The sequence below is a fragment of the Chlorocebus sabaeus genome, chromosome 3, assembly GCF_047675955.1.
Source record: "Chlorocebus sabaeus isolate Y175 chromosome 3, mChlSab1.0.hap1, whole genome shotgun sequence".
Lineage (NCBI taxonomy): Eukaryota > Metazoa > Chordata > Mammalia > Primates > Cercopithecidae > Chlorocebus > Chlorocebus sabaeus.
Window position 1 is genome coordinate 84,471,951 of NC_132906.1, and position 130,677 is coordinate 84,602,627.

Genomic DNA, 130,677 nt, shown 5'->3' on the forward strand with positions numbered 1-130,677 from the left:
GAAGCAAAATAAGACAATACAACAAACATAAGTTAGAATAAAGGCCCATACAACAACAATACACATTTTGCCAATAGCACATCCATGCAAAAGAGTGTGCACTGCACTCCTTAGAATTGCACCCTGTGAGGATGGGAGCGAGAATTTTGGCTACAGGCAAGGAGGAAAAGTAACTGAATAAATAACTTTAAAAGTAATTGAGGGGTCAGGTGTGGTGACTCACTCCTGTAATCCCAGCACTTTGGGAGGCCAAGACAGAAGGACTGCTTGAGCCCAGGAGTTTGAGACTAGCCAGTGCAATATAGTGAGACTTTGTCTCTACAAAAAACAAGAAGAAGAAGAATTTGCTGGGCACGGTGGTGTCTGCCTGCAGTCTCAGCTACTCAGGAGGCTGAAGTGGGAGAATTGTTTGAACCCAGGAGGTGGAGATTGCAATGAGCCAAGATGGTGCCACTGCACTCCAGTCTGGGCTACAGAGTAAGAAGACCCTGCCTCCATAAATAAATAAATAAATGTAACTGAGACCATAAGTGTAAAAGAATTTAGTGTAGTGCATGGTACAAAGTAAATACTGAAAGAATATTAGCTCATATTACCTCTTTTTTCTTCTTTCTCTAAAAATTAAAAAAATAATAGTAAAATAGATCAGGTGTGGTGGCTCATGCCTGTAATCCCAACACTTTGGGAGGCCAGGGTGGGAGGATCACTTGAAGCCAGGAGTTTGAGACCAGCATGGGCAACAAAGCGAGACCTCCATCTCAAAAAATAAAATAAAATAAATTAACTAGGCGCGGTGGCATGGTCCCAGCTATTTGGGAGGCTGAGGCATGAGGATCATTTGAGCTTAGTAGTTTGAGGGTGCAGTGAGCTATGATCGCACCACTGAACTCCAGCCTCAGCAGCAGAGCAAGCAAGACCTTGTGTCAAAATAAATAAATAAATAATGTAATTAGAATAAAACGAAAATGGGGGAACATATGGTACATTGGCATCAGCATGGCTTTTGGGATCAGAGACACAGTTGTCAGTTATTCTATGAAATTGACTAAGATAGTAGCATTTTTTTTTCCCCTCGAGACAGAGTCTTGCTCTGTTGCCCAGGCTGGAGTGCAGTGGTGCAATTTTAGCCCACTGCAACCTCTGCCTCCCAGGTTTAAGCAGCTCTCCCTGCCTCAGCCTGGAGTAGCTGGGATTACAGGTGCCACCACCACACCCAGCTAATTTTTGCATTTTTAGTAGCGATGGGGTTTTGCCAGGCTGGTCTTGAACTCCTGACCTCAGGTGATCCGCCCGCCTTAGCCTCCCAAAGTGCTGGGATTACAGGTATGAGCCACGGCACCCGGCCACATACTTAACTTTTTGAGCTTCTGTTTTCTGATATCTGAAAGGATGATAAGACCAGTTTTAAGGCTTGGTTGTCTAGACAATTAAATTTAGATCATATAGGTAAAATACCTAGTATATTATATGTTCGCACTTTATTTTCCTTCTCCCTTCACCTAATACGTCCCCAAATTTGCTATAATTTGTAGAATGTGACTCTCTTTCATAACTTTTGACTGTGAGAGTCTTCTTCATCCCACAATATCATAATTACTTTTTCAGAACAGTCACAAAACACTGCATTGCCTCTGTCTGTTTGTTCCAAATTGTGGAAAAACCCTAGTCTTTTGGACACAATCATTTTATTTGACCTTTTCTGCAACTTATCCAGCTTCATTGTATCTCTCCAAAGGAGCATTCATCAGTCCAAAGAAAACAGCATTCCAATCCATACTCTAGGTTTGTTTATATGTTTAGCATAACTTCTTGGTTCTATTTTCTTTATGTTGTCCTGCATTCTGTATGCTTTTTCATCTTCCAGCACATATCAAGCCAACATCTTCAGGGAGTGGTCTGCTGGGACTGGTTTACCATGCCTCACTCAAGTATCTCCTAGAACAAAATCACAATTTACCAAGCACAGTAGGTTAAGTCTAGACAAGATGCTGGCTTGTAAATAAGGAATTCAACCAGAAGGTGGCACTATTGCAAAGCCAATGCTATTGTAAAAAAAAACTAAATGAATTGCTTTGAAGATGCATTTTCTAGGATTTAATTATACACAAAAAATAAATATTGAACCAAATTGTATATCAATAAAAGAATAAAGAAATGTGTACTCCTGCTTATGATAACTATAGTGCAATTATAATTGTAAAACTGAACATATATTTGAAAAGTTTACTCTCAGGACAGCCTGCTTCTTTACAATATGTAGATTTGCAGTTACCAATAGTGGCCTGTTGTAAATATCACAGCCGTTTAAGCAAAAAGGCTTTTCTGGTTCTCATGATGTGCTAGGGATAGTTCTAAATATTTTATACAAAGTCATTTAATTTTTGCAGCATCCCTATGGAATTGGTATTATTGTTGGATTAGCATCTCTATTTTTTTCTGGATGAGGAAACCGCGGCACAGAGACGTTAAGTCACTGGCCCCAAGTCACAGAGCTGATAGGTGAGAGAGCCAAGACTCAAACCCATCCAGGCTCACTCCACTCTGTGCACTTAACCACTGCAGTGTGCAACCTCTGAAAGTTAGAAGGAACTGTAAAGGTCATCATGTCTCATTCCCACTGGAAGCAGAAGCCCTTCCTTGGCTACTCCACAGGACAGTGGAGGAATCCCACTCTTCAACATGAGCACACATGAGGGATCCATGGGCCAAATCACCCCCACCCACTGCCTCCACTCTGAGCAAGGATCAAGGTAACCTGCAAGATTGGTTCTCCCCTTTCCCTTCTAACTCCATAGTAGACCACATGCTGCCCATCATCACTCTCTTTCCTTCACTTATATTAGTGCTAAAAAAAACATGGATGCAGCTGGAAACCATCATTCTTAGCAAACTATCACAAGAACAGAAAACCAAACACCGCATGTTCTCACTCATAGGTGGGAACTGAACAATGAGATCACTTGGACTCGGGAAGGGGAACATCACACACCGGGGCCTATCATGGGGAGGGGGGAGGGGGGAGGGATTGCACTGGGAGTTATACCTGATGTAAATGACGAGTTGATGGGTGCAGCACACCAACATGGCACAAGTATACATATGTAACAAACCTGCACGTTATGCACATGTACCCTACAACTTAAAGCATAATAATAATAAATAAATTAAAAAAAAAAAATGCAGCGATGTCTGTCTGAATCCCAGTTGTGATCTGAATTTAATTCTCCCTCACAGGGCCCTGTGTAAACCACTTTTAACTCTAGTATTAAAGTTAAAACTTAAAACTATTAAGAATAACTATAGCCTTGTTCATAGGTACACAATATAAAAATACACTCTGACATCAATAACATAAGGTAGGGGGAGTAAACACGTAGAGTTTCACATGCAATTCAAGTTAAGTTGTTATCTCGAAATAGGCTATTACAGCTCTGAGGCTCATATGCAAGCCTCATGGCAACCACAGTTGCATTCCTACACACTCACAACAAGCTATCCAAAAAGGAAAGCAGGAAAACAATCCACATCTTTTTCAGGTTCCATTTAATGCCAAAGTTTTTTGTTTTGTTTTGTTTTTGCTTTTTTTTTTTTTGCAAATTTTGTTGGTAATTGTACTGTTTAAAATGGCCCCCAAGTAGAAGTGCTGCCTACCGTTCTTAAGCACAAGAAGACTGTAATGTGCTCTTATGGAGAAAACACACAGAGAAACTTCATTCAGGCATGAGTTCAGTGCTGTTGGCCACGACTTCAATGTTAATGAATCAACAGTATGGTACATCCAGGAAAAGGAAGTGAAAATTCATCAGTCTGTATACAAGGCCACTCCAGAAAGTGCTGGAGTTATGTCTACAGTGTATGATAAACTTGTGTGTATTAGTTCATTTTCACACTACTATAAAGAACTAGCTGAGACTGGGTAATTTATAAAGAAAAGAGGTTTAATTGACTCCCAGTTCCACGTGGCTGGGAAGGCCTCAGGAAACTTACAATCATGGTGGAAGGCTAAGAGGAAGCAAGGTATGTCTTACATGGTGGCAGGAAGTGGGAGAGGAGGAAATGCCACACTTTTAAACCATCACATCTCTTGAGAACTCACTACTATCATAAGAACGGCATGGAAGAAACTGCCCTTATGATTCAATTACATCCCACCAGATCCCTCCCTCAATATGAAGGGATTACAATTCAATATGAGATTTGGGTGGGGACACAGAGCCAAACCATATCACTATGGAAAACATGGATTGAAGAGATAACCACTGATTTAAAACGCATGTGGACAGCATTGTTGCGAGGCTGAAAGCCAAAGACATTTATGTCATGTTCCTTAGGACAAGGAAAATGTTAAACCTTTCTCAGCTACTGCCTAGCTCACTCATTCATTCAAAAGGCCAGATGGCATGAGATGTTGAACTTGCAGCTGAGGCAGGGTCTGCAGATCAAGAGGCTGAGGAAGAATGTTTAAAACCTCTGCTGGAGCAGGTGAGGTAGCAGGGCTGGAAAGGCCACTCTGATTTGACCACGAGGCCGAAGTGCCTCCCTTGGGACTCAGTTGGCCTACAAAGATGCTGTCCAGGTATCCTATCTCCAGTGTGTGCTCAGACAGTGTCAGTGCCCAGCAGAGCTGACCAGGACAACCACAACAGTGCAGCTCGCCATCTTCACCCACATGCCAGGCGGCTTGCTCTTCTTACTTGTCATTCTCCATCACTACACGGCCACCAGTAATCCCAAGAGGCAGGAGTGTGAGTGGGGCTTCTCTGCCCAGGGTTCCAGGACACAGTGTGAGGTGAGATGGAGGGTGTGAGGGGCTTTTACACTTCACTTTAGACCTCTCCCCATCACAACATACAAAGCAATGCCACCTGGATTTTTCCAAACAACTTGTATTTCCACATAGTTTTCCCCAACCCTGCGGAACAAGAAGCTGCCATTGACTCAGTCCCAGGATAAGGCTGATATCTTTTCTACTCCCTCAATATATATATTTTAAAATGCCTGCTAAGTATTTAAGTATTGTGCAGGAAAAGGATTGTGTGGAAGAACAGGTTTTGAACATCAGTGAGGCTGGGTTGTTTTACAAGGTAGTTGGCAAATAAACCTACCTAACAGGATGGCATTTCAGTTGACAAAAATGTTTCAGCCAGAAGCTCACAGGAACCCGATCCTGTATTTCCTAGCGTGGGAGCAATGTTTCAGTACTTGCTAATTCAATGTTTGCTACAACCTTATAGAATATAAGTACTGCGACTAACAAGGATCACCTGTACCTCCCCATCATGTTGAACTCGGGCATGTCCATACTTTCACCAATGAAATGGAAGCAGAGCGGACATGTTGGACATCCAGGCAGAGTGTTCAGAGCACTATATCATTCACTATGCTCTGTCTTCCATTAACCACATGATCATCTAGCAACGTTCTAGTCTACAGCTGCTCCATGAGCCAAAGCCTGGACAGAAGATGTCAGGGAATAAATCAGCGATGATCATGCCAGAGAGAGGGAACACGTGGTTTAGAGTTACTGGGATTTGGGGGTCATTTTGATTACAACATAACCCAGACTATCCTGATACAGAAGGGTCCGGTATAATACAGACAAAACATCGTGTTGGCTTGGATGAAAACGTTAGCAGTGGAGGTGATGAAAAGTAATCAGATTCTGAGCGTTTTCTGAAGATCAAGCTAACAGGTTTTGCAGATGGATTGGATGGATGGCAAGAGAGTGAGAAGACAAGATTTTTGGTCTGAGCAAGTAGAAGCTTTAAAGTTTCCTATAATTGAGAAGAGGAATACTAGAAGAAGAAAAGATCTGGGGAAGACAAGTAGTTAAGTTTGGAGCATGTGAGGTGTGATATTCTTATTAGACATCCAAGTGGAAATATCAAACAGGAATTAGAATGTAGGAGAGCCGTCGAGCTGGAGACTCGCATTTTACAATCTTCAGGATGCTGATGGTACTCAGAGCCATGCAATTAGATTTCATCATCAAAGGCGTAAGTGTAGGCAGAAAAGAGAAGAGATTCAAGGACTGAGTCCTAGATCATGCTGACATTCAGAGGTCAGGAAAGAAAAAAAAGAGGAACTAGCAAAGGAGGCTGAAGCCACGAAACAGGAAGACACCAGGAGACAGCAGTGTTCTCAAAACCAAACACAGTCTCTCAAGGAAGAAGCAGCACTCAACTGTGTCAAATGCTCTGGACAACGGTCAAGTAAAAAGATGAGGCTCAGCTTTCGGAGTCAGCACTGTGGAGGTCCTTGAACAGACAGTTTCAAAGTTGAACTTCATCCTAGTAGATTCTTAAGAAGATAAGAGGTGTTAAATTAGAGAAAACACAAGTCAAAAGTGCACAAAGCTTAACCTTGTGCCATCTGGGAAGGGAGACAAGTGTACAGGGTCCAGCTCCAGTATCAAAAACAGAGCAAAGAAGGTGCATTTGAAGGGGAGAGGCAGGAAGCTGACAACTGGCACACTGACCCGTGGCATAAAAATATCTTAGAGAAACTTCCCAGTTTTAATCCTCTGTACTGTAGTGCTATATCAGAACTAAGTACAGCAAATAAATACAGTTTAGCTCAGTGTTCTCCAAACTTCCTGATGATGGGAATCACCCAGAATCTTTGTTTAAAACACAAATTATGATGCATTTCTACTAGAGCTTCTGATTCCGTAGGTCTGATTTGGAACCCAGGTAAACTGTTTTTTTTGTTTGTTTGTTTGTTTTTTTTTTTTTGAGACGGAGTCTTGCTCTGTCACCCAGGCTGGAGTTCAGTGGCAGGAACTCGGCTCACTGCAAGCTCCGCCTCCCGGGTTCACGCCATTCTCCTGCCTCAGCCTCCAGAGTAGCTGGGACTACAGGCACCCGCCACCTCGCCTGGTTAGTTTTTTGTATTTTTTTTTAGTAGAGACGGGGTTTCACCGCATTAGCCAGGATGGTCTCGATCTCCTGACCTCGTGATCCACCCGTCTCGGCCTCCCAAAAGTAAACTGTATTTTTAACAAGAGTGCTGGATGATTCAGATCTTTGGACAGGTTTGGAGACACTAGCTGAGGAAATATTTGTCTTAGCATTCAAGTAATATCTGCAGTTGATTTTAAAATGTGTATAGGGTCTGCATGTGCATGTGTAAAAGTGAGTATATTTTATATATTGTACACTGTATACACACATGCCTATATCATGGAATTTTGTTAAACATTTTGTTTTAAAAAATATGTGTACAAAATCTTCAAGAAATCAATTAATAAAAAAGATTTTAATTATTTAATTTCTTATAAAGCCTCTTCTCTTTCCTTCCTACCTTCTCCCTATTCCTTTTATGTTCCCCAAACCACCCCCAAAACACCAAAAAACAGCTTTATGAATTCATTGAGGATTGGCTCGTTGTAAATGAATACTTCCAGTCAGTTTTAGAAGACTTCAAAGAATTCCATCTGGCGCCCCAAAACGTGACCACCCCAGTTCACATGAATACACACACAGAGTGATTTTTATAACCAGTTCTCTATCTGTCATTATTTTATTAAAGAAAAAAGAATAGTACTGCAAGATCAGACATGTATGTTGTTTAAAAAATTAGATTCTAGAAACAGTATAAACGTATCTGTCCATAAAATATTTGACAAATTATGAAGTAAATTTTGATGATTTACCTCAAGAAAACAAGGTCCCTTTACTATATGGCTAAACTGATTTTTAAAAACATTCCTTACAAACTAAAAAGTCCTCTTTTAAAAAAAATTCTGTAACTTTAGTAAGTCTTAACTTGAGGTGGTGGAATGCTAAATCTGACCAGTTTTGGTTTTGTTTATTGAGTCTCCACTGCATACAACCAAATTTTTTGTATAGATATACTTTAAGTTCTACGGTACATGTGCACAACGTGCAGTTTGTTACATATGTATACATGTGCCATGTTGGTGTGCTGCACCCATTAACTCGTCTTTTACATTAGGTATATCTCCTAATGCTATCCCTCCCCTGACCCACTCCCCACAATAGGCCCCGGTGTGTGATGTTCCCCTTCCTGTGTCCAAGTGATCTCATTGTTCAGTTCCCACCTATGAGTGAGAACGTGAGGTATTTGGTTGTCTGTTCTTGCGACAGTTTGCTGAGAATGATGGTTTCCAGCTGCATCCATGTCCCTACAAAGGACACGAACTCATCCTTTTTTATGCATACAGCCAAATTTTAACAGCAAATAGTTAATAGCACGTGGAAGCTATTTTTTCTCATTTAACTCTTTTTTTTTTTTTAAAGAGTCTCACCCTGTCACCCAGGCTGGAGTGCAGTGGCATGATCTCTGCTCACTACAAACTCCCCCTCCCGGGCCCAAGCAATTCTCATGCCTCAACCTCCCAAGTAGCTGGGATTACAGGTGTGCACCACCACATCCATTTTTATATTTTTAGTAGAGACGAGTTTCACTATGTTGGCCAGGCTGGTCTTGAACTCCTGGCCTCCAGGGATCCGCCTGCTTCAGCCTCCCAAGGTGCTGGAATTATAGGTATGAGCCACCACGCCCGGCCTCATTTAACTCATATAACTTCCAGATTGATGGCAGAGGAAACAGAGGCCTTGCTAAAGGTCAGGTAGCTAATTAGTGGCAGACCTAGACCTAGAAGACAAAACCCTTTAACTCCTGCCTAGATGCTTTTGTTACCATATTGTTGGCTTCTCTTGTTCAATTCAGGATGCTTGGGATCATCATTGAGATTTGCCTTTTACTGAAATCCTAAACCTGGCAAGTTTACCTGACACTCCAAATGTGGGCAGATGGACAGGTTTTATGAAGTCCCATGCAGGTGCAGCAAATGACAACAGTCCCAGTTAGGCAAGTCCAGGCATGAGCCCATTGAGTGAAACACCACAGGGCAGGAACTACACCTGGAACAATGGCTTCACTGTCTGATTTAATACATGTCTGCCATCCTCATGGTGATTTATTGTCATAGAATTCAGTGAGAGAATGTTTTTGCTGATTAATATACATCAGGAATTGAAAGGAAACAAAATAAGTACTATATGCTGTGTTCTAGCAAAAGCTGCTTTAAGTAAGGGAAAATCCCATATGATGTCAAATAAAAGTGTCAAATGTAAGGATACAAAGGAATCACCTGTCAACCCAAAAGCAGAAGCTGATTGGACCAGAAGCTCACTGTAAGCCCCCATCACACACTACATACCCATTTGCTTCTTCCCTGCCTCAGGTCAGGACTCTACTCCTGGTCCATCATCTGTGGCCAGAAGGTAAGTGGGTTACTTTCTTCCTGCCCCCTTAGCAGGGACTGTGGGTTGAATGCCTCTAAGGATGGCAGTGGAACTTATATAAGCCATATACAGGCATCTAACTGTGTCAGAACTAAAGTAAATGAAGACTTTTATTACCCAAAAGGCTTATGTTTTGGAAACAACTGTTCTTGCAAGAAAGTGCCCATTTCCAGCTTCTCAAGAGATTTAAAAACAAACACATAGAGTTAAATAAACAGATATATCCAAACTAATAGTACGCATGACTAAAAAGAAAGAATAAAATTCTATGTACGAATGTTCATCAGGAAATATTGTGAAGCAAAAAAGAAAGAAAAAAATAAAGTGCAGGACAGTGAGTATAGTATACTATAGTTTGCGTAGAAAAGGAAAGAGGAAATATATATATAATATTCTTTGTATGCATACGACATTTCTGGAAGGATATAAAATTGAAGTCTAGAGAATTTTCCACTCTTCAAGCTGCAATGTTTCTGGGCATTCCTTTCTCTCTATGATACTACAATGCATAATATTATCCTGTTTTCGTATTATTCTTTTTTCTCACTTCTAAGAACACCAAGTAGTAAGTTAGAGAGACTATGCAATCAGTAATTACAAATAGTGTAAACATGTGATAGTAAAATAAATTGCACGAGTGCACAAAGATTTGAGAACCTATTCTGAGTTAGAAGCAGTGTGAGACATCATTGGGTATCGTAGAACACAATTCTTTGGCCAGGGAGGACATAGTGTAGTTCAACCACTATTTCTGAAGCACTCAAGTGCTAGGGGGTATACCGTTGGGAAGATAGGACTCTCAGATGACCTGGGGTAGTTTCTTCTATCCAGGGGATTATCCATGAGTAGAAGCCTCCCACTGTCTATCTAGCAGTTCACACAAGGTTACTAACCATGGAGGGGGGCACTTCCTGTTGTGGGTGATGCAGGACAAGAGAGCACCAAAACTGCGAGGATTCTTGGCTTCACCCGGGAAAGAATTCAAGGGCAAGCCAGTCGTATCAGCAACCTTTTATTGAACAGCACTGCTCCTTGCAGTGCACCCAGAGTCTGCAGCATATGGGCTCTTGGCAACTGTGTTTATACTCACTTATACCCACTTACAATTGCATGCAAATTAAGGGGCGGGCTAATGCAAATTGAGGGTTGGGTTATTTCGAACTTTTTAGGAAAGGGGAGGTAACTTCCTGGTAGTTGCCATGGAAAGAGGTGTAGCTTTTGGGTTGTTGCCATGGCATTTGAGAACTGTCATGGCACTGGTGGGACTGTTTCATGTTAATAAGCAATGAGGGCAGCAAGGAATCACTGTTGTCACCATCTGCTGGTTCCTACCAGTTTCTTCACCTCATTCATTGGGACCAGGAAATAAGTCCTGCCAGTCCCCCACCTCACAGATCCTCCATGACCAATGCTCACTAGAGTGAAAACAAAGTGGACACCAGTGAGGGTGTGGGGGCAATCAGGACCATCCAAAAGTCTGAGTTACTGTTCCTGCTATGGACTGCGTATGTGTTCCTTTAAAATCCATGTGTTGAAACCTAATCCCCCAAAGTGATGGTATTTGAAGGTGGAGCCCTCAAGAATGGGATTAGCACCCTTATAAAAGAGGCCCCAGATACCTCCCTTACCCCTTCCCCTGTGAGGACACAGTAAAAAGACAGCTGTCTATGAACCAGAAAATGGGCCTTCACCAGACTGAATTTGCCTGCAACTTGCTCTTGGATGTCCCGGCCTCCAAAACTGTGAGAAATGAATTTCTATTATTTATAAGCCACTCAGTTTACAGTATTTTGTTATAGTAGCCTAAATGGATTAAGACTGTCCTCACGGGCACATGATAGAACTGCACTTCTCTGCCTCCTTGAACTTGGCCGTGGCCATGAAACTTGCTTTGGTTAATGAAATGTGAGCAGAAGTGATGGAAGGTCTGTAAGCTGATGCCTGTTTCCCCATGTTCTTGTTTCTCCTGCCGCGGTGACCAGCTACGTTCCAGACAGTGCAGCCCTTACTTGGATCCAAGGGTGTGACAACTTGGAGCAGAGCTCTCAGCCAACCGGAGCAGAGAGGCTGCATGACTAGACATGGGCAATGTTTTTCAGCTCACCAGAATTTGGGCTTATATTCTACCACAGCATAGCCTGGACTAGCCCTGATTGACACAGAGGACCCAAGCAGTTATTTACTGAAAATGCCAGTGAATGTCTCACAACTGGAGAAGGCAACAGAGAGGAGCATAGAAGTGGGCCTCATGCCCAGGATTGAGCTTGCATCTGTTTGTGCTGCCCAGGAAGGGAAGCCCCTGCCTAAGCCTCTGTGTTTCCCCGTACATACCATCTGCCCTACACAAATAATCAAGGCCATCTGCCACATAATTCTCTTATGTCTTTAAACCTACAGTCTCTAGTGTCCTCTGGAAGTAAATGAATTCACTGTTCTGCCCAGTTTCTACTGGTTCTGCAGAGGAAATGGTGAGCCTCTGGTCCCTGGGACAGCCGTTCAGAGCCGTTGGGGAGAAAGGGAGAAAAGGCAGCTCTGGTCCCACAGATTAGAGGAAAATGGTGAGAGATTTCATGGTGTTTTGTGAGATACCTGAAATTAAACACACCTCACCACTCCAAGTATTAATTTCCTATCAAAAGCACCTATTTTTCCTGTATGAAAAAAATCACATTTCTCTTATTTACATAACATTGGCTCTTTTTTGTGTAAAGTAATAACCCTAACCTTATAATGCTAAAAGTACATCTCCCCATCTCTGGCCTAGGAAGGCCTTTTAAAAAATTTCTTGCATTAACTGACAATAAGGGACACCATTTTGAAATTGATTCAAATTTGATATAGCTTTTGGGGTGTCTGAGTCTTTTTTTTTTGAAATGGAGTCTCACTCAGTCACCCAGGCTGGAGTGCACTGGCACGACTTCGGCTCACTGAAACCTCCATCTCCCGGGTTCAAACGATTCTCCTGCCTCAGCCTCCCAAGTAGCCGGGATTACAGGCACCCGCCATCATGGCCGGTTAATTTCTGTATTTCTGTAGAGACGGGGTTTCACCATGTTGGCCAGGCTGGTCTCAATCTCCTGACCTCGTGATCCGCCCACCTCTGACCCGCAAAGTGCTGGGATTACAGGTGTGAGCCACTGCGCCCAGCCCATTTTTGTTTTGCCTAAAGACTGTCCTTTAGTATTTATTTTTTGCTGCCTTTCTGGTGACACATTGCCTCAGCCTTTGTGTCTCTGAAGATCACTTGATCACATTCTCATTCTTGAAGGATGTTTCCATTAGCTACAGAATTCTGGGCTGGCAATTATTTTCTTTCAGCATGGGTGAGCTGTCGTCTCATTGTCTCCTGGTTTTCTTCATTGTCTTCATTTCTGTTTGGAATCAGTTTGTCAATCAATTGCTGCTCCTTTGAAAATAATCCTTTTTCTCCAGCTACTCTTGCCTTTTTTTTTTTTTTTTTTTTTTTTTTTTTTTTTTTTTTTTTTTTACTATGATGTCCCTGGATGTAGCTTTTTAAAATTTATCTTGCTTTAGGGCCATCGAACTTTTTGAATATATAGGCTTTCACCAATTTGGAAAATTTTCATAAATTATCTCTTCAGCTATTGCTTCTAAAGCATTTTCTTTCTCATTTACTAAAAGTTTGTTAGAACTTCCCACTATTACATCTATCACTCTTTTCATCTCTTCTGTGTTTTTCATCCTTTTATTTCTCCAGGTATTTTTTTAGTATTTTCTTCCAATCTATAATTCTCTTTGGCTAAATGGCAGTAACTACGAAACTCTTTCTTAATTAAGAAACTGAGTTCTTAATTTTGTTTTGCTTTTGTATTTTTCAGTTCTAAAATTTCCTTTTGGCTCTTTCTAAATTAGTTTTGTCTTTTTAAAGTTTCTGATTTTCTGCCCAAATGCTCAATTATATCTTTATCTTCCTGAATGGAGTAAATGTAGGTATTTTAAAGTATTTTGCTTCTGCCAAGTAGCACTAGCTGAGTGGGTTTCAGCCTTAGCTACCCATTAGAATAATCTTGGTAGATATAAAATATCTCAATGCCCAGGCAAAAACCCAGACCAATTAAATCAGAATATCTGGAATTCTGGGAATCTGTGGGCTCAAGTAGCAATATTTTTAAGGCTCTCCAGATGATTCCAATGAACATATACCATTGAGAATAATCACCTTGATCCAAGTTCAGGACCTAATATTATTTATAATGTGATATTCCTCTGGGGGCCAGTCTAAGTTTACTTTCAATTTATTCCTACTTCTCAGGTGTGGACTTTGCAGCCTCAACCCAAAATACAGGTTTTCCATGCTGTTCCCACTCTTGGCAGGCTCTAGCCTCCACCCTTGTACCCATAGTCCTGCAAGGCTGTAAAAAACAAACAAATAAACAAAAAATCTGCCTCTCAGCTACCTCTTTATGCACTGGCAAAAGCCCTGAAAGGCAAAGCTGTCTCAAATGTTAAGCTTAAGTCTCTGAATTTATGTCTTTTACACAAACTCTTCACCGCGCTGTTAGCTCTCTGATCCTTCAGGGAGGTATCTTTCAAGCAGGTATTTTTCATACATTGTCCAGTTCTCACTTTCACCAGAAGACCTGGTCCAAATTGCTTAGTTTACCATTTTATTACTGGAGGCTAAAGTACCTGGAACTTGATGTTGTATAATTTACTTCGGTTTGGAGGTATATCTGTTAGCAAAGTGGCTATTTGTCACGATTTCCTGGCATCACTGGAAAGTCCTTCCTATGTGTATGGAATTTCCCACATTTTCAGTCCTGCTCTCCATGTAAGAAATCAGAACTACTTGATCAGGCTTTCATACAGCCAGGCACAGCCTTGTGACTGAAACTTTGCTGATCACGTCGCCCTGACTTTTGGACTCTGTTATCTTTAGTAGAAATGGTAACGACGGCTTTTGCCTTTGGGCGGCAGCAGTGGCGAAGCTTCATGCATCCGAACCTGTTTCTTTGGTATGAGCTATTTTAGTTTCGGGTCCTTGGGGTGGGGGCAGATGGGTTCTAAGAAGCAAGGATTCACGTTAGTGCCCGCGCGAGGTGAGGTAGTCAAGGGTTCACAAAAAGCTGGGAGAGGCATAAGGCTGCGATGCAAGTCTGACCCCGAGTAAGTAGGAGAGGCAGAGAGACTGGGTGGAAGCGCCCTGGACCACCACGAGGTCCACGCTGTTCAACTTGGCAAAGCCGGCTGGGGAGTCCTGGAGCCTGAGACAGCTGTCCACGAAGTTGCCCGCCTCCCGGAACAGATATGCTCCAGCATCCCTCCCGCATCAATCACAGGCTGGGAGCCGCCCACCGGAGGTGCGGCGTCGCTGCAATGCTGAGGAAGATTTCAAAGCCCAGCGGCTGGCATATGTAGGATGCTTATGCAATCTCTAGAGTCTTGGGAAATTAAATTTTAAAATATTCTCTAAACGATAGGATGCAGCAATAGTTACAAAGAAGGCGATTCATAGAAAGCTATTGCCTTCCACCGCACCTGTGCCTTGGATTGCAGCCTGAATGGGGCAGGTGATAGGAAAAACATCTGACTCAGCGCTTCCTGCTTTGAACAATGCTGGGTGACAGAAGTTGCTGTGCGTCCAGCCTATTATTAATACTTTACCCTCCATAAGGTGACTAACGCCTAGACCTACTGACCTTGTTTTTGCTGCCCCTCCTCCTCCTCCTCTTCCTCCTCCTCCTCCTCTTCCTCTTATGTCTAAGCCCTTGTTTTATTATTATCTATTATTACAGATTATCCATGTTTCTCTACTTATATTCTCTATTTGTTTCCAATGAACTGTCACACAAACTGACTTAGCATTAAAAATTCCCCCCAGTGATAATGTCATTAAATCAAAGGAGGAAAAAATGTAAGCACATATATTGTGTACAATACTTGGCTTGAAGAAAAACAGTAAATGACTGTATTGAGATTTCAGGGGTTATATAAAATAGTGGGTTTCAAACTGGTACAAAGTAATCGATAGTTTCAACGAAATCAATTTCTAGATGCCTGAAGTCATCCACTTTTTTCTAAGCTTATCTGCCTGAGAGCGTGCCTGTGGTGGAAAGACATGATTATCTTTTGCACCTTTTTAGGGAAAAGGAACACATCCTGAATCTTACTATTATGTACCACCTGCAGGTGTAATAGCATCTGGGGCATCAAATAAAGGGACAATTTGAAATACCATCAGTAAAACTCTATTTAATATCAAAGTCCAATAACCAGTTCTATTCATCTTTTTTTTTTAAATCAAGAACAATTTTTGTTAAGACCACAATTAGCAAAAAAGATAGCATTTTTGAAACATCCCAGAATCTATTATGAGGAACAAGGGCTAGGGAACAAACACCAAAGCATAACAGCATATGCTCTGCTGTGTGTTACGTTAAACCAGTTTTCATTTGTCTCATTAAATCCATCTTTTCTCCAATTTAAGCAAAGGTTATATAGCAAAAGATGACATTTGTCACATGAGTGATTCTTAAAATGGGAGCGTCAACGTAAGTCTGAATTTTGTTCACATCACTTTCTGGGCATATTATGTAATACTTACATATCCTGGTTTTGCTTCTGGAGAATCAATGATTCAATTTTACAAGAGACACAGACATACAAATCTTATCCTTTTAACTAGTCCTCTCATTAATGGAAGCATGACTTATTTACACCAAGCATCTTTTTAAGAGCTCTATTTTCAATAAAAAATTTTCTGTCCTATAATTTTTAATCAAAGCTTAAGACTTACTCACGTTGTTGTAATCAACTTTGTAATAACTGAAAGATAACCCAAAAGAATAAGTTTAACATTTTTCTTCCAGGAAAGTTTTAAAAATTAATATTTTTTTTGCAGATGATGATAAATTATCAATATGCCTTTCCATCATAAATGCAAATTACATTAGGAAAAAATTCTGTATAGAATGGAAATAAAGTTTCCAGAAGAAATAGTGATGTAAAATGTCTGATTTTAAATGTTCAAGTATTTTATAAATAGTTGATGGTAGCTATCTGAGTTACATTCAACTGAGTATATTTACATGAGAAACATGAAAGTTTCATTAAAGAAAAACGATATTTATACTACGCCAAAAATTACATCCTTTATAATTTTTAAAATTTATGACAGGCCAGGTACAGTGGCTCACGCCTGTAATCCCAGCACTTTGGGGGGCCAAAGCGGGCAGATCACCTGAGGTCAGGAGTTCAAGACCAGCCTGACCAACATAGAGAAACTCCATCTCTACTAAAAAAATACAAACATTAGCTGGGTGTGGTGGCACATGCCTCTAATACCAGCTATTAGGGAGGCTGAGGCAGGAGAATCACTTGAACCTGGGAGGCAGAGGTTGCAGTGAGCCGAGATCATACCATTGCACTCCAGCCTGGACAAGAAGAGCAAAACTCCGTCTCAAAAAGAAAAAAAAAAAAAAGGACAAATTTAGACTTCATTTTACAGCTGTACAAAGGGATACATAATTTTTTAAAGAACATGTTTATGGGATATGTAAGCAAAAAAAGAAAAATCTGGCTGGGCGCAGTGGCTGATGCCTGTAATCCAAACACCTTGGGAGGCCGAGGTGGGTGGATTACCTGAGGTCAGGAGTTCAAGACCAGCCTGGCCAACATGGTGAAATCCCATCTCTACTAAAAATACAAAAATTAGCCGGGTGTGGTGGCGCACACCTGTAATCCCAGCTACTCAGGAGGCTGAGGCAGGAGAACTGCTTGAACCCGGGAAGCGGAGGTTGTAGTGACCGGAGATTGTGACACCGCACTCCAGCCTGGGCCATAGAGTGAGACTCTACATCAAAAAAAGAAAAAGAAAAGGAAAAGAAAAGAAAAATCTAAAGAACATGGTTACAGCAGTCTAATAAAAAGTCTGCCACTTAGGTTTCATAAGGAACTGTTCATTCCCCATTTATTCATTGGGTGATACTCTGGCAAAGTCACGCACATGGTGTGGCAGAACATACTGGAGAGAGATTGTGAGAAGACAAATCCAGTGTTTTCATTAACCTGTTTTGTAAGCCATGACAGTCAGTTAACTTTGTTTCTTCATCTGTAAAATGAAGTGATTGGACTATGGTTCATTTGAAACTGGGAGCCAATCTATTCTGTCACTGTAAGCTCTATATTGAATGTCTTCTGCGAGTTTGTTATTCTGTTTTCCTGTGTTAATTTGAATTCTTTTGTAGAGGTAATGTAAACAGTTGGGAATAAGAAGAAAAACATTCAAATTTTCTCTTTTTCCTCTGCACTAAAGAGAACATGCTTCTCTAAGACTTATGAACTGAATAAATGATCAAGGAATCAGCTGAAACCATTGCATGAAACTCACAGCCATGAGAATAATTTTTGAGACTTCATGGAGGATCTCTGAAATTCTGTGGGTTGGAAACCACATGCATAAGGCTTTCCTTTATATCAGGTATTCTTAACTTGGTGTCCATAGACAGAATCCAAGGGGTTCAAAAACTTCTGTAGAAAAAAATATACAAACCTCTTAATTTTTTTCACATCAAGTATGAATGTAGGCAAAACCAGGTTAGCATTTGCTGTTACATTACCAATAAAAATCAGTTCATCATAGTGCAGTTTTCACCGCTATCTCCAAATAATTATATTCTTCATTGTTTTGAAGTTATGGTAGTTTATTAGCCTTGGCCCTAGCTCCTGTTATTTAATGAAAAAGAAGCACACTTGTAACTATATACCACATGTAAAGCTATTGTTATATAACAAAATTGCCTTGACTATTTTTGATAACAGCATTTAAATATAATTTATTTCTTGGGTAATCCTATATATTTCACTGTATGCATTTTAAAACACTGCTTGAGAAATAAGCCTCACCAAATTGCCAAAGGGGTCTTTGGCACAATAAAAGGCTAAGATTACCCTGGCATGAGCATAGACATAAAGATCATTAGAGGACCACTGTGCAGCTTGCAGCAACTGACAGTAGGCACTGTGAGTTTGGAAAACTGCAAATTATGGCTCTATAATTGAGTGGAGAGCCGTAAAGAGCAATCAGAAACTTCAGTGTAAGAGGGAAAAAAAAAGATGTTTTTCAGAAATCCTGGAAGGTAAGGATCAGCAGATAGGAGGGGCCCATTTCAGTCTCGTGCTTTGTTACTGGCTACAAAGGCGACGGAATGGCCAACAACTCACTTCCTGTTGACTGAAACTATTGCCTGTCTCCACCCTATTGCTCCCCCTCACCACCTCACCCCCATCAAAGGGGCATAACAACACAGGGGAACCCAAAGCCTACACCCCTTAACCTGCGACCTTCCAAGATCATGTCCGGAGCTTTCGCCGACACCGCGGTCTCCTTAGCAGCTAAGCGTGCGTGCGCCGGCTCCCTTGCCTTGGGTCAGCACCCTGGGTCTGGGGCCCCTGCAGCAGCCGCACCGAAAAGTTTCATCCACAACCTTAAGTTTGGAAACTATCGTTTGCCCAGCGAAGGGTTCCCACTATTCCTGGCTGGCGGTCTGTCTCCTTGCCCGTCTCTCGGGGAGTGTTTCAGTCCGGGACACTAGGACTCTTTGCTTAGAGGCCTGCTGTTGCCTAAAACCCTAAGCGCGGGCCTCTTTAGGACCCCAGGTTCGAGATCCGAACCCTCCAGTAATATCCTCAGACTCCGCCCCCTTCACTGCAGCCCGGGCAATACTCGGGCCTAGCTCCTGAGAGCGGCGCCGTTGGCTTACGTAGTAGTACGTGATTGGCCGCCGCTCCTTGGCAGGTCGGGATTGGTGGGAGACGGGCCGACCCCACCCCTCGCCCCCGCCTCCGGCCCGAGGCCGCACGGGTGTCCTCGCGCTGCTAGTCCGCGCGCAGCCTGGCAGTTTGCCGCTTCCTCGTCCTCCATCCTGCGTCCATGGCCACCGCTGCGACTGAGGAGCCCTTCCCTTTTCACGGTCTCCTGCCGAAGAAGGAGACCGGAGCCGCCTCCTTCCTCTGCCGCTACCCGGAGTATGACGGGCGGGGGGTACTCATCGCCGTCCTGGACACGGGGGTGGACCCGGGGGCTCCGGGCATGCAGGTGAGGCAGTCCCCGAGAGCCCGGGCGCGGGGGCGCGGGCGGCCGGGGACGCGGGTGGGGACACAGCTTCGGAGCCCGGCATGCCAAAGCCCCGCTCTGCGGCCGAGTCCGGGCCTGGGTGGGCAGCACTGGGGTGGGCAGAGGTCAGAGCCGGGCGCTGGAGGGACCGGCGCCCGCCAAGGGTACTAACGGCGCACCGTGCCAGGGTTGCTGGGCGGGCGAGGGCCTGGACCCCAGGTTGGGCCGTATTCCCGGCCCAACAAAAGCAGCGTGCCCGGCGCGGCTGGCTGGGGGGAGCCTGGGTCCGCCTTTGGCCCCAGGGACCCCCCTTCCTTCTCGCTTCGGCGCTGCCAGGCCGGACCCCCAGAGGTTCCTTCCCTCCACGCCGCCTTCCTCTGCAGACCCCTCGTGCCTCGGACACTGGTCCCTGCCTGACGTTTTAAAAGAGAATTTTACAGCTTTTATCATTGGGGTGGGGTGGGGACACCAGATAGGCAAGTGACATATGAGAACTTAATGTTTAGGGATCGGGAGCTTTGGTTTGGGGAAGAATAGTTTGTCTTTAAGCACGAAAGCTGGGTTTCCAGAAGATAACCCAGTCCGCTTCCGGAATTGTTTCCTGTGGTAGTTTTGTGTATTCTATTTTTAAACGATCTTCTGCAGCGTATTTGCTTAGGGTCATTGAATCTTGTGGCTTAGTCTTCGTTTACATAAGGAGAATTCAGTTAGGTTTGGTTTTGGTGAGCCTCTCAGACCTTATGAAATGATGCGACTTTTTTTTTTTTTTTAACCTGAAAGCATAAAACGGTTTTTAAAAATTACTTAGTTTTGCCTTAGGCAACTTTAAAATCTGTAGATTCAGGGTATCATACCAGAAGGTAGTTTTTTTTTTGTTTTGTTTTGTTTTTTTTTTTTAAGTATGTTGTCTCTCGTTGAAAGCATTCTGTTTAAAGTCTGTGAAGTTTAACTTTTGTACATTTAGCCCTTTGCTGGAATCCAGTAATAAATTTCACTATTGTTCAGGATCCATCTCCCAGCATCCCTGACTAATCCTACTGTATGCTGATCTCTCGTTGATCAGCCTCGGGCTATCTTATCCTCCTTTCTACACTAAACACTCATCCTCTTCCCCACAATATCGCTTCCCTCCTGGATCCTTTATCGTGCTTTCTGATGATTGAGGTAGCATTTTGAAAGTAACTAGGGGGAGTCTGGCCGAATCTGCTTAGAAACCCCTGAGAATCTTGATTCCTGGTGTGTGTTCTTCAGCACCACTCTGGAGTACTGCACACCTTTGATGAATCAGAAGAGGAGCAGGTACTGAATTCCCTCCCAGTAACTGGCGTTGTATAGTTGTCGTTGTATTAATAGCTTAAAGACTTAAAACAATGACAGCGATCAACTCATTGAGACTTTATTACAAAGTAGTAATGCTTTCCATTCTGCTGTGGAGTGTGTTTACTTTTTATAGGATGAGTGGGAGGAAAACAGCTGGGATAAGTGGTTCACCGGTTCTTTTGTCAGGATAAGAAGAGGGTCAGAAAAGGTTGGAGAAGTGCTGCTTGGTAGAATTTGTTGGTAGAATTTCCAGATCTGTTTCTCACATTCTTGTGTTTCTCTCTCTAAAGTAACCATAGTTTTCACCCCACAGCGTTGTTGTGAAAATTGGTTATAAGAGGACTAATTACATGTGACTTTTTTAAATGCTCAAGAAAAATATTAAACTATTTTCGCAATGGTATTTTTTTTTTTTTTATATGTAATTTCAACTTTTATTTTAGATTCAGAAGGTAGAAGTGCAGTTTTGTTACATGGGGATATTGCCTGATGTTGAGGTTTGGGGTGTGATTGATCCTGTCACCCAGGTAGTGAGCATAGTACCCAGTAGGTAGTGTTTCAACCTTATCTCCTCCTCTTCCCTTTGGGATCCCCAGTATCTATTGTTCCCATCTTTGTGTCCATGTGTACCCAGTGTTTAGCTCCCACATAAGTGAATAGAAGTTTATGCTGGATCTTTCATCACCAACTATTTGGAGGGTAAATATATGTTAGATATTTGCATGTAATAAATATTCAGATAATAAAATACTGAAATCAAATGAAAGCATAACTCTTCTCTTTTAACAACCTTGACTCAGATATTTACCTAAACATAACCAGTTAAAAGAAATTGGGTAAGGTGGCTTACAAACAGGAGGATTTTTTTTTCTGTACCTTTAACAGATTTATTTTGTAGATACATGTGTACATCATTAAGATTAAAGGATGGATAGAAATAAAAAGGAAGGAAAGAATGAAATAGGAGGAGGGTGAGGCTGAACTGGCCGTTTGGAAAGCCAGGTGGGGTCTGAGTAAAGGACTAGAGGCACAAGTGAAAACTTGGAAGAACATAGTGAGTTGTCTCAGTCTTTGGTGACTTCCTTGGTCCCGATTGTTTTGTGACAGCTCTGTGGGCATGATAAAGTGGAGGATGGGTGGCATGAGAAGAGTAGTAATTACATAACTGATTTCATATTTCCTCAGCAGGTATTCAGGCACCTACTAGGTGGCTAAGTTTGTGTTAAATGATATAGTCTTGCAAACTGTCACTGTTACAGAGATTGACAGGGGTTATTGGGGGGATGGGGCGGGGATTGGTGGGGAGCACTGGCCAGTAAGAGCTGGGCTGGTCAGATTTCACAGACCAGATGGAACTTGGACTAGTCCAGAATATATATACACAGTAGCCAGAAGGTCTTCCTTCCACCAGTCTTGTTTCTCTTTGATACATCCTTCACATTTCTAGAGTTATATTCCTTAAAAAAAAAAACCTTGTATTATACCCTCATTTAAAACAAAGCCATTTTGGAATCTCAATTGCTTTTGTGTAAAAATAAAAAAAAAAATTGAATGGTATATATATGAGGCCGTTTGCCATCCAACTCTGCCCTCCTCACGTAGCCTCAGTTCTCATCATTTCTTATGTCCACGGCCCCTTCATCCCATCTTTCATCTTTTGCCTCTCCTTGACCGTTTCACTCTTTCACTTACCCAGATGTTTCAGGTCTTTTTGCCAATACATGCCTTTGCATGTGGCGTTTCATCTTCCATCAGACTTCTACCATCCATCATCTGTAAACTCCTGCTTCATCCTTTAAGATCCAGACGGGTCTTGACACCGTTATGTTTTGGGAAATCAACTGATTTAATTCTGTGCCCACCCCACCTCATATTTATGTGTGTATTTGCCATTGTGTTAGGGCCTGCAGCTTCAGAGGTGAGTAAGGCCCAATCCCTCCTAAGAGTTATTTAGGCTTTTTGTCCCTTTGTTCTTATAGCAATTTGCTCAGATCCCCTTAATAGCACCTGAAATACTTATTTTAGTATTTCTGTTTAGATAACTTTTTCCTGGTTAACTTAAAAATCTTCGAAAGCATCTATCAAAATTGTATGAAATGTGCTTGTAATGTTAAATGTTTTTGTTGAATGGAAAAAATACGTGTGTGCATAATGAAGGAATATAATTTCCTCATGGAGGGAGGTTTGAGGAGGTTTGAGGTTTGAGGAGGTTACAGTTAGTTTCATAAAAATCTATTTTTACATGCACTAAAATTTTTATTACCTCTCTTTCAGTTAGCTTTCCTTCATTCCCCCCAAGCTGGGTTTTGTGTTCTTACATGTTTTTATATGCTTTCATAGATAGTGTCCTAACCTCTTTTATTATTATTATTATTTTTCCCTCAAAGACCCGGTCTCACTCTGTCACCTAGACTGGAGTACAGTGGCACAGTGGCAGGATCACCACTCGTTTCAGCCTCAAACTCCTGGGTTCAAGCAGTCCTCCTGCCTCAGCCTCTGCAGTAGCTGGGACCATAAGCATGTGCCACCACACCCAGCTAATTGTTTTATTTTTTTGTAGAGACAGGGTCTCACTGTGTTACCCAGACTGGCCTGACCGCTATTATTTATTGTCCTGTTTTGTGATCATCTCTCTACTTACTTTTCTTTCCAACTGACAATAACCTTTCTGAAAGCAAAGATTGTCTTATTTATATTAATCATTATAATATCAGAATAAAAGTCACTGGTTAGTATTTATTAAATCTTTATTTGCTTAAAAGAGTATTTTCAGTATCTTTCCTGAAATTTTAAGTAAATTCATTAGCTTTGTGTTATTTATGGTAGATTACAAACTTCCCGAGGTTTGTTCTGGTCCTCTCTGCAAACACCCCACCTTTTGTTCTGATCCTCTCTGCACATGTTTGGCAAATCTTCCAACCTTCACTAACTCCTTAATGGTTACAGTGAAGACAGACACAAAGATTCTTGACATTTTGGGAAAAGCTTTGGGCGATTTCTGTTTCATCCAGCCAACATAGCCCAGTAAGCATTTCCCAGTCTTCCACCCCAGGACCCAGGATTTAGTACTTAAGCTCTACCCATACTAACTGCCCATGCTTGTAGTCCCTCTTTCTCATGTGAAGCCCCCCATTCTCAGAGATGAGGAATATAGTTCCATTGTTAGCAGTTCACCTTCCTCCTTTCCTTTACTTCTCCGAAAACCCCATGGCAAAATCCTCAGGGGATTTGCCTTTTTAAAACCCTCCTCTGGCCCTACATTTCTGTTTTTGTCTTTTTATTTCTAGTGAAGTGGTTTTCTTTATCTAATGTTAAAGTAAGAAATTCATGGATAGAATAATTGCACGTATAATAATTTGTAATGAAAATTTGTGTGTGTGGGAGAGAGATCCTTATAAGCGTGTGGAAATAGGTGACAAATAAGCCATTAAATCCCAATAGACTTTTTTCCTTTGCTCATATATTGATAATGAGGTTTCTAATGAGAGGGATCTGTCTGACCTGTTAGTGCTCTCTTGTTATTCTTGATCTCAAGTCACTCAGGTTTGCCTATTGAGGTGAAGATAAGTGATTTGGGTTCTTAGTCCTACTGTATATCTTTCAAATTTCGTATTTATTTGGGGTACATTTTAAAATAGGTTATTTTCTTATATGATTAGTACATGACCTAGCTAGTTTTAATTTTATAGAGTAGTATCAACTTTGTTTTCATTTTTATTTTGGTAGATTTTCTTACATTTTTCTCTTTTTTAATTATATTTTTGAGACACATAGCCTATCTCTTCAGAATCAGTATCTAAGTTTTATAGTTGTATCATCAGGATTTGGTATGATTCCCACAGTGATTTTTTTTGAATTATGACTTTGAGCTTTCTGAGTTATTAGAATTCTTATTTGTTACGATTATAGGACAGTTCTCAAGAAGTAAACATCCAACTTGAAAATTACCATACATGAAAATAACAGCTGTGCCTGGGAGGCCTTTATGGCCCCTTCAGCTATCAGGCCCTCAGTTGTTCCATGGCAACAAGATTGAAATGAGATTTGGGGTCCACCAGCCACCCATTTGCTTTGTCTGGTAAAGGAAGAAAAAAAAAATGTGTGCGTTTGTTTTCTCCACATCGTGAATTTCCTTCTCCTTCTTTAGGATGTACCTTAATTACAGAGCTTCAGGATATTGCAGAGGAAATACTTGGTGTTGGTCAGAAAGACCTGGAGCAGCGGACATTAAGCTTTTTCTTAAAGAGTGTGAATTCCCAGGTGGAATTGGAGTCTGAAGACTGGGCTCTTCCACTTTACTGACAGTTTCTCTGGTTTTTATGTTTCTGTTTCTTTCTTGAGGATGGTGTCTTTTTTTTTTTTTTTTTTTCTTCAGTCTTTGTGTCTCTGTTTTCTGTCTGATTCCTACTGGTAACTCAGTACATATTCCCGAATGCAACATATTTCCTTTGGAAAGCTAGCCAAGAAAGAGCCCAGAAATTATTTTTCCCACAAAAATATGTGAAAATATATACTGTTACTTGTAGCAATCATGTTATGGCTCAAATGAAAATTTGTGGACTGGCAAGAAATCAAACCTTTGAAAATCAGTCTTAGTGCTGAGTAACTTGTGTCTTGTAATTCAGTAATTAAATATTCATTGAATGCCTGACAAGCACTGCTAGGTAGTGGGTATATGTTGGTGAATAAAGTAGACATGGCTCTTGCCCTCACGGAGCTTTCTGTTCTCATAGGGGGAACAGATGAAGATGACCCACCTGTATGATTAGAAATAGAATTACGTTCTGTAAAGGAAATGAGGTACAATGAGAAAGAATAATCAAGTTTAGGATGGCAGCTACCTAAAGGAGGTCATCGAGGAGGCCTTTCTGCAGGAGGGACTTTAACAGAAAACTAAGAGAAGATGGAGTCCTGTGGAATGACTGAAGAGATAAAGTATTCTAGGCAGAAGGAACCTGTTTAAAAAGTCATGAGGCAGGAAAAAGTTTGGCATGTTTCAGGAATTGAAAGGAGGTTGGTGTGGTTAGACTCCTGAGTAACGGGTTGGCAGGGATCAGATGGTGCGAGGCTTTTTATGCAGGTATTCTGAGGGCTCCGTGAATACATCGGTGGGCTTAAAGGAGAGGACCGATAAAATACAGCTTGTTTTAATACAGGTTGAGTATCGCAAATTTGAAAGGCTCCAATGAACATGTCCTTTGAGCTTCATGTTGATGATTTTGGAGCATTTGGAATTTTCAGGTTAGAGACTCAGCCTGTGTTACTTTTGGTGGGGCCAAGAGTGGAAACCAAGGGACGACTTAGGAGGTGATTCACCTCATGGAGGCAAGAGATGGTGGTGGTTTGGAGTGTTAGGATAGTGGTAGTGAAAATACGATGGATTTGAGCTATCCTGTAGACAAAGAATTAACAGGATTTCCTGTTAACTTCACTGTGAGGAGTCAACTGAAGTAAAGAATCAGAGGAGGATTGTTAAATTTCCGGGGTGCACAGCTGGGTGTGGGGATTCCTGGGATGGCAAAGCCTGGAGAAAATCAGGTGGCGGGGGGCATGTTAAGCTTGAACTTTGTTGCGTTTCAGGTGCTAGTGTGGCATCCAATAATGGTGCCATTAAATGGCACCGTTATTACTACAAACATTTTTTCCCCCTAAAGCTCTATACTTGTCCAACTCACAGCTCACCATCTTCAGATCTTTTCTCAAATGTTACTGTCTCAGCAAGATCTTCCTTGACCAGTCAAACTTACATTGAAAACCCCACACCACCCATCTCCCTTCCCTGCTTAATTTTTCTGTGTAGTTAATTCTCACCATCTGACAAGTTCTTTTTATTTTTTTCCCTAATACCCAGTGTGATAGCACATCTGACATGTTCTTTATTTTACTTTGTTATTAACTGAACTGCTTCCTCACTATAAGATCATCAGAGATTTTTGCGTATGGATCACTGCAATATCCCCAGCACCTAAAATAGGGTGTCGCCTATAGTACATGCTCAGTAAATATTTGTTAACTGAATATGTGAAACCATTTGAAGGATTCTGTAGTGTTTCCACGATTAAATTTTCTTATTAGTATTTGTCCAGGCTTTTGGCTTAAAACAATTCAGTTCTCTTTTTTAAGTGAATACAGATTTTGTATATACACACACATATATATGTGTGGGTTTGCATTGTTTTCTTTAGGAATAAAAACCTAAAATCTACCATTCATATTTTAATTTTCTTAATTTTCAGGTTACAACTGATGGAAAACCAAAAATCGTTGATATCATTGATACAACAGGAAGTGGCGATGTGAATACTGCTACGGAAGTAGAGCCGAAGGATGGTGAAATTGTTGGCCTTTCAGGAAGAGTGCTTAAGGTCAGAGCTTTTGTCTTCTTTTTGAATTTTTTTTTTTTTTACTCTTGCCTCAAAGCATCTAATGTTTTTACCTTACATTTAGTGATGGGGTATTAGTTATCCATTGCCACATAACAGATTACCTCAAAACCTCCTGGTTTAAAATGACAAATATTTATTACCTTGGAGTTTCTATGAGTGAGGAATCTGGGTGTGACTTAACGGGGTTCCTATAGTTCAGAATCGCCTTGGAGGTTGCAAACGGTTAGCCATGGCTGTGACTTCAGCTGGAGGCTCAGCTTGGGAGAGGAGGGGGAAGTTTGTTTCCAAGCCTGGAGGGTCACTGGCAGGCCTTGTCTTCTTACCATTGGGCCTCTCCACAGTGCTGCAGTACCTGGCAGCACCTTCCCTGGGGGAGTGAGCCAAGAGAGTCCCCACAATGAAAGCCACAGACTTTTTGTAAAAGTGATCTTGGAAGGGACCACCTGTCACTTGACTATACTCAGCTCATGGGAAGTGAGTTGAGAAATCCAGCACACACTGAAGGGGAAGGGGTTTCACAAGAAGTGAGTCATTGGGGCTGCCTTAGAAGAAGCCATTATTTTGTTGTTTGATGAGGTGCTTAGAATTGGGCTGTATTTTTCACTGAGGTTGCCAAATTTTGTTTTGAATATAAAGGTAGAGAAAGTAACCACATCATAGCTTTGCCTTCATCTTTTATTGTCCCTTCATGGTATTCCCAGTGAACTTGAAGAAATACTTAGGCTATAGTAGCTGTTAACTTAAATGGCTGGCTTTGTCTTTTTTTTTTTTTTTTTTTTTTAACTTCCTTTTTTCGAGACAGAGTCTTGCTGTGTTGCTCAGGCTAGAGTGCAGTGGTTCTGTCTTGGCTCACTGCAACCTCCACCTCCTGGGTTCAAGCAGTTCTCCTGCCTCAGCCTCCCAGGTAGCTGGGATTACACCACGTCCAGCTAATTTTTGTATTATTAGTAGAGATAGGGTTTCGCCATTCTGGCCAGGCTGGTCTCGAATTCTTAACCTTGTGATCCGCCTGCCTCAGCCTCTGAAAGTGCTGAGTTTATAGGCGTGAGTCATGGTGCCTGGCCTACCAGCTTTGTCTTATTCTATGTCCTTGGTAGAAAGGCCTGGGTAAGCTAAACATGAAAAATAAGTATAAAGCAAGCACAGAGCAGCTCATGAGCTAAGGAACATGAAGGATGGCAAGAATTTGTGATCCTGTACTCTGTCGTTTAAAGCAATAAGCAGAATTGGTTTGGAATATAAAATTATGATTATTTAGTTAGCTTTTCCCACCTTTTACCATCTATCTGAATTGTACTTAGGCCTTGTCTTTCAAATATGCTTTTTGTGGCAGCATATTGGTTGTCTGTGCTGTGTAATAAAGTACCATAGACTTAGCAGCCTAAAACCTTGTGTATTTCTGTATTTATTATATCCCTGATTCCATGGGGTAGGAGTCTAGGCGTGGCTTTTTGTGGATCTCTGCTCAGGGTCTCACAAGACTGCAGTCAAGGTTAAAGGCTCTGCTGAGGCTCAGGCTTCTTTTCCAAGTTTACATGATGGTTGGAAAAATTCATTTCATTGCAACTGTAAAACTCGTGATAGCTTGCTTCTTCAAGGCCAGTAAGAGAATCTCTGACCTTGGTGATGACTCTAGTCTTTCTTTTAAAGAACTCACCTGATTAGTTCAGGCCCACTGAGAATCATCTCCCTTTTGCTTTGCTCAGAGTCCTTAATTACATCTGCAAAATCCCTTCACCTTCTATACATACCATAATGTACTAATGGGAGTGACATCTCATTAGGTCCTGCCTTCACTTAGTGGAGGGACTTGGTTCTTTTTAGAAATCTGGCTGTCATGGGCAGATGGCAGCCATTAATAATGCAGGTTATACTTCCTTTTCCATGTGTTATGAACTGATTATGTGGGTCCCTACCCCCTGCCAAAATTCATACATTGAAGCCCTATCCCTCAGTTTGATGGTATTTGGAGGTTGGGCCTTTGGGAGGTATTTAGGGTTAGATGAGGTTATGAGTATGTGTCCCCTCAGGATAGGATTAGTACCCTTGTAAGAAGAGACACCAGAGAGCTCTCTGTAGAGCAGGCTGTTTCTAGGGCATATGAGGACACAGCAAGAAGGTGGCCTCTGTAAGCCAGGAAGAGGGCTTTCACCTGCGCTCAACCATGCTGGCACCCTGATGCTGAGCTTCCAGCTGCTAGAACTATGAAAAAGTTTCAATTGTCAGAGTCATCCAGTTTATGTTGCCGGTTGAGAATCCCTTATCTGAAACACTTGGGACCGGAAGTGTTTTAGGTTTCAGATCTTGGAATATTTGCATTGTATATACCAGTTGGGCTTCCCTAATCCAAAATCCGAAATGCTGCAAAATCCAGAACTTTCTGAGTGCCAACATGACACTCAAATGGAGCATTTCAGATTTTCGGATTACAAATGCTCAACCATCTGAATTGCTCTAGAGTTTGGCCCGTCTTCCACCAAGTGAACCTTATTATTAGAATATGTTTCAAAGGGAAACTTGGGATTCTTGTGAGTTATGGCACTCTGGGAAACTAGAGAGAACTCCCAGAACCATATAAAATTATTACTTGGTTATTTATTTATTTATTTATATTAATTTTGAGATGGAGTCTTACTCTGTCGCCCAGGCTGAATAGAGTGGTGCAATCTCGGCTCATCTCAACCTCTGCTTCCTGTATTCAAGTGATTCTTCTGCCTCAGCCTCCCGAGTAGCTGGGATTACAGGCATGCGCCACGACACTTGGCCAATTTTTTTTTTTTTTTTTGGTATTTTTAGTAGAGATGGAGTTTTGCCATGTTGGCCAGGCCGGTCTCAAACTCCTGACCTCAAGTGATCCACCTGTCTCAGCCTCCCAAAGTGCTGGTATTATAGGCATGAGCCACCATGCCTGGTCTCATTTGTTTTTAAATAGCTGTAGTAATCCCTGCTTTAGATAAACCACATGAACTAACAATATCACTAGTGTTCAAAGGTAGAATTATATATGTATCATAAATATTGATATCAAATAAAGTCAAAAAAATTAGAAGGTTTGTCTTTTCTCAGCTTGGCGACATGTTTCTTTAGCTCTACTATTAAGTATTCTCAGCCCTTCATTGTGGGTTTTTAAACTTAATTTTTAATTGTGTTCAGTATGTCTTAATAGTTTAAAAAGACAAATATTTCTACAAGGCTTCTAACAAAAAGAGTTAAATCCCCGTAACACCTCTCCCCTACTGTTTTCTACTTCAGCAGTGCATTGATACATTAAATTCTCTTCAGTTTAAAATAACATGCTAATAGTTTTTATTTGTTGATTTTTTTTTTCTAGTCTTAGTCTTTATTTGTAGAATTAATATGTGGAAGAAGAGAGTTTAATTCTCAGGTCCTTTATTTCCAAGACATTTTTTTGCATTTTCTCATAGGTAACTTCCTCTCCATTGTTTTGCTCTTTTTGGTTAATTGCACATTGGACCTCTTGACTTGATCCTCCAGTTTTTAAATTCTTTTCCACCCTCCTTTTCTTCACTGCCTTTATCTTTTTCCTTCCCGAGAGATTTCCAGCATTTTCTCAACATTGTAACCCTTGTGTGAATTTTTTTAAATTTTGCCTATTTTTAATTGCAAAAGTCCCTTCATGTTCACTGGGAGCATATTTTTGTATCATGTATGCAACATTTTATCTCTGAGATAAAATTTTAATTTATTTCTATTTCATTGTTTCTTCCCTCCGCTTCCTCCTGTTCTCCTTTCTTAGTCTCCTATTCTGCTTTCTCTTTCTCCCTTTTTCTTCACCCTCTTCTTCCTCCTCCTCTGCCTCCTCCTTTTCCTTGTTCTCTGCTTTTAATGTTAGATATTTTGTTTAGGTGTCTAATCATCCCTGGCTGTCTTATTTTAGCAAGGCACAAGGAAAAGTGATTGGAAGCTCCTCTGCTTGTGTGGGGTCTTTTGGTGGGTTTCACTGTAGGATAATGATAACCTATAGGGGGACCCCCGTAATATCAGTATACACTGTATTTTTTCCACTGGGATGCCCTGTTACCTTAAAGAAGTCCTTAGCTCATTTGACCTGGGGTTTAGGGGAGGAATGAGCAAGAAGTCTGGCCATAGATATTCAGGTAACCACACCATGCAAGGGGTCTGGAGTGATGTCATGCAGACTCATTTTTATATCTCATCCTTCTTGTATTAGTTCCTTTTCACACTGCTATGAAGAACTACCTGAGACTGGGGAATTTATGAAGAAAAGAGGTTTAATTGACTCTCAGTCCTACAGGCTTAACAGGAAGCATGACTTGGGAGTCCCAGGAAACTTGCAATCATGGTGGAAGCTGAAGGGGAAACAAGACGTGTTTTCTCATCATGATTGAGTAGGAGAGAGAGCCAGCAAAGGGAGAAGTGCCATGCATTTATTTATTTATTTATTTATTTATTTATTTATTTTTCTTTTCTTTTTTTGAGATGGAGTTTTGCTCTTGTTGCCCAGACTGGAGTGCAATGGCATGATCTTGACTCATTGCAACCTCCGCCTCCCAGGTTCAAGCAATTCTCCTGCCTCAGCCTCCCAAGTAGCTTGGATTACAGGCGCCTGCCACCACGCCCGGCTAATTTTTGTATTTTTAGCAGAGACAGGGTTTCAGCATGTTGGCCAAGCTGGTCTCAAACCCCTGACCTCAGGTGATCCACCTGCCTCAGCCTCCCAAAGTGCTGGGATTACATGCATCAGCCACCGTGCCTGGCCCCCATGCATTTTTAAACCATTAGATCTCCTAAGAACTCATCACCATAAGAACAGCGGGGGGAAACCCACCACCATGATCCAGTCACCTCCCAGCATGTCCCTCCCCTGACATGAAGGGATTATAATTCCACATGAGATTTGGGTAGAGACACACAGCCAAGCCATATCACCTCCTTTGCTGTGTTGACAAAGTTGACATATCAGCTTTTCTCCGGTTCAGCTATGGAGAGTTGCTTGGTTGGTGAAGTTTGGGCGGGATGTGAGATGGGGCAATGGGAGTGTTCTTACACAAATTTTCCACCAGTCTTCTTAGAACTCTATTCTCCATCCATCCATAAAGTGTACTCACACACATGTTCAGTTTCATTTTTTTCAGAGATGTGCAGGTGTTTAGATATTTTGCAGTAGTCAATAAAAGGGAAAATTATTAATCACTGGGATTCTACTTGCATCTCTGCAACTCTTTAGTACACAGTTTTTAGAAGGCAGCACTATGAAGTCTTCAAGTTTCTTTGATGTAGTCATGCATTTGTTTATTTATTTATTTATTTAAGATAGAGTCTCGCTCTGTCGTCCAGGCTGGAGGGCAGTGGCGTAATCTCAGCTCACTGCAACCTCCGTCTCCTGGGTTCCAGCAATTTTCTGCCTCAGCCTCCCAAGTAGCTGGGATTATAGGCGCCTGCCACCAAGCCCAGCTAATTTTTTGTATTTTTAGTAGAGATGGGGTTTCACCATGGTTGGCCAAGCTGATCTCGAACTCCTGACGTCAGGTGATCCACCCGCTTCGGCCTCCCAAAGTGCTGGGATTACAGACGTAAGCCTTCGCACCCAGCCATCATGCTTTGAAATGAATTAAATGTTTATAGTCTATTTTTTTCACATAGCCCGTAAACTGCTAACAGACTTTTTATTTTTCTGTCAGTTTAAGATAACTGTTACGTACTTTGAACACTTCAGTAGCCTCATTCTCTAAGAATGACATTCCTAGGCCTCCTTGATAAATCAATGGTAAGCTACTTATGGCCTGTGGTATTCCCATGAGCAGATGAAAGTACGAAAGGGGAATATAACTTTAAAACCTTTTACTATAAAATATACATACATAAAGTACATAAAACACATATATACAGTTTTATGAATAGTATAGCTAACACCATGGTACCCACCCAGATCAAGATAAAGAGTATTGCTGCACATCAGAAACTTCCTGCATCCTCCTACAGCACAGCCTATTTCAACTATTGTGATAATCATTCCTTTGCTTTTTTGTGTGTAGTTTTACCACATCTGTGTGGCTACATAAAATATATTGTTCAGTTTTGAACTTTACATGAACAGTCTCATTTCATAAAATTTCATCGTACGTCGTTTTTCCCTTGTTGTTGTGAGATTTCAGTTTCGTAAGACTTGCCCATGTTGTCACGGGCAGCAATGATTTATCAGTTTCATTGCTGTGCAGTATGCCATGGTTTGTACCTACCACATTCTATCCATTCTGCTGTGATGTGTGTGTATCCTGTGCACATGTGTGTGGATGTCTCCAGGATGTGTTCTTAGGAGTAGAATTGCTGAATCATGGAGATATGTCACTAGGTCATGCCAAACAGTTTTTCCAACTGTGTGTTTTTTGACTGGACAGGACATCTCCTTGGTCAAGTGTTTGTATTAAAAGTCATTTCCAGGCCGGGCGCAGTGGCTAACGCCTATAATCCCAGCACTTTGGGAGGCCAAGGCAGGTGGATCACCTGAGGTCGGCAGTTCGAGACCAGCCAGACCAACATGGCGAAACCCCCTCTCTACTAAAAATACAAAAATTAGCCAGGCAGGGTGGCGTGCGCCTGTAATCCCAGCTACTAGGGAGGCTGAGACAGGAGAATCACTTGAGCCTGGGAGGCAGAGGTTGCAGTGAGCCAACATGGCGCCACTGCACACCAGCCTGAGCGACAGAGCAAGACTCCTCAAAAAAATTACAAAAAGACATTTCCACTAGCAGTGTATAACAAGTGTTTTCTGACCCTATGATCATAGAGATATTCTCCTATATTTCTAAGAAGTTTCACAGCTTTTCTCTTGTTTGTTCTAGAATTCACCTGGAATTGATTTTATATGCTTAATTTGAAGAGTTCTGTTTCCTTTTTTCTGTAAGAAGACCCAGTTGTCCCAGCATCATGTATTCCACAATTTTCACCCAGCACCATGTATTCCACAATTTTCACTCTAATTTTTAGTGCCTTCTTTTCACTTGGCACCCTTCAAAATGTGGTGAGCTTCTAAAGTCTCTTTCATATTCTCTTTGTCCCTTTGTTTTTGGATGCTTCCCCCACTTCCTTTATTCTAATTTTAGTAGCATTTTGGAATTTTTTTCATTTTACCACATTTAACTGGAAGTCATTTTAAAAATCAACACTTAGTCTTAAATGGTTTTGGTTTTTTTGTGTGTGTGTGTTTTTAAATAAATAAAGATAAATCCAGGCATATTGAATGACTTGGCCAGATTCAGCATGGTACTTAGATGCAGTGACAGCCAAAGGAAACAGTGTGCATGTGCCCTGGCCTGTGTGATGAGGCTGGCAAGACTGAAATCATTTGGAAGCAAAAAAAGCTTCTAAGAGGACTTCACCACATGTTACCCTAACACTCAGGTGACACTTGGCCCGTTAAGAAAAATGTTCAATTTGTTAGGCATTCTCTCTTTAAGAGAGTCAGAGAAATGAAGTGTAATTGGTAATTAAAAAGATTGCTTGTATCATATGAAAATCAGTCTTAATACATTGTAGTTACTGTGTAATTAGAACCATTTTTAAGATACCAACTTAAAATGGTCAAATGTAAAGATTTTATTCTTAGAAATAAAAAATAACTTTATGTAGAATACTCAAATATGCAAAATAAAATTTCATAATTGCCTCATAAAGTTAGCTTTACTCTTACTCGCCTAAAGTTATATAGCCCTGATTATAACTTTTATATGATTTTTTTTGGTGTAATTTTTGTAACTAGTCTGCCTTCGTGGTAAGGACAAATACATAGTTGTGATTTGAGAAGTATCTGTTTCCATGAACCGTGCAGACTTGGATCTCATTTATATTTAAATATAAATTCTGTTGGATTGTTTTTATTGTGTGATTATATATAACTTAATGCCTTTCTATTCTGCAGTTATTTTAATTAGTTACTTCATTTATTCTTTTGGCATTTCATGATTTTCTGTAATGTCTTTGTACAAAGAAGTTGCTGCTTGCCGAGGGTTACAAAGCCACCTGTGTAGGGGACACTGGTGAATAAATACTCTGAATTTAAAAGCTAATGACTACTTCCCATTTTGTTGTTGCAGTGCTTTACTGTTTTGCCATGGGCTGTTGCAAAAACATTAAAGTTCAGAATGCTAGCTTGTATGCCAACATGTTTGAAATTACACATTCTCCAGACATCCAGTTGATTTGGGAGTGATTAATGGCACATAGGCCTTCAAAAGGTCACTACATTGTATTAATAGCTCCTTGAAGCTCTGTGAATGATTGTTTTCCTCTATTTAGTTGTGAGGAAATTTCATCCAAAAGTTTTCTGCCTGGGAAGTAATTGGATGAAGGACATGGGGATGAGTTAAAGATACTGCACAAGTGAGGATTGATGAGGCTACCAGCTCTGCGTGTTTCAACCTTGTCATTTATACATATTTAAAAGCTGGTTTTGATGACCACGGTTCCATGATTGCAAAGAATATAAATACCCTACATTTTCTTGATTGATCATTCATGTTGGCTGACACTCAGTTCACTTTGTTCACAAGAATAAGGTAGAGATTTTCTTCCTTTTACAGATAAAGAAGTAGAAGCCTGTGGGTTCCTTCTAGTTAGTGATAGAGTTTGGATTCAGAGCCAGATTTATCTGACTTTAAATCCCATATCCTTTATACAGAATTTTTGATTTCCATAATAGAAGTAGGTTCCAGTTTTCAACTTTCCTGTTGTTCGGGCAAGTGATTTGATTTCTCTGCTGCTTTGCTTTCTCTATTTGTAAACTAAGCATACTGTTTGCATCGCTCTACTAAAAGTTTAAAGTGTTTTAAAATACTTTGAGATAGTTTAAAAGATTATTACCAGATTTTAATGGTTTATGGAGACAGTGTATGTTGAAAGCACTTTTTACGAAACATTGTATAAATGAAAGGTATTATTCTAGTTGAATTATTTATGGACAAGAAAAAAGAAGTGATAAAGACATTACTTAAGAGTATTAAACATATTGTTGTCATACATGAGCATCCTTATCCAATTTAAGCTTGTTAGAGTAGAAGTAATATACTTTTTTGCTCAGTAGTGTATCATTGGAATTGGAAAGCATTTAGTGAGTGAACAGGTTACCCTTTTTTTTTTTTTCCTGTAGATTCCTGCAAGCTGGACAAATCCCTCAGGCAAATATCATATTGGCATAAAAAATGGCTATGACTTCTATCCTAAGGCTCTCAAGGAAAGGATACAGGTAATGTACAATCTGGTACCAATAACTTGTATTCTTCTGACTTGTCTTCTTCCTCAGATTTTATTCCTACTGAAGAAATATTTCATACAATCTTATTAACTCTTAGTTTTTTGGGGGATTGGTGGCTTTCAAACAATGACTGCTTAAAGATTCTGCTCAATGGAATGTCATCCATGTAAAGTGATTCTTAATCTTGAGTACATGGATAAGTTTAGGGAATCTGTGAATACACTGAAATTATATTCAGATTTTTGTGTTTTTTCTGGGAGATGGGATATAGCTTTAGCAGGATTTTTGAAGGACTTTTTTACTTGAAAAAGGCTAAAGACAGTGAATTCAAAGTCCAGACCACCTTTTCGTTTCTGTTCCTGTAGTTTCTGTGATAATGTCCCTCCCCTGTTTAACTAGCCTTCTTGTTCCCACTTAGTCATCATTTAGTATTAAGGTAAGTGTTAATCAGACCTAAAACTGCTGAAGTGTAGGAAGCACCAGTGTACCATTAGAAAAATAAGAGTGGTAAGCAGAATGATAAAGAGCCTGCTTTAAAACAGTTCAGTAAACTTTCTGTGATAATGGAAATGTTTGAAATGTTCAGTTTCTGCTCTGACCGTTATGGTAGTCACTAGCCGTGTAACTATTGAGAATTTGAAATATGTCTAGTGTGACTGAGGAATTGAAATTTTATCTTATGTCATATTTTAAAATTTAAGTTTAAATAGTGTCATGTGGCTAGTGACTACTGTATTGAGAATGCTGGTACAAGTAGCTAATACAGGTACCTAATACAAGTCCAGGGTTGCAGCTGTGAGATAAGGTATAATCTTGGGAAGTGAGCCTGATGAATAAGATGTATGGGCCCTTGCCTCTGTAGTGTTATTTCCCCAAGGGCCTGTGAAGCATAAGAAGTTACTCAGATTACCTTATTTGTCAGTTTCTCATCATTCTGCAAAATAAACAAGAATAATGCATATAACTTTTATTGCATAATATGTTATTTTAAAATTTCGGGCTGGAATGCAGTGACATGATCACAGCTAATAACTGCCTCAACCTCCTGGGCAATGCTCCCATGTAGTTGGGACTACAGGCACACACCACCACACCCATCTAATTTTTGTATTTTTTGTAGAGATGGGGTTTCACCATGTTGCCCAGGCTAGTCTCGAACTCCTGGGCTCAAGTGATCCACCTGCCTCATTCTCCCAAAAAGTGCTGGGACTACAGGTGTGAACCATTGCTTGACCGCATTTTATACAGTTTATTAAATTTAATCAGCTGTGTTGATAGGATAGAATTTAATATGCAAATATAGTGTTGTTAAAGTAATGTGGACTGTTCCTTTAGCTGCGTGGGGAGATACCATGAGTTAAAGACACTGGAGATAAGGTTAAAACCAATTTCAGTAATACAGAACCCTATCAAGTCAAAGAGGATGGAAAAAAAAATAGAGAGGGAGGAAATTGAGGAAGCCTGCATTATCTGTCAAAGTGCAGCTGTAGTCTTAATCTAGTCCTCTGCTAGGCTTATGGCATTTCCCAATTTTGTATGGGCCCAGAATACAACGTTTTCTTCCTTTTAATGACTGGGAATTCAGTCAGTTTTCTGAGGTAGTACTAGGTATTCCTGGAGAAGAGAAGGTTTTAAATTGGGGAATATGATACATAACAATACATCTGGATATGTCTTGGTAAACTTCTCTTAAACCGTAGGTGCAATGAATTGACTAACCAGTTTTTAATAAGTGATCCATGGCTTTATCCTCTTCATTAGAAATGATTTTTTTTTTCTTTTTGAGACAGAGTCTCACTCTGTTGCCCAGGCTGGAGTGCAGTGGCTCAATCTCAGCTCACTGCAGCCTTCGCCTCCTGAGTTCAAGCTATTCTCGTGCCTTAGCCTCCCAAGTAGCTGGGATTACAGGCACCTGCCACCCCACCCAGCTAATGTTTGTATTTTTAGTAGAGACGAGGTTTTACCAAGTTGACCAGGCTGGTCTCGAACTCCTGACCTCAGGTCATCCACCTCAGCCTTCCAAATTGTTGGGATTACAGACGTGAGCCACCACGCCCAGCCGGAAATGATTTTTTAAAACCTCTCTATGCGAATTGTGTAGCACTACAGCTGTAACAACAAAGTTCACATACAAATGCCTGTCTAGGTTTACCTGAGCATTTGTCAGCCTAATTATAACAATTTTTCTCTCTTTGCAGAAAGAACGGAAGGAAAAGATCTGGGACCCTGTTCACAGAGTGGCCCTTGCAGAAGCCTGTAGAAAACAGGAAGAATTTGATGTTGCTAACAACGGGTCTTCTCAAGTTGGTGCTAGTCGATTTCATTTAAACATTACCCTAGATCCATATTCCCATAGAGTTTTTAGAGAACTAATAGACTGGTTTTCACAAGTTTTCTTTTTTCACAAATTTTCTTTTAAGTTGGTTAATTTTACTAATTTTTCCTTTATCCACAAGTCAATGTACATTTGTATGAATTTTTAAAACTTAACATATAATACATATAGGGTAAAAGTACAAAAATTGTGTTTAGTTAATGAATTCTCCCATGAAAGTTGCACCTGGGAATTTCTCTTGTGCCCCTTCCTCGTCACTGCTCCCTTTCTCTTCCCAAAGACAACCACCGCCTTGACTTCTAACACTGCAGATGATTTTGCCTATTTTGATTTGTGTAAAATGGAACCATATAGTATGTTTTTTTTTTTTTTTTTCTTTTTTTTTGAGATGGAGTCTCGCTCTGTCCCAGGCTAGAGTGCAGTGGTTTGATCTCAGCTCATTGCAACCTCCGCCTTCCGGGTTCAAGCGATTCTCCTGCCTCAGCCTCCTGAGTAGCTGGGATTATAGGCATGTGCCACCACACCCAACTAAATTTTTTTTTTTTTTTTTTTTGCATTTTTAGTAGAGACGAGGTTTCACCATGTTGGCCAGGCTGGTCTTGAACTCCCGACCTCGTGATCTGCCCACCTTGGCCTCCCAAAGTGCTGGGATTACAGGCGTGAGCCACCGTGCCTGGCCTATGTATTCTCTAATTATATGTATTATTGTCACTTTTCTAAAAAGGGATTTCAGAATACTTCATATTTCAGTTAATATGTTAGACCTCATGGTCCTTGTTTCAAAACATGAGAGGGTGTAGTCCTTGGTTCCCATATACTGATTTATGGAACGGATACTGATGAACTGATTATTTCTAAATCACCTGAATTATTTTAAAAGTAATTAAGATTTCTGGGCTTTATCCCCTGATAATTCTGATTTACTAAGTGGGATGAGAAATAGCATCGTTATTTGTGGTAGGCTTTACATGATTGTGATTTGCGTGGAATTTAGTAATCATTGGCCAAGATAATTTGCTATCCTTCTAGTTTCTGATGTGACAGCCTCAGATTATCATAAGGACAAATAACTTGCTCAGGATTGCACAGCTAAGTTTCTGAATTGAATCCATATTTCTTCCCTCTAGGTTAATACTCACACCACGCTATTTATAGAAGGCAGATTGATTTTAAGCAATATTAGGTGCTCTTGATCAAAGACTGCTACCTTTTTCAATAAGTTGCCAAATAGTAAATATTTTTAGTACTCTCTTACGACTACGCAACACTCCCCTTGTATCATGAAAACATAGGCAATATGTAACTGAACCAGGAAGGTCATGTTCGAGTAAAGCTTCATTTATACAACTTTGTCACAGGCTAGATTTGGCCCATGCACCATGATTTGTCAACCCCTGCTGGATCTTAATATAGTAACATAGTGAGTCTAGAGATATTATTCGTCTCAATATCAGTATTTATATGCCTTTCTATCTCCCAGCTTATTTCTGTTTAAACCAGTCATTTCCCTAATTATTTGAGTACCTAACTTATTTTTTATATATACTTTAGGTTAGAGTAATGTTTTGGAGAGGTAACACATGCTAGTGCCAGTTGTTGTCTACTTTGTACATAATCGAATGTAAAGTACTTGGTTTTATTAATAACCCAGAGCTAAAATAAGGTTTCACTTACCCCCATTAAGTGTTTCTGTTTAACATAGCAGTTTCTAAAAGAGATAAGATGATTCATGGGTTTTATTATTTATTTGGATTCTTAAGAAATACATTTGAGATAGAAAAGATCCTGATATAGAAATCTGAAAGTCAATAGATAACCTATTTTGTAGCAGTTTTAGAGTTGCTTTTGGAAATGAGTTAGATGAGAAATACATAACAAGCATATCTTGGCTAAAGGGAATCACCAACGTGTAGCACAATGTATTTCCCAAAGCAGGCCTAGTGAGTGAGTAAATGAGATTGAGTAAAATAACTGTTGTTTAGATCTTTACTGTATGAATGGATATCTGCTTCATTGAATTGAATGACAAGTTGCATAGATAGAACAAATTTTTCTTACATTTTTTCAGGGTAAAATAAATTTACTATTGATTAACATTGTATCTTTTGTTGTATGTTAATACAACTTTCAGAAGTACAGAATGTACTAATGTTAATCAGTTTTCCAATTGACTAGGCAAATAAACTCATCAAGGAGGAGCTTCAAAGTCAAGTGGAATTGCTGAATTCTTTTGAGAAGAAATACAGCGATCCTGGCCCTGTATATGACTGCTTGGTATGGCATGATGGTGAAGTCTGGAGGTAAACTTCATGTATTTTATAGATCTTCATTTACAGATGTTTTCTTATCTACTCTGAAAAACATTAAGTGCTCAGAGCTGCACAAAATTTTGGTTTATTCGTGACAGTATCACTCAGCAGAATCATTTGAGGGCCAAATCTGGGTCGTTTTGGACAAGCCCCTTGAACTTCTAGTTATGATTTTTGACACTAAACCTGAATTTTATCTGATTTAAAGAAACCTGTTTCATTAATAATTTATTAGTATGTTGGCCATCTGTATATTTGTAAATGTTTCCTCATTTGTTACTTGAGATAGTGGTACTTACAGGGCTTTGAGAAAACTAAATTTGATGTTTCTAGATATTGTTGGCAATCAGTGTATGCTATTATTGCTGCTGCTGTTTCTAGTACTAAAACTGATAATAATAATAATAATGTGATTTATACCAAGTTACCTATCATGTACGTTTTTCAGTTTCTTTTTTAGTGCCTTATACACTGCATATGTGCTTCTTGGAGTTGGTTAGTCTGCCTTCTTGAGTTACTATCTGCGTGAAAACAGGAAGACATGTTAATACACATATTTAGCCATATGTGTGCTTTAGGATTTCTGCAAAATAAAAAACAGGGACTATTTCTTAAACTTGTAGTCAAGAGTTACTTGTAGTCTGTGTCCCTGCTTATATGCAAAGAATTGCATCACAGGGTGGGGCAGATACAGATCATGCCATGACAGCTTCTTCACTGCTCTTGCAATTGTTTACCTTCACAATGCACCCTTCTTCTCCCACGTGTGCAGGTACTAACTCATCTTTAATCAAGGGTGTATACAATGTTCAGTTGAATGAGAAATTTCGGCTCAATTTGGGGATGATGGTGTTAATAAAATGAGTGCACATAACTCTTTCAATCTAGATGACATTAAATATTAATGCACTTTTATGTGTTCACATATGTTGTTTTGTTGTGTGCACATGCATACACATTTTGAAAAATTGTTTTTTAGAGGCTTTATAAAGAATAATAAACCTTGGTACATCCACCATCTGGGGTAACATGATACAGTCACACTCAGTGATAAACCTTAGGTGAGTTTTAGTGTGGGGAAGGAGGCAAGGTTAAATTCAAGGAAAATGCTAAATACAAAACAGTATATTTAGGAAAGTATGTACGACAAAAGGACTTAGAGAAATACTAAAATACTAGCAGGGATTGAGTAGTGAGGCAGTAGGTGTTCTCATTTAAAGTGTTTGCTCTAGGTTCTGAAAACACTGCAGATGACTTTGTCCTAGGAAAAGGAATCCGGAGTCAGGATGTTCAGGGTGCCAGTGTGTGTTTCCACAGGGTTTCCTTGGTCTTCACGGTACTTGATAAAGTGACTCACTTGTAGCAGTTTGTTGATAACTATTCTGAGGGTTTTCTTTAGAGTTTTTGAGTTAGAAATGAAATTTAATCTAACATTAAATGAAATAAAATCTGAAATCTTAGAATAACATTTTAGAACATTGTATTATAATGAATGAATATAGCATACTTATACTTTCAGGCGGTACTAGATAAAATGTAACTTCTTTGCATAATACAGTATATCCTGTAGGGCTTTGATCTCCAGGTTAGATCAAAATTTTTTGAAGAGAACCTTGAAGATCCCAGGGTACATAAGGTTAATCCAGTCCTGTCTGCAGATGTTCTCATTTCACATTTCAAAAATGCCAACCATTTCTGAAGGGAGGTAAAGTGACTTGTTCTTTTAAGTACTTTGGGTGTTTTGTTTGATGACGAATGTCCAGCGGGTGCTCTCCCTTCCATATTTCTGCTAATTGTTAAGCGCATATCTCTACATTTAACGGGTGGCCTCAGATGACTCTGCTCTGAGCATCTGTCAGGACGCAGAGCCTCAGACTCACTGTCACTCCAAATGGAACAAGAACTGGTTGAGAGAAGCAGTGTTTACAGAGGATTACATAAAGGAGAAGCTATTAGTTGATTTCTTTACGGTGGATTTTGACCTTGCTTATGTCATGTTTCCATTTAGATTCTTGATGAAAGCTCTATATTCTTTCCATAGAAAATTGAGAGATGTGTGAAAATGTCGAGAAATACGTAAAACAAAAGTCTTTTCTCATCATCCTCCCAACTTACATGTACCCTGCTCTGTGTATGAGCCTCATTTTCATATCCTTTCGCTGTATTCTAACTACTACTTGAATTCAGCCAACTAGACCTTCAGAAACTTATAACTTGCACCACATTCATAGTTCTCCTGTCGAGTTATTTAGGGAAGTCAGTAGTAATTTATGTTTTGATGTGTTGGTTGTATTGTTGAGTCACTCCAATGGTGGTGGTTATAAGAAACTGACCTGTGGAATGTGTCACTGTATTTGCTGTGAGAATGTTGTTAAAGATGATTTCATTAATTCTGTAATCATGTGGCAGATGTTTATTGAGTACCTTCTTTGTATCAGGTTGACACTATAGAAGCTACTCTATGGACTCTAGACTCCATGGAAGCAAGTGTTGGGAACGTCTGAACCAGTCTAGGAAGCATTGAGAAAGATTTCCCAAAAGTAGTAATGACATCTTAAATTGAGACTTGAAGGATCATCACAGTAAACTAAGCAGAGAGGTAGAAAGGGTGGGGGAAAGATCCAGAGGATGTTGGAGGAACTGTGAGAAGTTTGGTGTGGCCACAAAGGATATGATGGGAGCAAGAGGTAAGGGAGGTGAGCAGATGATGATTAGGGGCCTTGCTCTGGAGTTTCAGCGTTAAGAGCCGTTGGAAGACATGGAAGGTTTTAAGCAGGAGTCAAACGTAGAGGCAGAGCAGGCCATCAGCTCGTCAGGCAACAGGTAAGGAAGAGACAGTGGAAATAGGCAGACACATTGTGGAGATGGGACTGTGCAGTTAGATGGGCTGGGGAAGGGTAGAGGGAGGACTTCATAGATGACTTCCAGGATGGATGCTGGCCGATTGCATACATTTTGGAGACAAGTGCTACTTTCTGTAGCATATGGAAGATTTGGCGACATGCATTTTACCAACCAGTCTCAAGCCTGATTCTGTTTTAATACGTGACTTGTTTGCTGTTTGCTTCATTTTCCCCATAAGTGTTTAGTTTCCTATACGTTGGTATATTCTGTATTATTTGAAATGACATCAGTCACATTAGGGCATGCATAAAAACAAATTTTTAAGAATCCTTTTTTCCAAAGTATTGTAATTTGTTAGTGAAATATGCTTCAGTATTTACGATAAATCTTCTCTCTGTGCTCTACCAATAGGCTTCCATTAATTTACTTGGCAATTTTGACTGACTTGCATAGCTTGTTAAAACAGTTCTTGCAGCTAAAACATACTTACAGCTAAAAACATAATATTGAACTTTTAATGATGTTCATTTCATTTATGACTTTTTGAATGTTAGATGTATTTTGTTTTAATCAGGCTATCTTCTAAAGTGTTTGGAATGTAATTTAAAAACTAAAATGCTAGTAAAATGGAAAAAACATGAAGGAAGACAACTATAAAATAATGTAGAAAGTGCTTTTGTGAGAAATAAATAAAAGTCTGTTATAACTATAGGACTGAAGCTCAGTAAAATTCACCTAGTTTCAAAGAACTTGTGTAAACTGTTAGATTCTCGAAGCCATTACTAAAAGAAGCAGCTAGAAATTAGACCTAGGCCATGTGTCTGAACTATCCTAAACTGCTCTAAAACTCTAAGCCAAGTTTTAGCTCTAATTCTTAAGAGTTCAGGTGGTTTTCAACCTAAAGTTTTGTGAAGGACAGTATTTTTAAAGCACTTTGTACATGATTTAAGAACTGGTTCCTGTAAGCTATCTTACCTAATCCTTACTGCCCACTCTATGAAGCAGCCTAAACCAGGTAGTCATTATATTTGTTATGGTAGAAGTAGTAATGTAGTAAAGTAGCAGAGAGACTGTATTACATGATTTTTAAAAAGATAAGAAAATAAATTTTACTGTCTCCATTTCTTTTTAATTAATAGAGCCTGCATTGATTCTAATGAAGATGGGGACTTGAGTAAATCTACCGTATTGAGAAACTACAAAGAAGCCCAAGAATATGGCTCTTTTGGCACAGCTGAGATGTTGAATTACTCCGTTAATATATACGATGATGGAAACCTGCTCTCCATTGTGACCAGCGGAGGTATCCCATTTCAGATTGACCAATGAGATATAGATTTATGAGGTGATAAGTGGTACATTGCAATAGCCCACAGCAACCTTCTAGAGAATTTTAAGCTAGAGATCCCAGCTAAAGGACTAGGTCCAGAATCATAAATGTGATTTAATTCACCTGCAAGATGTTGTTTTTTAAGGTCATAACCATATAGGATCCAGTCCAAGAATATAAGCATGGTCCAACATCAGAAAATCCATCAATAGGCCGGGTGCGGTGACTCAGGCCTGTAATCCCTTGGGAGGCCGAGGCGGGCGGATCACCTGAGGCTGGGAGTTTGAGACCAGCCTGACCAATATGGAGAAACCCCGTCTCTACTAAAAATACAGAATCACCTGGGTGTGGTGGTGCATGCCTGTAATCCCAGCTAATTGGTAGGCTGAGGCAGGAGAATTGTGTGAACCTGGGGGGCAAAGGTTGCAGTGAGCCAAGACACTGCCATTGCACTCCAGCCTGGGCAACAAGAGCAAAACTCCATCTCAAAAAAAAATCCATCAGTAGAATTTATCTTATGAACAGCAATGTTGCCTTGAAATCTTAACTCTTGAGAAATTCACTCATGAGTACAGAGAATCAGATAAAAGAATCCTCGCTATGGCGTTGTGTGATTTCCAAAAAGTTGGAAACTAAATACCTATTAACAAAAAAACAGATTTTTTCAACAACTGTGTGTTATTCTTACTATCATACAGTCATCCTTTGGTATCTGGGGGGATTGGTTCTAGAATGTCCCTCGGATGCTCAAGTACCTGATATAAAATAATGTAGTGTTTGTGTATAACCTACACACATGCTCTCCCATATGCTTTCAGTCATCTCTACATGACTTCTAATACCTTATAGTCTGTAAGTGCTATATAAATAGTTGTTATACTATTTTTTTTAATATTTATATTTTTGATCTGTGGTTGGTTAAATTGCATCTAGTTGGTGCGAAACCTGTGGATCCAGAGGGCTGAATGTATTATATAGCAATCAAAATACTGTATGTATGTATGAACCCCTAATACATAAATTATATTGATGATAAAACATGTAGAACTCTAAAACATGCCTAATAGTACTGTGCAGTGTTTATGGATATGTGTGTTTGTATGGTGAAAATGTTAAATATATAGATGGAAAGATTATGCACAAAGTAGGATGATGGCTACTTCTGGGGGAGCTTCTCCCTCCTTGGGTGGGGGGAGAAAGGAGAATGAAGTGGGATGACTTTAACTCTTTAATGCCCCCCTCCTACCTCCCAGTTCATTGAGGTATAGCTTAAGTACAAAAACGTCACATACATACATGTATATACTTTGATAAACTTTTATGTAAATATATAAATATATCCAGGAAACCACCACAATCAAGGTAATGAACATACTCATTACCCCCAAGTTTGCTCTCTTTATTATCCAGCCTCTCTCCACCCACATCCCAGGAAACCGCTGATTTGTTTTCTGTCACTCCAGATTATTTCACACTTTCCAGAATTTTATGGAAGTGGAATAAAAAATATGGTTTTCTTTCCTTCACTCAGCATAATGATTTTGACATTCATTCATGTTATGATTATAAAGTTGGCTCTTTATTTCTGAGTAATAGTTCTTTATATAGCTACACCACAGTTTGTTTATCCAGCTTCCCATTGATGGACATTTAGATTGTTTTGGTATCTGTCGACATATATTTTTATTTATTTTGGGGCTGATAGCTGAGAGAACTAGTTGGATATGGTAAACATGTACTTACCTTTTTTTTTTCTTTTCTTCTTTTTTTTTTTTTTTGGAGACAGAGTCTCACTCTGTCACCCAGGCTGGAGTGCAGGTGGCACAATCTTGGCTCACTGCAACCTTTGCCTCCCAGGTTCAAGTGATTGTGCTGTCTCAGCCTTCTGGGTAGCTGGGATTACAGGCGCGTACCACCACATCTGGCTAGTTTTTGTATTTTTAGTAGAGGCAGGGTTTCACCATGTTGGCCAGGCTGGTCTCAAACTCCTGACCTTGTGATCCGCCCTCCTTGCATTCCCAAAGTGCTGAGATTACAGGTGTGAGCCATCATGCCTGGCCATTTAACTTTTTAAGAAACATCCAAGCTGTTATCTAAGAGGACTCTACCCTTTTCACTTCCACCGTGGTGTATGAAAATTCCAGGTGCTCCATATCCTCAGCAACACTTGGCTGTGGTCAGTCTTAATAGTAGTCATTCTAACTGGTGTAAGGTATTTTGGAGAAAAATCACATTAAAATTGTGCTTTCCCAATTTTGTTTGGGGAAAAAAGTAAGAAAGCCAGAATCCGCAACGTTGGGTGAATGTTTTCTTGCATGACAGCATCTGGCTAGAGCAGAGGAGACTCAGCATTGCTGCAGACCCCATTCAAAGCCACATAGAGATGCCTGCCTACTTCCCCCGGAGCTCTAACACACTATAGTCCCCAAATGTTAAGGCCCAGTGCCAGTTGTCATTTATCATTGTATTATTGTTTTTCTTGTATTATTATTTTTCTGAGAGTAGTGGAATTATTGTATTATTGTTTTTCTGAGAGTAGTGGAATATTTCTCTATATTCATGTCTTTTAAGAAACCTTTTCACTAAAAGGCTCGTTTTTTGTTTTAGTATTACTTTATATATAACATGTATAAAAACAGTTACAAATCACAAGTTGTACAACTCTTCAAATTACCACAAAGTGGACACTTCTTTGTAACCATAACTCAGGTCAAGAAATAAAACATAATGAAACTCCCATCATGCCCCTTCCTAATCAGTAACCTACCCTCCCACCTCCTACAGTTAACTACTAACCTGATCTCCTTTACCACATTAGTTTGGACCATATGATGTTGCTCTTTTTATGATTGGAAATGATAAAATAGTGCCAGTTTCAGATGGTTCAGCCTTTTTTTCATTTATATGAAATTTCAATATATATCCATTTCTGTGTGTGACTTCTTTAGTTCAGCCTTATTTTTGTGAGCTTTATCTCATAGTACATAGTAGTAGTTTATATATATTGCTGTATAATTGTCAGTTCTATGAATTGATATACATGTAACCATGTACTATTAATGGATATTGTGGTTGTTTTTAAATTTTTGAATCTTATAAACAGTGCTGCCATGAACATTTTTGCGGGTGTCTTAGTTACGTGTGCACACATTTTTGTATTGTGTGTAGCTAGAGGTAGTTCTGGCTGGCTCATAGGCTGTGGCAGTGTTCAGCTTTCACTTCAGCCAGCGGTTTGTGGTATGTACTTCCATCCACACTTGCTTTTGTCAGCCTTTAACATTTTGGCAATTCTAGAAGGTATGTAGAGCATCTTTTTGTGGCTTAATTTGCGTTTCCCAGATGACGAGTGAAATTAAACATCTTTTCGTGTGTTTGTTTGCCCTTTGGATATCTTCTTTTATAAAATGCTTTTTCAAATGTTTGAAGGGGGGATTCTCCCTTTTTTTATTGTGAATTTGAAAGATTTTTATATATTCCAGATATAAGCTCTTTGTCAGCTATATATGTTGCAAATACTTTTCCTTTGTGACTTGAGTTTTTACTCTCCATGAACAGGGTAGCAGAGTAATGTGTATTCTTTTTATCATGATTAATAATGTACAAATTGAATTGAATGACCTTTCAGTCCATGAGAATGTTTTGTCATTTCCCCACCTTTATGTCTCTAGGAGCTCATGGGACACATGTAGCTAGTATAGCTGCTGGACACTTTCCAGAAGAACCTGAACGGAATGGGGTAGCTCCTGGTGCTCAAATTCTTTCCATCAAGATTGGTGATACAAGACTAAGCACAATGGAAACAGGCACAGGCCTCATAAGAGCTGTGAGTGTTTGTGAGTTGTTGATTCAGAAGATTAATGATTAATGATCTTGGATATTTTTAGGTTTGTAAGTGCTCCTGGTTTACCAAGAATACGTTGAAATATATATACTATACAGGACTTTGTTTAACAAAGCAAAAATATTTACTAATTTATTTTTAAATTATTTTTATTAAATATTATTATGGTAAGTTATTTGGCCTAACCTTTGTGAAAAAATTACTTACTTCATACTCGTCATTTCTAGCAAATCTCCTAACAAGCAATTTTGAGATACTTAAAAAGAAAGACCTCTTAGCCAGCTTTCTCTAGCCTAAGAGGAATTTAAAACCTCAGCTAATATTCTGTACGTCATTTTAACGTAGGAAAGTATATTTAATTTTAGTGATTTCTTTTTTGAGACAGTCTCGCTCTGTCGCCCAGGCTGGACTGGAGTGCAGTGGCGCCATTTTGGCTCACTGCAAGCTCCGCCTCCCGGGTTCACTCCATTTTCCTGCCTCAGCCTCCCGAGTAGCTGGGACTACAGGCGCCCGCCACCACGCTCGGCTAATTTTTTTGTGTGTGTTTTTAGTAGAGACGGGGTTTCACGGTGTTAGCCAGGATGGTCTCGATCTCCTGCCTTCGTGATCCACCCGCCTCGGCCTCCCAAAGTGCTGGGATTACAGGCGTGAGCCACCGCACCCGGCCCTAATTTTAGTGATTTTTTAACCTAGGAAGGACCATTCCATTCCCTCTACCACTCTCCCCCTCTAACCCCACTCTTTTCTAGAAATGCTAGCTTTTTTTTTTTTTCATTGACTACTTTATTATGTGTCTCCTCCTACCTTTTTGTGTTTATGTACTTATATGTCCAGGTATATGGTGATATGCCTGGAGGTAACTTATAAATTAGAATATGATTGGCTAAGAAACTATAGGATTATATATATGCCCTTATTTTACTGGCTAGTCTGTTTCTATAAATTGTTGCCTAAACTAGACTCTTTAATCTTTTTAATAGATGATAGAAGTTATAAATCATAAGTGTGATCTTGTCAACTACAGTTACGGAGAAGCAACTCACTGGCCAAATTCTGGGTGAGTGTTCCTTGACAGTTGTTAGCTATAGAACCTTAGCCAGTGAAGAGCATTAGATGTTTTTCATAAGCGGATTGAATGTCACAGTGGAAGAAAGAACAGTTGCAGTGGTTAGATGGTAACTGTGTGTCTTGTAGGCCTCATGCCCCCATTCCTGTGGTCACATCTGTGATGACGCTGATGCCATTCACTGCATCATGCCTAAAATCTCAACTCTGAGCATTCCTGTGCTGTCCTTTGTGACTCTTCCTTGGTTAGGTCTCCCTCACAGTTCTTCTGAGATGTGCAACCCACAGACTCCTCTGGTGTTTTTTCACTGTCAGATTCACTGTATCCTCACTTCTCTTCCCAGGCAATTTAGGTCTAACAGTCTATCCATCATTATAATTACTGTTGCGGGAAGTCAGGGACCCCAAATGGAGGGACCGGCTGAAGCCATGACAGAAGAACATAAATTGTGAAGATTTCATGGACTTGTATTAGTTCCCCAAATTAATACTTTTATAATTTCTTACGCCCGTCTTTACTGCAATCTCTGAACATAAATTGTGAAGATTTCATAGACATTTGTCACTTCCCCAGTCAATACTCTTGTGATTTCCTATGTCTGTCTTCAATCTCTTAATCCTGTCATCTTCATAAATTGAGGGTGTATGTCACCTCAGGACCCTGTGATGATTGCATTAACTGTACACGTTTTTCATAAAGCATGTGTGTTTAAACAGTATGAAATCTGAGCACCTTGAAAAAAAACAGTATGAAATCTGGGCACCTTGAAAAAAGAACAGGACAGGATAACAGCAATGTTCAGGGAACAAGGGAGATAACCATTAGGTCTGGCTGCCTGAAAGCCAGGAGGAACAGAGCCGTGTTTCTCTTCTTTCAAAAACGAATAGGAGAAATATCGCTGAATTCTTTTTCTCAGCAAGGAACAGCCCTGAGAAAGAGAATGTGTTCCTAGGGGGAGGTCTCTGAAATGGCCACTCTGAGAATGTCTGTCTTATACGGTTGCAGATAAGGGATGAAATAAGCCGGGGCCCGGTCTCCCGTAGTGCTCCCAGGCCTATTAGGACGAGGAAATTCCCGCCTAATAAATTTTGGTCAGACTGGTTGTCTGCTCTGAAACCCTGTCTCCTGATAAGATGTTATCAATGACAGTGCATGCCCAGTGGGACATGAAACTTCATTAGCATTTTTAATTTTGCCCTGGTCCTGTGATCTCGCCCTGCGTCCATTTGTCTTGTGGTATTTTATTACCTTGTGAAGCATGTGATCTCTGTGACCCACACCCTATTCGTACACTCCCTTCCCTTTTGAAAATCACTAATAAAAACTTGCTGGCTTCACAGCTTGGGGGGCATCACGGAACCTGCCGATGTGATGTGTGCCCAGATACCCAGCTTTAACATCTCTCTCTTCTGTACTCTTTCCCTTTATTTCTCAGACCAACCGACATTTAGGGAAATAGAAAAGAACCTACGTTGAATTATCGGGGGTGGGTTTCCCCGATACCTGACGCACCAGTGTGGTTTTTTCTTTTTTCCAAGTGCATGTGGGAACCCAGTTCCCTCTGAAGCCATCCCCAGTTGTATATACATACCCAACAGACCCCCAGAATTGCTGAAATTTTGCTGTTCTCTTTAGTGACTTGCATCTCATCGGCAAAACTTACTGTTGGTGTCATATATTCACTGACTCGGTCAGTTTTCACATCTCCTCAATCCATTCTAGTGTGTCTAGGATGTACCCCCACTCCCCTCCTTCCTCGTTGCCTTCATTGTCTTTTTGCTGCCGAATCGTGTCATGGCCTTGACCTTAATGTTACCTTCCTTTTTTTTCTTCATATTAGTAGCTATTTGAAATTACCTTGAGTATTTACTTACTTATTGATCATCTCTCCCCCATTCTCATCACCAAGCTACCATCTGGTTTTTGAGACATCACTTTACCGTCCTTGTAACATGCACCCTGTTATCATCAGTCATTTCATTCTTCCCTCTTCTCTCACTTCTTTTACTTAAATGTATTTCTTTCTCTACTTCTTTAACTTTCATCCTCTTGAAGTCCTCTTTTGCTGATACTCTTTCCTGTCTCAGATATTCACACTTACAACTTTGAAGGGCCCTGTACATGGCCTTGTAACTTTTTAATGTTAACTTCATTTTCTTCTTCATGATCTAACCTCATCTCCTTTACTTAATGTCAGTAAATTTTTCTTGTTTGCTATCAAGCTCTAAGCAGGTTTCTTACACTTTAAAATCTTGCTCTTAAGTTCTTCCTAGGGCCTTAGTTACCTTTGCCACAAAAGATACTAGTTCTTTGGGTCAATTTCTGCTCATAATTGTATGTATGAATCTTCTGAGGTGTGTCTTCAGGAGTATGTTAACTGGGGAATGGAAATGGAACCACCTATTGCCCCAGTCACTACTAATATTTTACCACCTTGTAGTATATTTTCCCATGTATTTTTGTTTTACATCTAGCATTTTTCCCACATTTAATTTGGCCTTAAAATTGCTTCCCTACCCTGAAGCCCAAGTAGGGTATATCACCTAGAATATCTGTATCATGTCCCACCAAAGGTGGATGTACCAAAATTTATGTAACCATATATTTTAACAAGGTTTTGGTACTATATACACTTTGGGAATAGAGGCTGATTATATATTCAAAGGAATTATCTCTTTTTCAGGAGAATTTGTGAAGTAATTAATGAAGCAGTATGGAAGCATAATATAATTTATGTTTCAAGTGCTGGAAATAATGGTCCATGCCTGTCTACAGTTGGTTGTCCAGGTGGAACTACATCAAGTGTGATAGGTTAGTTTCCTGTTTTAGAAATAGATTTGTTTAAAAACAAGCAAACAAAAAACAATAGTTAATAAAATGTTACCTGTATCTCTATTACGTGTAAGACACTGTACACTTTAAGTGTGTCCTCAGGAAACTTAGAGTCTAGTAGGGGAACTGGCACATCTAGAACTGACTGTAATTTAAAGTGGACTGAAATAAGTTGTTTCATAGAAATATAAACGCATGCTTTTAGGTGCATTAGCATATTTAATTTGTAAAATAATCCTGGGAGATAGGTATTTTGTATCCAAAAGCAAAGTTCTTAGTAAAATGTCTGGTACATAGTAGACTTTCCTTGTTTCCTTATTAAATTTTATTCTTTCATTGTATTAGAGAGAGGACTGGTGTTGAGAGATTAGGCAGTTCACTCAAGCCAACAGTGGGTTTAGAATCAGAATCCCTATTTGTTTTCTTTTCTTAATGATTAAATCCATCCCATAGGTGTTGGTGCTTATGTTTCTCCTGATATGATGGTTGCTGAGTATTCACTGAGAGAGAAATTACCTGCAAATCAATACACGTGGTCTTCTAGAGGACCTAGGTAGGTATAGGTAGAACACGGGACCAGTACGTATATTTGGTTAAACTTTACATTGTTGAGAAGGGCAGAGTTTTAGATAAGTTTGCTAGTTTTTTTCTGTTGGTTTTTACTTTTTTTCAGTATTTTCATTTTGATTAACAGTGTTATCTCAAGGACAGATAATTAAAATAAATGAAATAGTGTCATTGTTACATGGAGAACATCACTATTCTGAGTATAAATTCTTATTCCCATATCCATAATTCTTCATTTATAAGAATCTAAAGAAAAAGTGGGGACTTGGCTATCTTTATATAGTAGTGATGGCCTAGTTTTAAATAATTTTTGATATTTGAACTTTGGTGAAACAAAAGCCCTGAACTTTATTATAAAGCTTCACAGTTATAGGGCCCACATACCTGTGGCTCGTGTTTTTGAAGTTATAACTTACTTTGAGCAATTTTGGGTGAGATCTGTAAGTAAACAAGTTCTGATTGAGAAATGAAGTTTATCTCTTTTGGTTCCCTGAAGCCCTCTGAACTATATTTATCTGATTCTGGGAACTAATTTTCTTAAGAGGTATATTAAGTCCTAATTTATGTAATTCTTCATTATACCATCAACGGGTACATAAACCCTATGAAAAATAAAGCCTATTTTAATTCATCTCTTTGGAGTTAATTTATAAAAAGAATAGACTTTGAATTTAGTTCAGCAAATACCTTAGTGCCTACAGTGGGCAAGGCGTAAATGAACAGTTTGTGATCTGAGTTTCAAATGCCATTTTAGTATGATGGGACTCCAGAGGTGGGAGCAGTCACTTGACGCCTTCATGGAGGAGATGGTATTGAAGTTGGCCTTAAAGGATGGATAGGATGTTGAGAGACAGAAGAAAAGAGTTCTATATGCCAAGAATAACATGAACCCAAAGATGAGCAGGTTTTAGAGTAAAGTTTTTTGAGGAAATAACTAGTAACTGAGTATGTTTGAAGTATAAGATTAGTGGGAAATATTGGAAGATAAGATTAGAAAAATTGTGTTCAAGTGAGATGCAATAATGTTACATTCTTTGAGTTACAGATATCTTCCTCATTTTCTCTAGGTGATTCCTCTTTAAAAAATAATCTTAGTAGTTTATTATCAAATGTCATTGAAAATAGCCAGGCTGTGGACATCCACATGGATCAAAAAGCTTTGCTTTGCACTGTCATTGTAGACTGCCCCTGCCAGCCCAGCTGAAGACACTCAGTAAGAGTGGCTTAGGATAAGAGCCAAAAGTCAGCAAAGCTTGATGTGTTTTATGTTCAGTTAATAAAAGTGTAAAATTATTAAACTTACTCTCTTCTAAAACTGAGTTTGGAATTTTAAGTTTTATCTTATTGTCAATGTAAAAACAAAGTATTAGAGAATGTTTAAACCAGGATTTGCTGCTATTTGCCATAGAGCATTTAAAGAATTATTTTAAGAAAATACCAAGGAGTTCATGAATTATGGGGGAAGCTTGGATTAAAGTAGATATTGATTCACAAACCAGATGTTCTAAGAATTGAATTTGTTTCATTTTTCATAAACATGAAATATTATTAGAAATAATTTGCTTTAATTATTACATTAGATGGTACAAAATATAAAGCATTGACTAATGGTCACCGAGCAGAGCATGTTCTGTTATCTTTGGAAAACACTGCCTCGCATCAGCATTGACTGAGACACACAGCATCTACTACTTCCAGGCATTTGCACGTGTGGCATGTTTCTTAAAGATGTATTACCAAATGTCTGGGCCGGGTGCAGTGGCTCACGCCTATAATCCCACCACACCACTTTGGGAGGCCGAGGCAGGAGAATCACTTGAGGTCAGGAGTTTGAGACCAGCCTGGCCAGTGTGGTGAAATCTCATCTCTATTAAAAATATAAAATTTAGGCGGGCACGGTGGCAGGCACATGTAATCACAGCTACATAAACAGGTTATGAAGTTTTATTATATAAATTGAGAAGAAAAATATTACTGGCTTTTTTTGAATTTTAAGGGAACATTTCTGTTTCATGAGACTTTTTTTTTTTTTTTCTTTCCTGAAACGGAGTCTTGCTCTGTCATCCAGGCTGGAGTGCAGTGGCGTGATCTCGGCTCACTGCAACCTCCACCTCCCAGGTTCAAGCAGTTCTTCTGCCTCAACCTCCCAAGTAGCTGGAATTGCAGGCGCCCACCACCACACCTGGCTAATTTTTGTATTTTTAGTAGAGACAGGGTTTCACCATGTTGGCCAGGTTGGTCTTGAACTGACCTCGTGATCTGCCCGCCTCGGCCTCCCAAAGTGCTGGTATTACAGGCTTGAGCCACCATGCCCAGCTGAGACTCATTTTTAGAATACTGATTTAAACACCTAGAAATGCTTTATCATTTACCACTTTAACGGGCTAGTGGAAAATTAATAAAGAACAATAAGTAGTCAGAATTCATGATTATTTCCAGTTATTTTTTCTAATGCTGTCAAATACCAGTGCTCATTTCGAATACCATTAGTCAATACAGTGCGAACAAGAAGGTAGAAAATCACCCTAAACCTTGTTATCTGTGATATGTACAGGTGACATTTTGATGAACATCCTTTTAGTCATTCTCCCATGAATTAGTGGGAGATGACACTGTTCAGGCACTTTTGTAACCTACTTGTCATTCAGTATTACATCGTGAACATCTTCACAGGTCAACAGATATTTCCCTAATAATAATCGGTCTAAGATATTTCCTGAAAGAGGTGCCATCAGCCCATTTCAAGAGGAATAAATATGTATTGCTTTCAGTTCTCTATAAAAATGTAAAGCCAAATTGCCCTAGTGTTTTTACCCGAGTAAAATCGTTCACTCAGTTGGGAGATTGGTATAAGGAGAGTCTGGCCGCCTCTGTGGGGAATGTATGGCCACTTTGCCAGGAAGGTGGAAGTAGTGTGCTATTCTGCGCCATTCCTTCTTTACTTGGGGCAGAGGACAGAGCCTTGTTGGATGATAATGTGATTATGAATTCTAAGGGCTTTAATGCATCAGACTTTGCTTGGTTGAAGCTGTCAGCTGGGCAGTCCTGTTAGACTTGAGCTATCCAGTATTGCAGCAGTCAGGGACGTGAGGTTAGTCTGCATTGACATGTGCTGTAAGTATAAAATGTACACCAGATTTCAAAGACTTGGTACAAAAAAAAATGTAAACGAATTCATTTTTCTTTTTTTTCTAATAATTACATGTTGAAATGCTAATATTTTTGCTATGTCTAGTTAAACATATTAAAATTAATTGCATTAGTGTCTTGTTAGCTTTTTTTAATGTGGCTTATAGAAAATGTTAATTTATATGGCCCACATTATATTTCTATTGTACAGTGCTATATTAGACGTTAAACAAAAGGAAAGTTTCCTATTACAGATAAGAGAGAAGTACATTCATCAAAGAGTCAGAACAGTGACATTTGTTTAATCTCTCTAAATATACCTGACACTATGGCCTGTCACACATGCCCAGATATGTATATACACACAGACATTTCTGTACGCTTATAAGGAAAAAATAAATGCTGCATATGGGAAAATGGCTATGCTGGGTGTTTTTCCCCCATTGATTCTTCATAATAATATCTTTGTCATTATTTGTAATGAGTGCAGTTAGTACACAGTGTTATACTATTGGATTTAACCAGTGGCTGTCTTAAAAATGCCCGTGTTATGTTGAGCTTTCACCATCCTAAGCAAACTTCAATGGCTTTCCATTTAGTGCTGACGGGGCCCTTGGTGTGAGTATCAGTGCACCAGGAGGAGCCATTGCTTCTGTTCCTAACTGGACATTGAGAGGGACGCAGCTAATGAATGGAACATCTATGTCTTCCCCCAATGCATGTGGAGGCATTGCCCTGATCCTTTCAGGTAAGCATGTTCCTTATTGTGCTTACATTATTGCAGACAGATATTTTTGTTTTCTGAAGCTCTCATGGTAAGAACATGTAGTAGAATTGATAATTTCCTTGGCACAAAGTAGAATTTAAGGTAACAAATAACTTATGTGATAATGACAATTTGAATGTGTATTTATTCATTCAGTAGTATATTTGTTAACAACTATCAAGCAGTATTTTAGCTCCGGGGCTAAATTAGTGAACAAAGCATCAAAAATACCTGCTTATTTGAAGTTTATATCATATATATTATGGTTGGGATAAACAGACTTTGAACAAAATAAAAAACTGTAGATGTTGCATGTTAGAAGTTAATGGATACTGTGAGCAAAATGAGGTAGAGGAGGGGTTTCTAGAGTGGTGCCCAGGATTAAATAGAGTGACACTGGGTTTAGCCAGAACTCACATTTAGGGTAGCCAGGCTGGTATGAAACTCCCTCCACAGAAATGTCCCTCTTTAAGTTGTCTCTCCTCTGCCTCCTGTCTTCACCCCTTTTCTGACCCACACCACAGTTTCTTCTGCTGACCACATCTCCTCAGCATGGCCTGTCCACACTGTTGCTACCAGCATAAACCTGTGATGATATACCACTGTCAAGTGCTACCATCCTTTTCTAGGTTGAGCCCACACTCTTAGGATGGATCCTAACATGACCCTCTTTCTAGTTCTCTTCAGCCTCACCAGATATTTCAAGGCCTCTTGGCCTCCATCTTTGGGTGTACTCCTTTCTGCCATGTTGTGGCCTTGAACACTCCTATATGTTCTCTAAGAGGCGGCTCATATGTCAGTTCCTCTGATGGAGCTTCACCTTTTTTAGATTCTCACAAAACAGGTCATTTCCTTGATTTGCTGTTATAACTTCATAGTGTTTCCATGCTTGCGTTGTATCTGACAGTATCATCAATGTATATATGTTTGATGAGCTCTGGAGAGGACAAGAATGATACAGCACTCATCTTACGAATTGGTGGCCTCCATATTCTTCCCATAAAACAGTAATTCCCAACCTGGCTGTACCCTAGAATCATCTGAGAGGTGTTTAATAAATAGCAATCTCTGAGACAGTCCTCAGAGATTCTGATTTTATTGGTCTGTCTTGAGACCTCAGCATCTTTTTTGCTTGAGTTCCCCTGGGGCTTATAACGCCAACAGCCATCTTGTTTAGTTTAACCCAGCAGTGTTTTAAAGAAAATGTCATTCACATGCCTTTCAATATCTGCTTTGTATATTTATATTACGGTACAAAACCCACACCAGAGTCTCTGCCCACCGCATAATGAGAACACGTGATTTTTGTGGAATGAAACCTTCATATGACGCAAGCAGTTTGAGTCAGACTGTTTAGTTCAGGTCTTCAAAAAAGATTTTAAAATGAGTGTTAAAACACAAGACATTAAAACCAGAGAGTCTACAGGTGATCATACTGTTGGGCGGCTAAGGTTTCAGATAGTGAGTGCTACACTACTTGTTTTTGTTTCTTAATTTTAGGTCTGAAAGCTAATAACATTGACTACACAGTTCATTCAGTCAGAAGAGCTCTAGAAAACACTGCAGTGAAGGCTGACAATATAGAAGTATTTGCTCAAGGACATGGTATTATTCAGGTATTGTTGCCTATATGAAAAATGGGTTGTAAAGTATCATTAAGATAATATCTTAGGTATTATTGGGTAATATTTCATTTTATAACAACGATTCAGTGTATCTGAATTATAGATTATATGGCCATATAACTATAAGCAAAAAGGATACACAAACAAATTTTGTAGTTAAGACAAATCTGTTGCACTAAGATCAGGAAATGTAGTAGATGGAGGCCATGTAGAGGTTAGAAATTCAAAGCAAAGAAATCGAGGTCAAAAACTGTCCAGTCATAATGGCATAGGGATTAGTTCCTAAATTTGGTCACTTGAGAATAACAGTGTGAATAGGGTGGAGTGGAAGATGTGACTGGTATTGTTTCCAAAAATGTAGAATTATCCTCTTAGTTGGGGTACCAGGTAGTTTTGAGAAGTGAGTATAAACACTATTTGTTTTACAACTGAAATCAAATTGATTGGTAATTTGCAACAAAATATTTTTTGACCCAACTGTTATATCTTACCATGTATATTCTTTTCACTAGGTTGATAAAGCCTATGACTACCTCGTTCAGAATACATCATTTGCTAATAAATTAGGTTTTACTGTTACTGTTGGAAATAACCGTGGCATCTACCTCCGAGATCCTGTTCAGGTGGCTGCACCTTCAGATCATGGCGTTGGCATTGAACCTGTATTTCCAGAGAACACAGGTCAGTAATAGGCTGGCAGTAAGCTGAAGTATTCACATTTGCTATCTGAATGAGTGGTATCATAATAAAGAATTGCTCTTTGGGCCAGTGTTATGAAGAGAATACATGAATTGCCAGTATGATTATTTTAAATCTTATAGTCATAGGAGAAAATAGTAGAGCAATTTGGGGTCCTTGTACAATGGCAATTTAGTTAGCATCTTAAACTACCAAAGAAAACAGTAGAATGAGCCTCAGTGACCCACAGCTTTATTAAATTGTGGATGATAAAACATCAAATTCCTTTTCCACTTTACCTGCTTAGGTATAAGAGAGAGCTTTTAGTTGAAGAATGAGAAGTAGAAGCACTCTAGGAGAATTGCAGCTTGATTAGGTGTGAACAAAAATAGTCATCACTATTATCTGGCTGTCTTCATTTCAGTTGAATACTATTACCTGTGTGCAGTAATGAAAACATTCACTTAAACTCTTTATTTTAAGGTCATACCAGTGCTTGGTGAAAGTATAAATGAATCATGAGTAATCTAAATTGTAAGGAAGATTGTTTGACTGTTTTATTTAAGCTGTGTTTTGGATGCATTTTACCGCCAACCAAACTAAGTTGCTAAGTTTATTTGGGAAGATGCAACATTTTTAAAAAGAAAAAAATACTCATCTTTAATTTTTGGTCTTTTTCGTGCCAGAAAACTCTGAAAAAATATCCCTTCAGCTTCATTTAGCTCTGACTTCAAATTCATCTTGGGTTCAGTGTCCTAGCCATTTGGAACTCATGAATCAATGTAGACACATAAACATACGTGTGGATCCCAGGGGCTTAAGAGAAGGATTGCATTATACAGAGGTATTGATGTGTCTTCAATTTTACTTTCTTCACTCTTTAAAATGTTTAAAAGGTTAAAAAAAAATCCAAAGTTTATTTGCAATGTATTGCTTTCTTGCTAAGAAATAGCTAGACCTACCCACCTGCCAGGTTATACAGTTCTTCTGGTGTGTCTGTATTCATTTAAGCAGTGAAGTTTCTAAAGAATATCTTTTGTCCTTGTATGAATAAGTAGAAAGAAAGAAGAGGTACAGCAGGACCTTTCAATTAGGTCTTCCTCTAACTGGTCTTTTGTCAGCTACACAAAGCTGCAGTTACTTCTTCTTCTTGTTGTTTGTTGTTGTTGTTTTAAGAGACAGAGTCTTGCTCTGTTGCCCAAGTTGGAGTACAGTGGTATGATCGTAGTTCACTGCAGCCTTGAACTCTTGGGCTCAAGGGATATTCCCACCTTAGCCTCCTGAGTAGCTAGGACTAGTGGCGTGCACCACCAAGCCTGGCTAAATTTTTTTATTTTTGTAGAGATGGGATCTCTCTATGTTGCCCAGGCTTGTCTTGAACTCTTGGCCTCAAGTGATCCTCCTGCCTTGGCCTCCCAGAGCATTGGGATTACAGGTGTGAACCACCACACCCAGCTAGTTATACCTTTTAGTACTCAGATGAAGAAAGCATCTGTTAAACAAACAGTTGTAAACCAGGCATAGAATAGTATCACAACAGTGTCTCCACATCTGAAGTTATCTATAGTACTAGTTTGAGCTAATTTGCAGTTGGGAGTAATTAAAATGCACTTACTTTGTACTTGACATCTCATTTTCCCATTTAAACTCGTCAAATGTTGCTATACGTTTGTTTGGACTGTTTGCTATTAATTATGTGACCTAGTGTCAGGAAACTGGAGTCAGCCTGCGGTTAAGACCTTGACATATTAAGAGTAGATTGATTTATTCTATCAATAGTTTAGACCTCTTCCCCCACTTTTAAACGTTTGTTTATGGATACTGAAACTTACCAATTCTTTTTTCAAGGTATGTGGATATGATATAGCATCCCCTAACGCAGGTCCGCTCTTCCGAGTTCCCATCACTGCAGTTATAGCAGCCAAGTAAGTAACAGGTTACTCACAGCTTACTGTTACTTCTAAGATTTTAACGGCTATTCATGGAGTCTTGTGAACTTTTAAGGGATCACTAATACAGAACTAGGTAGTGGGGATTTTGTCTTAGTTCTACTCCCAGCTAGCATTTTTAGGTGTCATGTAGTCAGCCACGCTGTCTCTTGTGCACTCTGAGAGTAACTGATGGCACCTGGCATCTCCCCTGCCTCTACATCAAAACTGTTTCCACCAGAGTCACTCTGAGCTCTGTATTGCCCAGTTCAGAGGCTAACTCAGCCTTCATCTGATCTGATCCCACTGCAGTATTTGACAATATTACTTCATTCGCCTCCATTCCTGCCCTTTTTGTCTCCCTCATGTTTGGGATTTACTCTCTTCTCTTAATGCTCCCACTTTTCTAGTTATCTACTGTAGAAACAGAAGTTAAGAAACTCTTAACTTTCCATCTTATTCCCCAGGAACCAAGGAAAAAATCAGCAGATTATATTACTTCCTGCTTAAAATATATCAGTGGCACCTCCAAGGATCAAGTTCAAGCTCCTTAAAATAGCACACAATCTCCCTCACAGTTATAGCTATAGACAGTGTTTCCTGCCTTTCCGTACACCAAATTACACATTTTGGCCAATTCACTGATTTTGGCACTCCAGGTTTCTCAGGATTTGTGCATATACACAGCTGATAACTTGGTTTCAGTTTCCTGTCTCTTCAGTTAATGACCAAGTGTTTTCCTGGTCATCCCTGGGTGAAGGGAGTCCCTTCTTTCTGCTTCGTGGCACATTTTACATGTCCCTGAACAGACTTGAGCCAATATTTTGTAATTTTTTATTTAACTTACACTATTTGACTGTGAGCCCACTGAAGGCACAGGGACTACTGTTATACAGGATGTATGAAATAAATTATCTAGTGGATGAAGGTGAGATTGAGATTGTGAGAGTACTGGAAGCCAAGTGGAAATTCTAAACTAACAGTTCTGTTAGTTACTCTGGTAAATATTAAGTATGCAACAGTTACCTGCCCATGAGAAACAGGACGAAATTGAGAATAAATTTAAAAAGTGGTGTACACATGGGAAAATTGTGCAGCAGTTAAATTCTCAGCCGTATATTCCCTCAAAATCCAGTAGTAATTTAGACAAGGTAATATGTAAGACCTTCAGGAGTCAGCTGCCACGCAGTCTTCTTCAGGAAGCTTCCCAGGCTCCCTAACTCTTCCTGTCTATCTGGAGCATCTTATGTTAAATGTCTCTCATGATGATTCTCTCCATGCTAGACTGTCTAGGGTAAAGAATCATGTTTTCTTCTTTGTTACCTTTTCTAGCTCCTAATAACAGGGCCTCATATGTAGTAGTCACTCATTTAACTGTCCTACTGACAAGAATTTGTCTCTAGCATAAAATTTGTTTCCATGGTGGGTAGTTATGAATTTAAACTTTGTTTCATTGATTTCTTACAAAAATACTTTGAAAGTAATTTGCCTTTTCTTCACTATTTTACATCATGGGAGTGTTTTGAAGCTACAGGAGGAGCTTAATTTGACATTAGTCTCATAGCTATAATATCAGTGACGTAAAACTTTGTCACTGATTTTAATATCTAGGACTCACTGTAGTTTGGAATCTGGTAATTGGAAAATTCTGTGAATGTTGTAGAATGCCTTTAACAAAAAAGAGAATGCTTTTTTAATAGTGTGTGTGAATGTATCTTAAAAATCATAAAATAGACAAAATAGAATCATCTGTACTCTGCTATTCAGAGGCAGAGGTTGTCTCTGCTAACCTACTGCAGAAATTGAATAATATTGTACATACTGTTTTGTAACCAGCTTCTAAGTCCCTGTGTTTATTTCTAATGAATTGGATAAATTTTGCATTTATCCAATAAAATCCAGGGTATCTGTGGTCTTATAATAAATATATACATTTAATTATTTTTATTAATTTTCAGAGTAAATGAATCATCACATTACGATCTAGCCTTTACAGATGTACACTTTAAACCTGGCCAAATTCGAAGGCATTTTATTGAGGTTCCTGAGGGTGCAACATGGGCTGGTAGGTAAAATTAAAATCCACGTGACCACTTATCTCTGTTTACATTCTAATGACTATAGCTATATGAGGTTCATTTATCTGTAACATGTATTTCCCTGGTACTAATGGTACTAATATATATATATTTGGGCACCTTAGACTTTTTGTAAAGTTCAAAACGTTTTTAAGATCTAGTAATATTTTGCATTGGCCCATACAGCAAATTAAGGCATCTTAAGATGTTTTTAGTATTTAAGGTTTGAGCTTAGTTTAGAATAATGCCTTATCTGGTAATAATTTTTTTTTTTTTTTCTTCTTTTGAGATAGACTCTCACTCTATTGCCAGGCTGGAGTGCAGTGGCATGATCTTGGCTCACTGCGAGCTCTACCTCCCTGGTTCAAACGATTCTTCTTCCTCAGTCTCCCAACGAGCTTGGACTAATAGGCGCGCGCCACCACGCCCGGCTAATTTTTGTGTTTTTAGTAGAGACGAGGTTTCACCATGTTGGCCAGGGTGGTCTCGATCTCTTCACCTCATGAGACACCCGCCTCGTCCTCCCAAAGTACTGGGATTACAGGCATGAGCCACTGCGCCCGGCCTAATTTTTAAAATAACTACAAATCAGTTTAAACAATGCAGCGTTGCTTAAACCTCAAACTGTTAAACTCTTAGAATTTTAGAAACAGCTTTTAATCTTTGAAGCTCTGTTTATGAGAGATTTTCACTTCAGTGTCTCCGAAATTTTGAGAGTAAATGATTGCCTAACACAAAGCTCTTGAATTAACATGTTATAGTCCTGTGAGAGTGCTCATGAGCTGTGGGTATACCATATTTTCCTTCACAAGTTATATGTCCTAAATTTACAATTTAACAGTCAGTATGGAGGGGTGTGTCAGTTGTCAGAGCTCACTCACATTGGTAGAAGGAAGCAAATATGGGCAGTCAAGCAAGTGTCACCCAATTTAAATTAGTAGCCAGCATTGTTGATACTTCTTGGATTTGGCCTCTCTGCTAAGCACTTTACAGAGATTATCTTGTCTAGTCCCATCAGAACCCTATAAGGTAGATAGGTGTCATTAGTAAAAATGGCTTGTATTTTACTCAGGAGTGTGTTTTTTGTACTTGTATGAAAGTACAAATATATTTACATCTGAGACTTTATTGAAAATGCAATATTGATACCACACATGTGTGACCTGGTTTGGGAATAACTGGTTGTATTTGGTTCCCCATACCATCTTGTAGTCATCTATCTGTATGCAGTCATCTGTTTGTTACCTGGTACCACAGGAAATACAAGACTTTCCTTGTTTTATGTAACTAGGTAAGGGCAAAATAATAGCAAAAGCTGAGAGCTAAAGCAGTGAATTGAACAGTACCCAATATTGCCTGTTAATTTGCATACTGGGTTATAATGGAGCTATTGCAGCATTGAGAGGCTTCTAAGGATAATCAGGGGTTGTACTAGACTCATTCATTAAGCATATTTTTCTGTGCCATCTGTGTGCCAGGCCCTTTTCAATGGGCTAAGGTGGTGAGCTACTTAGACAAGGACCCTGCTTCCAGAGGCCTTAAAAGCATCTAGTCCAAGACATTGTAGTTAAGAGAACTGGATTAGAGGGAGACAGCACAGAGTAGCGGCAAGGCCATGGGCTTTGGAAATTGAGAAGTCTGGGTTTGGATCCACACTCTGCCATACACTAATGGTTACCTGAAGGCAGGTTTCTAAATTTTCTGAACTTCTGTTTCAACTATAAATATAGTTGTTAGTCTGTTGTAAGGATCAGGGATTTTATAGAGTACTTGATACATAGCTTGTCTTCGTTGGGATTTCGCTCACACTTGACAGTACTTCTAGGGAGTGGACTCAGAGTTGCTGTGTTCAACATTTCTGGGGTACCATTCTCATAGGGCCACTTGGAGTTGTACAACTCCAGGCTCTGGTAACCTGTGCACTAGTAAATTAAAGAATACAAATCTATAATACTGAATTGGGTATTTGTTTAGTGATAAATGGCACTGATTTATGATTGGTTTAGGTCGATGTTGAAAAGAATTTGTTTTTTGAATAAAAATTATCCAGTGATCTAGAATGCAAGTAGTCCAGAGCATTTAACAGTCTTAGTTTTATTTCAATAATTAGAAATATTGTCATAACACTAGATTTTGTATTCTTAGCAACTGACTAGGTCCTGAGAGCTCTGTGCCCACTTGGTTTTGTGAGCCACGGGATTGCGCCTTGCTTCAGTTCCCTTGAATTAGCTTGGGTATTCTTTAGAGAAGCTGCCAATCTGGCATTGCGGTGATCTTGGCTTACCTCCAGCGCTGCCTTAGAGTAAAGTTAAGCATGTGTAGTCCTGACAGGCTTTGTAGAAGCACACAGCACACAAGAAGAGAGATTAGGAGAAATTATCAATGAGGAATTGAGGCATGATAACAAATAAAGGTTTCCAAAAATACAACCTACCTACCTTTATCTGGAATTGATTGGTTTGCAGCTAAAACGAGGAGGGATTTTAAAAGGTACCCAATTAATATAACTGTGTATGCATCTGTGGACAGCCTGCTGTTTCCAGGTGTTTACAGCATCTTGATGTTGGTTCATTTTAATACCAGTTTCTTTCTTTCCCATAGAAAATCTTCTACTCCTCTAACTTTATTAATATTTTATTGATTATTTGTTTTTATGGAAATATGCAGATTTGAGTGTATTATTTTATTTTTGATTCCTATTTATTCCCTACATGGGAATTATTCCCTAAGTGGGCATTATTAAAGCCACTTTATGTCAATTTTAGGTCTTATAAGTTTAAAACTTTGCTTCTTTCTTTCTTATTTTAGAAGTGACAGTGTGTTCATGTTCTTCTGAGGTGTCAGCAAAGTTTGTTCTTCATGCAGTCCAGCTTGTGAAGCAAAGAGCATATCGAAGCCATGAATTCTATAAGTTTTGTTCTCTTCCAGAGAAAGGAACACTGACTGAAGCTTTTCCTGTCTTAGTAAGTTTAACTACAGTTTATAATCCTAAAACAATTTATTTGCCTTTTTGGTATGGGCTAAGACTAAGTATTTGCATTTGATTTTATATTTTGTATTTAGCACATTGGGATAATATATTTTTTAATGCCAAAGAAAATGAAGTAGGAAGATAGAAAATCTAATTAGGGTACTTGAAATCAAGTTAGAGGAATAGTTTAATCAAAGAAACATATTAGTCTGGTAGATTCTGGTGTCTTGTAGTTTGGACCCTGATTTAGATTATTCTTTGTTGTACAGTAGATTAATTTCTTTAAGACTTGTTTGCATGTCACTTAAGTTATTTTACTAATGCTGTGTTGTTAAGAAGCTATGAGGCTAATTTGCATTAGAGGAAGACTGCTACTGCTTCTTGTCTGAGTTACCTCAAATGATGGCAGCACTACATTCTTATCTGTGGTGTTGGAAATGATGACTAGTCTTTCTTCCACAGAAGGTGAAAGTACTGATGTTCTTCCTTCAACTCGCTCCTTTGTGTTTTCAGTTGGTTGTGGGATTTTCGCAGTATCTCTTTGTTTCTGGTTACTTTTCATTTGTGTTCTTCCATGGATCAGTGTTGCATGATTCATCTTTTTAAACTTTTAAATTCACTGATTGCTAGAAAACATACTTTAAAACTCAGTGCTAAGAGCAATTTTTTTTTTCTTTTCTTATCTTTGTTTTTTAACAGGGAGAAAGATGTAAATGACCGTAATGTCATTTTGTTTTAGTTGCCAGGCAGCTTTGAGCCCAAACTCAACTGTGCCTATTGAGTATACCTTACAAAGTTGTAGTATCTTTCTTGTGTCATTATACTTGATTATTTTTCTTTTGGTCCTAATTTTTAATTTCACTTTGAAGTAATCAAATCACATTTGCTTTATTATATGTGCTTTCAGAAGCTGCCTAGGATCTTTTATGACAAGAAACATAGGGCTATGAGTAAATAACTATGTATATTTAAATACTTGCACCACATCTTTGCAAATATACATGCAAATGATTTGTCTAACTCTTAGCATAGCTGTTCAAATTTTTGAGTTTTCTTGCTACAAAAAGGAAAAGTTTGAAAACATGGAATTGCTCTGAAACAGCTAGTATTTAAATTCTGTAATTTGAGAAAAATAAGAGATATATTTTATTTACTTTTATTTTCAGGGTGGAAAAGCAATTGAATTTTGCATTGCTCGTTGGTGGGCAAGTCTCAGTGATGTCAACATTGATTATACCATTTCTTTCCATGGGATAGTGTGTACTGCTCCTCAGTTAAACATTGTAAGTTCCATAACATTTTCATGATTTTTAATGTCAGTTACTTGTGTTATTGGAGAGTAATTTCATTGGTTAGATTTAAACTTTAATGAGGGGAAATTACCTGTGGTTCTGAAGATAATAGTAGGCTTTGTGTGTGGGTACTTATAAACTTTATATTGTACACATTTATTTTAGGTACAAAATATTGCTTATTTTTCGTAAAGTTTGAGAAAGTAATTTGACAAATATCCTTTGTAGCATGCGTCGGAAGGAATCAACCGTTTTGATGTTCAGTCCTCCTTGAAATATGAAGATCTGGCTCCCTGCATAACTTTGAAGAACTGGGTCCAAACACTACGGTATCATTCAATGTTTTAGGGACTACAAATATTGAATAGAGATTGGGGGGATCTCTTACACTCTGAAAAAAGAGCCTTTTTTTTAAACCCATCTGCATGCTAGAGGTGAGAATTTTATCCTTGCCGATCTCTGCAAGGCAGTCCCAGTATCAGCTTCCAACCTCACTGTCCCACCTGACCAGCAAAGTCAAAGATGGTAGATAGCCGATCCCTGTCATGACTAGTTAGGATCAGTGGACATTCACCTTTTTATTTCTTGCCATAAAATAGCAAGTTAATATTCTCTCTGATATTATTTTGTGAGTCCTAGTGCAATCATTTGTAGAAACTGCAATACTGAAATTTTTATTGAATGGTAGAAACTTAAGTACTGTAGCCTGAGTTTGTGCCTCAGCACCTCCCCTTACAAAAGCAGGGCACTGTGACCTGTGTTCACATACTCACTGTGTTATAAAGATACCTGGTTTCTGTTGCTCATCGGCATGCAGCCTAGTCATAAGTGCATTAAAATAACCATTTAGGGACAATAGTCAGTGACATGGTAATGTCTAAAGATACACCGCTTCCTAGAATTGTCAATAAAAATTAAAACATCCAACTTTTGAAGATAGATCCAATTTATATCATCCTAATGTTGTCTTCCAAAATCTAAAAAATTGGAGCTAAATTTAAAGGAGTAGATTATGTTTCACTGACATTTTAAATTATATTTAAAACGTGCTCTTCAATGTCAGTTTTCTCCTTTATAAAATCTGAACGTTAGCAGCTTCCTTCAGAGGACTACTAAAAATATGAAATACCATTCCCTCGGCCAGGAGGAGGGCTGAGTGTGGCCCCTGCTATCTGGTGAGCACCCGGGGCCTGGGGAAGTCTGTGCTGTGTACAACACAGTACTGTCAATAGTTTGCACAAGGAGTACAGATCAGAACCTGTCTTATAACACTTTTAGTTGTCACCCTAGTGTTGGGATTTGGTTGTGTTAAGAGCTATTTGTTGGTATTTGAAAATGTTTTTGCCATGAAAAGATTGCCTTTGTAATATTTATTGCAAAATTTAAACTGTATGTATTGATATGATTCAATCAAAGAATTACGTAAGTTAATGGTTAAAATATTGTAGAGTATACTGAAAAGGATAGCTCTCAGGAAGGTTCATCTGTCACTTTTTGCAATATGTTACAGATTTTGTTGCTTATGGTTTTGTCTGTTTCAATGAACTCTTGAATCAAACCAGTTATGTAGTTTCCTCATTACAGCCCAGTGAGTGCAAAAACAAAACCTTTAGGATCAAGAGATGTTTTGCCAAATAACCGTCAACTTTATGAGATGGTCCTGACATATAACTTTCATCAAGTAAGTGTTTGCCTAGTAAAGGATGAACTTTTGTGTTTTATTTATGATTCATAAAATCAAAAATGGAAGGACAGTGTATATGGTGTATATATACAAAACAGAATCAAGTGATTAACATTGGTTAATTTGAAATTACTCTTTAGGAAATTATAATTTGTAATTAAATACCATTCAGTCGTAAAGTCACAAAATGTAATTGAGTGGTGACCTAACCTTGAGCCTTAGTTGATAAAATCACTGATCACTGTCCATCTGACCCAGGGATGATTAGAAGGCTCAGAAATACCATCTGTCTTCTGATGTTGGTGCTGGGCCTGATTGCTTTCTGTGAAGAAGGCACTGGAACAGGAAAAGATCAGAGTAGCTCCCAGGTGGAATGGGTGGCGGAAGTAATGGAGGCCAGTGTAAATGCTGGATCAATGAGATTTCAGTAAAACTGTTACTGAAACACACATCAGTTTGGTTATAATGTTAGGGAAATGAATTGGTTTCAGTGAGTTTTCAGATTACAGTTTTATAAAATAATTAGAGGTCCTGAAATATGTATATATTGCTTTATTAATGAATACACATAGCCAGGTGTGTGTTTTCAAAAGTTTGTAAGAGAGCAGTGACTTTTATAAGTGCCAAAATATTATGTGTTCTATGTTTTCAAAATTTTTTGCCACAAGTACTTTTCATTTTTAAATGAAAAAGTCTCATGCCAATAACAATATTAAAAATTTGTATCGGAAATTATATGCAAATCATGCAAAGTAATCCTTTTTTTTTTTTTTTTTTTAATAGCCCAAGAGTGGGGAAGTAACTCCAAGCTGCCCACTCCTTTGCGAACTATTATATGAATCTGAATTTGACAGCCAACTGTGGATTATTTTTGACCAGAACAAAAGACAGATGGGTTCAGGTGATGCCTATCCACATCAGGTATAAAATACAGAAGCTCATTCCTGAACTAACAAAATCCTGGTTTCTTATTATGGTAACATTCATACTTTAAAAAAAGAAAATGATAGCTTTGCATTTAGTACTTTCACAAACCATAAGAGCCTGTTGTTTGTTGTAGTTGGTGAGGAACAGATTGTGTCAACTCTTTCACCATGTAGTTGCGCTGAATTAGAGAAGGACAAAGGTGAAGCTTGCCACACTGGCCAGCATAACTTTTGGTGTGTGTAGTGTTTCTCCTTCCTATACACTGATTCTACCTACCTGAAGGTAGATCAAAGCATACATCAAAGATATGTGAGCCTCTTGAAATGATCCTAAGTCTGAGGGGGCTAAAGAGAGCACTGCAGCGGTGGCCACGTGTCTTCAGTTCATTTGTACTTTTGAATTTGCTACCTTACTGGACAACTCTGTAATGAGCACTTACTGCATACCAGGCACTATGCTTTGTGCTGTTTTATTGAAGAGAAAAATCACATAATTTATAGATATTTTATCCCTTAGAGATTACTGCAAAGAAATGAGACATTTCCTGTAACATGTATAATTTTATGCTGACAAATGAAAATAATTTATGGAGATTTTTTTCAATTCGTTGTTAAAGGAGTGATATCTATTTTCCTCAAAGCAAGTAGCAGTCACATCTCATTACAGAATGGCCTACTGCAGTGCTATTACTTTGGTTACTTTTTAAATCTCAGAAAAAGTGGCTGACACAGGATACAGCATCTCATCCTCTTGAACCTGTTAACTGGGTAATAAACTTGTATTTCTTGATCTCTATTGGTTTCCTGTTTGTTTCAAGTCTGTAATAAAGGAGTGACATTTTGGTTGTAATTTGAAGATCAGCTGGGCATGGTGGCACATGTCTGTGATCCCATCTACTCAGGAAGCTGAGATGGGAGGATCGCTTGAGCCCGGGAGCTCTAGGCTATGGTGCACTATGATTGCACCAGTTAACAGCCACTGCACTTCAGCCTGGGCAACATAGCGAGTCCCCGTCTCTAAAAGTAAATAAGGATTACCAGTAGTCATAAGTTACATGTGTGTGTGTGTGTATTTGTCTTAGATATTCTGTGGTGCCCCAATTTTGCTAATATTTTTGGAAAGAATAAGGGCTTTGAAGTCAGACCTGACTCCAGCTCTCTTATACTTTACTCTGTGATGTTAGGCAAGTCACTTGATGTCCCTGGTCCTGTCTGCTGACCAGCATACTAGGGACTTTGTGTGTATATGAAAGTCTGGATAGTGCCTTGCACTGTACCTCACATATTATAAGCAAGTCTGTGAATGGTAACTTTCACTGTATCCTCTTTCAGTGATTTCCATTGACTTGGTTAAACTTAACTTTTCCCAAATGTTGTTTTTCTTTTTTAGTATTCTTTGAAACTGGAGAAAGGAGATTATACAATTCGACTGCAAATTCGCCATGAGCAAATCAGTGATTTGGAACGCCTTAAAGACCTTCCATTTATTGTTTCTCATAGATTGTCTAATACCTTGAGCTTAGATATTCATGAAAATCATAGTTTTGCACTTCTAGGGAAGAAGAAATCGAGCAACTTGACATTACCACCCAAATATAACCAGCCATTCTTTGTTACTTCCTTACCTGACGATAAGTAAGTGATAACATTGCTTATACTTACTGCCCATTTTATACACTGTAGTCCTTTTAATGTAAGTTTATGACATCTAGGCTAAATTTGGAGTATGTTGTCATTTTTTTTTTTTTTGGCTGAAGTCATTTCTTCCTTTGATTTTTGAATTCTTAGCTATGGGAATGAATTCAATGTGGAATTGTTTTCATGTTTTTCCCCTTACTTGTCTTTGTGAAACTTTCTCTTTTGTTGCTTTTTTTCTCTTTGAATTCTCTTGTTTAGAATACCTAAAGGGGCAGGACCTGGATGCTATCTTGCAGGATCCTTAACATTGTCAAAGACTGAACTAGGAAAGAAAGCTGTAAGTATTAGTTTTTTAAACACTGAAATTACCTATTACAAAATTTCCATTTCTTTAAAGATAAGAATTAATTCTACATTTCAGAATGGGTAAAAGAGAAGATACTCTTGGGAAGAAAAATTTAATCCTTTTTTCCCAGGTTACTAGTGAAGGTCAGTTAATATTTAGTTGTCTTTTAAAATGTATACTACTTTTGAAATATTTAGGCTTCTTTTTCACAAGATGGCAGTACTCAGGCCCTGAACTTGTCTTACCTCCTGTGGCTAATACACTTGAACTTCCCGTGAAACACATAAATACAAATTAAAATTGGCTTTAAAAAATATGATGTTTAAGATTAGAACATGTTATAGAAATTTAACCAATATAGGATTATGGACATAGGAATAAATCACATTATCTTGGGGTGCTTTTAAAAAGTAGTCAGAACAATTATTACTCTAAAACATGTTTCTTCACACTTCTACAGACCTTTCTCATTGGAATTTTACATGGTTAAGTAGGAAAATATGAGCTACTTCTTTTGGTATTGCTTTTTAATTTCAAAATGATGCTTTTTGTTAGAAATATGTTTCTTATTGTTGTTTAGAGATAAATGTTACAATTTTACAAGTACCTACCTGTTTTTGTTTTTTCCTTCTGTGTTTTCATTAAAAATGTATTATGAGAATGGTGTTTATATAGATCTATCACCTTTTGTCATAAAAATCATTTTAGCTCAATGCCAGTAAAAGTTGTCGTTCTTAACAGTTTTGTATCTCTCTTTACTATTACTTCTTACAAAGCTAAGCCTGCTACATAAATGCTGTTATCAGAATGAGTAGATCTCATATATCTTAAGAATTATATATATTTATTGTCAGTATTGAATCAAAGGCCATTTATTTACTGTCATTGAAGCATAATTGGGGAAGTTTGTGCTTAGAAAAAGTTGCCTACCCTGACATTTCTTGGGTCTCGTTTCAGTTTATACTGTTTATACATACATACTTTAGTATAATTTGAAGTAAATCAATAGTTAATGATTTGCAATTAATACATACACTGATTTAAGAAACCCTGGTAGTCTTTTTTGTAGATTTCATTTCACAGGAAGCATAGCTGCTTCAGCTATTGGGCTTCAGCTATTGGGCTTCAGCTATGAATTTTCATTCAGATGACAGATGACACTCTGAAGAGTCTATTTACTTGTGAAGAGTATAACAGAAAAGCATTATTAGTAAAATAATGGGCTTTTAGCAATTCAGAAATAGTTACTACTTCCCAGCTATATTATTTTAGAAGATAATTGTGAAATTAAATTACAAATATGTGGTGTTAACTATGGTAGCTCTTTATCAAGGGAGACTTTCCTGGGAGAAAGCAGTAACTTAAAGCTGTTGAGTTCATAGTAACTTCCATCACATTGTTTATGTAATCTTTTCTCAGTGGTTTAGCATTTCTTGTTTTTTGGTAGTTGGGAAGGTAACTTTTACTTCACTTTGACTTTCACAGTAATTTTGTTGCTTTTTATAGGAATGCATAGGCTGTGGGGTTGTTGTGGTACCCTTTAATCAGATTAGATCATCAACTAAATTTACTGTTTTAAGAAATGCTTTCATAAGTAATGGATTTTGATCTACTAAATTTTTCAATAAGAAGCTGACACGTACTCTTAGTAATAACGTATTTGAGTACTTTTTCTTATTTAAGAAATGAAAGTGGCAATGTTGCTTTCTTTAAAAGCGTGCCATCTTGATCACAGACCTGAGCCTTCTAAGTGGTGTGACACAGGTGGAACATAAACTGAAAGACAATTAGACAGAGGTTCTGTCTCCATCCTGTGTAGATTATGCATGTTTTCTTACAGAATGTCGTTCTAACTCCCAGGGGCAGTCTGCAGCAAAACGACAAGGAAAATTTAAAAAGGTACTGATTGTCAGTTCTTAAACAAGATGTCTTAAAGCCTTATTTGCATATTAAACTTTTTTCTGTCACTATTATAAACCTTTTTTTTTTTTTTTTAAATAAGTCTCCCTTAGTTTCCTTTCTTTGCATTCTGAAGTATAGTGCTCTTAGCTCTACTTACAAGCATTGTTGACATACTGCTTTTCTAAAGGGTTTTTTTTTTCCCCACCATAAATTCCTGGAAGACTCATTTTCTCTGTGTATACAGAAATTTTAATGCTATTCATTTCTTGCTACAGATATGATAACAAGTAACAATATTTGAAATTTTTCATATTTACAATTTTACAGAGAGATGGATGTGATAGTTTTTTTTTTTAGCCATATAAGCTAAAGCGCTTAGTTATTTTTAAAGTCTAAAAGCACTTTTAAATTGGGTGATTTGATTAATAAAATGTTGCAGCTTTTTAAAGGGAACTTTATTCCCTGCTCTTGTATCAATTCTGGTTCTGAAATAACAAGAAAGAGTGATGGACATAGCAGGAACAGAAATAAGGACTGTTCACTGACAATTAAAGCTTACGCTAAGACCACAAACAGAGTTTAAGGCCATCGCTGCTAAGTGGTCTGATCAGCCTCTCTGCAGCATATTAAGCAATCTTTGATTTACTGCTGGGGCCAGATTTAACTCAGAAAAGAAAATTTCTGCTATAAATATATTTTAGGGCCAGGCACAGTGACTTATGCCTGTAATTCCAGCACTTTGGGAGGCCAAGTTGGGCAGATCCCTTGAGCTCAGGGGTTTGAAACCAGCCTAGGCAACATGGTGAAACCCTATCTCTACAAAAAAATACAAAAATTAGCCAGGCGTGGTGGCACACAGTTACAGTCCCAGCTACTCTATGGGAGGCTCAGGTGGAAAGATCGCTTGAGCCTGGGAGGCAGAGGCTGCAGTGAGCTGAGATTGCACCACTGTACTTCAGTCTGGGCCACAGAGTGAGACCCTGTCTCAAAACAAAACAAGTGTGTGTGTGTGTGTGTGTGTGTGTATGAAAGGGACTGCATATTTAATACGCTTTCTGGTGAAGACCTGCTACATCATTCAGCATTTTCATGATTTCCTTTTAAACAGAAAGATTTACAGTGGGAAAGTCAGTAATGTCGTAATGTATAAACAAGATATAACTTTATATTTCTTATTTCATAGTGATATGGAACTGGGGAATCACCATTCTGTAAACAGCTTAAATTCCTTTATTAAGATGTCTTCTGAAATGTCCATAATATTACATAATAGTAAATAATTTGTCCAAACAAAATACAGATAACTAGGAATCATCTTTCTGGAGAAAGATCTAAAGATCAGTATTTGTCACCTGGGTGTCTTGACCGATTTGGGGGCCATGTAGTGGGATAAAAACAACATTTTTTTAAAAATAGGAAATGTCAGTTCATCAGAGTCATAAAATTGTAATTTCATTTTATATATTAATGTGTATATCTTTGGGACATTGTGAAAATAGTTTGCAAGTCACTGCTTTAGAGAACAAGGAAAAGGTACTCTAGGAATCTATTAAAAATAGAAGGCACTTATCACGAAAGCCATAGCAATTATTTTTCTAATTTTAGTTGACCTTTTGCAAGTTTTGGTAGATTTTGTTTGAATTAGGTTGTATAGTTAGGAAAACACTGAATGAATAGAAAGGCATTTACTTGATGATTAGTAAAGCTTCATTTGAAGAACTTAGCAGCTAGAGTTATCTCTGCTTCTTCCTTTCTGTCTTCAATGCAAGTACACAATAAAGCTCTTATTTTAGAAATAATTAGTATTACAGTTTTACAGTCACATTACGAAGAAAAAAATACATGTATAATTCCCGGTTGATGAAGATAAATAGCATTTTGTATATAATTCTTAATAGATTTTTTTCTCTGGGTTTCAGTGACTTGATTTGAAAAAGTATGTCACCCTTTTTAAAATTCCTTGTAAAATGCAATAATACACTTTTTTTTTTTTTTTTTTTAAAGAGTCTCACTCTACACTCCAGGCTAGATTACAGTGGCACAATCGTAGCTCACTGTTGCCTCCAGCTCCTGGGCTCAAGCGATCTTCCCACCTCAGCCTCCCTGGAGTGGCTGGGACTACAGGCATGTGCCACTATGCCTGGCTAAGTTTTACTTTTCGTAGAGAGAGGTCTTATTGCCCAGGGTGGTCTAAAACTCCTGGCCTCAGACATTCCTACTGGCACAGCCTCCCAAAGTGCTGGAATTATAGACATGAGCCACTGCACCCAGCCTGAATATTGTCACTTTTAACAGATCATAAATAGCAGTCAAATATGATATACATCTTTAAAATGGTTTATGTGAAGCTTTTAAAATTTTGAATATTCAGTTACTAATAATTTTAAGAACTAAAGAAATTGCTATTTGGAACCACAATTTAACTTACAGTGCATTGTGTTGCCCAGAGAGTAGTTATTGGTTTGGCAGGTGAGTTTGACTTTCTAAATAACACTGTTCAGTTTGAACACTGTTGAAATACTTCGTGAATAGCTGGAATGCTTTTTTTCTAAACTTAACCATTAAATATATACTGTAGAGAAATCTTCATAGCATTTCTGCTCTGAAGATTCTTCTTGACTGTGTCTTTAAACCATAATCAAGATTTCTCAAGATTAAAGGTACAAAATTATTTCTATTAAATTGATACTATGTTAACCCCTTGAGAATTGTCATAAAAATATTAATATTGGCACAAAGAAGAAATTGTGATACAGCAAGTGACAAATAGCGCCATTTTTCTTTTGTTTCGAAATTAAAACTACCAGGTTTATAATTTTTACTAATAAAAAAATTCCCTGTCCTGAAATATCTTGTAGGATTACACTAACTTTTATAGTTAATTTGATATATTTAATACGTAAAATGCTGATTAGAAAACCTTGATTTTTGTTTCCGTGAGATAATTCATCATAAACTTTCTTTGTCTCTTTTTTGCTTTTAATGATAGTTTAAGGTTGCTAGGATATCTTTTTTCCTACTTTTGATAGGTCTTTGTTAGAGTTCATTGTAAATCCTAAATTAATTTTAAAGATGGCTCATTTTAAATTCAATTCTCTTTTCTCTCTTCTGTACTAAAACAATAGCAAATATCTCTGAGTCTGAGGAGGAAGTGCCTTACAACATATAGGCTGCCTCCCTAAGAGCAGCAGACCTCTCTCCCTGATACGGCGAGGGGGTGCGGGAAGCTCAGGGAGAAAGACTGGAGACCGCTCATTCTAGTACACTGGGTGGCAAAGAAGCTCAATTCCATGGAAAATGGAGCTATATTAACAGAAAGTAAATATTGGAGGCCACTTAGCCTCTTCAATTCCTAGATGTGTTGTCTTTACTGTACTGATGACACTGATGCAGTCTGTTTTCATAAGAATTTGCTGGTAGAAGATCAGCTCAGATTTTGCGCTTACCTTGGCTTTGCTCAGGGCAGTGCCTGCCCAGAGAGTGAACCTTGAGAAGGAGAGGAGAAGGACAGGCAGCTGGGTCCTGGAAGAGCTAGCTCAAGCAGTAGACCTGTTTCCTTTTCCCAGTCTCATGTTTCACATAAGGACTTTGTTTACAGGTTCTGGCTCCCTGACCTCAGAGGGAGAATGACAGCCAGTGGCTACGAATGGATTTATATGGTTATATCTGACATCAAAGTGGTTTTCTGTGCTTTAAATGAATCAGTATGGAGATAGCAGTTATTATTTTGTGTTGGAATACTATTAGAACTACAACCATAGTTCCTGGTTTACTGTTACATCATTTTATACCCTGAAATTGTGTTTATTTGTGAAAATTGTTAAAATGGGAATATTTGTGTAGTATATGCTCCTAAACATCCTATTTACAGGGAGGTGGGGACTTGCAATATTATTTTTTTACTCAACCAGAGTAAAACTTTTTCAGTGAATGTCTTTTTGGTAACATTTGTTTCAATTTTATGAACTTTGTTAATTAAAATGAATATAGTATTTTAATTTAGCACCATTTTAAATACAAACCCAAAGATAGAAATTGAGGAACTGACTTAATAAATAATAGCTTAATTAAGGACACCCAGTTATTGTGCCAAAAACAAATCTAGCAGGTATAGCATGTGATTTCATTTCCCAAATAATGCTTTACCTCTCACAAGTCAAGATTTATCTGTGAATAAAATAAATACAGGTACTCTCCATTTCTCTGCTGCTGTCTTCAAAGCAAAACTTCTCAAAAGACCCACAGACATGTTGGCTCCCATTCTCTTTTCATCTCTGTCTTCTCTGGCCTGGACTGTTCCACTGTCCCCTGACACTGTTCTTGTCCAGGGGGGTCAGCAGGCTCTGTGCTGCCAGGTTTTCAGTTCCTTCCTACTTCATCGTATACTGCCTCTCAGCTTGGTGGGCAGTTGATCATTTTCCTTCTTGCTGGTTTTTCCTCAAGGCTTCCATGATCCCAGGTGCTTTTTGTTTTCCTTTTCTCACTCACAGAGCTGCTTTTTCCATTCTCCATCCCTAATCTTATTCATCTACATATTTTTCAGCATTGTCAGCAAACGCATTGGTTCTACCTTTAAAGATCTCAAATCTGTTCATTTTCTCCAATTTTGTTTTTAGTCTAAGGCGCAGCGTAGGGTTTCCTAGGTTTGTTTCCTAACTTGTTGTTTTCCTGCCTCCACGTTTACCCTCTATAATCTATTTTCCAAATAGAACACAAACCAAAATTTTCATCCATACAGGAACTAGAGTCATTAAACAAAAAACAGAAATCTTTAATCATGTCACTGTCTTTTGTAAAACTCTTCTGGTATGCTTCTTAGTGCACTTAGAATACTATATATAGTATTTTTTCTTTTCTTTTTTAAACCATATTCTCTCAAGTGCTACTTAAGTTGGCTGCCGCCTGCTTTCTCAGAAGATATAGCTGTGCTTGCTTTATACCCAGCTCAGGTCTTTACACTTGCTCATCTTCTCCTTGTTCATTTAGGGTCGTTTGCATAAGATATTACCTCTTCAGAGTGGCTTTCCGTAGCCACTTTGTGTACATCGGCTCCCCCTTGTTACCTGACAGTCACTCTATCCTTTTATTCTGTTTTGTTTTCTTCATATCAGATGTCAGCATCTGGTCTATTCTTTACCTATTCGAGCATTACCTGGCACGTCACGGGGACTCAGTAAGTCTTGTTGGTTTAATGAAGGTGTCAGTGTCCCCTTAAATTTACTTAGAGGATCTTTTTTTACTTTGAACTTATTTCATCCTCTTCTCAGATTTGAAATGTGAAAGGTTAATGTACTTTTGTCATCTGTCTGCCAAGTAAAGCCAAGAATACCAAATATACTCAAATGGAGAAAAGTGGGTTCTTCTCTCTTTTATCTTAAAGGAGATATTTGAAGTATCAGTACTCAGCATCAGTTTGTGAGAAAATTACTGTGACCAGAGATTGGAATTTTTGGTGTATTGTGACCCTTAGAATCTAGAATACAGTGTAGTACTACTCAGGTGCAGCCCATGTTACATGACATGTAGCTATTGAAGATGATTTTGACATATGTAAAATTAAGCATATTAATCTAAGAATCTCTCTCCACATTCATAGGATGTAATCCCTGTTCATTACTACTTAATACCTCCACCAACAAAGACTAAGAACGGCAGCAAAGATAAGGAAAAAGATTCAGAAAAAGAGAAAGATTTGAAAGAAGAGTTTACTGAAGCATTACGAGATCTTAAAATTCAGTGGATGACAAAGTAGGTTTTTAAATGTATTTTAATTCTTTAAATGTTTAGTTCTGTTTTCTCAACTATAACAATATTGTGTATATATACATAGACTGTATTTTAAAATGTTAACAGCAGATGGTAGGATTATAGGTGGTTTTAAATTTTCCTCTTTTTATATAAATGTGTAATTTATTTAAATTATAAATTTGTAATTTTGTGATTAAATGTTTTAATTTTTATTTTAATCACTCTAATTTGTTCTTGGAAGATAATTATATTGGAAAGTATAAAAAAGAAAAATCACTTTTGCCCACAATTCATAAATAGTCATTGTCCTCATATTATTTTTTTCTTCTGTGTTTGTACATGTAGCAGTGTGGATAAAATTAGTTTCCATTTTTCAGTTACTTTTTTATTATGATTTAACAGCCCTATGAAATACCATTTGTAATGTCTTTGTTGTATATGGTTCTATGGATGCAACATAATGTATTTAAACGTTTTATTTTGCATATATATATTTATAGCTTTTCTTCCTGATGCTGTGATAAACATTTTTATACATAAAGGTGATTTTTTAAAATTTTCATCATGTGGCATCTTAAAAGTAAAAATCGTCTTGCTATATTTTGCCAAATTGCTTTCTGAGATGAGTATAATAATTTACACTCATCTAGCCATGTATGTGTGCTACTACACAATGCAAAAGCGGGCCATTACTGCTGTCTTAAATTACGTCTCTAGTTATTATTAAAGGAGAGCTTTTTAGATGGTATCATTCATTATTAGTGTAGCTTCTGACAGTTGAGCGTATTCTTTACCTTTTTTTCCTATTGATACATTAGATGTTTCTGGTTGATTAAAACTTTTTACATAAAAGATATTAATGCTTTTCTGCACTTGCCACAGGTTTTACTCTAGTTTACTCTTTGACTTTGGGCTTACTTTCTACTTGAAATTTATTCTATGTAGTCAAATCAGTTGCTTTTTCCATCTGTTGTGCAATATTTCTTTTACTGCTGGTATTTTATGGGAATCCTCTTTAGCTGATTATGTATGCATCCTTGCAGTTACATGGTTTTAGAGGGAATAGAAGTCATCATGATGTGAAAATACTTCCCAGAGATTGAACCATTGTAATGTCAGTTCACATGCAAATATACCTTTCCCGCTTAAAACTAAGTTGTATCTCCACTGGAAGTCAAAGTCTTCAGGTCTGTCTCTGCCTGATTTTAGGATGTCGTAAACAGTTGACAATAAAATATAAATTCTTCAAAAGTGAAATTGCAGAGATTGTCTTCTGGCATGACAGCCTGAGGAGACCCATGATGCTGGTCCCCAGTAAAACTAGTGAAAATTATTTAAAAACAAAACAAAACAAGTTTTAAAAGCCCCTGGAAATGGTCCAAAGGACATACAGCAAATGAATAAACATCTATTCAAAAATACCTACAAAAATTGGGTAAGAAAAGCAAGAGTCTGTGATATTTGAACCAAGACCACTGCCTCCCTTTCCTCTCGCAGTTCAGTGAGCCAGAAACTTTACTTCCGATCTTGCCTTCAGGAGCTCCAGCTCCTGGGGGAGGAAAGGCTTTCCTCCTTGGAGGAGCAGGATGTCATCATTTCTCATCCTGACCCACTGCCAGTTGCAGTGGCTCAGTTCCAGCTGAGTGCTGTCAAGAGTGGGGGACTCTCTTCTTCTGCTAACCCTTACTTATAAAGTACTGTTGGGAACACTGGGGCCCTAATATCCAGGAGGCTGTGGTTCCATAGTACACGAGGCAAGCTGAGAAGACCACAGGAGAGTGCTAAGCTCCTTAAGTGGGCGTGTGACTCAAAGAAAAACATGCCATTCTTCCACTCCCTGTTCCAGAGCTTGGGCTTAGTGATTTTGCCAGTGGGGCCTAAGAAGTTCATAAAACTGACAGCTCCTAATTTCTTCCTGAAGGAATTGACTTCATTTGCAACAGAAGATAGAGAAGTCCATGTACCTAAGGGTTCTCTCAAAAACGGGGAAAAAAGGAATGAAAAAAAAATGAACAGAGCAGAGCCTCAGAGAAATGTGGGATACCATTAGTGCACCAAAATCCATGGAACAGGAGTACCAGGAGAACAGAGAGAAAGCAAAAATATATCCAGTGAAATAATGGCTGGAAACACCCCATATTTATTGAAAGATACTAACCTACATATCCAGGGAACTCAATGAACTCAAAGTAAATGGAAAGAAATCCACAAATAGACATAGCGTGTTAAAAATACTGAAAGTCAAAGATAAGGAGAAGATCTTGAAAGGAGCAAGACAAAACTCCTCATCACTTATAAAGAAATACTAGTAAGGTTAACAACTGACTTCTGAGCAGAAACAGTAGAGGTCAGATAGCAGTGGGATTCTGAGTGCTCAAAGTCTCAACCAATAATCCTATATCCAGCAAAACTATCCTTTAAAAATGAAAATGAAATAAAAAATTCCCAGGTAAACCAGAGAATTTGTTGCTAGCAAACCCACCTTATAAGAAGTACTAAAAGAAGTTCTTCAACCTGAAAGCAGGTGATCTCAGGCAGTAATTTGAATCTACATCGGTGAGAGTGGTGAAAGAAATGCTGGTAAAGTTAATTATTATGGAATTATAAAAGCATGAGGTTCTCCTTTTTTTCCTGTTAACTAATTTAAAAAGCTCTTCTATGAATGTTGTGTATATATTAGGCCTATGTAATATTTAAATGTAATATTCTGTAATATATATTTACTGATAGCACAAAGGAGCAAAACTGTATTGGGCTAAAGAAATGACTGCAGATAGTAAAGTAATTATTATAACAATCGATTGGTGTATAACAGTAATAGATACAACAGATAGAATAATACTACACAAGGAAGGAGAGGGGAGTAGAGCTATAAATGGATAACATTTCTATATCTCACTGAAATTAAGCTAGGAAAAATCTGAAGCTGATTCTTATAAGTTAAGATGTATATGGTAAGCCTTAGAGCAACCACTAAGGAAAACTAAAAATAAACTGAAAAAAATCATTAAATAAATTTAAATGTTCATTTAAAAATATTCACTTAATACAAAAGAGAGCTGTAAAGGAGGAACAGTGGAACAAAAAAAGACATAGGATACATCAAAAACAAAAAATCAGATCGAAGACCTAAGTCCAAATATATCAATAATTTAAAGTTAACAGGAAATTAAGAGAATCCCATTTACAATAACATTGAAAAAAATAAAATGTGTCGGAATATGTTTAGCGAAAGAGATGTAAGAATTACACATCAAAACTATAAAACATTGTTGAAAGAAATTTAAAAGACCTGAGTAAATGGAAAAGGTATTCCATGTCTGTGGACTAGTAGACTTAATATCATTACACTACTCTTCATATTGATCGAACGATTCAGTTGAATTCCCATCAGAATCCTTGAAGACTTCTTATAGAAATTAACAAGCTGATTCTAAAAGTCATATGTGATTCCCTGAGACTCAGAATTGCCAGACAATCTTGAAAATTAAGAACAAAGTTGGGCTCACACTTCCTGATTCCAAAACTTAAATACAAAGCAACAGTAAACAAGACAGTGTTATACTGGCACAAGGGTAAGACATATATAGATTAATGGAATAGAATTAAGAGTCCAGAAATAAAACCATGTGTCTATGGTCAGCTGATTTTTATTTTTGGCAAGGGTGCTGATGCAAAGACCATTTAATGAGGAAAGGATAGTATTTTCAGCAAAGGATGCTGGGATTGGATAGCCATATGTGAAAAGAATGAAGTTGGACCCTTGCCTCACATCATATATACAAGTTAACTCAAAATGTATCAGAGAGCTGAAACCATAAAACTCCTCAATGAGGACATAGTGGTAAACTTTCATGACCTTACATTTGGCAAACAATTTTTAAAGATACCAAAAGCATAAATAACATAAGAAAAAAATAGATAATTTGGACTTAATCAAGATTAAAAGCTTTTGTGCTTCAAAGCATAGCATCAAGAAAGTGCAAAAAAAGGGCTATTTGCAAGTTGTATATTTTTAAGGAGCTTGTATGCAGAATATGTAAAGAATGCTGACATTTTTTTTTTTTTAATATTTTGAGGCAGGATCTCTCTCACTCTGCCCCCCAGGCTGGACTGCAGTGGCACAATCATAACTCACTGCAGCCTTGAACCCCTGGGCTCAAGGGATCTTCCCACTTCAGCCTCCCAAATAGCTAGGACTACAAGTACATGCCACCACGCCCAGCTAATTTTTTTAAGGGATGGAATCTCACTGTGTGGCCCAGGCTAGTCGAACTCCTGGCCTCAAGTAATCCTCCTGTTTCAGCTTCCCATAGTGTTGGGGTTACAGGCATGAGCCACCTCCACACCCAGCCCCCAGAATACATGAGTAATTCCTACAATTTCGTAATACAAAGGCAAATGGCCCGATTTTTTAAATGGGTGAAGAATCTGAATAGATATTTCTATAAAGATATACAAATGACCAGTAAGTGCATGAAAAGATGCTCAAAATCAGTAGTCTTCAGGGAAACGCACATAAAAATCACAATGAAATACAACTTCACACTTACTAGGATGGCTAGAATCACAAAGTCAGATGATGAGTTTTGGCAAGTATGTGGACAAGGCAGAATCCTCAGACATTGATGGTAAAGAATACAAAAATGATGCAGACTTTTTGGAAAACAATCTGACTGCTCTTCAAATGATTAAGCTTAGTTTCCATATGGCCCAGCAGTTCCACTCCCAGGTATATACCTAAGGGAAATAAAAACCTATATTCACACAAAAACATGTTCATGACAGTTTATAGCAGCATTATTCATAATGGCCAAAAGGTGGAATATCCATCAGCTGATGAATGGACAAAGAAAATGTGATGTATCCTTACAGGGGACTCCTTCAGCCATGAATAGGATTAATACAGGCTCCAACATGAATGAACCTTGAAAATAGTATGTTAAGTGGTAGTAGCCAGTCACAAAAGACCATGTATTATATGATTCTATTCATATTAAATGTCCAGAATGAGGAAATTTTCTATAGAGACAGACAGTAGATTAGTGGTTGCTTAGTGCTGGGGAGGCTGGGGAGATCTGATAGCTAAAGGGTATGGCAGTTTCTTTTTGTATTGATGAAAAATATTTTAAAGTTGACTGTTGTGATAGTTGCATATATCTGTTACTATGCTGGAAAACATTGAAATTCACACTTAAAATGGGAAAATTGTGTGGAGAAAACATTGAAAAGGTTTACCTAATAGGTGTTTTAGAAGAAAACAGCAAAAAATTATTACCATCCCCTTACAAAACTTGAAAAACCTTAGAACGTTTTTTGGGAAAAAAAAAATTTATAATTAAGGTGCCGTAGTTTTAACATGTAAAATGAAAGTGTTGATTTTGCCCTTATATAATTGTTAGGGAAAAGAGAAAAACAGGACTTAATTTTTTTTGTACTAAGAATTAGTGTAAATTTTGTTGTCTACAAGTTAAATTTATTTTCATAGAAAGTTAGTTATAGTATCAAAATCCCAGTCAACCTTATTTTTATGCTACTATAGAGTTTTGTTAATATAGTAAGTGACTTTAATGTAAGTTACCCACTTCTGGTGCTAGTTACTTACCATTTGTATGTTAATTTGTTTTTATCCTGATACATATAATCAGGTAGAATTGAGAATTTTATTCAGCCTCTGCATCAGGGAATGTAGAATAACTGTATTCAAGACTTTAGAATTTTCAGAAAAGTTTAAATTTTTATTTTTTTTAGAATTTTCAGAAGAGTTTAATAGATCTTAGACATTTTTAAATCTTTTCATCTTTCTAGCTATTTGTGAATGTGCTTTTCTTCCTTTTAAATAAATATAATAGCTGGTATGTAAGAAAGCTATTGATGCATATTTTTATTTGGATATCTTATTGAACTCTTAATTGAAATAATTTTCAGTTTTTATTTATTTTATTTTTTGTTTTTGTTTTCTTTGAGATGGAATCTCACTCTGTCACCAGGCTGGAGTGCAGTGGCTCAATCTCAGCTCATTGCAACCTCCGCCTCCCAGGTTCAAGTGATTCTCCTGCCTCAGCCTCTCGAGTAGCTGGGACTACAGGCATGTGCCACCACGCCCAGCTAATTTTTGTGTTTTTAGTAGAGATGGGGTTTCACCATGTTGGCCAGGATGGTCTTGATCTCTTGACCTTGTGAGCCACCGCACCCAGCCCAGTTTGATTTATTTTGTTTTCTAGTTAACCATTTATACTACCTGCCAATAATGATAATCCTTGTCAATGACTATACATTTCAGATTAATGTCTTATTTTATTGGCTTAAACTTCCAAGCAATGTTAAATAATAGAGAAGACATAAATACTCTTTTTAAAAGAAAAAGTAAATATTTATCTCCTTCTTACATACTTAGGCTGGATTCTAGTGACATTTATAATGAATTGAAAGAAACATATCCTAATTATCTTCCTCTGTACGTTGCTCGACTTCATCAATTGGATGCTGAAAAGGTTAGACATGTTCATTCTAATACATCTTATTTTGTTTGTAATTAGATAAGGTTTGTGTTTTGAGGAAAAGTGCATTATTATCTTTCTCTTCTGTTCTTGCTAACTAAAACATGTTTTCTCAAATTGAATGTTGTATTAAGCTGTTTTCATGAAGGTTATTATAAGACCTAGCCACTACTCTGAGTTTAGTTTAGGATTCTTGCTCATGCTTGGTCAGTGAGATTAGTAATAGAGAAGATACCCTAAGGACTGTTTTCATTACCTTAACCTAAAGGGTAAGGGGCAGAAGGTAGTAATCCTGGCCAGATGGAAATCTGAACACCTTCGCTGAAAGAATTCCTACTTTGCGTTAACTTTGTTAATGATTCCCATTTGTGAGAGTTGGCTGTAGTTCTAGCCTGTGATGAGATGAACCAGTTCTCATTAGTCATCAAAGCAGTAGGAAAGTGCTGTCCTAATCAGATAAAAATCATCAAGGGTTCAGAATGAACCAAAGGGTGTTTAAAGGAGATTTCTTAAAAGACTTTAACAAGAAAGAGGCAAATTGTTGGGAACATCATGGTAATCACAGACTGTTGATTATAATGTTTACTGTCATCTTTGTGTTTTTCATGATGGATCAGAAAGAACTGGTTTCATCAGCTAGGGCTTTTTTTTTTTTTTTTTTCTCCCTGTTTTCAGGTAGTGTGCAACTAGAGTAATAACAACAGCCAATCACATTTCTAGAATCTTAAGAAATATAGAAAAGGAGTTACCTTTGTTTAAAAAAAAAAAAAGAAAACTTTACATTTGTATGAAGTTTATATTTTGCTTACTTTTACCATTGTACTCCAGCAGGGAATGTAAATAAGGTATTTTTATTATACATCTGAGCTCAAGTTTTATAGATATCAGCAATTAGAAAAATCACATTAGGAGAGAGCATGGAGCCCCTGGGTTCAATTACGTAGTTTACTCACATTGCAGTTGTAGCTCTCATGGTTGAGACAGCAGAAGTGTAATTTCTTTCGTATGCTGATTGATGTACCTATTTTTTATTACTTCTTTTTTCATCTCCAGGAACGAATGAAAAGACTTAATGAAATTGTTGACGCGGCAAATGCTGTTATTTCTCATATAGATCAAACAGCCCTAGCAGTTTATATTGCAATGAAGACTGATCCCAGGCCTGATGCAGCTACTATAAAAAAGTACCTAACCAGTAAATAATCTTTCTTGCATCTCATTTCTTAGTTAACTTGTTTTAAAAGTAGGGACTAATAATATAGAGGATATTGCTTTTCTGATGTTTGTTATATCCTTAAAATGGGAATTAGCACTATTTGAATACTCTCTCCTTAGAAATTTTAAAATAATTTTGTCCAATCTTTTTAAAAGCCCAAGAAAAGTAGTTTGCCTTCTCTGCTATTAAGTAGTGTCAAGATGGAGAGAGATGAGTATCTGTGATCAAGCAGTCCAACCACTTGAGAGGGTTTATGTGAATTGGACCATATCAGGAAGACAAAAATTAACACTGTAAAATTAATTTTTAAAATGTTTATTGTCCAATAACATGAAAAACCCAATATTTGGTTTGTAGTGAAATAAATGATAAAAAATAAAATTAGGCAAAACTATCTGGCAACTTTTATGAAGCTGGCTTTATAGTATTACTTAGGGAGAATAGAAGGAAAGAATTTAGAGTTTTGCCTTTAGAAAACCTAATGCTGTGTGTAAATAGAGAAGCTTCCCTGGGTTTATGAGTGGTTGGTATGGTTCCTTCCATGCAAGAGTGTGATTTCCATATGTTGATATAATGGTCCAGTGACTCTGAACCAAGCTACCATTTGGTCACTTTCACCCTTCCATGAACTCTTAACCCATCACCTCGAGCTCTCCCAATGTCAGTTACTTGTTTATCACTTTGGTTCATTTTCAACATAACAAGATCGTTAACTAGTAGAAATATCCTGATTCTTTTGTGGTTATTATAGCTAATTAACCAAAACTATTCAGACTGCCTGAAAATACTAAATTTTCCTTAAAAATTTTATCAGTTTTAGTATTTTTTTCTACATAAAATAGTTGGATTCTAAACTGCTAGAATTCTTTCCATTATATCATTTATATTGACACTATAGGATCTTATGAATCTTACAAGCAATAATTTGCAAGTGGGATAGAATGTATTTAAAATTAGTTCTTTGGCCACTGTTACTACCTTTTCATATTTTTCAAAAGAATAGTCTCAAACCATTGCCATTTTGTTGTTGTTGTTAATAATAGAAAATACAGCCGCCATTTATTAAGTGCCGATTATGTACAAGGGACTATTGAGGGCATTTTAAATACATTGTTTTATTTAAATTTAGTCTTCCAAACAACATGAAAGGCAGAGGCCTTTGTATCCCCCTTTTAAGGAAGAGAAAACTGAAGTTCAGAGGGATTGGATGACTTGGCCCAGTTGCCACTGCTAGGACGTTGGAAAGCACGTAGTCAAATCAGGGTCTGCCTCCACAGCCCATGCCCTTTCTTTTCTCTGTATATTCTTACTGCCTTCTTGAGAAGGTTAACATAACTCATTATTATCTCACAGAAAAAGGAGCATCGTCTGCCTCCCACACATCCTCATTGTGTTCCTTTCTGTCTCAGGGTGATCATTGTTCATCTTATTATAAGAGGAGGCTGGCCTTGGTCACTTTAAAACTGTCTTCTACAGATCACCAGTGATAACCAGTTGCTAAAAAAGAATGGCCCATTTTGAGTCTTCCTTGAGCTCTCTGCAGCCCCTGACATTAACTATCCCATATACTTTCTAGCTTTTGTTATTTTTAATACTTTGTGAAAATAATATGATTTTCTCAAACTCAGATATTACATGAAGTAACACATATGGTTTTCTCAATTTTACCATCCACAGAGGAAACTCAATCTCAGATTACAGTGAGCCATAAACTAATACAAAATTAGTTTTATTTTGTTATTGGTCTTTTTTAATCACTGTTTTTAATCTCGTTTTTTGTTTTTTTTTTTTAATTTCTACTCTTTGAAGATTACTAGACACTGACTATCATGGCTATTGGAAATAAGCTGGGCTAAAACTAGAAATAAGCCATAAAACTTTGTAAAAATGCTGAGAGTAGAGCTGCTTTAAGTTTTTAGCAACACTGGGTCAACTTGTCTATCCTTGTAATTAAAGAATTTCTCTCCAGGCCTTTGCTTTGGCCTGACTGAAATAGACTCTGGCCAGGTTGTGTTTGGACAGAAGACAATTTTCAGAGTTGAAATATTTTACAAGATGCTATCAGGAAATACTTAACATTTCTTACAGATGTCATCTGTGGGCAAGTAGCAGCCAACTTAAGCATTAATTTCTCATTTCCATGCAAAATTGCTTTCTCTTAAATCACTAACATCAAATATTATAAAATGCCATTTTCTAATCTTAAAAATGATATTAACTTTTTGTTAATTTGATTTCAAGGTCTTTATTGAGCAAATACTTCATGTAAGGCATCACTGACTGGGACTTAAAAAATGAACAAAATAGTCTCTACTTTTAGGAAACTTATCATCTAATATAGAAGATGAAATTGCCAGATAGGAAATTATTAAGAGATAATGAAATACAGGTATTTTTTAATAAATATTTCAAATTGTAAAAACCTGTAGAAAGAAAAGCTGACTTTCTCCTGAGTGGAAAAAGCCTCATGTATTAAAAAGGTATTCAATCTCAGCCAGTCAGTACACAACCTAAGGAGAGGAAAGGAATACTCCAGATATGTAGCATTTAGAGTACATGATCAGAGGATGCTAAAATAGAAAGAGATCTTACGGCTAATTTAACCCAGGTCTGACAAATGCAGATTACCTATGTCACCCCCAGGTTGCCTTCTGATTTCTGCATCATTCCAGCCCTTCTCTGGGCAGCCAGGATCCATCAGGCAGCATTTGCCGAGTCTGCCCTGCAGACTCTGGCCGAGCGACGGATGAAAGGAGTACTCAGACACAGGTATCCAGTGAAAGAGCGGGCTAGGGGACTGCCAGCACTAGGGGCCGAAGAGAGTTAGCAGTCCCCCTAAGCCAGCGATGCTCACATTTATTTAGTAGAGATTTAATGACAAAGGCATGGAGCAAACACAATTTGTGGATAATAAACATTGTCGACCCCCCGAGTAGAGAGCAGTCCTGCACGCAAATGATCAAAGGTTGGTTTTTGGAGACAGGAGTAAACAAAGTTATCTAGATAAGTTCCTTTACATTCCCTTGTTATCTGCCCTTTGCTCTCTGGCTCCAGATAAGAGAATTTGGCTGCCTTCAGTCAAATCCTCTTTCGAAACTTTTGTGAGACCTCCCAGCCTTCCAAGAAGGTTTGCATCTTTCCCTCTAACTTTTACCCACCACCCTGACTGGTGTCCTACATCTCCCCCTTTTCTGTTTTTTGCATCAGGTTTTGTTGATTGAAGAGTACAGATGTGTGCAGTAACCAGTTTGTCTGGCATAGTGATTACTGCTTGTATTCCAGCTTTGCATTCCTAGAATTAGTAAATAATATAAGACAAACATGAGTATAATCAGTAACGTGCTTTTCCAATCAAGGAGTGACGTGTAGTGTTTCCTGGTACCTCAGTCCAATGTGTGCTGTTACTAAGGAACCCCACTGGGGGTGTGTTAACCCCTTCCAGCCAAGCAGTTACATTATTAGAGCCTGGGAAGGTGGTGTCTGCCCAGGTAACAGGGCAGAAGAAAGGCAAATCTAAGAGATGAGCCCAGTAGAGGTAGCAGGTACGGGTTGCAGGCAGAGTGAGAGAATACGAAGGTTTAATACCCTATGAGAGTTGCAGTGTACAGCAGAAAGTATAGCAAGGAACAGATTATCTGGAGTGAATGATATCTATGTCTAGAGCAGGATTCGCTTAGCCTCCTGAGTTTTCTTCTTCAGCATCCCCCAGGTAATGTCCGGGGCTTGTGTCATCTGAAGAAGCCGCATCATCCAGGGCTATGGGTCCTGCAGGGTCATTTTATTCATTTCTGGTACCAGATTGGGTCCTAGCCACGCTATGGTATGGTTTGATGCCTTATGCTGGAATCCAGAGAGGACCTGAGGGGGTGTGAACAGAAGCATATCTTCTTCCCAACGTTAACAATTCATTTGAACCACACCATACATTACTGTTTATATCTTTCCATAAAACTGCAGGGTTTAATGTCTTGAGAGGTTTTAGTGAAGTGCTTTCCAATAGTTGATTGAAATTTATCAATTAGATTTAAAAAGTAAGGGTAAATAAGGCTTGTGCCAGTGGTGTTGCAGGGTCCTTACCCATATTCCTTTGTTGTTGTTGTTGTTTCCTGAGCGTATTTTTAAGGGCAGATTGGACACGTTCTACTATGGCCTGTCCTTGGGGGTTGTAAGGGATGCCTGTGGAATGTTGGATGTTCCACGTGTGACAAAATTGCTGAAATGTTCAGCTGGCATAAGCTGGACCATTATCAGTTTTAATTTTGGTGGGCCACTCCATACATGCAAAAGTTAAAAGAAGATGTTTAGTAACATATTAGGCAGACTTTCCAGGAAGAGCATGTGTGCTAATTAGGTGAGAATTGGTATCAACAGATACATGTACATATCTTAGTTTTCCGAATTTAGGGACGTGTGTAACATCAGTTTGCCATAGCTGATTAGGATCTAGTTCTTTAGGGTTAGCACCTGTTAAACGAGCGGACGTGCCTGTGAGCTGGCAGTTTGGGCATTGCAGGATAATGTGTTTAGTCTTTGGGTAAGTTGAAATTGGTTAGATAATTTTCTCCAATTTTGGTGGAAACGTTGATGCGAATGGGTGGCTTGGTCAAGCAGTGACATCATAATCTGCAGGTCTGCTTGATCATTGCCATAAGCTAGGGGGCCAGGCAGTGAGCTATGGGCCCGAATGTGTGTAATAAAACTAGGATGTGTACGTTGATCCATCAATTGCTGAGATCAAAGAAAAACTGCACACAGGGTGGGCTCAAGAGTGGACTTAATGAGGGCTGTTTCAAGGTTTTGCAATAAACAAACAGAGTAAACAGAGTCACTAACAATATTGATAGGCTGAGCAGAAAATGTCTCCAGGGCCAATATTAAGGCTCCTACCTCAGCTCTCTGAGTGTTATTAAATCCAGAACGAATGAGGGAATTGCGAGGTCTACACCAAATAGCCACTTTCCCATTTTTTACCAGAGCCGTCAGTAAAAAGCATTAAAGCATTAGGTATGGTGAGGGTGAACCACTTTTGTAGGCATAACTACAGGAGTACAAGATAAGAACTGAAGTAGTTTATCAGCAGGAAGGGCATGCTCTGTATGGCCTGTATAATCAGAGAGTACTATTTGCAGGTCTAGAGATAAGGGCAAGACTGCCTCGAATTGCTTTTTACTTAAAGGAATTCTGATGACATCAAGGTCATAACCTAGCAACCGATGGCATCATCTGCAGCCTGAAAGACGACTTTACTAACTAGCTGGATATAGGGAGATAGAGTTTTAGTTCCGGTGTGTGAGCAAAAAACCCATTTTAGGAAGCATAGCCCTGGGGACATCTGTCCTATTAATCCTGTTGGGGAATGCTTAGTAGGAAAAACAAACAATTGAACTGAATATTGAATATTGTGGGTCTGTGCGATCCAGTTGCCTCTGAAAAATAGCATGCTGTATTTCCTCAATTTCCCTTTTTGCTGCAGGAGTTAAATACCTGGGAGTGTCTAGGACTGTATTGCCCTTTAGGATAGAAAGCAGGTTTTGTAATGTATCAGTAGTTATGCCCAAGGTGGAGCGAAGCCAGTTAATATCACCTAGTAATTTCTGATAATCATTTAAGGTGTGTAAGTTGCTGGTATTTAATTTAACTTTTTAAGGTCTTACTGACCGGTAAGTTAGAATGTATCCAAGATATTTCCAAGGAGAAGACAATTGTACTTTTTCAAGTGCTATGATTAAACCTCTTGACTATTCTTTACGACAGAGGCATATAAACTTAAAAGTACTGGCTCTGTTGGAGCTGCTAGTAAAATATCATCCATAAAATTAATAATCTTGCAATTAGGCAAGTCTTTTCTACTGGGGAGCAAAGCCTGATTTACATGATAACTGATACAATATTCCTTGAGGAAGTACTTTCCAATGAAATTGGCGAGCTGGCCTCTATTGATAACTGCTGTTGTAAACACAAATTTTTCTCTGTCCTGTTCTGCAAGGGGAATAGTATAAAAGCAGTCTTTTAAGTCAATAAAGTCAATAAGACTATAGGCCAATCTAGAGGAATCGCAGCTGGGGAAGGGAGGCCCTGTTGAAGGGGCCTCACAGCTTGCAAATTAGCATTGATAGCCCATAAGTCATGCAAAAGTCTCCATTTGCCAGACTTTCTGGGAATGACAGAAATAGGCGAATTCCAAGTGCTGTTTGACGGTTGTATATGGCTGGCTTTTAATTGTTCCTCAGCTGATTCATGGGCTCTTTGTAATTTCTCTCCTTTTAAAGGTCACTGTTCTACCCGAATAAGATTTTGAGAGAACCTCGTCAGGGGTAGGGGAGGAGTAACAGTGGATCTCTAATAACATTATTAGAGATCTGCAGAGTGACCTCAACCCTCTTGTAAATGGGCTAGCAGCTCTGTTTTTTGTTTTTGTTTTTGTTTTTTTATGCTTTTCCTTATGTCTTTTTAAGCATTAAGACTAACGGTTCATACACCTAATTGCCTCGTCGATTTTGCATTACTAGGCAGGCCAAGAGCTCCCCTTCTGATGCCACTTGCCTAAGACAGGGTCCCATAGCTATAGCATATTCCTTGTCTTTTCTCCAATTTATTGGAGGAGGGAGCTCAGGCAAAACCTCCATTCTGTCTTTGTTATTTTTGCCCTGTAACAGTGGGGCTGAGGGAGAAAGAGGAGGTGATAAGGTAGATGATGGCTCCTCCTTCCTTCCCTTTGTAGGCTCTTCTGTGTACAGTGGGACCAAAGCAGCCCTAACTAAGGCCTGTAACCTTAGAGATGTTACTGGGACCTGTTGCCCTTGTGCATGATGTTGTTTAGGATTTCTCCCGAGTTGTTCCCGGAGCTCTATGTCTAGCATACCTTCTTCCAGGAACCATGGGTTATGGGAAACAACAGTTTGCATTAGGTCCCTTAATTGAGCCTATGAAAACGAGGCTCCACTAGCTTTAAGCAGCTGTTTCAATACTTTTATATACTGTTGCTGTTGAGCTGATAACTGTTGCCCCATAATGAAACCCTAGCCTGAACAATTCCCTCGAACTTGGAAATCCCAAGCGGGCACCAATGACTTACTGACTGCGCAGTCTCTTCACCTTCATTTTTGAGGGTTCCATTGTGATCCATTGCAGCGTTCCGCACACGGGGCACCACCTGCCAAGTCTGTCCTGCAGACTCTGAGTGACGGATGAAAGGAAAGGAGTACTCAGGCACAGGTATCCAGTGAAAGAGCGGGCTAAGGGACTGCCAGCACTAGGGGCCGAAGAGAGATAGCAGTCCCCCTAAGCCAGCGATGTTCACATTTATTTAGTACAGATTTAATGACAAAAGCTTGGAGCAAACACAATCTGTGGGTAATAAACATTGTCGACCCCCAAGTACAGTGAATGATCAAAGGTTGGTTTTTGGAGACAGGAGTAAACAAATTTATCTGATAAGTTTCTTTACATTCCATTGTTATCTGCCCTTTGCTCTCAGGCTCCAGACAAGAGAATTTGGCTGCCTTCAACCAAATCCTCTTTCAAAGCTTTTGCAAAACCCCCTGGCCTTCCAAGAAGGTTTCCATCTTTCCCTCTAACTTTTACCCACCACCCTGATCGATCTTCTACAAGCATTGGCCTGGGTGTGGTAACCTGCCTTGTCAACCCATTGCTGTTCCAAGCCCCTTTTCTGCTTTACAAAATCAGGATAGTAGTTGTGCCTGACACCTTGGGTTGTTGGAAGGCATAAACAAAGGACTGCTGAGAAGACATTTAAGGATGGCACTTGGCATCTAAGAGTGGAGGAGGGGAAGGAGGGTAGGTCAGGCAATGACGAGCCATGCAGATGCCCCACAGCTTGGAAGCCCCAAAAGTCTACTTGTAAATCCTTTTCTTCTTAATTCCAATGTAAACAAGCAGTACCCAGAAACATCTCCACATAAAGGGAGTGAAAGTTGGTTCTTAAAGCTTTGAAATGCTGTGCTGAGAAGCACTGAGGGATCTTTTAGGCATAGTTTCATTTACATTGCAAATGTATTGGGGTTGGTAATTGTCCTCTTTGATGAACTCTGCCAGTCTGAAGGAATTTCTCAGCAGCTTTACTATCCACATTGCCTCCCTGCTCACTTTCAAGGTACCAGATCAAATGGGCTTTGAACCTCTGAGAATACCCCAGTCTCCGGCAATGTTTCAGCAACAGCATTTTCCATGGTACTTAACATTCATGTTCCCTGCCATGCGGCCTCTTAGATTAACAGGACTCTTTGGTGCACAGATTAATGTGGGTGAGCCCTTGAGCCGTCAAGTTTTTGGGCTGATGGCTGCCTTTCCTACTGCGGATCCTTATTGATGGTATAGTCCCGGCAGGTTTCACATGCTACACATTTCACTCTGAGTCTTTCAGAGTCACTCTTAGCCATTAGTTTGTTCCACAGCTAAGTGCCTCATCATCATTTTCTCAGTACTTCTAGTCCACATTTTTTTCACGTGTATCTGACGTAAGTTGGACAGAATGCCTCAAATAAGCATACATTCTAGAGACTAACACTTTCCCCTGGAGTGTAGGTGGTGGTTGTATTTCATTCAGCAATGATTTATTGAGTTTCCATTCTGTGCCGGGTATTATCCTAGGCACTTGGAATGCACTGAAGAAAACAAAGATGCCTGCCCTGGATCAAGGCAGTGTGCCATAGTGATTAAGAGCACAGATTACAGATTTCTACTGCTAAGCTTAGACTCCTGGATCTGCCACTTCCTAAGTGGAGGGCCTTGAACAAATAGCATAGTCTCTTTGGGCCTGAGTTTCCTCCTTTGCAACGTGGCAGTAATTAATAGTCTCTCTTACTCAGAATGGTTTGAATGTGAATGAATTAACGTGTTAAAATGCTGAGACAGTTGCTGGCACATTCAGAGTAAAGCATTATATTTGGTTGTCCTAGTCATGAACTGAAAGTTTTAAGACATGACCTCTGTGTATACACATAGACAAATATGTAATGATTGCTGTCTATAAGAAATCTGAAAACTCAGAAGACATTGACCTGATTAAGAGTTATATAGCTAAAAGAATTTAGAATAGTGATTAACCTTTCAACTCTGTTGCTTCTGGCATTCTGTTTCAACAAGGTGCAGCTACCCTAACTCATTTAATCTATATGTGTAATATAGTAGCTAATTTGATGTTTATTAATAAGGCATCTTATTTGACGTACAATACAAGCATATGTACCTGGATATACAGTATTTCTGCATTATAAATCTTAAGCAAAAGAATATGTGAATTTAAGTTCAGATAAGAATTTACTTTTAAAGATAGTTTACTGATATCGGAAATACTTTTTAATTTGCTGTACAGTGACATGGACAAACAAAAATCCACCCTCGTAGATGCCCTTTGTAGGAAAGGTTGTGCCCTGGCAGACCATCTTCTTCACACCCAGGCTCAAGATGGAGCCATTTCCACTGATGCAGAAGGAAAGGAGGAAGAAGGAGAAAGTCCTTTGGATTCTCTGGCAGAAACATTTTGGGAAACTACTAAATGGACTGATCTTTTTGACAATAAGGTAACCTTTCTGCTTCTTGTTTTGGCAAAGTTCTCAGGGTTACTTCACAGACCTCTCTTGTGCCGCATTGCTGGTTACAAGAGGAAGGAGGTAAATGGAAAGAGTTAAGCTGGGCTCTGAATATGACATGTTTAGCATAGTACTTCGTGTTTGTCTCACCTTTTTTAAAAAAACATTATTTTATGGGCCTGCAAACTGGCTGTTAAACCATGATAATTTTAAAAACAGTTTGAGAATATATGTAGTAGGCTTTTAGTTAAACCAGTTATGTATGTAGCTAAATTAAGAAAGTCTTCTAGAAAATGCCTTAAGGCCTACCCTTCTCTATTTATATGCTAATTTGTTGGTGGTAGGAGATTGGGGGCAGGTTGAGGGGGCATACTGGTTAGTTTAGATGTTACTTATTTTCCTCAAAACTCTTGAACTTCTAAATAATTATCAACTTGATTTGTAGCTAATCAGTTTTAAAACCCAATTCGGAAAAGCATTGTTGATGAACTTTTTTGGATTTTGGTTACAAAAACATTGTTAATTTCTTTTAGGTCTCTACTATAATTCTTGCAATAGAGATTATACAAGTCATTAATCTTCTTTTCCTGTGAAAATAAAGAAAATAAAGTAAATGGAGTCAGTAGGATTCCCTTCACTTATCACAGACCATCGTTTTGTCTTAGTAGACAGATGCTTGTTCTCAGAATTAACTGGTAATTTGCAGTAAAGAACCCTGGAAGTGGGAAGAAAATTCTTATATGCTTCAGATTTTTCCAGCACAGTACGGTTGTGCATTTATAGAAGGTACTCAGTTATATTTGGGAAACTGAAAGAGCCAGTATTGCAGCAGAGGTCAGGAATTTGAATCTGAAATTAGACCCCTTGAGTTTGGCTCCTGTCTCTACCACTTTTATATGTGACCTTAGGCAACTTACTAAATTGTGATACCTTAGTTTCTTATCTGCATGACCTGCCTTAGGCTGTGATGAGTGAGTGTCAAGTACATGCAGTGTCCCCAACAATATTTGCTGTTACTGCGAACAAACAAGGGAACAGTTATTGAAGGCCTGCTATGTGCCGAATACTGCTTACCACTGGAAACGTAAAGATGAATAAGAACCTGGTTTTTGTCTTTGAGGAATCTAACAGAGATTGACAAACAGTTGATGAACATCATAATAAAATTGTTTTAGATCATTCTATTTTTTCAATACTACTACTATATTAGGGGTCATGCATTCTATTACCTGTTTACTGTGTTTATGGCAACAATTGTTAAATACTTTAGAATACAAATCAGTGTCATAGGATTTTCTTTTAGTACATTCTCCACATTCCAAAGTAGAGACCAAAAATATATATAAATGATTATAAGTATATTTGACAGATGCAGTAATTACAGGTAAAAACTTGTACCACAGAATCCATGCTTATATAATCTAATACTTGTTTTTTGACTTCTATCCTCATTTGCAATTTTGGCAGTTTATACTGACTCTGCATTTTGTATTTCTATCCTGATTTGCGTCTTTGTAATTATTTATGTTAGCTCTGGTTTCTTATGCATGAAAAGGTATTTTTAAGTGGATTTCCACAGCTAATAATTTCTCATATTAGTTTTCTTCCTAAAAAACAAATGGTTCATTCTGTGGAATACTCAGCTCTTTTGAAGACACTAATTATCTTTTTAAAAGTGTTTAAAAATGTACTCGATATACCATATTCATTTCAAAAGCTACACTTCTGTTAAAGCCTTAATTTTATTGTTAAAGCTAATGCCTTAAAATGTAAATTATTTTATAAACAAGCTTTATCATGTTTTACATTGTAGGTTTTGACATTTGCATATAAACATGCATTAGTAAATAAAATGTATGGGAGAGGCCTTAAATTTGCAACTAAACTTGTGGAAGAAAAACCAACAAAAGAAAACTGGAAAAATTGTATTCAAGTAAGTGATACTTAAAATGTCACTGTTAAGCATCACTTTGATATTGCATAGTGACAGAATAACTAGAAAGGATTAGGATTGTGATATAGAAATCATGGTTTTATTGTGACCAGTTATTACACTAATTAGCGTAATGTGAACTATAGAATAAATACATGAGAGACAGTCAATAAGCTATTTAAATTTTAAAAACACTTTTCACTGCTATCCAAAGAACTGATACTAGCCTCAAATGTTTTCAGCAAGGGCAAATGCATTTTGAATTTTGTAAAAGTAGAAGCCAGTTTTTCTTTATGAAGGAAACAATTCCTTTTAAATGCACGTTACCTCAACTCTAAAATGGTTGAACTTCTGGAGTTTATATTTGATTTTATTCTTCATTTGAGATGGTAGGCATTTTTAAAATTATTTTACCATGTATCATATTATGTGGAGAGAAATTCTGTAGTTGAACTTTCTGCACAAGTTAGTTGTCAAGTAAAAAAAATTAGCTGAATTCTACAGAAGTTAGTTTAGTCTGACCTCGTCTTTGTACGTGCATAATTGGTTTATGCCTAAAGGATACGTTAAGGCAGGGGAGTTTGGTGGTGGCAGATTCAGCTAAAGGGCAAGTCCAGGTTAATTATACTTTATATGTAAGGTACGCTTTGGATGTAAAACTGACCAGTAGGTTCCTCTGAAAATGTTTGATAATTAGAGTAAGATATATTCATATTTACTCTTAGAGCTTTTTGTTTACCTTCACCAGTCAGTCCAAATTACAAGACATTTTAAATGAGCTCCTCCAGATCTTTGACTAGATTAAGAGAACTCTTTCTGGAGCCAGGTGTTGATATGTCTAATGTGGTTCTCATCATGTGGAATCTGATCCGTGAGCACTTAGGTTTGTAAAGCCAGTGATCCCTGCCGACGTTCACATCAGGGAGTGTTTCTTAACTTGTGTGCCCTCCACTCTGCCCCCCTCCCGCTGTCTGTTCTCCACACAGCAGCTGGAAAAGATGTCTTTTGACACCTGCTGTTGAATCTCCATCACATTTGGAGTAAAATCCAAACTCTCCCCTGTGGTCCATAAGGCCCCTACCTACCTCTCCAGACTTACTTCATATCACACTTGCCCATATAAACTCTGCTTCTGCCACACCAGCATCTCTGCTTAGCAGAAACAGCCACACCTTTTCCTACCAAAGGACCTTAGTTAGCACTAACTACTCCGGCTAGATGGAATGTCTTTCCCAGATTTTCACACAAATTTCTTCTTGTCATTCCAACTCCACTTAAGTGTCACCTCCATAGAGATTCTTTCTTAACCATCTAACTCCCCAGTTTATATTGTATCAAATATTATGTCTACTGTACACCTGATAAATATCTTATTACTTGTTTATTCATTTATTAATTTGCTTATTATTTGTTTTTCCTGAAAGTAGGAGGTGAATTTGTTCCATGCTGTTTTCCCAGTGTTTGACATGATAGTTACTCAGAAAAAAATGAAAGGAAGTTAGGTTGGTAGGAAGGAAAGGACCAAGTAAGTTGGAAGGAAGAAGGGAAGACAGGTTAATAGGAAAGAGGGAAAAGGACAGTTGGTAGAGATAATGATGAGAAGAATAGGTTGGTTGGTAGGAAAGTTGGTTGGTGGGAAGAAAGATCAGGAGGTGGGTGATGGTTGGTGCAAGGAAGATTCTGTATGCTACTACCTTACTGTTACTAAATATTTAATACAGCATTTATTCTAAATACTGAGCTTAAAAATCTGTCACTTCCTTTATATTAATATATTATTGTATTTTGTTGTAGCTGATGAAGTTACTTGGATGGACCCATTGTGCATCTTTTACTGAAAACTGGCTCCCCATCATGTATCCTCCCGATTATTGCGTATTCTAAAATAGGAAACAAGACTTTAAATTTTAAAAAAGGAAGTTTTATAGTGAATGGATATAAAAACAAATTTGTGGCATTTTTAGTCTAATGCATGTTTTCATCCACTATCCAATACTGATTATTAAAATGACGTGTATTTATCAGAGAATTCACTGACGTGTGGCTTAATACATGTAAATCTAGACCTCTGACATCATGATGTTTTCTTAATGCCTCACATTGCTGGCACAGGGATGTGCCCTGCCTGCCAGCACGGAGGACTTCGAGTTGGGTTGCAGCTTATGACATGCATGATAGGTTTTGGAGGGTAACTTTTAACTGCAAACCTGTAAAGTTCTATTTTTTATTTTATAAATGAACAGGGTTTTAACATGCTCAACTTTAATTTTTTTCAATTGTATGAAGGCCTTAAAAAAGCTACATTAAGCGTAGCTAAAATTATTTATTGGACTAAAAATTAACAGAACTTCATTTCCAGATTTTTTTTTTTTTTTCTTTTTGGCAAATGTTTACATTCAGTTAAGGGGAAAAAATAGAACCAGCACAAATGAGTGGCAATTGCTTCATCTTGGGGTAATTATAGGCAAGTCATTTTCACATCCTCTAGAAGTTCAGAGCATCAGAATGAACTCTATGAATACATGTGTAAGTGCCAGACAGCTGAATCTTTATCAGGTATTGTAAAGATACACATATGATATGTTTATTAAAATTGAAATAATGTAAAACACGTGAATAAATTTGCAAAACCAAGATCACAGTACACCATATGCACTCTGGTACCTTAATTTTTTTTTTATAAATAATAAAAGTGAACATTGAAGCTTCTTAAAGTTGGTCTTAATTTTTCATAAATAAAATTTGGCGTTGTAACAAATAATACATTAAATACATAGACAAAAAATTAAACATAAGGTAATCTATTTTACAGTGTTTCTTATAGGCTTACAATTATTTGAATATATTTCCAATTCTTGTGTGATTAACTTTTTTATTTTTATCTTTGGCTACTACATGTGCATCTCTCGTCATTCCTCCACCAAATAAACAGACACAAGGAGTATTAAAAGGTTTATGATCCCTTATCTCATGGCAAATTGTGTGTATGTATGATTTTTTTATCTTGTTCTCTTAAAATTTACTGCTGCAAAAGGCCTACCAGTAATCCTATCTAGTCATTCCTGTTTTTGCTGTATCTCATGAAAGTGTTAGAGCCTTTATGAGAAACATAAATACATGTATAAGCATATTGTTTACAACTTCTGGGCTATGTAGGGTCTGAAGTCCATCCATGAACAGCTACATGCATGTTCTCTCTCACACACTCATAGACTGTCACCTGCACAGACATACAGGTCCCCATTTGTATAGGTCTAGTCCAGTAAGAGAATGGAGAAGCTCAGTAAAGGTAGGATGACTTCCCAAGGTTATACTGCTGATCACCTGTTGGAAATTAAATTATAGACCTTGCTTTACAACCCAGGTTTTGCTATTTCAGGTAAGTACTACGTACAGCAGGAATCAGTAACGTTTGGCCCTTTAACACAAACTGGACTGCTGCCTGTTTTTGTAAATAAAGTTGTATTGGAACAGAGCCACGCCTATTCATTTATGACTCCTGTAACTGGAGGCAGTTACACAAAGCTGCCATGTTAGCTCCTGTTTCCTGTCTGGATCCTTCTGCATTTCTGTGGTGACAGGTGGACCCAAGTAAGCTCCAGAAGATGTCCTCAGTAAAATCATTACTGTTTCTATGTGATTACATTAAAAATAATACAAGCAGTAGCATGGTACTTCAAAAAGTCAAGCAGTTTTCCTGTTTCTGGTCATAGTAGCCAATGTGCGCACACCCACTGAAAACAATTGAAAAAACTAGGTAAAAATAACATTTTAAAGAACCATTAGAGACAGTACATAGTATGTGCCCAATACTAGTTCTGTGGCCCCTTTCCAGTAAGAAGAGGCAGTTCCCAATTGTTACTGGGAGGAATTTTGCCATCTCGTGGGATTTCTTTGCTTCCTCATGTTAGGCTGCTTCCTGGGAGAACTTCTCTTTACCCCAGAAGAGCCCCACCTGCTCCTCTTCTTAGGCACCACAAATCTCAAACCGTTTCTCCACCGCCAGCTCTAATGAAATGTGCAGGGACTGGATGACTGGAAGCCACAGCCTGGGTCTCTGCTGTCTCATCCTGGCTCAAGTACTGACAAGCCAAATCACTTGACCCTCATGAATCTCCTTAAGAAAATCATGGTGTTTAATCAATGTGACTGTTCCAACTAGAAAATTATTTCATTTGAATTAACTGAGTCTTTGCCTCCACTGTGTTTCCTTCTCTGTCCTCCCAACAACCCAGCATTCAGAATACATGTCTTTGTCTTTCCCTTTAGGATCTAAGTCAGAGAAGCCTTCATAGGGAGATAGGTAAGAGGGATCCCTGCTGTCTCCCCTAAAGGGGAAGGGGAGGAAACCTTGAATGGAGAGAATTTTCTGAGGAATGAAAAAGTGAGAAACTGAACTTCATGAGCCTGAGTCTGTGTTAACATAGTAAACCAAGGGGAGAAAAATTTATCGGTAGTCATGGGTGGTAAACTGAGAAAGGGTAGCTGACTAAGTAAAATCCTGAAAACCAGAAGAGGAAGATGTAAGTGATGCTCTAACATGAAGGGTTCTTGGACATCCCAATCAGCAGAATTTCTACCTGCCCTCCTGGTACCGAGAGCCAGGTCAGGATGTGATGGTGCAGTACCTGCCAGCACTTTGCTGCAAAATACCTCTGCACTCAGCTCTGCAAATGTACTGTTTTAGTTTCATTTAGAACCCCTGATTTGTGAGAGGATTTCAAACATCAGGCAAGTATGTAATGAATTCAAGCCGAGTCCTCTCGAAGGACAAACATGTATAACTACAGGTCCAGTGTCAGTGCCAGCTGTCAGGTTTTCACTGTGCAGCTAGGGTTGCCTGCTTACTCAGTCATGTCAAACAAATTCACTCTAGAATCGACCAGGTCTTACCCAAAATGCAAATAGAATACAAAGCAACTGAAAATATATTTTGTAATTTCAGTTTATGTGTGGTTTTAAAAGTTAAGATACCTCAAAACTCAGCTGTCTACAATAATTTATTTTCACTAGTGTTACTTGCCTGGAATTTGGCAGATCTAAGTTGGGCTTGGGCTAGATGGTTTCAAGCCTGAGTCATTAAGATGTAAAATTTACAGGAACAACAGAGGATTGAGGAACAAGTTAAACGACACTCTAATGATGCAGTCTGCATAATGCAGTAGTATGAAATTCTACAAAAAAAAAAAGGCAAGATGAAGGGAGGATCAGATTTAAGAGACATAACTAATTAATCAAATTTGGACCTGGTTGGGTTCTGATTGAAACTAAAAATAAATGTCATGATGTCATGACACTTATGAGACAATTGGAAATTTGAACACTGCATATTTTAATGTATTAATATAAAATTTTAGATGTGATAGTATTGTGATTATGTATCTTGTATAGATACAAGCTGAATTTACAAAAGGAATGATTTGTCTGATTTGATTCAAATTGGTATGGGAGCAGAGAAAGTAATGGTTTAGATTAACCACGGTTTTCCATGAATTGAAATACACTTATTTAGCAGAATATTGAGCTATAGTTGCCATATAATAAACTGCACGTATTTAAAATATACAGTTCGTCTACTTTCATCTATTTAAAATTTTCTGTAATAATGTAAAGAAAAAGATAACTAATCAATTCAGCCATTCTAAAAGGACATTTGATTTACAAAATAAGCATATGATCATATTCCTTTGCCCTGGAAATGTGAAAAGTTTAAGAGATTTAAAGGAACGAGTTTCATTGCTTTAATTTTCTTAGTAGATTCCTCTACATTGTGTATTTGAAAGATCTAGGATTTGAAAGAAAATTTGCGTAACATTTGGGACAAACCATGGGGTTTTTAACAGCTTTATTGAAGTGTAATGTACGTATGATAAACTTTAACCATTTCAAGTGTGCAGTTTAATGTCTAGAATGCAGCCATCAGCACAGTCTGGGTTTTTAGCACTTCTGAATCATCTGAAAGAACTCCCTCAAGCTCGTTTGTAGCCAGTCTCCATTCTCACCCCTAGCCTCAGACAGCCGGTGAACTGCTAATCCTATAGTTTTTCTGGAAATTTCATATACGTGGAATCACAGTTTTTAATTTTTTGTGTCTTCTTTTACCTAGTGTAATGTTCTTGAGTTTCAGCCACTTTGGGTGTATCTGTTCATTCCGTGTTGCTGCGTATACTGTGTTGTGTGATGTACCACATTTTGTTCCTTCACCAGTTGATGGATGTTTGGATTGTTTATATTTGAGGCTATTAGGAATAATGCTGCTGTGCTGCTGTGAAAGTTTGTTTACAAGTCTTTGGGCATATCTTTTCAAGTAATGTTGTATAGATAATCTAGGAATGAAATTGCCGAGACATGGTATATTTCTTTTTATATTGTAAGAAACTAGCAGATCATTTTCAAAATGACTGTACCATTTGACATTCCTACTAGCAATGTGTGAGAGTTGCAAGCTTCATACATCCTTATCAGCACTTGATGTCACCTTTTTAACTTTGGCCATTCTACTGGTTGTGATACAGTATCTTATTTTAATTTGCATTTCTCCAGTAAATAATGAACTTACTAGACATTTGTATATCTTCTTTGATAAAGTTTCTATTCCGATATTTTGCCCATTTTTTCAGTTGTTGGATGGTCTGTCTTGAGTTGTGAGAGTTTGGATACAAGCTGTTTTTTAGATGTGTGTGATGCAAATATTTTCTCCCAGTGTGTTTCTTGCTATGTTGCCCAAGCTAGATTCCTGGATTCAAGTGATCCTCCCGCCTCTGCCTTCTGAGGAGCTGATAATACAGGCACATGCCACCGCACCTGGCCCAGTGTGTGTAATAGTCTCTTGAAGAGCAAAACTTTTTAATTTTCATAAGAACCAACTCAGCATTTTTTTCATTTACAAGTTGTGCTTTTGGTATCACATCTAAGATATCTTTGTCTAACTTAAGGTAACAAAGGTTTTACCCTATGTTGCCTTATAGAAGTTTTACAGTTGTTATAGTTTTAGTTCTTGTATTTAGGTCTGTGATCCATTTCAATTTAATGTTCGTGTATAGTATGAGAGAAAGGTCAAGGTCGTGTGTGTGTGTGTGTGTGTACAATTTGTTCAAACATCACTAATTTAAAAGGCTATAATTTCCCATTGAATTACCTTGGCATCTTTGTCACATATCAGCCATATATGTGTGTCTGTTTCTGGACTCTGTTCCATTGATGTATACATCTATTTTTAAGCTGAAATCAACTGACTTGCTTACTGGGCTTCATACTAACAAATCAACATTTTCCAGGTTGAGTGACTTTCCTGGCCTTGCTCACACGAGACAGAGAAGCAGCTCCAAGTAAAATTGGGTGGAATAATTGGAAGTCACCAGGCAGACACCCTGTGCTTTTCACCTAGTATCCAAATGTAGAAGACACGCTGCCTCTTCCTACAACTTATCTTCTGCTTTGGGGGTTCTGATCTTATAAGTTCTATATCCTAAAGGACATTGCAAAAGGAATGTTCATTTTCCTTCCCTTTTGCTTGAGAGAAAGGCAACTTCTTTAGCACCATATATATGTATATATATATATATACACACACACACACACACACGCTTATATATATGTGGGAGTAGGGGGAAGCATGATTTCCCTTTTAAAAAATAATTAGTCTTAAAATCTTGGAAACAGGTTTGTATCAGGTAGATTTTGCTGTTGATGAATCAGCTATTGTTTACTTTAAAAGAAGAAACCTTAATCACCATCAAGAAAAATTGAAGCGTGTTTAAAAACATCACCAAATTTACCTTAGAGACTCATTCTCAGAAGGCAATATCAATAAAGGAGAAAATAGAGACAAATCTTTGTAATTATGGCTAGAATGCCCATTTGTTCCTTAAACTTACAGATACTTCTTGTTTTACAGGCAGATTTAAAGATCACTTTAAGAAATACCCATATGTATTAATATTAGCAAATCATACTAATTGCTGTCTCAATTATTGCCTCTTTAAAGTACTACTTCTTATGATGCAGATCTTCCCACCAGGTTCTTCAGGAGTGCCTTGATTCTTGGCCTTTTTATTTTCACATGATTTTAGACTTAGCTTGACAAATTCCACAGGAAAGTATACTGAGATTTTTACAATGATTTCACATAAGCTGTTGATCAATTTGGAGAAAACTGACATATTTACAGTGTCTTCCAATGCATAAACTTGATGTCTCCCCACTTACCTATGTTAATCTTAATTTGTCTCGATAATACTAGAAAAATTTGCATCAACTTCTTGCCCATCTTTTGTTAGACTGATTCCTCAGTCTTCAATATTGCAATTGTAAGTGGTATCTTTATTTAAATTTCATTTTCTAACTATCTGTAGTTAGAATTTACAAATAAGGTTGAGCTTTCACTATTGACATTTGGCAACCTTGCCTAAACTCTTACAAATTCTAATAGTTTCACTGTGGATTGCCTGCAGTTCCAGGGATTGGTAAACTATGAGCTGTGAACCAAATCTAACTTGCCTGTTTGTACAGGCTAAGAAGGTTCTTACCTTTTCGTAAATGGTTGTAAAAGCAAATATATATAATATATATTTTATATATATATTAAATTATATATATATAATAAATTATATATATAAATTATATATAATATATAATAATATATATAAAATAATATATAATAATATATATAATACATAATAATAAAGATATATAATAATATATATATGAATGATGTAGAACAGTATGTGACCGGAGAGCCTAAAATACTTACTGTGAAAAAAGCAGACAATATAGAAATTAACTAGAAATTATTAAGATAATGGACACGGAGGGAGAGTCTTTGTAAATGAAGAAGTTCTTAAGACAACATTGTTCTTATTCCAGCAGTTTTATTTTTCACTTTCAATCAACTTTAAGCCTATTAACTGTTTTCTATCATTCAATATCCTCTTTTTGCTGCAGTTAAAAATCTGCAAAAGTAGAGTCTTCAAACTAAGATATAGTGAGTCTGTCAAGCCCAGTTTCAAAAAGCATGTGACAGCAGTATATTGACAAGTTTAAACATATGCTCTATAGCAGAAATAGGGAAGAAATTCACTTATTAATTTATCCATATAAGATTTATTAAACATGTAACTTCGTTGGAACCAACAAAGCTACTTTTCATGTTTTTATAGTTATTCTTTTTAGATATTTAGATTAACCAGATAATCTTAAGTTATCTTAAAAAGTTTCTGCAGTATTGTCACATTACTTCCAAGTATACAAGTTGTTTTTATGCACTACCTTCTCAATCCTATAAAAGAACTCTTTATTAACAAAGCAATTTCTAACACATCGCTCAAAAGACACACTAACGTTGTGAAAGGCATTTTGTTAGATTTAGTCCCATTTTAGTATCCCCTTAAAAAGTTTGACTGATGACTCTGGATATTCAGCCAACAGTGTTGTGTCAAAAACTTGCTTGAATTTATCTAAAAATTCATAGTCAGTGCTGAATCTGAACTTGTTTGCCCAAAGCAGCACTGTCCCTGGCTGAGAAAGGTACACCATGGTGGTGAGCAGCTTGTCCAGGAAGTAGTGATGGTAGACCACGTCTGAGGCTAGGACATAATCATAGTAAAAAGCTGACTTGGGAAAGTTTTTGTCCAGGTCTTCACCCCATACCAGTTCTTTCACTTCAGGCAGATGTGCTGTGCATCGTAGTGTGTTTTTTAAAAGATTGTATTGAAGGTTTCCCAGGACATCAGGCAAATCTGTTGCTGTGACTTGAGCTCCTAAGAGAGAAAGAAAAATTGCAACAATGACCTGGAAACATCTGGGCAACTGGGCAACCACAGTGTACATAGACACAGGGAGAGACACAAGAAGCAACTGGATTCCTTAGCCTTGGCTCTGTTGGTGGGTGGGCTGGACATATTTGACCTAATGTGGGCTGGCTAATTCTTCCTTGTGGGTGGTCTTGTCCTGTGCACTGTAAGATGGTGAGCAGCCTCCCTGGCCACCTGAGGTCAGTAGCTCCCCCACCTCACCCCACCCCCGAGATTGACAACAGAGACTGAGTCATGCCTCTGGACTCAACTTCGTCCCATGGAAACTGGTTGATTGGAGTTGATTAACCTCTCTGAGACTCAGTTATCTCTGTGGATAACAGCAGTAATTCCTGCTGCATGACATTTTTGGGAGAGTCACTGAGTGAAGTCAGGGCCAGGCACCTAAACCACAGCCTGTCATAGAGTAAGCACTTGCTGTTATTGTTACAGTAAAGGTCTGGATAGTAGGTCAGGAATAAACAAACCTAAAATACTGGCCACAATGGAAACAAGGCCTGGTCCAGCACCAATTTCAAGTATTTTTGCATCTTGGAAATTCAGTTCCTCAGCATGTTCCTCCAAATACTGACACAAAGCCGTAGCCTGAAAAATAATTATAACTTTTCATGTGGGCATTGGAACGTTGGATGTCAGTAGCAACCCTTTCTGGCACCCAAATTTAAATACTAAAAGACATGTTATTACATATGTTCAGTTTATATTCATCAGAACCCAAATGTACACTCAATGCCATATATAGACCTCTGAAATAAAGAAGTTATAATAAATTGCATCTAAGGAACTGGGGAAACAGATTTGTTAAAATTGCCTCCATCAGATTTGCTCAATCTCCAAAGCATAGGAAGAATGGTAGATCAGCTTAGCTCTTTCAAATCAGGGCAATGTTGGGCTGAAAAAACAGCAACTTCTTCCACTGGTTTAATCATAGGTCTCCAGCTGCTTTAAGAATGTTGTTTTATGTTAGAATTCTTTCTTGTAAGACAGTTTTTTAAATTATAGAAATAGTTTTTTTTAAATGTCATTTTATAAACTTGCACACCTCTTTCCTGACTCCTTTACCAAAATTCAGGTTGGCTAGCGCTTTGCCATATTGAACAACGGGTTAGTGACTTTTTAAAAAGTGGTTCTTCTAAGAAACAGACTGTTCAGAAATTGCTTCTCAGACTTCAGTGTGCAAAAAGATCCCCTGGATAGCTTGTTAAAGATGCACATCCTCATTCAGTAGGTCGAGAGTGGGACTCAAGATCCTGCACGTCTAAACAAGCCCTGACATGAGGCTCATCTGCTGGCCCGTGGACCCACTTTGAGTAGTAGCAAGGAGATTTTTAAAAATGTTTTATGTATCAACATGTGGTTATATACATAACAATATATAAGTTTTATGTATAGTATAAAATGTTTTATATATCAACAGTTATATATGTAACAATATATAACTAAATTTTATATATAATACATAAAATGTTTTATATATCAATGTTTAGTTATATATAATATATAAATTTTATATATAATATATATAAAAGGTTTTATATATCAACATTTAGTTATATATATAAAAATGTATAACAATCTTATGTATAATATATATAAAATTTTATATATCAACATTTAGTTATATATAACAATATATATAACTAAATTTTATATATTATATATTAAATGTTTTCTATATCAACATTTAGTTATATATCAATAGATAACTAAATTTTATATATAATATATAAATATCAACATTTAGTTGTGTATATAACAATATATAACTAAATTTTATATATAACACATGTAAAATGTTTTATATATCAACATTTATATATATAACAATATATAACTACATTTTATATATAATACATATAAAATGTTTTATATATCAACGTTTAGTTATATATATAACAATATATAACTAAATATTGTTAGTTTTTTATACAGGAAATCAAACATCCCTTTCTTCTTTATTCATTCTCTTCTGCCTCCACCTTCCTCTAACCTTTCCACAAAGAGTAAAGGGTATTTGATTTGCATTGATTGCTGAGGTGTTTACATTTATGGCCATGAGGAATCAACCAGCAGTGGCCCTGGATTGGAGAGATTAGGAAGAGTTATGAGAAGAAATGACAAAGTTACTTAAATTTTAGTATAAATAACCTAGAGTGAGGAATGTGAACACTGAGATTTAAAAAAATAATGAACTCTATGATTTACTTACACATTTAGGCCCTAGCTAACAATATGCCCCCATCTTCCTCTGGACTCTACTTTCTATTCGGGGCCCAGTTTGGAGTGGGGGCAACCAGGATGATTTGAGACGTGTCACTCTTAGGATTACCAGTGGTAGGTTGAGTAGCCAACCTGATCCTGTGTGTCACTCCATTTCGTCTTCATCTGTTCATATTGAACTGCCACAAGCAAAGATGAATATGACGCAGTCATCTCTACTGTCTGGGAACTCACTAGTGGGTCTTGGGGGCCATGTCAGACAATTACAAACTGCATTCTGGGGAGGTAAGTGCTGTAGAGGAAGCGTACAGCAGGTTGAGGGGAGAGGGATCACCACAGAGCTGCCGAGGAGTCAGGGCCGACTTCATGGGGCTGGGGAGAAGCCAGCTGGTGTGGAAGGCCAGGGTGGTGGGTGAAATAGCAACATGGGTGTGACATAAACAGCACCAACCGCAGCACACTGCAAGGAGCTCCAGAGTCTAGAAGGGAAGTTTTAAAGAAAGCAGTTCTTTGGTCCTTAAGGAAAGAAGAGTAGTATTTGCAGTGGGGGCTGGGGGGGAGGAGGTCAATATCAGGAAGAGAGTGTCACCTAGAGCCATTCAGAGGACAGCTCTGAGAAACTTCCTGGAGATGGCTGCAGGCATCCTTCCTGGTGCCCTGCTCTGTGAGGGGCTGACCCCAGGGTGTCATCTGGAGACCAAGCTTTTCTCGGGAACGGCTATGTCTTTTGACATTGTAAACATTTCCCCCAGCCGCTAGTCCTGTTAGCAAACTCCGAAGGGATCTTTTCACAGAGTTGCACCTGAAGTCGCACAGGAAAAGGGTGCCATCCCACTCTAGATACCCTTCTTATGCAGCTTTCAGGAAACAGGTTTCGTGAGAGGCTAGTGTTTGGTGCATGAATGATACCTTGTTCAGAATAAAACAGTCAGGTGGACAAATAGTCTTTTTTCAATTTCTGATCTCTTTGTTTTTATTATTTTTTAAAAAGAGAGATGGGGTCTCACTATGTTGCCCAGGCTGGGCTCAAACTCCTGAGCTCAAGCAATCCTCTTGCCTCAGCTTCCCCAAGTGCTGGGACTATGGCGTAAGCCACATGCCCGGCCTCTGATCTCTTACTACACCACTTTATCGCTACACCACTGCTGTCGTCTGTTTGCCAAATGTGTTACAATAGGAAGCTGTGAGTAGTTTGATGATTTTCAAACTTGTTTTTAAGGTAAAGAGAAGCCTTTGGTTGAAGGAAATTATATGCATAAGGTGTAAAAATAGAGCTCCCTGTTTGGGAGTGAGTGAAGGTCGACACCCTAAGAGCCTGGAGCCCTTTGGCTACCCTTCTCCCCATCCTGTGTCATCACCAGATGACCTGAGGGAGCCCTATGGAACCACTAACCAGGACTACTCAGTGTGGCGGCCCTGGCCCAGCAGCTACACATCACCCGGCAATGTGTAAGAAATGTGCCCCACCCTGGAACTCCTGAATCAGAATCTGCATTTTAACAAGACTGCAGATTGAGGAATTCTGATCTGGAGCCTTTCTAAGCTGACAACGTCTGCAGTGGGAAAAGCGACAGCGTGAGCTCCGAGGGCCACTGCCCAACTTGGCTCTGCCCTGCACCCCAGTCGGGAGCTTTACCACGCCAGCAGATGGGCCTGCATCCCCATTTCCTCAGCTGAAGGTGGCAAGAATATTACTTTAATGAGGACAGCTCATTTGAGCTTACACTAGGACTTCATTTAATCTCACAACCTGAAATTAATTCTCACAATTCTGACAACCATGTCAGGAGTGCTGTAGACATTATCAACGCCCTAGGTTTTAAACATGGAAATGAAGGCAAATGGAGGTGAAGTGAACATTTGTGCCCACCCAGCCCGGAAACAGCAGCTTTTCTGACTCAAAATCCAGAGGACTGCCCCCATTTCAGCGCCATCCTCTCAGGGCTGCGACAGGGGTAACATGCCACAAAGTCATGCTTCCAAACGTCCCTACCGGCACAGCCCCCAATGGAAAAGAGATGAACGGCTGGCGACCAGGCGCAGTGGCTCACACTTGCAATTCCAGCACTTTGGGAGGCCGAGGCGGGCGGATCACTTGAGGTCAGGAGTTGGAAACCAGCTTAGCCAATATGGTGAAACCCCATCTCTACTAAAAATACAAAAATTAGCCGGGCGTGGTGGCACGCACCTGTAGTCCCAGCTACTCGGGAGGCTGAGGCAGGAGAATTGCGTGAACCCAGGAGGTGGAGGTTGCAGTGAGCCGAGATCGTGCCACTGCACTCCAGCCTGGACGACAGTGAGACTCCACCTCAAAATTTAAAGAGAGAGAGAGAGAGACAGAGAGAGATGAATGTCTGAGGGTCGACGGTCATGTCTCGGAGATGCCCACTGCAAAATCTAAACTCTAAATCCCTGGATTTTTTCTTAACAATTTATGTTTTGCATTCACTTCCTCATATAGCTGAGTTTGTTTAATATAAAAATAATGTTTCAAGAAACAGAGCTTAAAGTAAAACCAGTGTTTCTGAAAGAAATACTGTTTTTGCTGATCCCAAGCACACCACCAACACCCCCCAGGGGGCGATAAATTGAACCTCAAATTGAGCAGCACAGGATATGAAGGAACTTGACAAATTGTCCAAGGCAACTCAGAAGTACGGAATTGTTATCTCCAGAAATCCTGACATCACAAACGTGACACTTCTCTCACCCCTGGCCACACCACCGCTCCGTAACTCTCTATGGATTCCTGGATGACAATCTCCTTTCCTGCAAACCGATAATGCTCCTGAGTGTAGCTGGCGTAATCTGTAGGAACAAATTTCTGGAGGCTGTGAAGAGACGGTTCTATCCTGTTGGATTCTGTGAAGTAGAAAAATAAACTGGAGTTCATGATTTGTTAAAATCCAGTGCAAAGACACACTTGGTACAACTGCTAAGACGGCATTAGATTGAGCGACCTTTCCATAAACACAGGGGATGATGCTATCGAGGAGAACGCCTGCAAATTGGCACAAAATTGAATTATATGGGATGACGGGGACATGAAATTTGGATGTGACATTTTTATCACATGACAAAATGCCAAAGAATGCTCTGGGCCCTTTATTTAGGGGAGGGAGGACAGAAGAGGTGTGGATCCGTCCCCACCATATGTTTTGCTGATGGAAAAATGGCGAATTTACCAGCAAAATTGCACAAATGAGCTGTCTGGATACAGAGGAACTAGGTAAACACAAACCTGCCCTTTTTCCCCCCCTTTTTGAGACAGAGTCTCACTCTGTTGCCCAGGCTGGAGTGCAGTGGCATAATCTCAGCTCACCACAACCTCCACCTCTCGGGTTCAAGCGATTCTCCTGCCTCAGCCTCCTGAGTAACTGGGATTACAGGCGTGCACCACCACACCCAGCCAATCTTTGTATTTTTAGTAGATACAGTGTTTCACCATGTTGGTCAGGCTAGTCTTAAACTCCTGACCTCATGATCCACATGCCCTGGCCTCCCAAAGTGCTGGGATTACAGGCGTGAGCCACCGCGCCCAGCCAGACCTGCCTATTTTTAGGTCTTGAAGTGAAGTAACATTCCCACATGTTGGCTGGAGCGTGTTCCTTCAATCTTTCCTACAATTGCTGCTCAAATGGTAGAAGCCACCCAAGCCCAGCCAGCCCCACATCCTGGGGGAGGATGTCAACTGAGCTCTGGCTATTAAGTTACTATTGCTTTAAATACTCCTTTAAACCCATGACCCACGCTAGCAGCTCTCAAATGACATATAAAATGAGAGGAAAAGAGCACCTGATCGGGCCGACACCAAGGGATCACAAGTGTTTGCAGGTTTTCCAGAGTGTTTGGGAATAAAAAGAGCAGTGAGTCAAAGTGTGCAGAAGAAGGATCAGGAGCAGAGGAAAAGGTGTTGGTCCCAGCGGTGGGAAAGAATTAACAATGCGGAGACTGGCGGGGAGGAAGGTCAGTTTTGTTTGCACGAAACCTGCCTTTGTGGCCTGGGATATGACGGTAAAATGTTTAACAGGAGGTAAAATATGGGCTTTGGACAAAGGTAGAGGAGGCAGCCGGTGAACATTGGAAGTGTTTTAATCTGAAATAGGCACTCAAGGTGGAAGGCAGGAGGTGGTGAATACGAGGCAAAGGGAAGTGGGTCTTGGGAGAAACCTGGTCAGCAGGGCATCCCTCAGGTCAGGGGCAGGGCCTCTGGGTGTTTCAGGTGTCACTCATTGCATACACACTGGAACAGTTCCATGCCACTGCTCTGCAAATGCCAGTAACAGCTCCACAGTAAGTAGAGGGATTTGGAGTGAGCCTTTAGAGACAGTCACAACCATTTGACCATGTCTGTTGAATCCACGAACAAAACGCGGAGCTTGTATTTTCTATGTCTCTGTATATTTTCATTTAATTTATCTAGAAATTTGTTTTTTTGTGGTATATTACAAAAGTATCAGTGTGCAGCACACTGAAAAAAAACGGGAATGAAGTGACTCGTTTGTAAATTAGCATCACGGGTGCCTTCAGCCCTTCACAGTGTTGTTTTCGCCTGGGACTTTGATTTAGTATGTTCTACCACTTTGAAGGAGAATTCTCTGCCCTGACAAAAAAGGTGAGCTTCCAGAAACCTGCGACCTCCGTGAACTTGCGAGACCCCTCTAATAAAGGTAGCCAATTCAGTCCTGAGCCCTTGTCCTTTGTTGTCACCTGCCCTGGTAGGAGGCTGTAGGGAGGTTGTAGGAAAAGGAGGGAGCCCTGTAGCTCTCCCCACCTCTTTTGGGAAGCCACCGCCATCTAACAGAATCCCAGCTCCTACCACACAGAACTGAGAGACTGACTCTGAATTCTGGTTCAGGGACAGGAAGAAGGCCGAAGAATAGGGTGATTAACGTTTAATAACCAGTTCGGCAAGAGGGGAAGAAGCGCTGATTGACAGGTTTGGACTATGGCTCTGGAGTGGATACTCCCACTGTGCCAATTTCAGAGAAGCAGCATGACGTCGCTGGGGAAAGACGTGCAGTACCTCGCCACTGTGTAGTGTTCCTACCGCACAGACACCATAGACACGATTACCCTCGAGAGCACAGATATTAGGAAGAGGGAATAGAATAATTGATGATGACTTTTGAGTATTTATCAGCTTCGCTTTTAATATACCTTTGTCTTTAATATCCTTTGTCTTTAATATAATCTATTTAATAATAAGATTCTAACTTAAATTTCAATGATGGTTATATATAACAACCAGCTACAAAAAAATTACTGAAATTCAGGTGCCAGTACAAGCCATCACCAGCACACTGCTGGGTGGTGGCTCAGAGTATCAGGGACCTGTACCAGCCCCTGCTGCTTCCCTGCCCTGCCCCACTCTCATCCAGGCCATGCCTGTCCCTCCTCCCATATGTCAGCATCTGGGGACTTATTTTTCTCTAGAGACTAGGAAGAGTAAGTAGGCTGATTTTGAATGGCTCATCATTTCACAGGTAAATAAACTGACAAATATTAAGCTTGACAGCTACACTTTTCCAATCAACATTGCAAGGAAACATAGACATACATGTATTCTCTCATAAGACCCTGTGAGGTTCTACAACAATAAAGAAATGTATGTTTATTACACCTGAAGTATTTTCATTTATTCTATCTGTGCTATTCGGATAGTTTTAGAGAGATCAGATTTTCAGATAAGGTAGAGTTGCATTTTTATGTAAACAATTCAGTAAAAATAGACAACATTCTCATTTATTAGAATTGGGATGTATTTTTTACCACCTTTAATTATAAACACTGTAAATGCTACCTCTTGGCTTTTATTATATTATTTGTTATGTCTATTATTTATTTACAACTGAATCCATGCCCAGAAATGTAACCCTAAACTGTTACATTGTCCTAATGGGAAAATACAGTTTGATTCCTAAAGATTCGCTATATGACAAAGCTGCCAAGAATGTATTTTGGGGAAAAGCAGAAACGAACCTAGATTTTTTTTTCTTCTTTTAAGTTCTTGTTACAAAAATATAGCAAGCTTAAATCTATACATGCAATAAAAACAAATGTGTGAACTTTGGTGAGTAAATAATGAAAAAACAGGAATTACTTTTAAAAGTAAATAATGAAAAAACAGGAATTATGTTTATGATTGCAAAACAGCACTTTTCTGCTAAGCTTCATTATAGTAAAAAATCTAGTGTTAAAAGGAAACGGAAATTCTTGTCACTGAAATTTACTTGAATATGTCATCGCCAGGAAAGCAACTGAGGACAACTGTTGAAGTGGTGAAGAAGGAGATTACCTTCTAGGGCTCCCCCGGTGCTGTCTTTCTGCGAAGCCCCCTTCTTCTCAGCCTCTAACCAGCCACCTGGGGAGCTCAGTCCTTCCCCCCGGTGCCCAGGCTGCTGCGCGGAGCTCAGACACACGTCCATAGCCGGAACCTGCTGAGAGGAAAAAGCTGGACAAGGCCCGAGTTGCTCAGCCCAAGACATTCCCGAAGGGCTCCGAAAGGTGTAGTTTATCTTAGCTGAAAAGAACGCCTGCTTTTCAACTTAGTTCCCTGAGTGAGCAAAGCAGCCACCCAAGGAGCTGTTATCCTGGCTTTGCAGAGCAAGATGCAGAGAAACCATTCAGCGTTACTGAATCTATGTGCGTGAAGAAATGCCAAAACAGCAGCTTTGGCCTGAAAACCAGTTTTATGTTGCTCAGGGGCCTACAGCAAGTTCTTGTTCTTTTGAAAAGTTATTCTTTGCCATCCTCCTCCCCACTCCAAATACTGTAGCCCATCACTAAGTTCTGGAACTCCATACTGTATCTCTAATAACTTCTGGAATTGAATCACAAAATCTGTCCAGACTTGCATACCACTGGGGGTACGTGTGGATTCTGGGGTTAATGACATCATGGATTAGAAGCTGGGATTTGGAGCCAACACAAGGCTGCTCTGCTTTCCTCTGAGGCTCTATTGCAAGACAGTAGAAAGCACTGGGACCGGTGCCAGGAGCTCGACTTGGCTCCCTCTCTAACACTGGACAACTCACTCAGTCCCTCAGGGCCCATTTCCTCATCAGCGAAAAGGCGATCATAATATCTGCCTACCTCCTAAGGCTGCTGTGAGAAACAGAAGCGCGAACGTGATTATTAAAGTGCAGGAAATGGTACCTGGTCCAGAACAAGAGACCTAGCTATTGGGATCATTGATTGGTCCTAAAATATGATGCCTGACATTGCTGGAGGAAATTCTCACATTGTTTCTGCGCATAGTTCTTGAAGGGCTTGATGTGTATTCGTTGAATCCTCACAAAAACCCTATAAGGTAGACACTGGCATGACGCCTTGTCTCAGATGAGAGAAATTCAGGCTCAGAGAGATTAAAAACCAGCACAAGACCAAGCACAGCTGGCCAGGGATGATGCCAGGAGTCACAGCCAGGATGGGCCATCCAGCCCAAGTCTCCATTCTTACTCAGCAGGCAGGACGCAGCCCAAGTTGCCTTGGTTCTGACTTGTTTTTCCATGCCTACTTTGTCCTGACAGTTCTCATCATGTTTTGTGTATCTGACGTTTACACTGCCACAGTGACATTTTCTGGTCCCTTTTACAAAATGCAAATGGTTCTCATCTGTGTTTACTGTCCTGGGTTTATTCCTCACACACAGGAGTTGCCCATCACATTGAGATTCCATCCAACTGAGGGTGGAAACTGGACACGCCAGCCACGCCACGACTGACTGGCTCACCTAAGACCAGCACTAAATCCAGCCGTGCAGGCACGAAATTGCCCTCAGGGAACAAAGCATGAGAAAGAGTGCCAGGCCCCCACCATGTGGGTAATTCTGTCTACACCTGGGGGAGGCTGTGTGCCCCACACATGTCCGCACAACAGATTTAAAAGCAATGAGATTGTGGTGGAAGTATGTGGCATTTTCATTGACTCTAGAATCACATAATCAACTACTTGCCCCAATTTTCCAGCTCACCAAGCCAGCCAAGAATGCTCTACCAGGCTCTGCTTCACAGGAGGATTTGTTTCTCTTGCAGGCGTTCACTTGCTCCTTCTTTCCAACATTCTCACAGCTGCAGGAAGTGGATTGCTCCCCCTAGAAAATAGCAGACTGGTTGTTAGAAAGTATCTGGAGGGTCCACAGTGTAGACGTCTCAGCACTGTGGTGAGAAACGTGCCTGCCTTGACTCTTGCCTGTGCCATGTCCAATCCAAGTAAATCACGTAGATGACAGTGACACCTGCTTCATACTATGGTTGTGGGAATTAAGAGGGGTTGCCCATGCAAAGCCTCCTGCTCATGCGATATCAACGGTTGTTATTGTCTTCAAAGTTACAGAGGAAATACACAGTGTGACGCTGTATACGGAATTGCAGCCTGTCACCATGGGACCGTGCACATTCAATCTAAGGCATCTTCATTTTCCATGCAAGGAAAGAACTATTTTCAGTCAAATACCAGGGACAGTTTTCCTTGTGCGATGAAATGATAACCTCTCCATCACTGTAGATGTGATAAATTAACTTTTCCCAAAGACAGCTGTGCTTTGAAAAGCCATCTGCAAAAGAACTGCTATAGTCTACTGACTGACTGTTATTAGTTCAGCACATCTATGATCTACATCACATGTTCATAGTTAATAAAGAATTGGAAATGACTCCTTGTTAGTAAGCCCAGAATAATTTTGAATTGTTAAACACATCTTTACCTTATGCAGCAGAAGAGATTGGAGGCTTCTGTGCACCTTTAATCCCCAATGTTTTATATAGGTCTACACCTGAAAGGATTAGCATTTTATGAACAAAAGCCAGCCAGTGGAAGCCCAAGTTATTTAGGGTAGCATTATCTACCAGTCCTCATAGACACATTACTTTGCTAGAATTCTCTTTCTCTCTCTCTCTCTGTCTCTCTCTCACACACACACAGACAGACAGACACACACACACACACACACAGTCCTAGCAACATTAAATGGAATTCCCTTCAAAAGTTTCAGGAATATCACTGCAACAGAACAGAGGCTACCCCCGTGGCATCCAGTTGCTGCGATGTGGTTGGAAACGTTAGACTTCCAGTTCACTTTTCAAAGAAGTGGGTGTGGGACAGTTGCACAGACCTGCAAATTTTATGCTCATTTGCCAAACTCCAGTAGCCACAGGGAGGATATGCCCACCCAGGCTCTGCCTAGGACCCATGTCCAGGCAGCCAGAAAGAACTCACGGATCTACCAAGAGGAAGGGAATGCTTTTGGGAGGAAGAAAGGAGAACATCTATCCATGAGAAAGGACAGGAGTCAAAGGCTTAACGCTGAATTCGGGGGATTTAGAAGGAGCAGAGGGAAGAGGAAATCAGAAAACCTCTTCCAAGAAAAAGTAAGCCATTGTGATTTATGTAATTGAAATAAGGGACAGTCGAAAGGGAAGGAGGAGAATCATGTGCTCATTTGTGAAGCTCAGAAACCCTTAAAATAGAATATAGGTCATGTAAAGTAAAGCCTCAGACAAATGGGAATTAAAGAATCATTTGTGATAGGCTACATTCAACCAGGGAGCTGGATGAATGGTGTTTTAACTTGAGTAGATATAAAAGCCCTTTTTTTGTTTTTGTACCCACCCTTGGTACTCGTTTCTCTGGTGTCACTATTTTGTGTTCTTTATGTCAGTTTCTTTTCACTCAGGATGTTCATCTAGAAGTGCTGTGGTCCCATATAAATCACCTTTCCTACTTTCTTAAATGACGGGGGATGACCCGGCCTTTGTTCTAGCTCTATCGTTCTAATGCTTTCTTATTCTATGATCACATTCTGCATCGCTGCGACTTATTTGCATCTCTGTGACTTATTTCTTCCAGGTGTCATCAGTCCCTATGAGAAATAGCAAAATGATGGCCATCAGTACAATTTTACAAAAATCTTTTAAAAACTGATGGCAATGTACGTGAATGTGTGTGTGTATATTTATATACATATATACACACACATAGACATACATATGCATTCATTCTACAAGCTTTAAAATGAAGCAAAGGACAAAGGAAAAAATGTTGATCTCCTTTGATTCTACTATCTAGAGAAGGAAACCTCACAAACATTGTTTTTGTATCAACTTCTAGGCTTTTTGTTTTGCATAAACTTTTTAAAAGCTATTTTACTGAAAGTGTGACTTGATAGAAACATGTACCTCTTTAACCTAGCATCTTATTTTTAGGATGAGTTCTTGTCCTTTTCAGGGACATGGATGAAGCTGGAAACCATCATTCTCAGCAGACTAATACAGGAACAGAAAACCAAACATCGCATGTTCTCACTCATAAGTGGGAGTTGAACAATAAGAACATAAGGACACAGGGAGGGACATATTACACACCAGGGTCTGTTGGGGGGTGGGGGACTAGAGGAGGGATAGCATTAGGAGAAATACCTAATGTAGATGACTGGTTGATGGGTGCAGCAAATCACCATGGCACGTGTATACCCATGTAACAAACCTGCACATTGTGCACATGTACCCCAGAACTTAAAGTATAATAAAAATAAATAAATAAATAATTTTTAAAAAGAGTTCCTTTTTGATACTTTCTTCAAAGCCATCTTTTAGATAGCTGCTTTAAGATACAAATCAGAGCTCTATTGCCTGGAGCTAGACCTCGGTAGATCAAAGGCTCTTAAATGCTGGACTTAACTGTAGGCAGACTATGCCCAAATCCCTCGGAAGCTTTAACATGCATGAACTCTAGGCTCTGGCAATTCTTGTTTGCAGGTTTGAGGAGGAACCAAGAAATTTGAATTCCCTGTCTGAGAATTCCCTGACATAGGGTAGCACCTGGCACATAGTAGGTGTTGTAGTTGCTGAATTTGTTATTGAGTGAACCTCTGAGTGCCCAAGCAGCCACGGGGATGCTCCAAAGGTTCAGGGAGGGATTGGTGGGAGGCAGGACAGGGAGGGGACAGGGCAGGGACACACAAGTTGTTTTCAAATAGTTGAAGTGCAGCCCATGAAAAGGATTAGAACTCCTGCATGGCTTCAGAGGGCACGCTGATGAAGTCAGTTACCGGGAAGCAGATTTGGGCTCAACAGGAAAGAACTTTCTAACAAGTACAGCAATGGAACAATTGATCCCAAGAAGCCTACATAATGGAAAGTGGGCCAGATTTGGAGTCAGAAGATACAAGATTGGATCAAAGTCTCCATAAGGAGGCTGTCCGTGTGCTGTCACTCGCCTGTCTCCGTCAGGATGAGCACTGCCCTTTTTCCTACGGAATCTGGCTCTCCTGGGCTGTGGTTCTCAAGGGGGAACCCTCCCCTCCCACCAAGGGGACATTCAGCAATTTTGGGGAGACATTTTTAGTTACACAATAAGGGGTGGGATGCTCCTGGCATCTAGTGCATAGAGGATGCTTCAAAACCTCCTACAATGCACAGGGCAGCCCTGCACAACAAAGAATTACCCAGCTCAGAATGTCTACAGTGCAAAGGTCAAGCCACCCTGGGCCAGGAAAAGGATCCGCATTGCCATGAAGGGTAAACCCCAATTGCCATCTTAGGTGTCTACTGACTGAGTGATGTCAGGTGAGTTGTTCTCGCCTCTCCTGTGTCTCAGTGTTCTCATCCATATGGTGGAGGTGGATTCGCATTGATAGAGGGATTAACACAGGACCAACCCTGAGCTGCATCTTCCAAGCATCCCAGAAGCCCCCATCTTACTTAGTTTAGTTTCTCGAAGAAGCAGACACAAAGGCAGGGATTTGAGTGAAAGCGTTTTATTTGGAGAGCATGAATAACACAACAAGGAAAGTGGACACAACCCAGGGAAAGGGTGACATCCTGCCACATGTGTGTCACAAGACCAGCGACAGGAGCAGGTGACCAGAGCTTAGCCCCATGGGCAGACACTGGGAAAGGAGGCAAAACACACGCTTTGGAATTATTCCACTCCAGCTTCAGAGAGCTCCGGTGGTATTTTTCCACCAGGACCTCAGCTACACGTGCAGAGCAGCAGCCGGGGCACTCCAACACGTCTGAGAGATGTGAGCGAGGCCAGGACAGCATCTGCTACAGCTTCATAAGATGCCGTCATTCCTTTCCAGAATCATCAGGAGAAAGTGAAATTTTATACATCTGAAAGAGTCTGGCACAGTGCCAGGTGCTTAGAAGGTCCTCAATAAATAAATGTCTCATATTATCTTGTACGTTGTTCAAGCAGAGGGTTGAGTCCACAGGGTACTTTGGAAGGGTTCTGGGTCACTCAGCTAATCATATGGAAAGTTGAGCATCTGAAACCGTCCCAATAAACTTCATTAAAGTAATCAGGGAAGAAGGGAGGGAGAGAAATGAGACTGAAACAAGCTTGCAACACACCCAGCATTGATCGTGAGGGCAGCCTGTTCTCTGACGTATTTCCTTGTTGTTGTTTGTCTCTTGTCCTAGAATCACATAGACCCTGTTACAAGATTATAGATCCCCTTATCTGCTCTAGAGTTAACAACTGGAACCTTATGAAATGTTGTTTTCCTTTGAGATATTCTTTCACATTCTGCATGCCACTAAAACCACCAGCATCAGCAGGTCTGAAGGACCCCACAAGAAACTGACTCACCAAAGCACACAGGCTCCACATCCTGATGATTTCATCCTCTTCGCCCTGACCAATCAATGACCCCAATTTTCCAGCCCCCTCACCTTCCAAGATCCCCTTTAAAACCCCAACTCAGAACTCTCAGGGAGATGGATTTGAGGGTCTCCTCCCATCTCCTTGCTAGGAGCCCTGCAATCATTACACTTTCTCTGCTGCCTCCTGGCTGTCTCAGTGCATTGGCCTGTTACTACACAGTGGAATATGAACCTGTTGGTCCCATAACACATCCGGCCTTGAGATACAAAGGGTACAGGGCTGCTCTGGTTTCAGAGATCTCAGCAGCAGGAGTTCACAGACCTTGTCTTTAAACATTGCCATTGAAGGCCACAACTGCAGTCACCATCCATCACTGTGTATCTATGGTCAAGATTCAATGTCTAGGGAAAAAGATTCCGAGTGCTCTAACTTAGTCCTAAGTTCACCCCTATAGTCAGCACTGGGTTGTGTGGGAAGCCTTGCACCAAATCACAAAGAGCAGGCTGGCAGCTCAAAAAAGGGATACAGGGTCATAACTCATAAAAGGCAAGGGTTATAATAGCCCTCCTACCCTTCTTCTCACCTGGTGCATACATACTTCCTTATTTCCATAAATACAACTTCACAATGGAGACCCACCCTTTCTACAGTGGAAAATAACCTGAAGTCTCCTCCAGCTATTGCAACTAAAAGCAATGGAGTTGCACTTCCCCAAGTCCAAACCTCTAGATGATGTCCATTTCTCCCCTGGCTCCATTGCTTCTTCCATAACAGGCACGTGATCCCAGGGGACCACTGACAATAACGTGATTGGCTGTTTCACCACAGCTTGCCATGGGCTGCTATTCTTGTTCCCATCCCAGAATATCAATAGGAGGCTCATTGATTTCCACACTGATCTTTCCTAAAAGGTCCACAAAGGAAGAGATACTGATCAGACAAATGCAAGACATATTCACCATGCCTGCTTATAAGGGAGACTCAATGGGAATTCCCTCCCAGAGAAGTGAGGGTTTCATTGGAGACACAGACGTTCTTCAAGAACCCTGGGAACCACTGACACTCGATGTGTGTGATTTTCAGTGTGTGATGGAGAAAAGGTCATAGTGAAATCAGGCAATTTCATAACTTCCAGTCCCTCAATTAGCTGGTAACACAGTGACCCAAAGCTCAGAACCCTATCTGTCGAACAGTCCAGGGCTGCTGCAATGTCCCCTGACCCAGCCCTGCACTGGCTAGACTTCTGGGGGAGTCCCCTGAAAGCAGCCGCTGAGACTGCCAGCTGCTTCTATATGGGATGCAACGATTGAGGCCACTTAGAACACCTGTGCCTTGGGATCTTCAGATGGGATTCTTTCTGCCTTGGATTTGGCTCTGGTAACAATTAAATCCCGTATCCACTCAGGTACAGTGTCAAATCTCCACCTGCAGAGAAACGAATTTTGTAAACTAAAATTTGTCAGACTTATGAACATGGAAAATTTTACTTCCGTTTCGTCTTAGATGACCAACATTACCAGTGAAGAAGAGAATAAAGCACAGGAGTAAAATAATCCAATAGGTTTGGAAACCGCAGTGAAGTTATAGTCTTTTCATTTTAAAAATAGCACATGACTGTCCCTAAGCATTCAAGCCCCACGCTTCACTGCAGGGGACGGCCTGGCTGTGCATAAATCACCTGCCTTGTAAAGTGGCTCTGATCGAAGGCCAGTGTGTTGCCTTGATAAACTTATATGCACTTTGGAGAATAGACACACTTAGTTGTTCACTTCTATTTTTTATTTTCTTTCCCCAATCCAGTCCTTAAAACAGATTTCCCCTCCAAGAAATTTTATTGTAATTTTAGAAAAATCTCCAACTGCAACCACGTGTAAATCACAACTGGTAACTGCCAGGTTTCATGTTATCAAAATAGCCAAGAATGCTTTGCAGCTGAGCTATAAGCATGTGATATTAATTACATGGAGGAACGCCGTGCTTGGGAAACAAGTTTGGATGAGAAAGTCTGACACTGAAAATGTGCTTGAAATAAGGGATACTCTGGTAATGACATTGATTCTATTTTCCACTTTAATAAATGATACCTTTCGGCAGCTCACTTTCATCCTCAGATAAATGAAGTGAAATAAATGTATCAGTGTGGAAACACCATCTCTTCACAGTGATTCAGCTTGGAAGCTGAGGAGGGGCAAGGATGCCTCGGTTCCTGTTTTACTGTGAGGCCTGGGAAGCAGCGGGAGAAACTGCCCCATGACTTTGACAGCCTTCGACTCCCAGCCAGGAGCAGATGCTTCCAACGCTGTCCGTTTTTTCCATAGTGCCGTCTGCTGCTTGGACATGACACTTTTGAGAGGGGACTTAGTTGTCACTAATCATGCTCCGATTTTAGCAACAGCAGTTGACCATTGTTCAGAAAGATCATTTTTTCCCAACAGATTTCTATTAGGAAAGAATGTGTTTACCTGGTGGAACTATTCTGGGATGTGCCACAACGCGGAATTCCTTTCATTCCTTCCCCTGTTCTAGGGGAAGGAACGGACTCAGTTGGAGAGACATATTCTCCCATGAGGCCATGCTGTCAAGGTTTGGGGGGAAATAGGGTGAATTATTTAAATATCCATCCAGGTGAGAAGCAACAGAGAGCCTGTTCCTTGGAAGCTGAGCCCTCCCCCTTTCCAAATGAGTGGCCTAGATGTGCCTCTTCAGCTCTGTGGTTCTGTTTCCTTCGTCTCTGAGAGACATAGCACCTTTCTCATACCAACTCCACCAGGTTCTAGAAGGAAAAGCCTCTGGGAACTTCTCCAATCTGCTTCGCCCCCATTCTCTAGTAAAAAGCAAAGTCTTTGGATGGAGAAATAATGAAGCCATTCAAGGAAGCTCCCTCCAGAGCTGCACCTTCTCGTGGACAACCACTGCCCCTTGCGTGCAGATCTTATAGGACCAAGACAAACGTTTAGGGGACAAACCACTGAGATGCTGGGGGTTTGTTATCACACATACTTCTAGTCTAGCCTGATAGTGTGGATGTGTGTGTGTGTGTGTGTGTGTGTGTGTGTGTGTGTGTGGCTGTGTGCATACTCTTGTCAAATGATTATTCTATAAGCATGAAGAAAAGTACAGGGCACATCCTGTGATATTAGTGGGAGGTAAGAAAGAGGGAATTTATGTGTAATTTCTCCCTTTAACAGACTAAAGAAGAAAAACTATATGATCATCTTGAAAGATATATAAACAAGGTTTGGTACAAGTCAACATCATTCATGGTCTTTTAAAACCAACATAAATATTAGGGGACTTTGGCAGGGCCCAGTGGCTCATGCCTATAATCTCAGCACTTTGGGAGTCTGAGGCGGGCAGATCACTTGAGGTCAGGAGATTGAGACCAGCCTAAACAACATGGTGAAATCTCATCTCTACTAACAATACAAAAATTAGTCTGGTGTGGTGGTGGCTGCCTGTAGTCCCAGCTCCTCTGGAGGCTGAGACCGGAGAATTGCTTGAACCTGGGAGGTGGAGGTGGTAGTGAGCTGAGATTGTGCCCTTGCACTTCAGTCTAGGTGACAGAGCAAAACTCTGTCTCAAAAAAAAATGTGTATATATATATGTGTGTGTGTGTGTGTGTGTGTGTGTGTGTATATATATAGACTTCATAAACATGACAACACGTGTCCACTGAAAGCCCACATTAAATATATTCATTATTTATACATAATACACACATTAAATGGAGGAAAATTACAAAGACAGGAAAAAGGCAACGATATCCACTGTCACTGTTCCTGTTTAGCATTGTACAGAAGTCTGGACAGTATGATAAAAGCAAGGAAATGGAATAAGAGCTGTAACAATAGGAAAGGAATCAATGAAAATTTCATGTTTGTAGACGACATGATTTTCTATCTAGAATATGCAATAAGTTCTATAGACAAACTATTTGGAACTAATGAAGGAGTTTATCAACTGAGTATAAGATCGTGTACAAAAACAGCATTATTTATTTATTTATTATTTTTTTGAGATGGCTAGAGTGCAATGGTGCAATCTCCGCTCACTGCAGCAACCTCTGCTTCCTGGGTTCAAGTGATTCTCCTGCCTCAGCCTCCCAAGTAGCTGGGATTACAGGCGTGCGCCACCATGCCCGGTTAATTTTTGTATTTTTAGTAGAGAGGGGTTTTCACCATGTTGGCCAGCCTGGTCTCAAACTCCTGACCTCAGGTGATCCGCCTGCCTTGGCCTCCCAAAGTGCTGGGATTACAGCCGTGAGCCACCGCAACCAACCCCAGAAACAGCATTCTTATATGCCAACAACAGAAATTTAGAAGGGGTACTTTTAAAATATGCCATTTGCTATATAACAGAAATTCTAAAGTACCATGGAATAAAATATATTGAAAGATGTTACATGAAATTGTCTTTTTCTCAAGATCTTTCCCTGTAATTGATGGAGAGACAGCTTCAGATAAATATTCTTGTTACAGTGGGATAGAGGTAACATGAGCTGTCATAAACTACCTGGTTATGACAGTTACCAAATGACACTTTTCTTTCTATAGCTGATGACTAGATCTTCAGCAAAATAAATCAGAAGCTTTTAGAGCTTCACATGCTGCCCTTCTCCTTTCCCCTCCCCGCCCTCTTCTTCTCCTTCCTCTCCTTTCCTAGAGCTTAGTCAATGGGCAGCTGGAACTTCTAGCCCTGAGGGTTCTAGATGCCCCATAGCCAGGCCTGTAGGCCAGAAAACATCAAATCGCTTGGTGCTGCCACAGTTAATTCATTGGGGTTCTTTTTCTCTCTCTGTCTCCAGCTCTGTTTGCTTTTTGTTGTCTTTAATTACTCAGTTAAAGTTAACTGCAAGTTTCATTTAGTTTTGTCAAAATAAATGGAAAGAAAACCCTGAAGCAGGAGATGAATGTAAACTGGGAAAATCTTGCAAAATCACAAAGATAGTTCTTGGCGCTTCCGTTAAAGAAAACATTATTCAGGGATGCTCGTTACAGCACAGTAAAGCAGATGTTATTCAGGACCATCAGGGTTGGTGGAGGAACTACAGCCGTGAGATTTTGTGATGGGGGAGATGGGACTTGTGAAAATAAGTAAGTTAAAATCTAAGCTTTTGGAACTTTAAATTATTTTGACCCTTAAAGGAATGTGATTATGGGACCTGAGTCAGGCGAGCAGGCAAACACAACCCAGGCAATTGGAACCTGTGTTTCTCTGATTAGAGATTAGCCTTCTTCCTTTCCTATCTTGTTATATTAAGTGTAAATGACTTAAGGGCCCCGAGGAAGACCTCTTCCCTATTCACTGTGGATCTTCATTGTAGATAAACTTTCTCCCTACCTTTCTCACACAAAGGCTTTATGTCTATCACATAATATTGTCTAAAGATACAATATTAAATATACTGTTTTAAATTGGGAAGAAAATGCAAACAAACAGAAAACAAACTATCACTATTTAAATTCTTGTAACTCATAAACCAACCTTGTATAGAAAACATTATAATCGAACTAAACTTCTCTGTTTTCTGCCTATATAAGCAAAAGCTTGATTTTTAACGTCAGAGCACCCACCTCATTTCTCTGGCATCTGTGTTTCCTGGAAGGATATTCTATATTCTCAGCTTCTCAAAGCCTAAATAACCTCTTTCAAGCTGGGTTCTAATTCTTCTGATTATTTCAAGTTGACAGGGTCAAGTTCTACCACAGCAGGGGCAAGTAAGAACTTACAGTCAAGGAGCAGGGAGGGGTCAGTGGATAGAAAATTACTATGAGGTAACATCCGGGTAAGGAGGATTCTGGCTAAATCGACCTAACAGGATTCTTGCTGAAGACAGATCGGGGTATGAGACGTCACCTAGGGGATGATGGAGGATGAGGAACCTTACCTTGAAGATGAGGAAGATGGAAGATGATCAGATATCAAAGGTTTTGGCCAAACTGACTTAGCAGGGTTCTTGCTAAAACTAGATTTCACAAGGAAGTGCACAGATAGACCAAGAAGTGGCATGAGGAACCTGGGTCATGTGAGAATTTTTGTGCCTTCCAGAGACAGATGGCACTGAAATAGATACACTTCTCTCTGAGACGGAGAAAGTTAACCTTCTAAAACCTCTGGAATGAAAGATGACATTTACAGGTTATCTCTTAGATTTCAAATGCTACTGTCAATTGTAATACAAAAAAAAATGGCCTCTCTCTCTCTCTTCTCTCTTTCTAACAGGTTGGGGTCTTCCTTGCTCTGTTGCCCAACCTGGTTTGCAGTGGTGCAATCATGGCTCATTGAGGCCTTGATCTCCTGTGCTGAAATGATCCTTCCACCTCAGCCTCCCAAGTCTTTGGGATTATAGATGTGAGCTACCGCACCTGACTAAAATTGGTATCTTTATTACATTTTTCTTTCTTTCTTTTGTTTTTTAAAGAAAGATGGCCTCTTTTTAATTGGTATAATGAATACAACCCACTGGCCAAAGAAGAAAGAAATAAAAGCATGTGGATATATATGTGCATGTGGGGTGTGTGTGTGTGTGTGTACTGTCAAGAGACTAGTAATGTCACCTGATAGGTGTACAGCTGCTTTTCAGTTTCAAAACCCCATCTGTAAACACCATGTCATTTGATGCTCATGGCAATTGTGTAGGATCCACAGAAATGGCATAATCCAACTGGGGCACAGAAAGAGGAGGAGAGGTCCCTATTAGTCATCAAGGGCAGTGA

The 130,677-nt window shown here is 39.1% G+C and overlaps 2 protein-coding genes across 8 annotated transcripts; one reads left to right on the forward strand and one right to left on the reverse strand.

The window, feature by feature from the left end:
- Positions 1–19,069: 19,069 nt before the first annotated feature.
- Positions 19,070–102,034, forward strand: TPP2 (tripeptidyl peptidase 2). Of its 7 annotated transcripts, XM_007960817.3 has the most exons (31): positions 19,070–19,329; positions 26,904–27,032; positions 36,181–36,276; positions 38,484–38,588; positions 40,796–40,920; positions 44,913–45,076; positions 48,772–48,926; positions 49,925–50,001; positions 52,694–52,821; positions 53,296–53,395; positions 57,138–57,286; positions 58,805–58,920; positions 59,442–59,610; positions 60,294–60,451; positions 61,456–61,532; positions 63,494–63,600; positions 66,422–66,576; positions 67,751–67,867; positions 68,105–68,205; positions 69,461–69,557; positions 70,344–70,481; positions 71,877–72,121; positions 72,383–72,461; positions 74,331–74,369; positions 79,969–80,120; positions 86,518–86,614; positions 87,674–87,804; positions 90,480–90,605; positions 97,171–97,378; positions 99,201–99,320; positions 101,115–102,034. In XM_007960817.3, exons 1-31 carry the CDS (start codon positions 19,165–19,167, stop codon positions 101,202–101,204), a joined length of 3,915 nt encoding a protein of 1,304 aa, XP_007959008.1. In that variant the 5' UTR covers positions 19,070–19,164; the 3' UTR covers positions 101,205–102,034. The 7 variants fall into 7 exon arrangements, 5 of the variants coding, with proteins under 5 accessions (XP_007959008.1, XP_007959011.1, XP_007959009.1 ...); XR_005243753.2 differs by lacking the exon at positions 90,480–90,605 and having other exon boundaries at positions 87,674–87,815; positions 101,115–101,349; XM_007960820.3 differs by lacking the exon at positions 90,480–90,605.
- Positions 102,035–108,076: 6,042 nt separating this feature from the next.
- Positions 108,077–118,202, reverse strand: METTL21C (methyltransferase 21C, AARS1 lysine). Its single transcript, XM_007960825.3, has 4 exons — positions 117,651–118,202; positions 114,063–114,214; positions 109,600–109,717; positions 108,077–109,078 (listed from the first exon to the last, which is right to left on the reverse strand). Exons 1-4 carry the CDS (start codon positions 117,838–117,840, stop codon positions 108,684–108,686), a joined length of 855 nt encoding a protein of 284 aa, XP_007959016.1. The 5' UTR covers positions 117,841–118,202; the 3' UTR covers positions 108,077–108,683.
- Positions 118,203–130,677: the final 12,475 nt, after the last annotated feature.

Coding starts and splice junctions, on each gene's coding strand:
- METTL21C (XM_007960825.3), bottom strand. CDS start 117,840: ATGTCTTGGGCTGAGCAACTCGGGCCTTGTCCAGCTTTTTCCTCTCAG. Junction 114,215..117,650: donor CACCGGGGGAGCCCTAGAAG/GTAATCTCCTTC, acceptor TCTACTTCACAG/AATCCAACAGGATAGAACCG. Junction 109,718..114,062: donor GAGCGGTGGTGTGGCCAGGG/GTGAGAGAAGTG, acceptor ATTATTTTTCAG/GCTACGGCTTTGTGTCAGTA.
- TPP2 (XM_007960817.3), top strand. CDS start 19,165: ATGGCCACCGCTGCGACTGAGGAGCCCTTCCCTTTTCACGGTCTCCTG. Junction 19,330..26,903: donor CGGGGGCTCCGGGCATGCAG/GTGAGGCAGTCC, acceptor CTTAATTTTCAG/GTTACAACTGATGGAAAACC. Junction 72,122..72,382: donor ACTTCCTTACCTGACGATAA/GTAAGTGATAAC, acceptor TCTCTTGTTTAG/AATACCTAAAGGGGCAGGAC.